Source organism: Lagenorhynchus albirostris, chromosome 17 (genome assembly GCF_949774975.1).
Source record: "Lagenorhynchus albirostris chromosome 17, mLagAlb1.1, whole genome shotgun sequence".
Taxonomy (NCBI): domain Eukaryota; kingdom Metazoa; phylum Chordata; class Mammalia; order Artiodactyla; family Delphinidae; genus Lagenorhynchus; species Lagenorhynchus albirostris.
The window spans coordinates 60,609,151-60,753,329 of NC_083111.1; the positions used below are offsets into that span (position 1 = coordinate 60,609,151).

Below are 144,179 nucleotides of genomic sequence, written 5' to 3' on the forward strand. Positions count from 1 at the left end.
ACACCTCCCCTTTCTCCTTCTCCTACCCCAGATGATTTCTGAATTTCTGTACATTTGTGAATTCACAGAAGCATGAGCAGAATGACATGAACATCACAAATGCAAATGTCTTTGTTCCTAACAAACTGCTCCAGTTCCCCCCTCCCCTAAGTTTGGGAAGGGGAGGGAACGCACTCCACAGGTCATTTCATCCTGAGTTTCAAAGGCAGAGAGGCAAAGGTGAGTCACAGCATTCCAACATGTTTGTCAGGAGGATCTTTTAAACAGACACATACACACACCCCATCAAGTATCCTTTTTTTTTCCAATGCTGATTTGTACTTTGATAAAACTGACATCTGCATCTCTAAAGAAATATTTCACTGTCAAAAGAATCTAACTTAACTTTGTTTGCTTGAAATGTTTTCATCTCAGACCAAATTTAGAATATCCCGCCACCTGTTTACACCACCAATCTCCAGGAAAGCAGCAAAAGCTCACCTCTTCCATCCTCTTCCTAGCTGGAACGGTCAGGGTGACGAGGAGATAAATTACAAAAGGTTTTTAATTAGCCCCTAACATCTTGCTCTTTCTCAAGAGTGTGACCTTTGTGCTCCAAATGCTTCTGAGAACACACCTCAACTCCAGGGGGCATCAGAGAGCATCTCAAAAATGCTCAGAAAGGCTGGGCTTCCCAGGTGGCGCAGTGGTTGAGAGTCCACCTGCAGATGCACGGGACACGGGTTCGTGCCCCAGTCCGGGAAGATCCCACATGTCGCGGAGGGGCTGGGCCCGTGAGCCATGGCCGCTGAGCCTGCGCGTTTGGAGCCTGTGCTCCACAACGGGAGAGGCCACAACAGTGAGAGGCCCGTGTACCGCAAAAAAAAAAAAACAGAAAGGTTCAGCATAAAGGGATAACACTCAAGCTCTTGAAGAAATGCTGAGACACAGAATAATACAAAAGAAGAGTGAATGATCTAGGCTATTTTGGAAACAATATTTATAGCTCTTGAAGGCTGTTTCCTCATCGGTAAATAAGAGTGTGTGTGGTGCCACTGCTATATTTAACACGGAAAACCAACAAGGACCTACTGTATAGCACAGGGAACTCTGCTCAATATTCTGTAACAACCTAATTGGGTAAAGAATTTGAAAAAGAATAGATACATGTATATGTATAGCTGAATCACTTTGTTGTACACCTGAAACTAACACAACATTGTTAATCAACTGTACTCCAATATAAAATAAAAAGTAAAAAAAAAAATTTTTTTAAAGAAGTGTATGTGGTGGCCAACAGCTCAGGCTGGGTTCCCTCCTGCTCTAAAATGTCATTGATGTATTTGCAAAACAACTTTAATTCTTCTATTGCCTTGTAAGGCTGTACCTTCTCCAACCCATTCAGGCCTAATAGCAAATAAGCCTTAGTATATACATGAGTTGGATTAGGCATTTTTGAGGCAAAAAGCAACAGAAACCAACTCAAATTTGAAGGGGAAAAAAGGCAGTGTTATTAAGAAGATTCAAAAGTGTTTTTCTAAGACCCAAGGGCAGGAACACAAACAGGCCTCAGAAAGGGACTGGAAACAGAAAATCCAAGTGTTAAAGGAACTTGGAAGCATTCTTCCACCTTTGTACCTCTCTTGCTTCTTCCCCTAAGTTCTTCTCTGCTACTCAGCCCTATATTACAAAATGGTTAACAAGGTTAGATATTCTCTTGGCAAGAAATGAGCCCAAATGGACACTGGAATCCCTTAATCTCAATTCTTATTTATCAGAAAAGCGTCACTAATTGGGTGAGGTGTACACCCTGCCTAATTATAAACATGGAGGTTGGGGGCTCACCACTGGGATTCTATGAATTTAGGGGGTGGGCTGAATTAGGGGGCAAAACAGTTTGCCAAAATTGGTGGGAGGAGGGGAGAGAGTGGCTCACCACAGAAGTGAAGCTTTCATACAAATGGGAAGCCGCGTTGAACTGAGAACTATTTTCCTAGAGTTGTGTTAAGGAGGGAGACTGTGCCGAGTACTCATAAGAGAGAGAAATCAAGGCCTGAGCTCCAGTCCTGGTCCTGCCACCTAGCAGTGTGGTAGCTTTAGTTAATCGCACCTTCTTGAAGTTTGGTTTCATCATCCCTGAGCAGGAATTACCAAGTACCAAACACATTGGCTTCATAACACATCCATACTCCTTTCCAATCTCTAATGAGAAAATACACGAGCAAGTACTTGGTGAACTGTAAAACAATGTATTAATGTAGGAAACCGTTCTTCAAAGAGCTGTTTCAAATGCAATGTAATTAGTCTATTCACTTTCCCTTCCAAGTATCTGGGTCTTTCGCCTCCATAACAGGGGTCCCCTTCCACAGGTATGGAATATCAGAGGGACTACAAGCCAAAATACTACTACCCATCAAGACCAGACTAGACATTGAATGTAGGCAGCACATGCATTTTGTATTTCTTTGGCCCACTGCCTCCTGAGAGTGCATTTCTGTTATAGTACGGTGGGCTAGAAGTCATCGACTGTAATTCCTCTCTGTATCTCATCAGAGGTCTAGTTTCCCACCTTTCATTAGTAGTAATGGTGGCTGCATGCATCAAGGAGAAAAACAGACCCTCACCATTTTGATCAGGAGATGAGGTTACTGGGACACTTGCCTGCTTGACTGGACAATTATGACACTCAGAGGTGCATGATTCCATCAGGGAAAAAATTAAAATCTTTGTAACTGTTTAAGAAGAATGAAATGCAATTTAAAAGCCTCAAAATGGAGACGGGCAAGAATCAAAACTAAAGAATCATAGGCAGACTGAATCTAAGAATGAGTTAAGCAAGTGAAAGCCAAATGACAAGATAAACAAAGGCGGGGAAAGATTACCCAGGGGATCTGACAAAACAAGAACTGTTTCCAATACATACAAAGTAAAACACTGGCAAGAAGAGACTCCAGTCCAAGAAGAAAAGGCAAGGACCATTTACCGTCAGAAGCAGTAAACACTGCTGAAAAGTTCAACAAATCCTTTGCCTCCAGGTCCACAAAGGAAGATGGAAGATGCCAGAAATGTCTGTGCCCTGGAGAAGGGTCAATGAAAAAAAACATTACTGAAGGAAATAGAAATGACACCTGGGTTTATGTCTTGAGGTTGACACAAATGCTAGAAGCAATATTTTCCTACTGCAATCAACTTGACTGTAAATAAGGACACTTGGAAATTGGCCACCCTGCATTAAAGGTCTTATGAAGTGCTAGGGTCCTTCACTTTTGTCCAAATGTAAAAACAGTGATTTTTGGAATAAAAGAAGAGAAAAATCATTTTTACATTTCTTTACAGTACAGCATCTGTCAATTACAATTCTCCTATACTTCTTTTTGGAGTAGGGGAGAATGCACATGGAAACTAAATGTGTATCTGCAACCTACTGAAAAGGACTTCCAACAAGTCCTAGGAGTGAGCATGGATTCAGCACCCCATCTACTATCCACTCAACTCCTGAAAGTTCCACGGAATACTTTAAGTTAGTGAGACTCTGAGACTGCATTCAATCTTTGGTAGTCTGCTAGCCATTGATTCAATGAAAGGATTGAAAATGGGCTGCCTAACTCACAGTTTTAAGAAAATGCAATTGACCTCAAAATCAATCCCACCAAATCAAATTGTGATTCTAATAAACTGATCATGTGACAATTCATATGAGAACTTAGTCTCTGAGAACAAGGAGGATATAGGTATTTAAAGAAATATCTAGGACGGACCAAGCCCCTACAGAATGACCCAAACTCCCCAAGCTGGGGGTGGTGGCTCTTGGAAACCATTCCACATCCGGGAACTGTATTCCTAAAAATCACTACTGAGGCTTCAGTATAGCCATTCTGGGTTATGCTGCAGATCCAAGCAGGCTTAAGGTACATTATAGGGAGTGTGCATCTATGTAAAAAGGAAGATGAAGGCAACGGGTATTAGGCCACAGCTGTTTGCTCCAGCAAACGGTAATTTCCCAATAGCTCTGGCTCCCCATTCCTCCTTTCCTATCTCAAGTAACTTGGAGTCAGATCAACCCCTGTTCCAATCCATCCAAAGAGGTTCAGACTCCAATTTGGGAGTCATTGCCCAACAAGCAGGTTTGAACTCCTCCACTGCACATTCTTAGGCTGTGGGATGCAGAAACCATCTACTGCTTTTCTCTCATCTTTGTCAATATTAACAGACTCAGATCTTCATCCTTCCCTTCATTACTTATCTACTAACCACTGTCCCCCCCACTTCCATACATGCCAAATAAAGAAAGAATCCTCTGTTGGCAATGACAACTTGATTGTGCTTTCTATAGATGGGCACATGAGTCATTTTCTAAAATAAGCCTTTATAGGTATTTGGTTTGACCCAATTTGAGTATTATCAGCCCCATCTCTATGACAGAACTATCAAAGAAAAAGATGCCTAATGAAAAGAGAAAACTGATAAATGGTATATTACATATTTAATTTGAATGAGAAATATTTACTATAAGATGGAATTTACAACTTAAATAAAAAATTCTTTCATAACATTCTAATATCCATATCAGAGTTCAATGCCAGCATGGTTTCAAAGTAAAGCTGACATAGGTTTTCCAAAGAATGTTGTAAAAACATACTGTGAACAGTGTAGTAACATTTTAGAAGACACTAAAACTTAAATATTTAGATGCTGCAAATGAGAAGTTACACCGAACTCCATTAATGACATTAACATTAGATAACCACATCTCCATTTCCAAGCTTCAAAAAATGGAGAAAAAAGTTCCTTTAGTTTACCTCCATATTAAAAAAGTAAGGTATTTTGGGGAGGCTAAAGATTCATTCTCAGGTATTTTCAATTAAATATAATGTTACATTATCTAGAAACCTACAAAGTATTATCCATGATTATGAGGTTAAATATCAAAAAGGTTTTACTTTTCTTACTTTGTAACATTTAATTTTCCATTAGGTTAATATGCTAGTTTTTTCTGTTCCTCTTGTTCTTGGGTAAGTGAATGATTTATCAGACTTGGTACTCAGTTTACGAGCTTTTCTCATTTCAACGTGAAGAAACTGCAAATATTTATAGAAGATGAACCACATGTATTTGTTCCTGAAGGTTGTCAGAATATAGCACTCAAATCAAATGCCGAACAGAAGCTATTCCCTAACACTACATACTGTGGAGATTTAATTTCCATTGACATGTTTTCCTAAACAGTTTTTCCCACTACAGTAATTCCTAACTCAAAAACTACTGAAATCTTCTTTTAAGTGTGTACTCACACATTACTGAGTTATGAGGACCTAAACAGTCATACAGAATGCAGAAATAGCCACATCTTTAAAAAATACAATTGAATCCTGTTAAATTAAACATATACCATGAGTAAAAGAGTATATAAGATTATGTTTGAACTGACTTTCCTTCCTTCTTTTTTTTTTTAATTTATTTTATTTATTTTTGCTGTGTTGGGTCTTCGTTTCTGTGCGAGGGCTTTCTCCAGTTGTGGCAAGCAGGGGCCACTCCTCATCGCGGTGCACGGGCCTCTCTTGTTACGGAGCACAGGCTCCAGACGCACAGGCTCAGCAGTTGTGGCTCATGGGCCGAGCTGCTCCGCGGCATGTGGGATCCTCCCAGACCAGGGCTCGAACCCGTGTCCTCTGCATTAGCAGGCAGATTCTCAACCACTGCGCCACCAGGGAAGCCCCCTTCCTTCTTTTTAGTTTGCTCTTTGATACTTCAAGGGCGCTTTGTTTATCCACAACAAAATTCCAAATCTAGGCAACTAGAATGCAGGGAAATGAACCAAGAGTATACCATCCACAAAGGCAGGGACCTTGACCAGCTTTGTTTATCACTATACCTCCTCTGCCTAACACAGTCACACTCAAATGTGTTCACTCTAATAAGGAATCACCATGGGCGGGAGTGCAAATCAGTATAACCTTTCTTGACGGAAATATAGCAACTAAAAGCCTTAGAATTATATATACCCTTTGACCGGTAAGTCCGCTTCTAGGAATTTATCCTAGGAAAATTAATTACATGTGAGCAAGGACTTGAATTCTAGGATGTTCGAGGGCCAGATCTTTTTAAAAGCAAAAACCTGCTAACAACCCCCAACATCCTGAACGAGGGCCCAGGGCGCGCCCTGCGTCACAGCTCACTCCGAGGCTGCTCCACACCGACCACGGCTCCCCGTGGACTCTGTCAGCGCCCACAGCACCCTACACTGGTCTCCTTCTCTCACCTCCTCTGCACGAGGACAGTGAGATACGACGTGTCTCAGGACCCACTAAAGGGAAAAGAGCCAGGGTGCGATCCAGCTGACTGATCCCAGAGCCCCAGTCTTGCCTCGAAAACAATGTTACTGCAAAAAAAAAAGGATTTCTCAACTCTTCTTACCCACCACCCATTCCTTTGATCATCTTCCCAGGAGCCGTGTCTTCAAAGGGAAAACCATCCGTAAGAGTCTCACAGGCACACCTCCGCCGGCTGGTCAATCTCACTGATTGGGGGGTTATACAAATGGCAGGATTTTTTTTTTTTCTTTCAAATACAAAATTATTAAAATAGTCTTTTCCCTCCAGTGTAGCACTTGTCTCCCAATTCTTCTTTCCCCACTCATAAAACTTGTTATTAGCATAATTATATTTCACGGTATAAAAAAAATAAACATGAAGCCCTCAATTAAAAAGAAAACACACACACACAGAATCAATTTCATTTTCATACAAAAACATGGTCCTTTGGTGAAATGATTTTTTTTTTTTTTTAATTCTTGTGCCCGATGAATGGCCTATGAGCATGGGGCCTGGGCAACCATCACCTGAAGAAATGAAAAGGCGGACCCACGGGAAGCATGCCAAGCGATTCTAGGCCTGGGGACCAGGGGTGCCGGGGCAAGCACACAAAGCCTGGGGCTTCAGGGGCGCTCACCTGGGAGCGAAGAAGCACTAGATTCACAGTAGGTACCAGGGCCTCTGGGTCGGGCATCGGGACAAGCAGCACTGGACTCGGTGGCTGAAATGTGGCACCACAGAGGTATAACAAAGGTGATGGAGCCTGTAGGTCTGAGCCTGGTGATGCTTCTGGTCAAGCCTGCTTTATCTTTGGAAATACACAGGTATAAGCTAAATAAAAATAAGAAGATAAATATAATATGTCTAAAACCAAATGAGCAAGCAGTCGAGATTATTTTATTATTATTTTATTATTTGCTAGAAAGACTTTTCAATATACAAGTGTGTTTCTTCCGAGAATTGCCCCAATGTGATCTCAAGAGTCCACGTTAACTCCTTTTCTGGAAACTTCCTTTTCTTAGCTGTTGTATTCTTGAAGAGCCTGGGCCATGAAGAGTTTGCCTAAGTTTTGAGCAGTGAACTCCTTGATGTTCTGGCAGTAAGTGTTAATCTGGCCTGTGCATTTGGGAAAGTGAGAAAGAGAGTCATAATGTTCCACAAACTGTAAAATGACCCAGAATACTAGTCAAACAAGAAAATCAGCATAACACAGAATCATCAGAATTTTATTTTGTTATGTTTTGAATCAAAAACAAAAACGAAGCAGACACAGATTTAGCGAACAAACTAGTGGTTACCAGTGGGGAGAGGGAAGGCGGGAGGGGCAATATAGGGGTAGGGAATAATAAGACGTACGAACTATTAGGTATAAAATAAGCTACAAGGCTATATTGTACAACACAGGGAATATAGCCAATATTTTGTAATAAATTTAAATGAAGTATAACCTTAAAAAACTGTGATTCACTAAATTGTAAACCTGGAACATATAATACTGTAGGGCAACTATACTTCAATAAAATTTTTTTTAAAAAGTTAAGAATTCTATTCGTTCATAAGGGATTAATAAAGAATATAAATTTTTTTTTTAAATAAGCTATCTTCCACTCTTGGTTACATGGATAATGAAGAAAAACGACAACTTCTAAAAAGATTATCAGCAGTTAAGCACATATTAGTTGTCAATCAAAATGTACTAACTGTGCAGACCAGACCAACACTGTAACTACCACAAGTGAGAAAACAGCGCTAGCTCTTCTTAGCCAGCTAGAAAGGAGATACCAAATCACAGAACTGTAAACTAACCAGACCCACCTGACCCAGACGTTAACTACAGCAGTTTTCAGTCCGTGCTCCGGAAATATTAACAGCCTGCTCCTGCACCCCCAGAGCCCAGACAGAGCATGAGCAAGGAGCCCATGTGAGGAAAGGGCTCCACCACTGCATTAGTCTTAAAACTAATGATCTAATCTGATGCAACAGTTACACATTTCTTGAAGGTATAAGAAATACAATTCTGCTTGAAGTGGCCCTTAAGTAAGTAAAGTGTCTCAGTTTCCCGAATCTCATTTATACAGGTACCAGAAAGCTTTAAGGAATTTGGAATTTCCCCCACACTAAAAATATATCAACAGAATTGAGAAATTGCAGAAGACCCTCTTTTCTCTGAGTTGGAGTTTCACTCTAACAAATCTCTCAGACAACTGGCTGACTGAATCAAACAGTATTCAACAACATTCATACAGAAATAAGGTGATTATAGCTAAATAAGGGCATGAATGTTATATATTCAAAATCAAGTCCTGGCACAGGACACAATGGCTCTACTACCTTAAGGCAGTGTTAAATGTTTATCCCCAGAGAAATTCCATGGAGAGTTACATTCATGTTGCTACAATACAAGTCAAAGAAAGGGAAATACTTCTTTGAGTCAAAAACTTCAGTTCAATTCAAATACCCACTTACAGACTGGGCTCAAGGCTAGGCTAGAACATCAAAAGTAAGGGGTTTGAACTCAATGGTCTTTTGCATTATGAGATGATAAACACTTTTTCTTGGTTTCCATGAAAGATGACTCACACAAAACCTTCCCATTTTAGAAAGTTTATATAATCCCATCTCAAAAGTGTTTGTTTAGATAAACACAGAGTGAAGCACTGAAAGGACCTTAGAAATAACAAAGACTGACAAATTCTTAAATTTCAGAAATTACAGGTGCTAGATTCAAGTCCATCATTTAACCATTTTAAATACACTAACTTTTAGATGTCTTACCCTGTGAATCTCTCACTGTCTCCTGCTTCCTAAAGAATAAAGAAAACCAGCCATGCTCTGCACTGGCTAACAATACCTGCAATGAGCAGAGAATCCATCCTGGCAGGGGGCTGATGTGGTTTGAAGAGTTTGGACAGATCCTCCTCAGGGAGCGGGGGTTCTCCTCGACTCTGGCGCTGCATATTCTCCTGCTGGCGACGCTGCTGATACTAAAATTCAGAGAGGAAATGACTGGGTTATTTTTCTCTACCTGGGGAGAAAAAAGACCTCCCTCACTTATGTGATCAGCAAAACTCCACTGCTTTGAACTCCAATCTCGGTTTTATAAATGTAACCCTTCATAACTCTTGCTTCTAAGAGGCTAAATATGGTTAACAGTCAAAGAAAACTTCCTTGTTGTAAACTCTAGTGTCACTCTGAGCTCTAAGATTATATAACTAATGATTTAGAAAAACAAAACTGGTTATGTGAGAAACATGGGGCTTACAGGCAAAGAAGCTCAAGATTCATGAGCGAAAGGGAGTAACTTGACCAATTATGACAACGGGGTAAACAGCACTGCAAGTATGATTCATCTTAACTTGAAGAACTAAGTAATGAAATATCATATTGGGGAATTTTTTCAGCTTTATCCTTATTGACCAAAGTAACAATAATACTGATGATGTTACTATTATAACGTCACCATTCCTGTTATTATTATAACAGTAAATACTATCAATTCCTAACAACAGATAATCATCTGTGCTTTAGCTCTACACCGAAGAAAGAATATTAGCACAGATAATGCTTCAAAAACTTTCAAACTCTGGATTCTTAAGACTCAATGCAGAGAAAGTGGGGTTATATATAAAGGTATATATCAACTATAAACTTATAGTTCAAACTACAATCAAGACGCTAATAGCTGTGGATTGCTTACAACAGCAGAGGAAATAATATCCCACACACAGCCTTAAAAGGTCAGATAATGCGAAACCAGGGTAGGCTTGTAAAATTTTAAGTCCTTAGATAAGGAAAGTAACTTGCTTTGCAAAAATTTCTACTCATTATGGGGTATGAGAGTAGAAGTGAGACAAATCTAAAAAGGGTTATGAATGGTGCTAAGTAGGAATAAATGTCAAATGCAAAAATTTATATCATACTAGAATTCTAAAAAATATCTCCTAAGATTGGTTTCCAGAATCAACTGTTTCATTGGTGACAGATTTTCAATTTGATCCTCCAGTTGGGTCTTTTACCTACAGGAAGAACCAGCAAGGGAATGGGATCAAGCTGGTTTTATTCTCCCCAGTTTATAAGAGACTTTCACCATCACCATCTTCACCACCATCTTTTCAGTTAAAAAAATGATACTTTATAGATTTATATGTGTTTTAAAAATTCTATGTGTGCAGAAACACAGTATTTTAAATTTCACTAAATATATGAACATTGGTATTAATTTTTTAAATATGATATTCTCAGAACCACTTAGTTGTGCTTAAAATCCTACAGTTACCAACGTCTAATTTAAAGTACATTTTAATGAACAGAGTAATCAAACACTCACATATATGTACATTCTGGAATCAACTTATCTATGAATCAAATGCTAAGAACATTTCAGAGCAATATAGTCCAAAACAGTATTCCAGGAACTGTGAAAATCATGTGGTCTTCAGGCAACACTAATAAAGATTAAGATTAAATGGCCAGAGCAGTGTGGATGCGCATATGAGAATATCCAGGTAATTCCAGATAAATCCGTATTATACTATCCATTTCACAGCAGTTGATCTATTATTTCCTATCAAAATTGCTTGCTCTTAATCACAATTGCTCAGTTTTTTAAATGAACTGAAGACTGCTAACTGTACTGCAATGAGCCACTAGCAAACCAATTATAGTTAGTAAAGAAATGAGCTGTGACCCTCTAGAATCTCTCTGCCTCTGATTTTCTCAATAAATGTATCTCTTTTTTGCATAACCTTGGCATTACAATCCAAGCTTAATCTACCAGCTCTCTTCAAGATAGGTATTTTTAAGTACAACTTGTAAATAATATATTAAGAATATACTATATAAAGAATAATCTTTTAAAACATGATAGAGTTACTAGCTAAGAGTCAATGCTTTATCAAAGATAATTAAGATCATTTTGAAGATGACTCTTGAAGCACCATACTTCAAAAGAAATTCTATGTTTGCTGAATTTTCCCATAATACCAACCTGATGTTTCTGCTGCTGCTGTTTACTCGTGTTCCTCATGTATGTGTTATATTTAACTATATCTTGGCTCATTTCATCCACTCTGTCCATCAGCAACTGGAGGGTCTTCCCCAAATGACTGCTGAAATATAAAGTAAGTATACTGACGTGTCATACTTTAAAGTTATAGCTCTGCCACTGCTCTAAGTAGTTTTGAAATATTAAACTGATCTGCCATTTGCTAAAAAAAATGAAAGCACACACATACAGGAAAGCAAAGGCAGAGGAGAGAATGAGAGCCGGCTTGCTATTAAACTTTCCATACCGAACCCACAACTATTAACTACAAGGGTATCTGAAATAGCTCAATTTCTTAGTGTCAGAGCATACACATGTCAGAGTAGAAAGAGTTAAACATATCTAGCAGGGTATCTAAAATGGGTACTTTCTGAACAACCAAGTTTAACCTAGGCTCAGTACTCCTGAACCTGTTTCCTGAGCCCCGCCTCCGCTCTCCCCAATTGTGCTCCAGAGCATTCAAATCAGTAGCCACAGAAAGGAAGAACCGGCAACCGGACTGAGACGTCTGGCACATGATTTCTCTACCTAGCAGGTTCTGAAAGAGTAACAATAGCATTTATTCTGCAAGGCCAAATGAAGCAAGAGGGCTCCTTCCCCTCCGCCCTTCCTAAAATCTGAAGTACAGTCATTCATCTTTCTTTTCCTCTCCATAAATTTCTACTGCAGCTTACTTACCAAAATCTTCTTACAAAGAGATGCTAATGGTTAGTACAACACCCACCATATTCACTGATTTCTGCCCACAACTATCTCCTACCATGTTAAGGCCCAGTACACGTATATGTACTCTAAAAATCACTAGCTGACAAATAGTACTCATTCATTCATTCCACATAGGTAACTACTAAACACCTATTATGTTCCAGCCTCAGTGATAGCAAATAAGGAGACACTAGTGAATGAGACATTCCTGGTCTCGGTTTTCACTGAGCTTACAATTGATGGGGAGGGGGAGGAGGGAAGAGGGGAGATAAGACACTTAGATAGTGTGGTCAGAATATCTCTTTTAAAAGGTGACAGGCTAGAGCTTCCCTGGTGGCGCAGTGGTTGAGTCCGCCTGCCGATGCAGGGGACGCGGGTTCGTGTTCCGGTCCGGGAAGATCCCACATGCCGCAGAGCGGCTGGGCCCGTGAGCCATGGCCGCTGAGCCTGCGCGTCCGGAGCCTGTGCTCCGCAACGGGAGACGCCACAACAGTGAGAGAGCCGCGTACCGCAAAAAAAAAAAAAAAAAAAAAAAAAAGGTGACAGGCTGGAAGCACAAGATTAGAAGGAATCAGCCATGCAAAAAGTATTCTAGGTGAAAGAAAGCCCAAGTGCTGAAGGCCTGAGGTGGGTAAGAACTAGACAGGTAAAAAGAGGAGGCCTGCCATGGGAGGAGCACAGAGACAGGCTACGGAGGCCAGACAAGCACACACCAGGCGCCATTAGCTGCCTCGCACAACACCCCAACCACACGGTCACTTAGTGTGAATGAGAACCCGCGACTCTGACATGAATCCCTGGTGACATGTTTTGCCTGAAATTTTAAAATGATTTAGCCTGGCTGCTATGCAGAGAATACACTGGAGGGTAGCAACTAGGAGACAGTTAAGAGTCCACTGTGGAGTGCTGGCAAGAATGTAGAGAAATTAGAATACTCATACGTTGTGGGGAGAATGTAAAATGATGCGGCCACAGTGGAGAACAGTTTGGTGGTTCCTCAAAAAGTTAAACATAGGGTTACCATATAACCCAGCAATTCTACTCCTAGGTATATACTCAAGAGAACTGAAAACTTATGCTTACACAAAAACTTGTACATGTATGTTAATAGCTGCGTTATTCAAAACAGACAGAAACTGGGGAAAAAAACCGAAAAGGATGAATGGATAAACAAACTGTGATTTGTACATACAATGAAATACTACTGAGTTATAAAAAGAGCAAAGTACTGATATATGAATGAAACTTAAAGGCATTATACTAAGTGGAAGAAGCCAGACACAAAAGGCCACTTACAGCATGGTTCCATTGATAGGAAACATCCAGAAGAGGCAAATCCACAGAGACAGAAAGTAACTACTGGCTGCAAGGGGATGAGGGGAGGCAAAGTGACTACTTAGAGGCATGGGGTTTCTGCTTGGGGTGATGAAAATGTTTCAAAATTAGTGGTAATGATTGCACAATACTGCAAATGCATTAAAAACCACTGAACTGCATTCTTTAAAAATGGTTAAAATGTTAGATTTTATTTTACATGAATTTTATTTTAAAACTGCACGTGTGCACGCGCGCACACACACACACACACACACACACACACACAGAATCTACTGTGGCATTGCAGAGAGAAGTAGTGGCGGCCTGGAACAGCCCAGTGGCAGTGAACATGGAGAAAAGTGGGCAGAACTGAGAGAGGAATCAAGGGAGACTCCCAGTTTCCTGGCTTGAGCAGCTAAACGGTTGGTTACAGCACTTACAGAGAAAGAAAAGGCTGAGGAAGAAACAGACTGGGAATACTGGGAATGACTAAAAGTAAATCCAGTTAAAACATGGATTCCATCTGTAACCTAAAGAAAATAATTAGAAAGCTTTGGCTCTTTATCTTAAATAATAGAAAGAGCGTAGATCTGTGTGTGTGTCTGTGTGTGCGTGTGTGTGTGTGTGCACGCAAATTTATCTTTTAATCCCAGTCTGGCACTATCTATATTACCTCGATCCAGCAGCTTGGTCTAATGACTTAACTGAAGAATCAAGTGCTTTTTTCAAATTAAATTTTATTTCATATTTATCTTATTCCATTGTAATTTTGTGAATCATTTTTCACTTTTAAATATTTCTTCTTTGGACATTAGATTAAGTATTCACTTTTCTGTTCTTTCCCAATTTCTTAATAGTCTGATTTTAATTCATCCATAATTTGAGCTGATGGTGCAAGATCAGGAATTAAAATGATTTTTTTTCCCCCAATAGCTAATCAAATGTCCAGATCCACTGATTATTTAGTTACAATGCTTTCCAAGTAACTTCAGGGCTGAAATTTAACTATACTGTGCCCTCTCACATGCATTCTTTCACACACATTACTGAGAACATACTTTTCGAGTCACTCTGTTATAAGATACTATATTCAGTCACTCTGTTATAAGATACTATATAAGACATTGTTGCACTCAAAGCACTCTAGTGAGAAGCAAGGAACACAAAAAGAAATGTAACACAGTGGTAGTAGATTCTATAATAGAACAGAAGCATAAAAGACAGTTTGGTGGGATCAGATGAGACTTTCCAGATTATGTGACAGCTGAATTTTGAGTTTTTGAAGGAGCTGAAGATGGGAGTTGGAGACAAGGAAGATGCAGAGGGACACTGCAGATACTGTGTGTAGTTAGCATGGTCAGAGACACTGGCATGAAAAGCATGATACATCTGAAGAACTGCAAGTAACAGTCCATCAGAAGAAGCATGGGAGAAGGGCAAGACTGGGAAAAAAGAGAGCAATGAAACTGAAGAGGCAAACGGTCACGGTGCAAAGACTCTTGGAAGTTGGGCTATAATTTTGGATGCTACTCCAAGGACAATGGGGATTCAGCCAAATATTTTAAGCAAAGGAGTAATATGATCATACAATTTGCATTTAGCAAGATCACTGCAATGAAAGAGGAAAAGGTTAGGAGCAGGAAGTTAGGAGACTGTGAAAGTAATCAGGAAAAGAAATAATGAGGCCCTGACCTAAGGTAGCAAAAGACAAGGAATAAGATGAAATCACCCCAGGAATCACACACAGGAAGACAGACCCCAAGGAACACTGATATTTAGGGATGAGCAGAAGAAGGCTGACTGTGGAGAATGAGAAGTAACCCAGAAGTAACCCAGTGGTAGTATCCTAAACTACAAAGAAACCTTCAGGAAGAAGGTTTATCAACATATTAAATTTTCAACACTCTATAACATCCAACAATATCGTGATAAAGTTACCTTTTGCAACTTCAGCGAGAACTCTAACAACACAGAATAGATGGAATACTAAGTGTTTAGGATAAGTGGAAAATGAGTAAATACAGACAGCGACATATAGAAAATCCTATTAAGAAGTTTGACTGTAAAAAAACAGGGGGAGGAGAAAATGAAGTAAAAGGTTAAAGGAGATGGATATTAATGGCACGAGGTCAAAAGGTGTTTTTTCTGTAACTTTGTTGTTTAAGATGATGGTGACTTTAAACAAGTTTAAATGTCCTTACTCTTAGGAGATGCATGTTCAAGTATTTAGGGGTTAAGTGCCACGTCTGCAATTTACTTTCAAATGGTTCAGGAAAGAAAGTACCCATTTATGTCTAGAGAGAGAAAGAGAACAGGTGCAAATGTAGCAACACATACACCTGGTGAATACAGGTCAATGTTTATGGGTGTTCACTGTATTACTTATTATCCTTTCAATTTTTCTCAACTGTCGAGCATTAAAAAAAAAAAAAAATTAATGGGAAAATCCAGTCAATAAATGTAACAGAAAAGAACCAGTACAGAGAGGAACTGGAGATACCCAAGGAGAGAGGGTGCAGAAAAAGACAGAGCTGGATGAGGCCTCAGGGGAGACACTGATCCCTCATTTTCACCAGTTAAAGAACTGAGGCCCAAAGAACTATATTAAATACAAGAAATACTGTAATTAACTACATGATTACTTGTTAAATAAGTCACTTATGTTCTTAAGCGCAAAAGAAATTCACAGAAGGGAAAGATCACCACCAATCCTTGACTGGGTGATCGAGGAGAGAGCAATGACACTGGAGAAAGCCATTAAGAAGAGTTAACTGCCATTGCAGAGAAAGATCTATTATTTTTTCCAGACCTTACATCTTGGAGACTGACTACACTGATTTTAGCAATGAGAAAGGTGCTACTAGAAGAGAACTTCCCTCTCTACTAAAAAGCGTCTTTAACGCGAAGTACTAACATTACGTGTTGTATATGTAATTATATATGTAATTATAGTGAAAGAGCACAAGCACAGGTATGTGGACTTTAAACATTTCATAACATTTCTGTTACTATAGTGCTCTTCAGAAATCTAACCAATAAGAAATACGTGAAAATCTGCACAGTACAGGTCTTGAAGGGCAAAAGGAATTAACAATAATACAGAACTATTTCACAGATAACACTCATAGGAAATCAGGTCCACTACCAAGAGCAATTTTATGGGGATCTTTTCAGTACCAGTTCAACTAGAATCGTGAAACGGAGTTATTGTTGGCAGTTTCAATAATATAGTCTTTTCTTTTATTTCCAAGGAAAGAACGAACTGAAAACAGATAACTTAAACAGATGTGAATGGAGAGGTGCAGTGATAAGTCTGCTCTGGCTACAGTATCAATCTGTCCTTATTATCCTTCATGTATGATGCCCACCCTTAGTTTACTTTTTTAAAGAGGAAATAAGAACAGAATTGTTTTTTCATGTGTGAAAAGCCAAAGGCTTGATTTTTTAAAATTAATAAAGGCTGTTATGAAATAACCATTACCAGAACTTCCGTCTAATAATATTAAAATTAAGAATTAGAATTTTTTAAATGAAAGGGAATGCAATATGTTTTATTCATAGCATAAAGCAAAGTTATCAGGTAAATGAAAGAACTGGAACACGCATATGGGTTGTGATAAGCAAGACCAAGCAAAATGTTTAAGGAGCTACTTCAGAATGATTCTGATGCGGTTTCTTAGAAAAAGTTTTATGGCAAATGATGATTAGCAATCATCATGCTACTAATATTAGAAATTAAAATTTGAGAGGTACAAAGGTTACATTTCAGTCTTTTAAATTAGGACTATCAATTTGGGCCAAAGTAACAGTCCATTCGTATAAGCACTGCTTCAAGGTTGCTTCTTTTTTTTTTTCTTCTCCCAATAGGAACACCAATTTACCCTTTTAAATAACTTCACATGGAAAGCAAACATCTTCTCTTCCTATTTCATATAAAATACAGAAGATTAAAAACTATAATAAAGTATTTGTCCAGATCTTAGTTGCTATGGCGAACTGGGAACATTTTCTCGGCTATTCTAAATGCCGCTTTGGACAAACAGACATTACAGACCAGCTCATTGGTAATGGGAAAGCAGAGAAGGGCTGTATTTGTTTTGTACCCTCAATAAAGGAAGCTCGGGGAAAGGTGAAGACGTAAATAATACGTAAGCAAAAGCTTTCACATAGTAAATTTAAAATTATTATATAACTATATACTTAATACATCAAATTGCATGCTGAAAAAGGTTCTTAGCTCAATGCTTTAAATACAGGTGTGCCGAGTGTGTTTGTGAAAGCAATGAAGAAAAATATGACCTTCTAAAAGAGACAAATTAAAGGACTATTGTGAACATACATTTGCAGTCAAACAGTACACTCTTTAGTGCCAAATGACCCTTGCAACCTGGCTGTATTACTGAGCCCTCCGTTTACCATCCAGTTTCCATCTCCTTCCCCTGTTAAGACTTTCTAGTGGCCTCTGTGATGAATTCATGCAATGAAGGTGGCACTTCAACCACAGTGCCACCCATCCCAGTGCATGGAGAAGAACACTGGGTATACTGGTCCTTCTGGGTTTACCCCTACTTGTCTTATACTGAAGAAGTACAAAGCCTGCATATTCTTTTGTACTAGCTTCTATCTGGGATAACTAGAAACCTGATAAATAACTGAGCTTCTGTTCCAAACTGGTTGCTTTATGAAAACACACCTTGTTTTTCTAAGCCATTCAACAAATGCATACTGATAGATTACCTACTTGCTATTAGCCTTCTCCTGCCACAAAACAATCACTAACATCAGGCTTAAAGGGAATTTAAGAGGAGCTATATACATGACTCTGTTCATATTTCTGTTAAAAGCAATCAATGAGGGGAAATGAAACATTAATTTCATAAAGGAAATAATCTGTTTTAGAACACCTCAGTCAGCATTTTATCAATATAATAAATAATATCTTAGCAACTAGATAGCCAAAGCAGTCACGATGAAGCAAATGATGTCACCACTGTCTAAGAAGCAAAAGCCAGTGTGAGGTTCAGAAAATTCTAATTTTGGTTGAAAATTCAAATGGAAAGCTTACTGCTTATAGAGTCTACATCTGAACAAGGGCAAATGCCACAGTAAAACAAAGAAGCATTTTGGTTTTCTCCCAAGCATTATTAAATATCCAGACCTAATACCACGGCCTCTAAGGATACTGTACAATAAATAAAGCTGAGCCAAATCACAAAACCCCTCCCCTGTGGGCATGGACCATCTCAAAGCAAAAATGACACAGAGAAGGCAGCAGAGCGTTCCTATAATAACAGGAGCTATTAGTATTCAAACACCATCTCACTTTATCAATAACCACGGTGTTTTTCCTTGGATTTTAGTAGAGCTGGACAAGTACTACATGTTGCTACTATGTCTTAAGAACCTCAAAATGTGCTTAAGTAATTTTCTTCTTGTTTCACAGGTTAAAGTCTAAGTAAAAGACTCTTTTGCAGAAAGTGATAAAAAAGGGACTTTTCATTAGACAGGGCCGCTTACCTGCTAGCAAGACTGAGCAATTCATGTTTATCTGCTACAGCTGACTTCTTCTCAAGCTCCCACATTAGGACGTTGATCAGATGTGAATTTTTAATTACAATCGGCACTTCTTCAAACATGTGCTCAAAGGTGATATTTCCCTTTTTCAATCTGTGAAGCATGTTAAAAATACATTAGTCTGGTGGTCAGAAGTTAAGTGTTAAAGTGATTATTTCATACATTTTCCCTAATTACAGGCCCTCTTCAGGATTTTTGTCTCATTAGCACTTTTAAAAAGGGAGAGAAACTAGAGTTTTACAGAGTCAAGCCTAAGTCGAGTGATTTGAACAACTCTGAAAATGATCCGAGTTGGAGCTATAAGACTAGAAAATAAGACTCTTAGCAAAAGAAACTATTGTTTCTTCACAATCAGGTTATCTTCAAAATTTCAGATACTAAAATGTAAATGCCATAGGAAATCATGCTATATAATCTATATCTAAAATATTTAAAGTAGCTAGAAAAGAGAAATACTCTAGTTTTTGGAAAGTTCACTTTAAAAGCCAACTGAACTCAAGAGATTAACAAGTAGCAGGACACTCACACGTTACTCCACACGCGGTGGCTGAGAACACGGCGAGAACGCAACTCCTCAGAGTTTAGTTATAACTACCATGCCCAGGAACTGTTCAAGAGTTAGCTTTTCTTTTTAAATGCTTCGCATCTTAATTTCTTTAGGAACCAAATGGTAAACTAGTAATGAATTGTCTGTCCTACATGAAGTCAAAAGCACTAACTTTAAGAAGAAATAAAAATTCCTATAATTAACAGAAAATGAAAGAATTCTGAATTTTTTTAATTTTAATGTAAATATTCCAATGCCATTATGTAGGATCACAAAACAGCTTTTTCAATTAATTCTTTGCATACCTGTCACCCATAAAATATCCAAAAAATCCACATTCCTTACTGAACCCCCCAAAATATTTATATCTTTCCACACACACACCCCCAATGAAACAGGTCAGAAAATAAGACAAACAGCTCACGACTGTTCTGATACAGAACTTACAATCTGACAGCCACTGAACACTCACTCATCCCACCTCCCTTTATTTAATCATATATTTCTTCAAATCCAGTAGCTAATTAATCCCCACTCTAACTGAATTCACTCATGCTGAGAACAACAGATGAGACATTCCATAAAGAACAGTTTAAACATGGAAAGGGAGAAATCAAGTGGCACTCAGCCATGCAGAAACTTCTACCGTCCACATGGCAAAAGCATTACCACACCACCACCGAGGATTCAATACATGTGGCAAACTAATATCTTAAAAGAAAAACACCTGATCCTTAACATATGCCTTATAGGCCCCCAAACACTTACGCTTCGGGAGAAAAATCCTTCTCTTTACAAACTTCCATCAGTTTAGGAGTCAGTCTGTATGCCTTTAGTGAGAGAGACCCTTGGGCAGTTTTTATGGGATCTCAAATAAGGAAAAGAAAAAGAAATTACTAAGAATTCTGTCACTACCAGTGCCCAAATGACACTGGTTCTGGGCACATTCTGTTAATTATCATAGTCTTTGCAAAATGAAGATCAAAATAAATAATCAGAACACAATTTGAAGCAGATTCAAACCAGCATAGCAAACAGTAAGTGAAAATGCAGGAACCTATCATCCTACTTATAATAGGCAGAATAACTTCCTCCCGAAAGTATAAACAAAAGATACAAAATACAGTTATTTTCAAATCTATTCCTCAGCTAGAACCAGCAATCTTGACAAAAATTAAATATAGCATATGTTCTATACATCTTACATACATCTTGTATAATTAGAAGGAAAATACTAATGAATATTAAACATGAAAATTCACTGGACACATTGTGTAGTTCTTAGTCCACTAATTTAAATAAACAGCCCTTCCAAAATTTATCCATCCTAACAATCACTGTTCAAATTTTTTAGTTAAAGCAGATTCTAAAAACAAAACCACTGAAGTCAAAGTGCAATCACAAGTGTCTCTTTAGTTTTAGAGAAACTAATTTTATCAAAGCTAACGCTTAAACACTCCGTGAGTAAGGGAGCTTAGCACTTGCTGCATAACGGCTCCGGTATGCCAATATTCGCCTAAAACCTGTGTTAACATTCATGTTGCCTGAAACTTAACACAGTGAAACTTTTAGCAATAGGTGATAAAATGAAAACCAAAATAGATTGAAACAAGTGGAAAATTCATCAAGGTCTGATGATGCAATGTTTCCAGCCAGTATAAGTACACTTTAACAACTTGTTCTTTACTGCAATCCAATTGTTAACATACTGAAACAATTTGGGGGCAGCTCATAAGATTGATCGTATTCATTAGTATTTTTTCTGACAGATACTCAGGACGTTACATTTACTTCTCAGCTGGAAACTATATGCAAGTCTGCCAGATATGGCAAACTGTGAGTGTTTGGGGAGGGGGAAGGCTATAAAGCTGTTAAATTGCCTACAGTTCTGATACAGCACAGAACATCTGGTCTGGAGAGCTTGAGGAAACACCATTAAATAGGCCGAAAAGAAAAAAATCTTTGTGCTAAGAAACAGTCCAGGTTTTGTACGCTGCTGTCAGAGGTATAAAAAAACTTGGCACACTGTGTTATGATTGGTCAGTCACGTACAGAGCCAGACACTCTAGCAATCGGGGTTTGTTAGACATCTGGTCTAGTTCCACCAGCCCCTTCAAATGAGGGAGGGGAGATGGAGGAATAAAAATGAAGCAGCTACTCCAGCATTCCAAAATGTACACATCAGGGCTCTGATAGCAAGAAAAATAAACAGAAAGAAGGAAACCCTGTCTAGACTTAGCTGCTGCTGAGGCTGCTGCAGAAACAGGGTTGGTATTTACTTGAGAAGGCCTGCCAGGCTGCTCTTAGAGGCGAAAAGACAGAAAGCAAAAATAGTAGTAGTAATAATATTAAGGGAAGAAAAGAATAATAAAGGAAACTCCTACTAACCGTAAATGAGAACGACAGATTCTTCAATGGCATGCTGGTAACTGAACTGAGAATCCAGAAGCGCCCGGGTGACGAACGAGCCGTAGTATGTGGACTGGTACCAGCCCACATGGAGATGGTCGATGTTTACATGGCGAAGGCTCCGCATCATTTCCATCTGATATTGGACTAGATGATGGGAACGAGGGGGACAAAAGAAAAACTATTTAATGACATTACCCATATTAAAAACAAGCCTTTCTGGAAACAAATTTCTACACAACTGTTTATTAGCTAAAGGGAACAGGTTTCCAGATTTTAAATTCATTCACTTCTCATATAAAGAAAACAAATTAAGCTTTCAAATCATTAGGGCATTCCTTTTCTCATTAACAAAAACACATTTTGTAGAAACAGTATTAAAAATCTAATAATAATGCCTTATTCCAAACAAGTAATTATTTATTAAATGTGTCTCCACTTTTAAGGAAAAAATTTGTGTAATTACTAAATTGGATGGTTGTAAGAAGTTATGTTTGAATTAATAAGTTGAGAGTAGTTATCAACGTCTTCAACACAGCTTTTAGAACTGAGAAGTTAAAACCATCAAGAAAACCAACAGGAAAACAATTAACTACCACATTATTTAAGTATGAACAGGACACAAGCTGTAGCTGATTAAAAATAGAAGAATTCATTTTTGCCTTCAACTGGTGCCCCCTGCTGCATGTGCTAAATTTAGAAAAGAATTCTTCTTGTCTGTGTGTTCCTTTGTGTTAAGTAATCAACAGTATTTTTTTTCATGAGAATAGTTATATTTTAATCACCATGTACAGAATGAAACAGTTGGATGACTTTTACATGTCAAATTAATGACTATAACGTATATTATTAACTCAAAGCTGTATTACTAGAAAAATGGGTTCAGACACTATAATAATGTATTCTGAAAAGCAATATAGCCCAATAATGAGTAGCAAATATGTAAAACAGGAGAAAATTTTATAGTTAACATAATATTCAAGCTATTTCTATTACAATAAAAATGCACGACTGTGTTGAGTAAACATATTTGCTTAACTCAAAATCTAACCATTTCATTTTCAAAACTCTTAATCAGGTTTCAGCAAAAGTAAAGTTAAATGTCTGTCATTTCCTTGGTTATAGCACTACGGTTTTACAAAGCAAACAAAATTCAGAATCATAAAGTATAGAAGAACCTTCCCCAGATGGACACGGTCTTTTCAACATTTGTTACTAGGTAAAGAAAGTATAAATCTGCTTATTCCAAGGAAGGTTATATTTCTTATGATAAAAGATGGCAGCCAACTCATCAACTACTCAAGAATTATGTGTTTTTTGAAGTTTTCTTTTCATATACAATATGAAGGCTTCAAGAAGAAGCAGTATAAAATTAACATGGTAATCTTGAATCAATTACCTTTTATCTTAATTTTTTCGCTTCTAGCATATAAGATATCCCCCTTCCTAGCCAGTTTAACAGATTCCTATCAACCACATAAAACTGGGATAGAACCATTGCTATTGTTTCCTTCTGCTTTAAAATTTCATAACTCTTTTAAAGTAAAATCACTGATTTGGCTAGTAAAATTTAATCAAATGTAACTTATGAATGAAAAATCCTAATATCACCAGTAAAACAGGAGCCAGAACTAAATTTAATTATTTATTTTAAAGGGATAGGAAAGAGGAGATGGGGAGCAATTACCAAGCAACTGACAGTACAAACACGATTTTATAGGATGAGTTTTTTAAAACTGGTACTTCTAAAACATCTGTCAATGTACAATTTAGCTATAATATAAGCAGAAGACAGATTCTACCAACTGGCAGTAGTAGAAAAGAAGAAAAGACCCGGAGTCTAGTGATCTAGGTTCTCATGTCGGCTCTGAGATTTCTGCCGTGGGGCATCTCGCTGTCCTTCTCTGATGCTCAGTTTTCCCATCTCCAAAAAGATCTGAGAGCTCATTCCAGTCAAAATGCTACGATTCCACACTGTTCACTGGATATGCTAATTACAAGTAATGATTCTTCTATAAACTAAAGCAGGTAGCATGCATTAATAATTAAAAGTGCTTTCCTATGAAAAATATTCTGTAATCTTACTAAGTCAAACAGCCTGAATACAACAGATTTTATAATAGCATTTTCAGGATGCATGAAGTAGAAAACTTTACAATCAGTAGCAAACCTCCAGATTCCTTCTTCATCCAGAGTCTTACCTATCTTACAGCCCCTTGGTAACGATAAGGAGGAAAATGAAGTGTTTCTCTCAGCTAGAGAAGAGACTAAAGACTATAAGCCTATGAATGAAGCCTGTCACCCTCGGAGTTACCATTGTAATAAATGCCAATGTATTTATTTCTGGAGATTGAGGGATGAAGAAATAAACCTCTATATTACGGGTGAGGCTGGAGGTGGGGGGAGCACTTCTATTTTCCTCTTCTACAGCTTAGAAAATCATGACATACAAGATTTTACGAGGCTTTAATAAAAATTTATTTTTAAGGTCATAAGAGTTTTCATAGGATGAAAATACAAATCTAAGGGTTAAGACCAATGACAGGTGAGTTAATAAAATTGCTTTTGAAAATCTACAATGAACTGGAATTTCACTATTACACACACAAAAAAATATGTGAAATTTCAGGTCATTCTTCATCTAGGTTTAGACCTACCACCCCCATTTTTTAAATTAAAAAACACAACTTTTTTTTTTTTAATGCATGTCCTCTTGGAGGTATCAGAGAAAGAAAGGATCTAACTAAAAAGACTACAAGTGATCCTTGAAAAGGTGAGGGTAAGGGTGCTAGAGCTCCAAAGTGAAGTTGGGGTGCACTGAGGCCCAGTCCTCGCTGGAACTATACATATAAGGCTCCATTAAATGCACAGTTTAAAGAGGTTACTTCGATTTAATTAAAAAAAATTTTTTTAAGGAAGTCATATTTGTTCTATTATATGCAATCAAGAGACAACTCAGAAACAGCCACGTGAATTTTTATCTCTGCAGGTGTTTCAGGTCTATGTCCTTGTTCTAATGTTAACACAGACTTGTGACCCTTGTCTCCTTTCACAGTTTTTCCTCCTCCTCCAACCCAAGTTCTCAAAAAGTACAAAATAAAACCCTACAAAAGCTTCCCGGTAAACCTACGTGGGGATAAGAAATGCACAGCAGACTGTCCCACTAAACTGTCTCAAAACTGTGCTCCCAACACGCCCATCAATCAACTGAACTGAGCTGCCACACCGGCTGACACCCATTTACCCTCTGACACGGAAAAAAAAGTCGTGATACAGTGACATGCCAGTAAACTTTACACAGGAAATAAGGGACGATCATTCCAGATTCTAATCTCCCAGGCAAATGCCACTGCTTTAGTGGCTCTGCTAGTCTAGTCCCTCTCAGGAGTTATGCTGGAGGTGGAGGGGAGGGATACTGGGGGTGGGCAGGTGAGACACAAACAGGAGACCCAGTTTAGCTAGGACACCGGGTAAACAGAAAGGGGAAGGGCTCATGCTATCTGGAAAGGACTGTGAGGACGGACGTGTGTCCCAGCCCGCAGGCTCTGGGGAGTAGGGGCTGGTGCTATTTCCTTCTCATTCCCAGCCATCCTCACTTACCCTCTCCCTGCCACCACCCGCCGCTGGAGTTTTAAAAGAAGGGTAGAAAAGATGTGGCTAGACAGATAAGGTTCACTCCTATCTCTCAGAAGGAAGAGAATTACAGCAACAGAAACAAAAGAGAAAGGAGAAGGGAAAGAAAACCAAAGTTCCTTGATATTAAAGTGCCACACCTCCCTATAGTTGAGTTAACGCAGATCAATGAAATAAGAGACAAGCATTTACTGGCAACTCTGACGAGTTGGCTCAGGGTTAGAGACGCTTTCATTTTTGTTCTAAAGTTCTCGTATTTAACAGAAGCCCAAGTGGCAATTTCAACCAACGATATTAACTTCTGAGTTAATGGCTAAATATTTCTGGAGAACTTTCCAAAGATGAATAGCAAGGGAAAACTTTTGGGGAGAGGGGGATTACTTTAAAATATGATAATATTCAATAGAAAGGCTCAGAATTGTGTAGTGAGAAGTTTAGGAAAGAACATTTTAAACGTTGTTAGTTTAAAAAGCAAACCCCCTGCCGACTGACTGAGGAGAAACAGTGAATAGCAAATGAATTTCAAAGACAAATTGGTAGTTACTACCAAGCCAACTCAAATTACTAATACAAAAGCTACACTTAGATGCAATTGAGGTGGTGCTACAAAATTTGGAAGGATTATAAAAATGAGGTGAAGTTTTATAAATCTCTTCAACCTCTACAATTACCTTCATTGCTTAAGCCGCTCCCAAGCAAAGGAGAGCCTGGTTTACAACACTGAGGAACTGCCCGCAATCTGGCACCAGTGTATTCACATTCACTTTTTCCAGATACCCTCTTTGCAAAACAGTCAATTTTAAACTGCCTAGAGCTAAACAGTCTTAACTGAGGCAGGCTGCCCAATAACTATTGCTTTCAAAAATCCACCACATTTGTTGGGCTTTCTCCCGTTTTATCTCCAAATATGAAAACACTGAAAATACTATGCTGCCTTATATTTAAATGCTGTATCTGGACTCACACACTGGCAAACAATCGAACAAGAGTTTGAGATATGAGTTCTCCTTAAGATCACCCGAAAGGACACTGAATTCGAAGCTTTTCAGTTCAGCACAATAATTAATCAACATTCTTTTCACCTCCAATTCCTCACCTTCATTTTAAAAACCATCTTTATTTTATTATTTTAAGTGAGTCCTCATGAAATGCAATTTATTGCCAAAAAACAGGAACAAAGAATTACCACAGTTGGCCAGGCTGGGATGAGCTGAAAGTAGAAAACTGAAGCTGAAGCATACTTTAAAACGATCTGTCTGGCAGATGGCACGCGCACGCGCGCGCGGGGTGGGGGGGGGTGTTAGAGATGTCTTATTGGGGAACAATTAAAGGACCAAGTAATAAACTAATTTAATTTTAAAAATTAAAAACAATTCAATGGATCTATTGTCTTATTTGACTACTTTGATATTGTATCAAACAAATCCAAATCATTTAAAAATATATTATAATAAAATCTTATTAAAAATATACACAGATATAGTCTGGAGGAAAAGGACAAGACTAAGCACCAGGAAAGAAACCAGCACTTAGTGAGCACTTATATGTCACACCGCCTGCTTTGTGGTCTACATATGTTATCTGACTTTATTCCTCACAATAACTCTAATGAGCTAATCACCGAAATCCTTTTAGAAAAGCTGTTTACCACAGCTTGTAAAGTGGCAGAACTCAATTGGACTTTAGACTTTCTGACTCCGAAGCCCAGGCAACCATCCATTTACAGAATCTCATCTCTTCTTTATTAGTAAAGTGTAGAGTGAATTATTTCTGAATCAATAAAGCATAACAGAGATAGAGCATAAATACACAATTTCTAGGTTTTCAGAAACCACAGCTTGTGCATGTTTGATCACTAAATTAACTAGTAATTTAGCACTACCAGTAAGATTTTAAGTGATAAAACCACCTTCAAAGATTTTTAAATGTCAAAGTTGAAATTATCACAAACATGTAATCAAACTCCTAAAACACTGCATTCTATGTTACTATTTGAAACTAAGCACTGGACCAGATCAAAGATGACCTGCACAAACAGATCAAGAAAAGGAACAAAGAGAGACCAGATGTAGTTGTACATGCTCTTTGAAACAAAGAAACAAACTAAGCTCAACCAAGAGATGCAAAGGGCTTTAAAAGCAAACAAACAAACAAAACCCCACAATTCTGAAACAAATTAATGATAACAACAAACATGACAGGAAAGTGGAATACATCAAAATATATCTGTTCTAGCATTAGGGCTAACCTAAGGAGGGCTTTTAAGAAACTTATCACAACCCTCCTTCCCAGCAGCACCATGAGACACGGTGAGCGCGGACAGGCTATCAACTGTGAAGGCTCTGCCACATTATTTAATAAGACAAACTATTCTGTGCTTTCCTCTTCATATCATATTTTCTGCCAAGCCACACATACGTTTCAGGCAATGCTCAAAGCTAGGAGCAGATGTAGATTTAAGCAAACAGAATGTGCATTTGAAAAAAGAATTAAATAAGAGTCTACTTCGGGTAGAGAGAACTATAGAGTACATATTTCTTAAAACTTTCATATTCTCTTCACCCAGTCTGCATTACGTATTCATCCTTTTTTTGATCCCCCAATTAATACACCTGTTATTAAGGCCACGCTGGGACTGTTTAAGAACTATGGTAAGAGTTCAATTTCTCACAATATAGAGAAATATACAGTCCAATATAAATTCTACTCTACCTAGATATTAATCTGTTCTATTTAAAAAGAAATAACAAAAATACTGCCTTTCTTAATCTTACCGGAAATATTTTTTAAAGTGTTCATTTGTCCTGGGTGGTTTAATTTCTTCTTTAAAGTGTTTATGAATTCTGACAAGTAATTTCTTCTGTATGCTAAGCTGGGAATAAGGGAAGAGGATGTGTGTGCTACTGTATCTTTTAAAACTAGTAAGAGCTTTGAAAATTATTGGAAATCAGGGTTTTTTAGAGGTTTTAATGTATCCCAAGAAGTCTCCTATGAAATAAACTGGATTCTTCACAGAAAATACTGTGTATATCCTGCAACAAATTCATATTGTATCTTCTTAATCAAATCATGAAACACAGCCAAGAAATCCTATTTCTTTGAGGTTACGAGAATTTTTAAAATACATATATACATTTATGTCCTTGGTCATGAAAACAGATGCACGTAAGTGAATGACAGAGAACAGCAACTAAGTTAATTGTATGTCATTTGAGATCCATTTACACAAACAAAGTAAATTCACTTTGATGGGAGCAAGGGGATATAGACCCCCTTTCCTTACCTATCACCATGAAGAATTCTCACTTAAAGAATAACCTACTGACTACTGCTACCACTTGCTACAATTAGGAGCACAGTATGTTAGAAGACCAAATGAGAATCTTTGGGTTTAGAAAAACATATATTTCATGCTCTTTCATGAGGACAGGTAACGCCCCTGTCATATTTGCAGCTATATATCAAGTACTTGTTTAATGCTGGCACAGAGTTAGGTACTATAAGAAATATTTCAGAAACCTAATTGTTGTTAATGTACTAGAGGATGGTCACAATTATTAGGAAATTATAGATCGATAAATCAATCCATCTCCATCTTACCATGTTCACAAAGGACATGAAGTAGCTTGCATTAAAAAGCATAACCAGTAAAATCACATCTAGGGAAAGTATAAATTAGATTAAAGAAGGTGGAAACTGAAGGTGAGGCAGAGACCTGAACAAAGTGAAGCAAGCCATAGATATTTTGGTTAAAACACACAAATTTAGTTCTGGGCTCTGGCAATCAAATCAAAAAGGGAAACATGGTAATTTATATTATCCAAAGGGAGAAAAACATAAGATCCCGAAGTAGGTAAGGCTTTTATCTAGTTCTTAAGCCTAAAATGAAATTTTCATGTGGGGTCTCAAAGGAAAACTATTGTACAGTTTTTTGAGAAGCAAAACCATTTCTCTAATAGAACAATCACAACTTATTTACCTTTTTTATAAATCTAGGTTTTTAAAGGAAAACAAGGAGAGAATGGCTCATGAGTCTTAAAACAGAAAACAGTTTGTACAAGTTACAAGCAGCAGCAGAAGCAGCAGCAGCAGCAGGGGAATAAAAGAAGAAAGGGCTACCAAAATGAATTAATAGTTTCATCCCATAAGAAACTACCTATCAGACTCAGGCTGTTCAAAACATAGAATGGGATGCATCAGTAGTGAGCACTAAATACTCAAAATAGAGAACAAATGATCACTTTTTGGAAGAACTGTTTACAGCATACAAGCAATACTGTTCATTCTGAAACCGTTTACTGAGTATCACCTGTGCTGGGAGCCTGATAAAAGTTATAGTGACATGAGCTTTAAAGGTACCCCCTCTTCAATAGGAGTTGGTGGTCAATTAACACATTTATCTCTCTGAACCTTAACTTCCCCACCTAGAAAATAGTGATTTCAACTTCCAACCATATGATGATGGCAATTTTTAAAACTTACCTCCAGTCCAGATGGCTGTTTGCTTAACGAGCATTTTTCAGCGGGAGTTCCATAGGTAATGCACTTGGTAAAAGTATACACTGACTTTATCAATCCCACCCTCCATGCCTACTAACTCTGTTTTCTCCCTCAGTGAGAGGCCCTGAGTCATCAATCTTGTCCACCTTCTCCCACACTCAGCTCATATAGTCCTCTACTTTCTTAGTAGCTCTCAAATCTGTTTTCTCCAAGGCAAAAATCATTTAGAATGTTTCTAAAAATTTGAACTGGGAAAATGCTCGTGAGATGCCAAGAGGAGGAAAAAAAGCAGAATATGTGAGTAACCTAGGTTGCTCCCTCCTCCGAAAGAGAAAAACTAGAAAGAAATATGCTAAAATGGTAATGGCAACAGTTCTCCGGGGAGTGGGATCATAGATGATTTTTGTTTTCTTATTTATTCTTACCCTTATTTTCCATGGTTTTCGGCAAAAGAAGTGTGCAATACATACAATATTATAGGAGTACGTACACAAGTATCAACAGCATTTTCTTTTGCTGGCCAACTTATTACATTTAACATGGTCACCAAATAATCTGGATACCAGAGCTCCTAAACTGTGGGAGCAGAGAACAGAATATGGTACCAGACTATTCAGAAGAATCTGAAGTAGCCAACCTGGTCTGAATACCATCTGCTATGGACTGAACTGTGACCCACCCCAAATTCTTAGGTTAAAAGCTTGACCCCCAATGTGATGATATCTGGGGATAGGGTCTTTGGGAAGTAATTAGTTTTAGTTGAGGTCATGAGAGTAGGGCCCTCACAATGGAGTAGGTGCCTTTATAAGTAGAGACACCTCAGAGCTTGCTTCCTCTCTCCATCCATAGGCAGTACTGAGTAATCAGGCTGTGTGAAGACACGGTGAGAAGGTAGCCACAACCCAAGGAGACAGCCTTCACTAGACATCAACCCTGCTGGCACCTTGATGTTGAACTTCCAGTCTCCAAAACTGAAAAATAAATTCCTGTTGTTTAAACCATCCAATTGTTTAAACCATCCAGTCTATGGTATTTTGTTACGGCAGCCCAAGCTCACTAAGACACCATCTTTAACACATATTAGTTGTGTGACCTATGACAAACTGTCTCAGCCTAGGTGTCTGCCATTGTAAGATGGGAATAAAAACAGTATCGACTTCATGAAGTAGTAAAGAGGATAAAGGAAAGCCTTAGCAACAAGAGCTTGGTGCACTAAATAATCTCAAGAAGAGCTCAGTGGGCTTTCACCATCACCTATCATTCAGAAATGCTATTTATAATCTAGAGGTTATGGTGTTTATCTGAGTCAAAGGAAAGTTTATGTACAAATATGAATATGATCAAAAAACAGTCTACCGTGAAAAAGGATTACAAAAGGAAAATATACTTCTTAGACACTAAAACTATAAGCTAATTATTTTCAGTACAATAAAGAACAGAGTCAATAAAGAAAGAGACAAGCTACAGAAATTAGATTTCGAGAAAAGGTAATCTTGGGTGTTCTATTATTACTGGGTATATAACAATATAGTTGCATTGTGCTATATAAGTTTCTATCTCCTGATTGCATTTGTAACTCTTCCAAATAAAGGAAATAAGCTCCCTGCCCCCTCCCCAACAGGTGACTTTAGAAACCGTACTGAGAATACGGGTGAAAATGGGAAGGAAGAGTGAGCAGCAGTGCCACCTTACACAAGGCACTGACTGAGTAAAGGTTACTGGAAATACTGCCCACCCAAGTGACGGAGCTAAACTCAGTTCAATATAACAAACAGCTTTCTAATGTGCCACCTATCACTTAGTAGGGTGATCCACTCCTGCAGCCTCAACTGTCCAAAGATAGTGCCCTTTACCTTCAAACATCAGGACAATTTGGATTAGAAAATCAGTATTAAAGATGCTATAAGAAGAAAGCTTGAAGGACACGAGTCTTTTAAGAGTATCCTTAACTGCAACGCAAAGGGAAAGCTGGCAAGAATGGAAAGTGACAGGAGTTAAAGAAAAGAAAAGGCTAGGACAAGCAAATAATTTCCTATGGATTATTTATATCATAGAAACAAAAGGACTTGTAACCACTCTCTCCATCCAACCCTTTCTTACCCCCATCTCTTCCCCTACACACTCAGCTTCATGCAAACTTATTTTTATGGGGTAAGGAATAAAGAGGTCTATGCTGAGAAAAAGAACAAGCAGAAACCCACATAGCCACCACAATAAATCTGAGGCTTGATCCTTGTGGCTTGTTTTTAATGAGGCCATGTTACTTTTCCTGTTACAATCTCCTTTTCCCAAAACCATACAAATATGCACTTTGTGGAGAGATGGTGTGAAGCTTTCACTCAATTCTCAAAAGGGCTAAGATCCAAAAAAGAGTAACAAGCACTGCGATGCAATAGAGAACAAGCCAAATGTGGTCTTGGCTCTCAGGGAACTTCCACTCCTCTGTGCACATGTAGGGGGAAGGTGGGAAGGAGGCAAGATGTGAAGCAGTAATCAATTCAGTTCAGGGGCAGCCAAACAGTAGCACAGACAGCACTGAGATCACCAAAGACACACCATTCAGGGAGAGTAAAAATGACAGGCCAAAGGTCCCAAGGAAACCCCAGCAGGACACCCAACAGATTGTCACTTTTACCCTTGTCCTACCAAGACCAGGAAGTCCATCATGTGGGAAGCTGGATGGAGGCTTCATCTAAACAACTCTGTGATTTAGATTAGTAATTCCCAAGAGAAAATACACTCCTTGACCGACCGGGTGATATGACCGGAGCTAGTAAGCTAAGACTGTTCTAAAGGCAAGGAGTGGTGATCCCAACAGAGAGGTAACCTTTCTCCATTTGAGAAGAATACACATTTTGGGGGAAAGCTGGTCTCTAGCAAAAATGTTATGTTATAAAAATACACTTAGCACAAACTGTATCCTGCTATGTTACAAACGTACCTTGAAATACAGTTCTACAGTCACACACTAAAAACCATCTTCAAGCAACTCAGTAATCCTGTTATCTTTTGGAGTTTTTACACAGCGATCTCTAGAAGCCATTACTGAGACTTGTCTAATCAGTTGTCATTATGTAATCTGAGGTTCCTAAAGATGCTTTTCTACAGCGGACCTCTTGGATTAGAGAGGAAGATGAAATAGAGCATACAGGCGAGAAATAAAAATCATTGAAAGGCAAGAAAAGTATTACAGAAAGATGCTGGAAGGCTACAAAACAGACCAAATAATTCTCTTCCGCAATTGGCAGGCAGGATCCTGCCAGATGTTTGAAATAGAATTAACCTCTATGGGCTGCACTGACAGAAATACACTGCACAACTATAAATAAATAAATAAATATCTAGGGAAGCATAAATAACTATCTACGAAAAGGCTATCTTTGTTTTACTTTCCCTGAACTTGTTTCAGATTGTTCACCCCCCACTCAAACCGCCAAAAAAAACTGTCCCTCACTGCAGTGTCCAGATACAGAGCAAGCTGGGTATGCTGAGACTTGAAAAAAGGTGCCATTTGCAATCTTTCAAAGCATTTTCAAACCAGGTAATATCACCTTAACAACAAAAAAAAAACCCTCTTTTATCCCCAAAGATATATATCTCTTCCTTGCAGAATAGATTTTGATGGTCAGATAAAGGCAATACAAACAGCTTACAGAGGCTTCCTCCTTATATTCTGGGGAAGAAAAATCTTGAACAGCAAATTCATACATTCATCCCTTCATACATTCACACAGCACGTATTTATTTCAAGCTATAATGTGCTGGACTCTTAGGTGCTGTCCAGCAAGAGGGCAAAGACAGAAAAGGTTCCTGCAGCTGACATTCTAGTAGAGAGGAGCCAGCATTCCTGGGTCTACTCAAATGCTTAATGTTCCCTAAAGAAAATATCTGGATAATCACATATAGTTCTCTGGGCCTTTAAAATGAACAAACTCTCTCTGTTAATAACAACCAGGAAATCAAGCTTGGGAATCAAAGGCCTGGCTTCTTACTTTGCAAAATAATACAGCACAGAAGACTAGTTGCAGGCTGAGAAAACAGCAGACCTGAATGGCATGTTTGGCTTTGCCATTAAATACAATAAAATAAAGCAGAGGAAAAGCTCCAAATAACCAAACTGCCCTTAAAAATACAGTTTTAAAATCATCTAATTTTTAATGTATCTCAAATGAAAAAATGATTTAGATTAATGCTTATCACATGGTAACGGTGATCAAATAAACAAGTAGTAAAGTGGCAATGATTACCCCCTGTGAGAAAACTGACATTTTTTAAAAGAGTTAAGGCAGGGACCAGATAAAAATCCCCCATGAATAAAACTTCATGTGTTTCTTTGCTAGGTTTTGAAATTGGAATCAACTGTCTCTATTGTGCCTTCAGGTGCTAATATTCCAGAGATAAATAGGGGACAAAGTCAGTTTCACTAAAAACTATGATCTAGAAACCCTAACAATAAGAATGGTCAAAAGAAGGAGAGAAGTATAACAAGGATCACAGTTTAAGAAGTGACTAGAGTTCTAGACTACAGAGCATAAGTGGGTTCCTCACACAGAAAACAGGCCTGAGGCTAATCCCTGAAGGAAGAGGCAGAGGTTCAAAAAACATCATTAGATTTTCCTCCCAACACAATTTTAGTTCAGACAAACAAGCACTGGAACAACCTCTCTCACACGTGAATCATCTGCAGAACATTTAATGGACCTCTGCACTCATGAAAACCACTGATTTCAAGTTTTTTAAATGTTATCCTAATTTTAATTATATAAATAAAAGTTTTAATGAAATTAAAAACGAAACAAAACTGCTGTATATCAGTGACAGAGATGATTTGCATTTACCTCCAGGGTTTAAATATACAGCCTGATGGATGACTTGAATTACAGGTTATACATCTAAGAAGGTTCTTTTCTCATTCTATTTCTACTAAATTGGCAGCTCCTTACTCAGACTTGTAGCTCTCATCAGGAAAAGCAGCCAGCATTTCGTTACTGTCAGATGATGCTACATATATGAATGAAATAGACTAGATTCTAATCCTTGACTTCATTAAACTCTGGAGCTATTCATATCCTGTTGCACTATTTAGATGTAGTTTAATATGTCTAGCAATCTCATCAATTTCTTCCTCTAATAAATTAAAATTATCAAGGCTTAGTAAAGTGGGAACACTTTCCTCATCCCAGTATCATAATCTCAATGTTAAAAACGGTGGTATTTTTACTCAAAATTAATACTATAAAACTACTCAAGATACTACATGTTTAGCTAAAACATGCCACTTTAGCAAATTATTTGAAGGAAGGAATGAAAATAGCTTTTACTGTCACTGTTATAAAGAAGGTATAAAAATGTAACCTCTACTCTCATGTCAAAGATTCATACAGGTATCTTTACACCTCATAGGCAGGTTAGAAAAGCAGGGTCAGATTTAACCTCTTCCCACACATTTTTCATTGAACATATTCTAAAGATAAGTATTGAAAGATTGAAATTTCAATTTTATTATCTTCACTATTTTCTTCCATACTAAATTAAGATTGAAAAGCATAATAGCATTATTTCATCAAGTCTAAAACTCCACTAAAGCATAAGAAAGGAAAGAGAGCTAGCAACTTTAATTATAAAACACCATGGATTAAAAAGTACATCTCAATTTCATAGATGTTCAGGTGCAAAAACAAGGAGAGGAGGGGAGGAGAATTCTAGAGCCACTGAAGCTGTTCCCTGTAAATAAAGTCGTGTGTGGGCAGGCACTGTGGCAACAATGCTTTTTTCTTGCCAGAAATACAACTGTACTCTATCAGTACTCTAACACACTTTTTCTAGTCCATATAACTCACAAAATAGTTGTTAAATAAAAACTCTTCTCTTGAATCATGGATTTTCCATAATGAACAAAAAATCACCTGGCACTTCTCCTTCATACAAGAATCACATATATGCTAAGGATGAATGCTTTTGTGCACATCAACAGTGAAGCTGAGTATCTAGTAACATGCACATTTACTAGGAAGTGCTTTTGCATGTTCTATGTGATTGAAACTACGAAATATTAACTAACAGTAGTTTTGTAAAGGAAAGGATATAGGTACTCTGCTTTCTCTCCAAACACAGCATTTTGACATTAACTTTACAGCTGCTTTTACAAGGTTATCTGCAATAGTGCAACTTCTACTTGTGTTATTATTATTTTTTAATTTACTTATATTTATTTGTTTGTTTATTTATTTATTTTTGCGGCACGCGGGCCTCTCACTGTTGTGGCCCCTCCCGTTGCGGAGCATAGGCTCCGGACGCGCAGGCTCAGCGGCCATGGCTCACAGGCCCAGCCGCCCTGCGGCATGTGGGATCCTCCCGGACCGAGGCATGAACGTACCCCCGTCCCCTGCATCGGCAGGCGGACTCTCAACCACTGCGCCACCAGGGAAGCCCCTCTACTTGTGTTATTTTAAAAAAAAAAAAAAGTGCTACTTTGAATGATGCTCTGGTAGTTGGGACTCCTGTCCATCTTTAGCGACAAGATTCATTATTTTTGGAAATAGTTCTTTGGAAAGTATTACATTTGTCCTGGAAAAACTTTATTGATTTATAAAAATTGTCATTGGAGTTTTAAATCACACGTTTTGGTGGCACTGTGCCACCACTTGACAAAGTTTCTTAAATAACCAAAAACTTTGGGAACTAGAGGCAAATTATTCAAGAAGTCCATAAAACCTACTTTTGAGGTATGTGCCACAGTGATTCTTATTCACTTTCCTTTTATTGCTTGTATAAATCACCACATTCTTAGATTCTCATTCCTAGCATATACAGATCCACATTCCACTGAGGCCAGAGTTTCTGCGGACATTCTGGGCCAGATAGTTCTTTGTCATGGTGGCTATCCTGTGCGTTGTAGCATACTGCACAGCACCTCTGCTTCCCACACACTGGATGCCAGCAGCGCTCCCCAAAGTGATAACAGAAAGAATGTCTCCAAACACTGCCAATGTTCCCTGAGGAGCAAACCCCAACTCTCCTCAGAACACTGATGCAGGCACTGGAACCCTGTTCGATTATCACATATTATTCTGAGACACAGTGATTTTGTTACTATTTTTACGACTGAATGAACCATTCCGCCCCCCATTTTTGAGATGGAATTTCAATACAATAATAAGAATGAAAAATTCAAATTCGACAAACAAAAATATGTAAATGATGTAAAAGTGGTAACCAAAACAAACTACCATATTAACTATCATCTGAGACACACTGACCAACTCACTATCCTTTAGAGCACACAAGCTTTAAGAACAATTATTAGGAATGTAGAGAAGTCTTCTAGGAAAGTCATAATCAACCTTACACTTCAATATGTAAAATGTATATGACCACAATTGTTTCAATGCCTTTTCCTCTGAAAACACCAAAATTTGAAGGCAGAAAGTGAAGGATAAATTTTTTTAATGTTCATATTTTAAGTGTTTTAATATAATATTCACTACTATCAAACTGTGATATAGGCCAGGGACATGAAGGACTTTCAACTGGTTTAGAAAAACTATTAACAAATACATGTGCAGTTGAGATCTGCAAGTTGGGGGCCAATTATGGCGATCATGCTTTCTTATAACTTGTCTCTTGATACAATACTATTTACTAACACTAATTATAGAAAGACCGGAGGGTGGGTAGACCACAAGCCTGAATTAATACAACAGTACTAATATACATGGCAGACAAGGGAAAGGCTAGACATATATTACTCACCTTTCAGGTCTTAGCTCAGAAACCCCTTCTTTCTGGAAACTTTCCAGGTTCCCTAGTCCAGGCTAAGTGCCCTTACTTTGTGTACCGTGCTCCTGCTTTTATAACATTATTCCACTACGCTATAATCACCTTGTTGTGTTTACATTTTCACAATAAAACCACTGTGTCCTCAGCACCAAGTACACTGCCTGGTACAAGTGGTGCTTTAGTAAGTCCTTCTTAAAAGAAAAAACTCAGATGAATCCTATGATAGCTTTCCTTATGATATACAAAAGGAATAATAATAAATGCAAGTTTATCCAGAGTAATTAATATCAAGGAAAGAGAAAAAAAAATCCTGAAAGCAATCTGGAACACTGCAAACACTGGATTAGAAACCTCAATGAGCACTGCAGAAGACTGTCTATATTTAGAAAGAATGAACCGACGTTACGTAGCTAATTTACTTATGTCTTTTTCAGAAGAACATATTGTGGGAAAATGAGGATAATATTTAAGATTATGTTGTTTTTTGTTTGTTTGTTTTTGCAGTACGCGGGCCTCTCACTGCTGTGGCCTCTCCCGTTGCGGACGTGCAGGCTCAGCGGCCATGGCTCACAGGCCCAGCCGCTCCGCGGCATGTGGGATCTTCCCGGACTGGGGCACGAGCCCGTGTCCCCTGCATCAGCAGGCAGACTCTCAACCACTGCGCCACTAGGGAAGCCCTAAGATTATGTTTAAATGGAGAATTTTACTCTATTGGGCAGACTATAATTCAACATTATTTGTAATCAAATAAATTTGAACCAAAATATGTCACTTTTCACCTGAAAAATATGTAACTTTAAAAAAATAGGCACAATGATGGTGAAGATGTGGTTTAATTGCAGGGTGACATATGTTCCAAGTGTGGCTGGGCTCCAGTTTATATTTGTCCAAAGCCCACATTACTTGGCATAGGTTTGGAACTAAAGTTTCCCAATTTGTGTGTTAAAGTATATGGTCACACTTAAATGATACTCTCATATACTACTGAGAGCAACAACCTTTAAGGAAAAATGCTGGGTCTAAGAAAATCTTCTACTTACTGAGCACCTGTATTTCAATCAATAAATCAGATACTCCCTATACTTTATATGTAAGGAAGATATTACTTTTTCCATTTGTTACATGAGTAAATTGCCCATATAATAGGTAAGTGACCACCATGGCTCAAAGCTAGATGTTCCCAGCTACCAAGCCCACATTCTTTTCAATATACCATAAAAATATTTATGTCCTTTAACTCTTGATTCCTCTGCTGGAAATCAGCAAAAAGGTTATAATTCATAACTGGAAGGAGGGTATGTTTTTAAGTGATCATCAAAAACTGTTTATAACAAAAAATTAGAAATTGACTAATATGTCTGACAATAGGAAGAAGTTGTGATACATTTATGCCTTCAAAACTTCACAATACAGGGGTTTCCCCAGTGGCGCAGTGGTTGAGAGTCCGCCTGCCGATGCAGGGGACACGGGTTCGTGCCCCGGTCCGGGAAGATCCCACATGCCGCGGAGCGGCTGGGCCCGTGAGCCATGGCCGCTGAGCCTGCGCGTCCGGAGCCTGTGCTCCGCAACGGGAGGGGCCACAACAGTGAGAGGCCCGCGTACCGCAAAAAAAAAAAAAAAAAAAAAGTTCACAATACAGCTTTAACAATGGTGAAAAGCATTCAAAAACACAATAATATGCAACATAATATGAAACAGATACAAAAGGTAAAAGCACTCTAAAATTTAAAATGTTAAAGCATACTTAGAAGTAAATATACCAAATTATTAACCATCATGACGTTAAAGATAAAAGATGGATAATTTTTCCTCTTTTCCAAATTCTCTGAAATATTGTTCTATTAATTTTTTATAATTCAAAAAGCTTATTTAAAAAAGAAAAACTTAGCAGGGGCTAAAAGTTCAAACAGAGTACATTCTGTTCTCTAATTCATAACAAAATTCACATGCTCACAAAAATGATAGTTAAGTTTAAAGATATAGATAAGATAGGAAGAGAAAAAGCAAAAAAGAGATGCAAGAATTTGAGAAGTTCAGTAACAGAAGCATTTCAAGAGGTAAACCAGATGCTCCTATGGAACTGCAGCAGAAGGTCCAGGAGACAAATTCATAACGTCAAAGGTTATATCAGATCAAAGAGCATAAAAGTAGGGTCCATTTGCTACAGAACTGTCCGTTACACTGAAGAGATCAAGCCACACTAAGCTCTCAGCAAAACTCACAATTAAAATCAGTTGAAAGCTGTTGAGTAAGAAAGCAATGGCAAGATGAGAAGACTGCTTCCTCAAGCATTTCACTGGGAAAAGGACGCTTGGGAATCGGGTCAAAACAAAGCGGTCAAAAGCATAAGTTAAGTGAACAGTGTCTCATGTGAGGCCATAAAAAGTTACCAACAGTAATTAGCAAATATCCATGATATTTGCTTTCAGTGCCACAATGCCTCTCTCTCTAAGCATCTCTCTTCTGTTTTACTTTTCTTTAGATTAGGCAATGTTACTGTCCTTTCTCCAGGACTTCTCAAAACCAAATGAAAAACTCTTTAAAAAGATATTGCTGTCTTCAGAGGCAGCATGGTTCAAATGCCCTCACAAAACATTTTACAGGTCACATTTCAAGAGGGTAGAAGATGCATACTCTGGTGAAATTACTCACAATAGGTAAAAAGTAAAAATTATTCTAAGTGTTTGGTCTGTGCCTAATAAATTTACCTTTCCTACAAAATTAAAATGGAATTTTATTGAGGACATGCAGGATGGTATGAAGCCAATTGAGCAGGAAATACTTGATTGCTTGGGGGTAAAAGTCTTAGCTTCCAACTGCCTGTTACTTCTATTCAACAACCTAATCAAGAGAATATATAAAAATGAAATGTTGTGATATGTTGTTTGCTATGGTTGTGGTACATGAACTTTTCCTGAGACCTCTGCTTAGATGATAATCATCTGATGCTGAATTATGACTACTATATTAAGTGCCTGTCCAGAGAAAATCAACTAAACTCACATGATTGTTTAAGGTCAAAACATCTCAGAATACCTACCATCCACAAACAATAACGTTTTACACATGGTGTCATAAAACAAAAATTTCAATAGACATCTGCTGTATCAGGAATAAGAACAGACAGAGCCATGCCCCAGACATTAAACAGAATGCCTTTTCATTGTCACAATGCCCTATATGATGAATGTATCCCTTTAGTATGAGAGAGATCAGCTTCCTTCCTACCTAACTACTCCAATTTTGAGCTTCCCTTGGGCTGCCATAACAAAATACCAGAGAAGTTTACTTCCTCATAGTTCTGAAGGCTGGGAAGTCCAAGATCAAAGTGCTGGCTCATTCGGTTCCTGGTGAGAGCTCTCTTCTTGGCTTGCCAGCCTTCTCCCTGATGCCTTCACATAGTGAAGAAAGAAGGCGAGCAAGCTCTTGGTATCTCTTCCTAGAAGAACTCTAATCCTACCAGACCAAAGCCCCAACCTCACGGTTTCATCTAACTCTAGTTACCTCCCAAAGGCCCCATCTCTAAGTACCATCACATTGGGGGTTAGGGTTTCAACATATGGACTTTGGAGGGACACAAACATTCAGTCTATAACAACTTCTATTTAAATTTCTCAATTTGGCAATGGGGTGTATGCATAGGGATGATGACATAAGTTAAAACTGTTTATTTAAATCATAACGATTTTTGAATACAAAAGGTTGATATTAATATTCATAAAAAGGACTACAAGAAAACAATATCAAAATTGGGCAGAAGCAAAAAATAAAAAATCTGGTTATCATGAAGATGCTGTTTTGTAAATGCTCTGGTCACAGCATATTCAGTGATTTATATAACCCTGGCAGGCTATATACGCTGAATTCTTTTTAATTTTAGCCAGCTTTATTTTTTTAAGCCACAAGATGAATAATAATAGCCTACATTGTTTATTAGCCTACACACCTCACATGTATTTATGATAATCCTCCCAACGGTTCTATTGTGTAGGTACTATTATCCCCATTTTACAGACAAGGAAAGTGTAAGAACTGTCCATTATAGTAGTACAATTTTAGAATACAGAGTTTAAAAGAAGAAAATAAGACCTGTCTCTAATAATTCTCTATCTGGAAAAAGGACTATTCACAAATCTGCAGCCTTTCATTTGACTATTAATAAAAAGAGCCTGTCTTTGTTCTGTGTTTTAATCTCAAAGAGAATCTATTATGCTATAACCACTGGAGAGAGCCAAGATGAAACTGGGCAGAAAGGATCAAGTTCTCACCAGATGGAAGTCTTGCAGACATGAGAGCTTTTACCAAAATATTTGATTGAAAGTAGGAAGAAGGGAGAGTGTATCTTCTGAAATGCACTATAAAACTGTTCTTGCTGGATCCACCCCCCTACAGTGAAGATGTAGAATGAAAACGAAAAAAGCAAAGTTTCCAAAAGAAAAGATGCCAGGATTCCTCCCTTTCTCCAATTAGTACACATTTTTCAATTACATTGCAGCTATTATATTCATATTATTCAAAAGAAACAAGATGATGCCTTCCTCGATGCTGCTACTTTTACAAAGTAATGCTTCTAATGTTACATAAAACTGCTAAACCATTATTGATGGGAAGGAAAAACACAGAAATTTGGAATATCGTGAAATCTTTTCCAGACTCAGAATTATGACTAGTGCTAAAATTCAAAGATTGAAGGAAACAGATAAGAAAATAATTCTTTTGAACTGTAAGCATACACTACAGGAAGTATGCATAGCATGAAAACATTTTATTGTTTTTATAAATCAACATCCTGCAGATGTTATGATTAAGAATATCCACAATTTGTTCAATTATAAAATGTTTTAAATTGTCAAATTAGCAAGAAACTCATATCTGCTTCAAACGCTTTTTTGGAAGGAGTATGTAAATCATAAATAGTTGTTGCACAATCAACAAAGAATACTACTTGACTGTTTATTTCATAAGAAATAAGTATACTGTTGAAATACATATTTCGCAAACCTTTTCAAACAGAATATACAGGCAATATCAATTACAAAATGTAAAATGTAGCTGCAGCACAATTTATTTGATATTATGCAAATCACTCAGTCTTTCAGGTTATAAAAGACCGTGCCTTTTCTCTTATTTATAAACAACCACAGTCTGCCTAAAATAAACTTCAAATTCTGATTTCTTATAGCGTTTGATACAAGAAACTAACCAGAAGTTTGCCCTAAAGAGAAATGGAACATCTGGTGAAATGAGTAACATGCTTCAGGATCACATCTGTTGCTAAGGTTAGTATTCCAATGTGATGGTTGTAATCTCCATGCTAAGTGGTAAAAGCCTAACGGAGAATAAAAAGGTACTAAAGAGGCATCTTCTCCAACCCCAGAGTGCTTTCTTTTTCTCAGCAATGTTCTAACAACTGGGCCTCACAGAGTACTTGGAGAACTATTTCTGTAATAAGTAAATCCTTCAGTTCAAAACACGGACCTATTCAGTAGACTGCTTCTACCACGGGATGGCTGATCGCGTCCCTTCCCCCAAGTATATTAATCTAGGACATTAATCAAGACAAAATGTGCGCTATTTCTTGTCTGTGATTCATCAATCTATTCTGCTTTCATTTTTCATTTCACCAATAAGAGAATCTGGAGTAGAAGAAATAGGAGAGAAAAACTGAGAGAAAGCCCAGGTGACCAGGAGAGATGGCATTATTAATTCAAAAAAGGCTGCTTTCACAAGCACACCATGCTCAGCAATCTTTCTCCTCCATTTACTTTTAACTTTCAATTTTATGCCATAAACAGCAACAATAAAATTCTATGCTTACTACAGTATAAATTGCCTTACATTTGCGACACTTTTAAAAGCCCCTACCGTGCCATCAAAGGTTCCCAAACAAGGAAAGATCTGTACAGCAGGAGAGGAACCCACTTACATTTTCTAACAGCTGTGAAGGATCAGTCCCCTCGAGTAACAGAAATCAAATGCAAACTGAAAAGTGTTTAGAAATCAAATGTTTCCATCACCTCACACTATCAGCTACTTCCATTAGTATCCATGAAAGAGACATGGATTTTATACAGCATTTCAATACAATAAACTTTACTGACAGTAGAAAAGAGAACACAATTACAGACTAATCCTACTATTAAACACAGGAAGTCATCAATGAAGAAAATGAATACTCAACTTCCCATTTCTGCTGCTTCTCTACTGGACTAAACAACTAATCACAAATGCCTTAGGGAAGAGTTTACAAGTGTTATTTATGAAGCTTATCTGGGGTTCCATATTCTGAATTAAAACCATATTACTTAAAATATAAAACATTTAGCATCACATCAGGAATTAATTTTACACCAAGTTCAAAGTCAATGATAAGCCCTATGGAGGGAATTTTATATAATTTGTGATGGTTCTGTAAATATCTTGACTACCTACTAATCAGAAAGGATAATACAGTCCACATATCCTGGAAAATAAAAGATGAGTGACCAAATGGGCTCAAATCATCCATATTATGCTAAAAATAGGAGGATGTGAAAAGATTTTCAAAGTGTCATTACAGAGTGAGTCTCAACTCCAGTTCCAGATGACTTCTGCCAGCATTTCCTGAGCACCTATCTCTTTTTCTAGGCACTAAAGGTAAAAGCGACAGCCAGCCTTGAATCAAGACATAATCTTTGCCTTCAAGCAGTTCAGAGTAGGTAAGAAAGCCACATTAGCAATACCATGTGATAAATTCAAGGTATATGGGTTGCAGAGTTGACACAAAGGGAACTATGGGGATAGGGGCATTAGGAAAGGCTTTGCAGAGGTTCAAAACCTGTGCTAAGTTTTGAAGGATGGGTAAGAGCTTGCCAGACAGAAAAAGTAAGAGCTGGAGTCAAGCCTGAGGAAACCACCATGCAAGGCACAGAAGTGTAAGAGACTCCAAATTTTTAGGGAACTCTATAAAACAATCTCATACTATATAATGTGCACAGGAAAAAGGTAAGAAAGAAGGTGGAAACCATGTGCCTGAGCCAAATCTCAAAGCGTCATAGGCCAGGGAGACACGGACTTTACTGTGCAGATACAGAGGTGCCAGAGAAGGGTTTTAAGTAGGAAAGTGACACTCTGAGACTTCTGGGTCTTTTTAAGGCATCACTTTAGAGGGGAGAATGGACTAAAAAGGAAAAGACTTGGGCAAGGAAACCTGTTAAAAGGCTACCACAATAATTCAGGCAAGAGATGATGATGAGAGCCTGAAGTCAGGTAATGTAGACAGACTGAGCAGTTAACATGAAAAATGGAATATGCTCAGCAACTTTACACGGTAACTTTAAAACTAGCTCGTGCAAAAAGTTTAAATGAGCCACCAAGAAAACATCAAAATTCCAAAAGGCATTTTAGGTTGTGTGCCACATTAAAGGAATACTGCAACACAATTTCAATTAGTAGGAATCAACAAAGTTCACACATTCAAGAAAAGGACTAGAAATCCACATCGTGCCTGCTCCAACCTTGGTGCTCCAGCAAAAGAAACACAAATCACAAAGTGGTGTCACAAAATTCACAAATCAAAAGTGCAACCTGAAAGTTTCCAAATAAATAACTGCGATAATTTATGATTACATAATTTGTTACTATATTATCTAAAGAAAAATACATGTAGGACTTCAAGAGAAACTGATGCAGCCATTTGATAGGCTTATGAAGTATTTTCTACTTGGCTCTTAAGTTTTTCTTTTTTTTCCTGTTAAGAGAAGGGCCAAGAGACATTTGTTTAATCTGGGGGCATTTTTACGGGCTTTTAAAAAACAGCATCATTTCCAAACTGCTTTTCCCATGACTGCTTTCATTTCTGGAATAATTTTCGAATATACTGAAAACCACCTAAATTTACAAAAACCTCTAACAATGAAGGTTGCTAAGTTATTTATATACTTCATGATTCCTTTTAAAGATACTTGTAATAAAAACTTGGTCACAAAAGCAATCATTCATTCAAGTAAGAAACCTAAAATGCCCAGGACACTAAGCTAGAATGAATCAGGTCTGACTACTGCCTACGTATACTTATAAAATACAAGCTAAGGTTAGTTAAAAATATAGTACTTCAGAAGGTCAAGAGACACATTCCGACCACAGCTTAAATGCAACATGACAAAATGTTACTGTCAACGCAAAGCAATAAAAAATAAAGGTAAATACCATATTTAGTTAGCCCAATTTAACTCATAATTTCCCTCAGTTTTATCTATATGATATTCATATAACGCAGAAAAACTAAAGAAACATTTGAATACCAAGGGAAAAGTTCCAAAAACTTTGCAACAAGCCCCTACTGTCAAACTCACCACAAATATATTAGACAGTAGTGAAATGCCTTCTTCTGAATATACTCAAGTACGAGCGCTAAACACAGAATGCTGTCTAATCTCTCTGGTATTCATACCTTAAGGAGGAGTCATAAATGGTCAACTTTAGCATACAAAATGTTTTGACATATACAGTGCTTTTAAAAACCTAGAAATTTCACATAAAAATTGGAAACAATTCAAATGCCCACTGAGGACAGAATGAATGAATAAAATGTGATATATTCAAATAGAATACAGCAAGAAAATAATGAATGCACTACAGAGGATGAACCTCAGAAATATAATGCTGAGTAAAACAAGCAAGACATAAAGAAAACATATACTGTCATTACACTTATAAAGTTCAAAAACAGATAAAATTAAATTCATAATGCATAAAAACATACCTGGTAAAACTATAAAAAGTAAAGCTTCAGAAAAGTCAGAATACTAGTTACTTCTAGGGGGAATGCAAGGGAGTTATGATCAGGGAGATTCTGTGGTGCTATCCATGTTCTATTTCTTGACTAAAGTAGCGGTTATGTGGATGCTTGCTTTATAATTATTCAACAAATTGTGTTTGTTTTATGTACTTCTCCTGTAAATAGACGTAGGAATTTAAGAGAAACTTACTCAGCCATTTGATAAGCTTTATGAAGTATTTTCTACTTGGCCCTTAATTTTTTTTTTTTTTCAAGTTAGAAGGGCCAGGAGACATTTTTAATCTGGGGCATTTTTACAGGGTTTTAAAACTGTATATGTTCTTAAAAACTCAAATGTAGTCAGAGGCCCTATCACATTGAAAAGTCAGATCTTCTGCATTTTAATTAAACTATTACAGGTGAAATGAATCTCACCAATAGGAAAGTGTATATATTCCCTGGTGATGCAGTGGTTAAGAATCCGCCTGCCAATGCAGGGGACATGGGTTCGAGCCCTGGTCAGGGAAGATCCCACATGCCACGGAGCAACTAAGCCCGTGCACCACAACTACTGAGCCTGCGCTCTAGAGCCTGAGAGCCAGGACTACTGAAGCCTGCGAGCCAGGACTACTGAAGCCTGCATGCCACAACTACTGAAGCCCGTGCGCCTAGAGCCTGTGCTCCACAACAAGAGAAGCCACCACAGTGAGAAGCCCGCGCACTGCAGCGAAGAGTGGCTCCTGCTCGCCGCAACTAGAGACACAGCCCGCGCAGCAAAAAGGACCCAACGCAGCCAAAGATACACAAACAAATAAATAAATAAAATTTATTTAAAAAAAAACATGAACATATCCCAGAAAATCGAAGGGGTCTGATATCTTAATGCCATATCTACTCCTCCCACAAATGAGAATATATTTCTACCCAAAATAATCACTATCACTTTAATAACTGCTGAAAATCACTTCTCCTTTCACAATTATTACTAAAAGTCAGTCATACTTGTTCTTAGAAGATACCAAGCCCAGGATCTTCATCTCACTGGCCCTGCTTCTTTATGTTTTTTTTCCCTACTATTTGGCCTTAAGCAAAAAGCAAAGAGCTGGCCTACGACTTGGAGCTGACAGTTCTCTGATGGACCACTAACTACCGAAGTCACTAGTCTATTTCTGAAAATACAGCAACCTGAAACAATCAGATGGAGGGCAATAAAATTAAAAAGAAAAATAGCTCCTCTCCTCCTTTATCTCTCAACCCCAGCACAATAGCACTTGTTGGAAATGCGGGGCAGGGGGCGTGGTGGGGGGGGTGGCTAAGAAATTTGAAAATAAGTTCTAGCTGAGCTAAGGCAACTTACTGAAAGGGTGCAGACACTGAAGCCCAGGAAAGGGTATACTGGATTTATTAATCCTTCAGACTGCTGTTAACATTACTTTTTGATCCCAACTACCATTTCTAGGTTGACTTACACTGGGATCTAATTATAACCTACTTTGCTTATCATTCTCAGCGTGTAAAAGAAAAATGTCTAATACAATTGATAGAGCAAATATTCAAAGATTAGTTCTGCTCTGTGTATTCATTTTAAATAAAGAGAAAATTTAAAACACAGGTAGAAAATGCTTTAGGTATATGTGCTAAATTAAGCAAGTGACTAAGAAGAAGGCCATTATACTCAACATATGAAAGGCTCTGACAATCAAAAAAAGTGAGAGCAATATGAACAGGTATCATGGCTAATCCACAGAATTTTCACCAAAATTAGTGACAGTGTTGTATCTCTGAGAATGCACTCAACCCCAATGCTCACTGTTCAGGTAAACATTGTTTCCTACTGTTCTTAGATCAAAGGTGCATTTAATAAACAGCCTTAGTGCAAACATAGTTTATTCCATTACTAAGCCTGATGGCAGCTCCTAATGACAGCAAACACTGCTTAAACTATTAAGAAATGCAAGAAAAACCTTCATTTTCCATTTATAAATAACAACCCATTTGTACACTGCATCCATGATACACATACATACTACACTTTGAAAAAAATGCTGCTAACAGTGCTAAGAGCAGACTCCAGTTCAAGACCAAATCCCACCTTCTGGGTTTGACCATCACTCCCCCACAAACCTAGCATTGGGGGGGGAGGGGTGCGCTTATAAAGCCTCAAGGACACTCCAAATAATGTACTCAAGTGTTCTTTGTTTTGGTTGTTTAACATGTACTAAATAATCTTGCAATTCTTGCCTGTCACTCTCTATGTACTCTACTCTTCAGTCATTTAAATTTTAATTTTGTTTCAAAACACCACCATAGGAACCTCTATTAAAAAGAAATAAATTTTTTAAAGCCTACAAAAGAAATGCCCTTCTATTTAAAAAAAAATGAGGAGAGGGATGTACAAAGTCCCTATTTTCAATTTTAAGGTTTGGTAGATTAGACAAAATTACTTTTTATATTATTCCTCTTGGAACAGAGGTTCTTCTCATAGCTAGTGAAATCACAAATATGAAATTGCCTCTTCCCAATGCTCACTTTTTTACACTGGCAGATAAGGTCTTGTGTTCTACATTAACAACCTCCTAAGAAATACTCCCTAGCATCCCATTGTGGCACAACCCTCTTTACTTACTGGACTGAACTAAATCTAATAGACTACAGGGATAAGCATAGAAGGATATACACATAATTTTGCAAGCACTCTGAAAGGCTCTCAAAATCCAATAAAAGTTTACCATGACGTGAATAATATGAAACAAACTGAAAGAAACTAGAGGAAAGAACCACTCCCTTTATAAAACTCACCCAAGAATCCTCTTAATGGCAAATTCTCAGTGCACTTGAAAAGACTGTTAGATTTACAAACATATAAACTATGCATTTTTTCAGGACCTTGATTATACCAAAAAAAAATCATCAATGCAGTAAAGGCCAATTAAATTTTGGTTTACAGAAAAGACCACCTTGCTTATTATCTTCTACTAAAAGTAAGTACTGCCTTAAAATCAAACCTAAGTGGAACTTAGGCAAAACATTTAGAGAATGTATTGGCGTAATAAATGACTAAGAATCAAGACAGGATTCCACACCACAATTAAGGAAGACTCAGGAAAAGTATTATCTGTCTTTCAAAAAAGAAATCCTTTTCCTGCTACCCTCACTGTATATTCATCTTATACAGTGGCACTGAGATGTTTATTTACAAACACTCTTCATAATAATATGCTTAATGAGTTGAAACGTAGGTCTCCCTCTCACTCCTATGCCCTCTGACATCACCACGCTTTCTGGTTTATAGATGTATCCTTAAAGAGGGAGTCTTAGCATATACAAGTCTGTTACACATAAAAATACATAAATTCACATATTTTCAACAAAATAGTAGCACGCTCAAAAAACAAACAACCGAAAAACGTACTCCCTTAAAAATATATCTGAGGGGTTCTCCACACCTGTTCATAAAGCTTTTCATATTTCTGTACAAACATGTGGCATCCCACTGAATGGATGCACCATATTTTAATCATTCCCTTACTGGCAGGCATTAAGTTATTTCAATCTTTTGATATTAAACATCCTGTAATAAATATCTTTGTACATACATCACTTCACATACGTGGTAAGGAGATGTGCAAATCAAATTCCTGTAAGTGAAACTGCAAGGTAAAGAACTGTGAGCAAACATTTCCATTTTTGATACCGCCAAACTTCTCTTCATACAGTTTGTGCCAGGTTAAACTCTCGTCGGTAATATATGAGTGTATCTGCTTCCCTACACGGTGTCTATCAAATTCAGTGCAGGGTGCTATAAAATTTTTTAATCTTTCCAAATCTGAAGGGTGAAAACTAGTATTTTCTTAAACATTTTAAATTGCATTTCTTTCATTATGAAAGGTTGATTTGTTTATCTTTTCCTATGAACTGCCTGGCACCTTTGGTCCACTTTTTCTAGTGGTCTGTTTGTTTTCTTTTCTCCCCCCATTCGATTTGTAAAAACAATTTTTATATAATTAAGAAATTAGCCTTTTGTCAGTGCTGAATTGCAAATACTTTCTTTCGCTTTGCCATATATGTTTGTATTTTTATTCTTTGAATTATCAACCATTCATTTTATGCCTTCTGGGTTCTGTAACATACACAGAAAGGTCTTACCTAATCTAAGAATGAATATTAAATAATTCACTTACATTTTCTTTTAGTTCTTTCATGATTTCATTTTTTTGTTTTGTCGAAATCTTTGACCTATATATAAATTATTCTTGAGAAGTAGTTCTACAACCTCTCCTTAAAAGTTCCCCTAAAACTAAATCATGTTCAGATCAGATAGAAATACTATGTGATGCTAATAGTTAGTTTAACCCTTCAAAGAAGGAAGCATGAGCTAAAACTGACTCATGAAGGGGTATTGCAACACAGTAACAGGGAATAAGAAAACAAAAGTTTCTCTTCATGCATCCTCTATTTATCCCATATCCATGCCCATACTGTCTTTAAAAACAAAACAGCAATAAGAAAATCCCATCTAATGCAAAGGTCTTAAAAACTAGGGTCAAAAAAAAAGAAAAAAAAAACTAGGGGCAACCTCCTAAATCCTTGTGCCTTACTGTGCACAGGTAATTAATTTAAAAAGTTCACAGCCTGGGCGTGGGGGGGGGGGGGCCGGGGGCGGGGCGGAGATGCAACAGTCCAGAGCAGAGTGTCAGAGCCCAAGCAGGTGAGCGGGTTGTCCAATACTAAACAGAGTAAGAAAGGCGGCCTCACAAGGCAGTAGGTGGCATGGGGAGTCAGAGACTCAGTGAAGTTGGGGGCGCAGGGAGCAAAGCAAAGAGGGTCAGCATCTAAGCAGGGTGAGGAATGCAGGGCAACCGAGGGACAGGTGGTCTGGCATAGGGTATCAGAGCCCAAGCGGGGTGAAGAAGGTCACATGGGAGAAGGGGATGGAAGGTGGAGTCAGAGCCTGAGCAAGGTAAGGAGGACATAGGCATGGGAAAAGGTGTGACAGCAGAGACAGCTGAGTTACATGAGGAAGAAATTAACCAAATAAGTAAACATATTAAGAATAGCAAAGGCCAGTGTTTTCACTGTCAGAGAAGGGAGTTATAAATATGGAAAGGGAGAAACCTAAAATAAACTCTGTTGCAGTACACTGGAGCTGGCCATTTCAGTGTGAACTCATGGTTTTCAATACAGATAAATAAAGAAGTACAGATGTGAATGTGTTTTCTGTGTGTTATTTGTGTACTTAAATACATACATCCCCTAGATCTGTCAGCCTCAAAAGGCCCATTGCTATACTCCAATAGCAATGAGTACACTCAATGCCCAGTTCTCTCTCCTAGATACCATTCTTCTCTACGAGGATATGGGGATCCTTTGAGAAATGACTGATTCCAGAGCTGTGACAGGGAAAGTACAAAATGAGCCTGGAACATCATATTATGCCACAAAGCAATAAAATGCTCAACTAATTGATGGAGACATTGCTGAAGGACACAGCCACCTTGAATGATAACCCACTGATCAAGCAGGATAAAATGAACATCAAAATAAAGTGATAGCAACATATAGTAACCCACTGAATGAAACAGGAAACCATGGAGTATATATACATATAAGGATATATGAATAAACTGAAAAATTTTTCAAATAGCATACTTTCAAAGTATCCCTAAATACTTGGAAAATCCCCCAAAATACTTGGAAATAAGATTTTTCCTCATACTACTCAAATTTTTCTAGCCCTATAATTAATAATCATGAATAATAATTAAGGCTTGATAAAAGATAAGCATATTTCATGACTACATCAAGAATCAGATCCCAAAGCACTACACAAATTGTTTCTGAAATAATTTGTTATTTCTGCCTAAAATACAGGGTTCAATGACTAGGGCTTCAGAATACTTACAATACAGGTGAGGGGGGAGGTGCTGTTAGCATGATATTGAATTTCCACTACATACTCATATATTTAATCCTTGTACCATGCTTAGTCTCCTTGAGAAAAAAAAATCAAAATAATTTGAGGGTAAAATTGATGAAGTGTAAATCTGACTACAAAATATGTAAGGCAGAACACCCTTGCTCCAAAAACAGAATGAAAAGCACAAAAACCAAAAAAAAGAGGTTTTTAAGAAAACAAAATAAAATGAAAACAGTTAAGGCAGTACATGCAGTCAAATAAAAAAGGCTAGGACACCAAGCCTGCCTGTATTACAATACGATCATTACAATAAGGGCACAGACATAATAGTCTCACTGTGGCTTTTCCAAGGGGTTCCAGATCACCCCTAAGGAAATACTGGGCCCGGATGAAATTTTTTTAAAAGAAAAAATTTAAAAAGGATAGAGTTTTAGGATTTTAGAAAAGCCTTTTTTTTTTTTTAAATGCATGCCTATTTGCATACATATGGACACTGAAGACCTATTGTTGCCTTCACCAACCCAAAGGCTGGCAAATTTGCTCACTTTCCTCCTCTGTTCTGCTACAGACTGGGAACAAAGCGGAGTTCACTCCACCAGTGAGCTTGTGAATTAAAATGGAATTAGGATGACCACAGCCCTCTGAGTCTGTACTCCAACCACTTTCCCTATTGCTTAAAGCCACTACCAAGAGGTGAGGCTCCCTCTGCATTATGTTACAACATTTTTTTACCCACTTTACCAGGAGCCTCTAGCTGAGCCTGTCCTTCTCACACTGAATTAGTACTAAAGGTTTATGTTTCTTCCCTCAGGGCCTAAACCTTTATTTGTTCCTATTACATGTCACACTGTTTAAAAATCTTCTAAATTTCAACTTGCCCTGATTAGTTTGAATTATACAATGCAAATTAGACTACTCAATAAGGCTTGATCTTGAAATGTGATAAACATAATCTCAACTGATTAAGTTAAATTATGCTCCAGTAGAAGGCAGACCCTACATATTTCATATGCCTCCAAATTATAATGAACTCAAAATTTTACCCCAAATGTACCCAAAGTTATGCTTTTGTGAAAAATAACAATACCTAACACTCATTAAGTGTTTACCGTGAGTCACGTACTGTTTTAATGTTTTACATGCATTCTTACTTAATCCCCAGAACAACCCTACAGGTAGATGGTATCATCATGGTACAGATCAGATCACATTCAAACACAGCAAGAGCCTACCCCTGGACCATTACACTAGAGAGCTATTATCATGGCTTGGCTATTAGGTAGCTATTGTTTCACATGCAAAATAATTATAACTGCAGTAATTTTTACCTTTAGCTTTTAACAAGTTGATCAATGTGATATAAAATAAATTTGACATGGCTGATTATTCAAAAAAGTAAACCTATACATTTCTCATACATTTAATTCAAAACAGAATTTAAGCTGCAATTTTCTAGATCATATTAAGTCTAGTCTACAAGTCAAGTTAGCTGTCGCTCATTAATGCAAATCACTCCTTTACTCAGAAGTCATCAAATTTCTCGTATCTACCCCTTCTCTCATTCCCACCACCAGTGCTCAGAATGGTCTTAAAACAGATCTGAACTGTCATAATACAAAAAGCTTTCATAGTTGCCCACTGTCAATGGTACAAAGGTCAAACTCTTGAACAAAATGACCAAAACTAATATAAATCTATGTTGTAGGTATCGACTGTCTCCATTTTACAGATGAGGAAAGTGAAGCTAAAGGACTTTTACCATACTCCGCATCTGTCTATCAGTACCTTGGTCATGTAACAGCCTCTATTTTAAAACCTCTCCCCGCAATCAACCTCTTTCCCCATTCTTAGAAATCCTAATCTGTCATGTGAACGCCAATTCTTTAATGCTGCCAACCCCTAAATTTCATTGTTTATGATTTTTTTCTACTGAGATGCAAGACACTGTTAATATCAATGGCTCATCTTAACAAGGGACAGCAGTGGGGCTGTTAGGAATTTATACATATAAATTTTACACACAGACATATATACATTTATTTGCGTGTGTATGCCAAAACTCACTGAGTTATAGGTCCCATTTTATTAATTAAAATTGATTTGATAACATTTGCTTACATTTCCATCCATTTCATAATTCAATTTCCCAACAATTTTCGTCATCAATAAAACACTTGACATTTGACTCCTCTAAGCTCAACAAACTTTTTCCTTAACAGTTTATTTAAATGAACACATAGGTGCTCTGATTATTCTCTTCGAATGGCAAGGGCCCTTAAGATCAATGGCAAATGAGAGTGTAGTTTTTTTTAAATGGAAAGAATGAAATAGAAGACAGTATTTTAACAGTCTCAACGATAATCTGGCATTGGAGCAAGACTGCTTAACCATCTAGGGAAAAAAGCAGGTAACAAAACTCATCCTTAGTGGGATGGTGGCAACTGCAGCTGAAACAAACGATTATCCAATTGATCAACCAATTTCAATCTCCTGAAGTCTTCAACATCTTAAACAAAACTCCTCTTCACTTCTTAGTCACTACTTAGCAAAAACACCAATGGTCAAATGCAAGTATGGTTTACTGTTCCTGTTTTTAGTGGATCAACCGACACTCTTTAAAAAAAAAAAAAAAGATTTATACAGTTTGAAGGGAAGCCAGAAGCATCCATAAGTAAAACCGGCATCCAATATGGAAGTTAAATTTAGCATGCTTGGTGTTCAGAGAGTCCATTTATATTGCAAAAGCTAGGCTAAACATAACATTTGTAACTTTTAAACACCTTTTTTGAGAAATGGGATGGGATTTTTCTATCACTGCTAATTTACTTAGAAATTATATGCTTTCCCAAGTTAAATCCACCCTTCTAAATATAGAGCATGCTCAAAACATTCAACCAGCTATCATATAATAAGACTTCTGGCCTAAATTTATTTTGTTAAATTTCTTTATTCTAATCAGTTCTCCTTCAAAGCTAAGGAAAAAAAATACTTTTTCTATATATGTTAAAATTAGGGAAGAATGTATTCTTCAATCACAAACAAAATTAAAACAAAGGAAACTAAAACAGTAAAATTTTTTGTCACATTATTCAAACACTGTTAATACTATTCTGCTACCTAAAGGATCAAGTTTAACTAATTTACCTTTGTGTGCAATTTACAATCTCCTTTTTTTGGTTCTAGCCATTCAACAAATATTTTATTGAGCATTTACCATGTGCCACTGTTCTACATACAAGGGAAACAATACATCAGTCTTAGTTCCTGAGCTCAATAAACATCCAGTCTAATAAAAGTGAATAACTGAAAAAGATAATTAAGATTAATCCTGATAGTCCTCATAATATTTATTAATTACTGGGGTGTTTTTCACTTACCTCCAAAAATTCTTTGCTACTTGTCCCACCAGGAGATGGAACTTAACTCCCCTCCTCTTGAGTAGTAACTCACTTCTAGGGAAAAATAGTAAATATTCAGTGGAGAAACCTGGCAGTCACCCCCTAAACTGAGCGGCCAAGGTTAGTATCACCAGTACTAAAACATGTTGAGATGATGTACCCCCTGATATGATGTGATGAGAAACGCACTTCTTTTGTATTCTTCCCCAAATTCTACAACCTCAATCTAACCACGAGAAAGCATCAGACGAACCCAAACTGACAGACAGTGGACAAAAGACCGGATACTAGTACTTTTCAAAATGTTAAGGTCAGGAAAAACAAGGAAAAGGCACAGATTGCAGGAGACTAAAGAAACATGACAACTAAATACAACATGGTATCCTGGATTGAACCTTGGAACAGAAAAAGAACATAAGTAGGAAAACTGGAGAAATCTAGATAAAATCTGTACTTTAGTTAATGGTCCCAATTCTTAGTTTTGACAACACCACGGTTATGTAAGATGTTATGGTTATATAAGATGTTAACAGTAAGGGAAACCTGGTGAAGTGTATACAAGAACTCTCTGCAATTTCTGTAAATCTAGAATTATTTCAAATTAAGAGAACAGAATAATCCACTAACCAGGAACAAGACAGATCTTGGTTTGGGCAGAAAACAAGTGGTTTAGCACAGCTGGCATATTAGGGGGAAATTGAGGGTAATGTCGAAGGACATGTCAGAGAGAGAAGCAGGAACCACACATCTTCAAGATCTAGTGCAAATTCCACTAGTTCCAACCTAGTGCTGAAGTGACTTCCTCTTCTGAAATCATTTCCTATACAAGCCATTTGTATATAACCAAGTATTTGCCTGGGAATAGTACAGTACTTACTTCATAAAGTAGCCATAGGGATTATATTTAATGCATACCAAATGCTCAACACAATTTTTGGCACTTGATAAGGGATCAATAAATGTTAGCCATTACAACTGAGGTTGTAATGTTATCATTACCAATACAGTAATAATGATGATGGTGATGATGATGACAACATTCAAAGATTACTGCCTCCCCATGGCTAACTTTTAAGATTTTTACTTTTTAGTGATCTTTCCCAGTTAAAAAGAGAAAAAAAGACAATTTCTTCCTACTAATAGCTAGGGAAAATACCTATTTTACTAATAATAGTAAAATCTTGATGTACAATTGCTTTTTTCCCCATACAAAGAAGAGTAATAAGGTTAGTCAACAAATATGAAGAGATACTTGGAGTCAATAATCAAAAGTTTAAGAACTGCATAAAACGGAAATCAAAGGAATGTCCCTAAAATTTGAATACAGGCAGCTTCCATATCCCCCGTGTTCCACACCTGTGGATTCGATCAACTACAAATTGACAGTATTCAGGGAAGGGGGAAAAAATTCCAGAAGGTTCCAAAATAAGAATATATAAGATAAAAAACTTGAGCATGCGTGGATTTTGGTATTCACTGTGGAGGCCCTAGCACCAATCCCCCATGGATACCAAGGGATGGCTGTACATCCTTTCTTATTTTCTTAACTGGAAAACTCAAAATTTGTAGTTTAAAAGCTGAAATGTTTCAAACATCCCAAAGAAAACACAAGCTATTTAAGGCTGGTTTTTAATTATTTCAAGCCTTTTTTCTTCACCTCTCAAACAATTTCATAGACTGTATAACACTGTGTAGCTCTCACAGTGGTAGTATATGCCATGTCAGTGGACAAAGTTGTATTCACACCAAATGTAAAAGTTTGGCGAGTTCCTTTGTACAAAAGGCATTTTGCAGTGGATACAAACTATTGCCAATAACACTGCGTAGGATCACACATGGGAAATGATAATTTCTGCATCAAATATTCTTGATATTGAAGTGCTGATGAGCTACAATGAATGTTCTCCAACAACGAATTCATATTCTGTCAGAGACAGATCCCAACTGGCCTGAATGAATTTAGATACCCAATAGTATGTCTAAGATGATACAGCATAAAAGTAAAAAAAAAAGTTCATCTAAACTGTGAAAAGTTACATATTAAGGCACATAATACATAACTCTACCCATGTTGTTTAGCTATTAAACTATTAGGAATAGACAGTATAAGGAGAAAAGTTGTTTCTTCCAAGAGAGAAACTCTAATTTTTCAGCCAAAACATCAATGTCCTAAGGTTTCCGTAAATTATAAAGACTTCCAAGACAGAGTGATGATTCAAAAAGGATATCAGACACCACCTTACCCATGTGACCAAACTTAGCATCACTAGTGATGTCATGTGGGTAACATTCTACCCTCCAACAGAATGTAATAAGAAGAGCACTCACCGTTGTGGGTTTACACTTCAAAACTCCAGTCTAATCATGAAAAAATATCTGACAAACTCAAACTGAGGGACATTCTACAAAACACTTAATCAGTACTCCTCAAAATTACCCATATCATGAAAAACAAGGAAAGACTGAGAAATGGCCACAGACCAGAGGGGACTAGGGGGACACAATAACTAAAAGCAATGTGATGTGGTATCCTGGACTGGATCCCAGAAAAGCAAAGGACATTAATGGAAAAACTGGTGAAATCTGGATAAAGTCTGGAGTTTAGTTAACTGTAATGTGCCAAAGTTGGTTTCTTAGTTACACTTATGTACCACAGGAATGTAAGATGATAACATTAGAGGAAACCGGGCTGAGGGCTATAGGAAAACTCTGAACTATCTTTGCAACTTTTCAGTACACCCCAAATTTTTCCAAAATAAAAAAGTTAATAAAAAATAAAAACTTCAGACAAATTTGTTTACAAAAGTTATCTAGTAGCCACAGATAAACTTTCTTGGAATAAACACTATCACCAATGCATTCAATCACCAAGCTGAGTCTTCATGAATATTTCAAATACACGACCAAGAAGAAAAATAAGTCTTAGATTAAGTCACAGAATTATAAAGAACATGATAGTCATTAACTCAACCATTTAACTTAAAACCCTTCAGTTCAGTGGCCTCTTGCTGCTTACTAAACAAAACCTAAATTCCTATAAGGCTCTGAATGACACAGCCCCTTATTTCTAACTCAGAAGGATTTATTCAGACGGCCTAGCTTTCTAAAAGTTGCTAAACAATGGCAAGCTCATTCCCACCTCAAGGAGGGCCTTCACACTTCAGTATCAGGGACTCTGAAGGGACCCATTTAAGGTGGGGCACCACCCACTAAATCATCTGTTTATTTCTTCCACACTACTTAACACAATTTGTAATTATTTTATCTGGTTAACTGTCTTACGTCTCTCTCCTCAACGTGTTCATTATGTTATCCCTCAACATCTGCCAAAGTTCCTGTGGTAGCTGGCACTCAGTAAATATCTTTTAAATGAATGAATGAATCCACCAACTTGTAAAAACTATTCTCAAGACAGGACACAACTGTCTAAAGAATTCCATCCCATGAATGGACAGTGCTGTTGGAAGAGTGAAGTAAATCTACTTTACTCTTTATTTCTATTTTTAGAAGATCTTAGTTCTGCCCTTTGGAGCTTTATAATAAAGATCAATCCTCTCTCCTTAAGACAGCCCTAAAAATATCAATCCACATCTATACCATATTGACTATTCCAAACAATGCATGTACTTTTCAAAATGGCCCCGAAAGCTCCCTTAATTGAAAAATCTTAAATATTTAATATTTTAGTAAAGCTCGTATTGCCCTGCCGGTTATCAACAGCTTACATTTACTGTACCCACCTGCTCTGTCATACATACCATTATCACAGAATGGGTGCTGTTTACAAATTATTCAAGAGGAAAAGGGATGACAAACAGGATTTAATTCTCCTAGAATATGTCAGATATTAAAGCTATTTGATACACGAAGTCAAGCCCTCAAAATATGTGTATAACCTTGAGCTCAACCTTTTACAATTTCTTCCGTCTCTCTAGTATTCACCTTTTCATTCTTAAAGCTACTGCTCACATTTCATTCAAACCTTCATTATCCATCTGTTTTTCCTGCCTCTAGACAAAAAAAATATTGATTTTATACCCTTACACCTCTGCTGGGGAACCCAGAATGACACACAACTGTTTCAAGTCTAAGCCTCTTTTTCAAGCATTCTGTCTTCCATAATCTGACCCTATCTATCATAATTTCAGACCATTTCCCCAAACTAAGTCTTTGCTCTAAGTGACAGACCTCACTTTCCTATGTTTGTATCACATGCTTGTTCCTAAATCTATGCCTCTTCATTTTGTATGAGTTCACCTTTCCTCAATGAGTCACAAACCTCTAAAACTTAAAAGTACTACCCTACTTTCTAAAAACAGAAAGTTACAAACTCTTGGTAAGCAATCTTTCCAATGCTCAAATCTCTTCCTATTTTTAACACTCTTCTCCTTTGTCTTATCAGGGAAAACAAAAAGGCTGTTGATTATCACTTCCATACGTCTTTCAGTACCAAGGGCAAATCAGGTATATTAAAAGAAGTCCATTACATTTTTAAGTGCCCTTCACCAGGCTTAAAAGTTACACTGGGACATGGAAACTTCAAGCCAAACTACAATAATTGTAAGAGTACTCAAAAATCAAGACGGGTTGAGGGGAATCAAGACAGTGAAAATTAATCAGCACATCAATAAATGTACAAAGCATTTTACATGTAAATTTTCAAGAGAGCGCTTTTAATAATGCTTATTATTACTATCATGCTAAGGACAACAATATCTTAAGTTATTAAATCTTCCCTGTCCTCCATTTACTAGTCCAAATGAATATTTATTTTCCTAAGCCGAAACATTTGCTTAACTACACAACAAAGATACTATTAAATACCTGTGAAAGACTATTTCTAAAATTAGTGGAAGGAAAGTCTGTTGATTTTGATGACTAAAAATTTCATTGATCTATATTAATAGGCTAGCTAAAGTTTAAAATTTCAAGTTCAAAGACAAAGCAAGACAATTTATCAAACAAATTAAATTCTGTGATTAGTATAATTCATTCATTATGGGCGAAGTAGTTAAAAATCTTTCCATAAATTCTCAAAGATGCTCATCAAAACCATTTAATACCAGCTGAAGGGAAACCGATAGCAGTTAGTTACTACATTCTCAAGACATGAAATATATATTTAAATGGATGTATTTATATCAAACAATAATTAATTGAATTACACCAAACAGCATTATAGTGCTCCACTACCACAGGATAAACAAAAGTGTAATTATGATCCAAGCAAAAAACTAAAGAGAAGCAAGGTCGGATGAACTTGATACTCAACTGCTGCACTTTCAAGCTTTTAATTTTGTTTAAAAGGTTTTCTCGTTCTAAGGTTCGCTTAGCTGTTGAACTTGCACCTCCCCAGAATCTCAGCTTGGCCAGAGCCTTTCTTTTAAAAAAATCTCTTTGCAGTGAAAGAAATTATGGTCTAAATCACAAAGATGACAAGAAACCTTAGCAATTTAAATAGACAAGCCTTGAAATAATATTGTGATCAAAGTATCAAGCAGCCTAATAAAACCCAGGTGGCTCAAGCTTATCATATACGGTACTCATTACCACAATTGCACTATTTAATCTACTTCCTGGTGTCAACAAAAACTTTCTGTTATTAATTCCCTCCAGTTATGGATCTGCTTAAGTTACTGCAGTTTTCTGATAAGACATCTCTTTGTCCAAAAAAATTTTTAAAGAGGGAGCAAGTCTCATTTTAAATGTTTTAGAACTAGAGCCATGGTTGGTAAAACCACAGAAACCACAGTGGCTTTGTATTATTAGTCATCTATATAAGGTTATGTTAATTCCTAAGGAGGTACCAGATGACTCATGATTAACAGTTTCATAAGAGCTCATATGTTTACATCAAAAAGGTAACCATATGCACACACAAAGAACTGTTTTACAAGTTATAAGCCTCAAAGCCAAATAAGAGATTTACTCACTGACAAAGGTATACAGGATAGATTCTGCCAGTCAACTCCTCTTACCCATACACAACTTCTCCATCATTCATATGGTTGGTCCCCTGTTGGTTACAACTTGTAAGATTTTGAAGCAATTTTCCCATCTATAGGTCTTACTGACCCTTTTTAAAGTACTTAATTGTTTCTCAGGAAACTTGTTTTATGGCATAATTTGTTTCCAAAAAGATTCCATTTACGCAACATAAAAATGCTAGCTAGCATTATTAAATCTACCTCAACAATGGTGTCAAACACTGAAGCAGCAAAAAGATTTTATATTAAAAAAATAATAGAGAAAAATAAGGCTGGCATGATCATGGTTACTATCCCTGGATTTTCTAGTTGGTCTCAAGCACAGGTACCACAACATCCAAAAGGGGAAGTTGAGAGCTGAATGTATCGCAAGCCTCCAGTTTACAGACAGCTGGGTGTACTGGTGACAAAGGAAAATCACTCACTGCTTCGTGCTTCATGAGTGGCACCCAGTGTTCACACAGATTCCTTACAACTTACTAACTGATCCATTTCCTTTCCATGTTCTCTTCTCTCTCACTCTGCTTGCGCAGATGGCAGTCACAGCAGATTGGAAGCATTGCACAACATATCACTTAAGCATACTGTGTACTCAGTAAAGAAGGAAATTCACATGACAAGCTTTATCAGTATTGTCTGTTTAAGTCATCTGCAAAGCAATGTATTCTAGAAAGTCTTCCTGTGTCATCAGTCAGAGGCTGATCTCCTAAGTCAAATTAAACCATCTATTCAACCTATTGTTTGTAACTGCATTCAACAGCATTTAATAAGAATGTGTTTTTCCTCCCTTAACCCACCCAGACCAATTTATACTTTCAATTAGCTTCTCCATTCTTTCAGCATTGAAATGATCTTAGAGTGCCAGAGGTGACTGTATATATTCAACTACCACTAATTTTCTGTTGACCTAAAGGTTAGAATTGCCCTTCATTTTAATTTAATACCTAGTATACAGGCAGAAACTTAAGAAACTTTCTGAATCTAGTGTTAAATTCAACAAACATTTGATTCCAGCTGTGCTGAGAGTAAATGATAACACCAAGAAGTCACTTTTAAGTAAATACATCATGCCTACAAGTCACAATTGCATGCATCTATAGCACTCACAGTGCTTTCAACAAAATACTGGCATTACTGACAACCCTCCTAAATTGTGTGAATTACATATTAGATGGGCACGTTGGAATTTCTAGTTCTGGATTAGCCACTCATTTTAAACTTGGGCCTCTCTGGGCTTCAGTTTCCCACGTGCAAAAAGAATCACAAAAGTTCCTACTGTGATCCACTCTGCAAATGTGAAAATTGAGGCTAGAAACAAATGCTTACAATCAGTAATAAACCAGAACTTTACCAGAACTCAGTCTAAATTCCCTTCCTTTTATGCCTTTCAGAAAGTTTGCAAGAGCTGTATAAAAATGATTTAAAATTTTTTCTCAACTAACAGCTATAATGGTAAATGTGTACACACACCATTTCCATATATATGGAATTGGCTACTACTTATTTTTTATCAGGCTGCCCATAGGATGAGGAGACAAAAACGAAATACAAATCTGGCTTCTAGCAAAACATCATTCTCACGGTTAATCATGTCAAACATCTCCTAAAGGAGCAGGGAAGTAACCCAGACATGCTTACCGTGATTTTAACATTTCACAATATGTAACGTTTCACAGTATGTCTATACCATCCCATTCCTCATTCATTCACCAGAGAAAATGGCTAATACCCATAAAGGTGTTATATCACCACTCTTCATACAACACTTCACTCTCTTCCAGTAATGAATCTCTTTAATGTTTTGCTTTATCTGTGTTTTCAAGGTAGGAGTGGTGATAAGAGTGTTATGAGGAGGAAAAGAAGAAATGAAGAAATAATTCACCTCACAAAAAAAGTCTTGCTAATAGACTCTTAAAACTGAGTACATTTGATTATAGATTAAATTACTGACAAAGAAATTTTCATCTAAAATTTTGGGAGTCCCTACCAAGTGAGATCAAAACTAAAAATAAAATATTTCTAATATGAAAATGAAAAACACGATGAGTTTACAAATCTTTAGGAACCAAATTAAGTTACAAAATAATGGAATCACTCTGAATCCCAAACTTGGAGATGTGTAGGCTTGCAGACACAGCTTTATAAACCCAAGTCATTCTCCAACTACACAAAAGTTTTTCTAGACACTTGCACCTGAACAGCAACATAATCTTCACTTTATACCATAATCTGGTTTCACTAACGTAACGTGCTAACAAATCTCCCCATGCTTCAAGTCAAACACATTGCTTAGAACAGCTAAGTTCTTCAACGAACACTTCAGGAAATATCCTTAGCAGATACAGGCACGAAATGGCCAGTGGAAATGCCTGGCACATAGTTCCCGCTGAAATACTGACTTGATGAATGAGTAACAATGGAAGAAAGAAAGAAAAGAAAAGGAGAAGGTAAAGTGAGAACAGAGGAGCCTGGAAGCTACAGTAGCGTGAGGACAACTGTTATTTGTGGAGTGACAGCTGCCTTTGCTGCCTGCTGGGGTCGCTGACACATGCCCCAAATCCAAAGTTCCCTAACTAGGACTCTGCTGCCTGACTCTTCTGACCACTGCTGCTGCTTGTGGGACTAGTAGCCTGCCACCAAAAACCATGTCCACAAGGTCCTCACCTTTCCAATTCTACAAAACAGCAACAAGACAGATACATTTCTGCAAAGACCACTGGAGTAATTTTGTGATCCTCTCACTGATCAAGGAGGGAAGAAAGGCTGTCTGTATATTAAAATGTCTGTAGTTACATATTAGAGAAAACAAAGGGTGAAGATGTATGGGGTGAAGAAGGGGGGAGATGTAGGGCTGCATTATAAACCTATGCCATCATATTGTTACTTAAGTCAAAATAAATATTGTCTTTGTTCTCAAATGTATCAGAAAGCACCAAAAATGTACTGAGGAAAAATTACCAATTTTAAAAAAGGGCAGCAAATAATCCTCATGTTGAAAAGGGATAAAGGTATGAAAACACCAGTCTGAAACTGATAATAGGTAAGCCTTGAAGAGTAACCTCAAACAGATAAAAGTTTCAAGAGCTATGAAAATTTCACCTAGAGAGATGAAAACAAAACAAACAGAACATTTCACTGGCATGACTAAGATATCACTCTATATTAAAAGGCAGTTTGCAAAACTCAGTATTAGCACCAAAACGTCAAATCTAACTATAAGTAATCTATCAATCTATAAAACTTGCAGATCAGGTAATGTATTTAATTGGGGGGTGGTGAAGCCAGGTAGCACTTCTCCAGGGCAAGACAGGAAGCTTGAACTGTGATGGGTAGGACAATTTTTGGAAAAACAGAAATAGCAAAGGTCTTTGATTACACACTGTAGCTGTGGCTTTTTGACATTTTAATTAGTGCCAAAACAGTTCATTTCTAATGGTTATTACCTTAAAGTTTAGTAATAAATTCAAATATCTATACCTAATGTCATTGTGATTCAAAAGTAAGGCAATTTTTATTTAATTAAAATTTAAACCACTGAGAATAGTAATTTAAGGATTACATTTTTAGACTTGGGAAACTTAGGAATTTTAAATACTATTTAAGTATTGTATCCACCTGTAATTTTCAAATCTTAAAGTATTACTTTAAGTCTGGACAAAATTTGAACAGGTTTTACTTGGCTTCTTTCCAAACCATAGCACTTACGCTTTAGGGACTGAGGGAGGGTACAGTGTAAAGCACTTTAATTTCTTAAAGCAGAAAAACCTTTTACCTTGACCACATTTTCAATAGTATATCCTTCCATGCACAGGAGTTTCTCATTTAAAAAGGGGAAAAAACCCTAAATTTTAAAACATGCAATAAAAGCAAAAATATTTTTCAAGCTTTTAAAATGAAGTCAGACTTTGTTCCTACTCTTGTATTTAAAACCTTGAGACGCCCAAACCGAGAGAACAAAAAAGGCATAAAAATAATCAGGACTGATGCTTTATATTTGGATTCTACTTCTCATATTCTAATCACCCTAATAAGCCAAAAACTAAACATATAAAGTAAGGTTAAGGTTTTTAAGTTAGTTTCAAATCACAAACTATAGCTTTCTGAGTGAGCAAAATAATTTAAGTAAGCAATAATCTAAAGTTCATTACCCTGAATATTCAGTGATAAATCACTCAATGTGAATGGTTTAACGTTTTCAAAATACTACCATGAATAACAACAAAGACATTAGTACCCTGGAGAACTGTGCCATAATTCAGTGTACAGATTCTCTCTAGTTACCTGACTATATACAATGTTTCTTTTAAAATGAAATATATATGAAACAGGTTATTAAATATTTAAAATTTATTAAGTATCCTATTTAAATATTTATTAAATATTTTAAATAGAGCTAACTGCAGCATGGGTCCTGAGTTTCCATAAACAAGGCACTCAATTATTATTGTCAAGCATCTTTTTTATGTATCAAAAGAGCCCAGATGTCAAAAACAACTTCTCCACCTAATACAAAATCAGCAACAAAATCTGAAAAATATTATCAAGGAACATAATTAGCTCTGAACAATAAAGATGCCAAAATGAATATATATTAAATTCTAGAGATGCTTGTGTTATTTATGAGGGCCCAGAAATGTGAATAATTGGAACAAACTCACAAGACATAACTTCCTTAAAAATTACTTAAAATGCAACTAATAACCACCTACAAAATCAAACTGTACCTCCCCTGTGAAGTCATCCTCCAAAAGGAATTAGTAGCTCATATCTGAGTGTTGCCATCATTTTTCCCCTTCCTCACACTAGACTTAGATTAATTCTGTTTCACAATTCTTTATTTACACACTTGTCGCTCCCACTTAAAATCTTTCAAAGCAGTAACTAGGATTTTATATCTGTATCTTTTTCACCACCCACTCAATGCAATTTTTTTCATCACCTACTCAACGCAATTTGCTGGATAAAAGCTGAAAAGGAAATTTTTTTCTGATATCTGAAACATTATCATACCTCCACTTGATGATCTGAGATCACAAAGTAAACATGCTCCTACTTCTCCAGTAAGTTTCAAAACACACTTCAAAACTATCTATATATAATATTTCCAATATTTCCACCAAGAAAAGCTCTTTGGGGGGGAAAAAGCAATAAAACAGTATTTTTTAAAAAACGAAATCTGTCGAACAGACCACAGTGATCAATGACTGTTCATACAGATGGAAGATAATACAAAATAGTAAGTAAACATCATGTCTTTTTACAAAATGTCCCCATCTGTCTGAAAAAACATGAAAAGCTTTCTCCATTCTGACTCAACCCTTCCCTGAACTCCAAAGCAATACAAAGCCGAAATAGTGATCATCAGCTAGGGTTAAAGCAGTTTTGCACTCAGTGTGGGCTGCAAGCAAACTAAGGAGAAGGAAGTCGAGACTTCAGGAAGCAAGTAATTAAGCAGAGACTTTCTCCAGTGTAAAATATAGCTTACCTATGTAGAAAGTATTGCAAGTAATATAACTATACAAACCCACTCTCTCCGAACACAGTGATAGAAAAATAACACCTATGCCATGAAAAATTACTGTGATTACATTTTATTTTAATTACATTTTTGCCAATTCTTATTTTAGCCTTTGAAGAGTCTGTTTAAGACGATACTACTTACTGCTCTTCTGTTGGTAGCTTAATGATAAATGATAGCGTATAACACAGTCTTTAGTAGTGTTTCCTGGTCTAACACTAAACTTGAGTTTAAGAAAATAATTTTCAAGTACCTGAAAATAAACAGAAAGGTTAAGAGCTATGTGCATGTACATATCACTTCACTGTGTGGAATTACTTCAGTAATTACACATGCTGCACACGTCAATACTGTCTCAGTTAGGCATCACTTCATTCCCCTAACTGCATTTTAATAGCACAATACAGTCTTCATGCTTCATTTCTGAAAGAAACTTATTTGAAGGCCAAGGATCATCCTTTGTGACGGACTTAAAAAGAGCAAAATTTAAAAAATTGTCTATTCCAAGTATGAAAATTATGGATTTGGCTCTGATGCAGAATAAAGTAAGCTTCTTGTATCACCTGCAATATTATATTGATTTAGTCTGCTGAAAAACAAGACAGTGAGTTATTGGATCTGTGTTTAATTCACTGCACTTTATAACATATTTAAGGAATTCAGTTGTATAAAACAGTATCTGAATCTTATCAGATGAAAATATTTTTCCTTTTTAGCAAGCCTCGGGTTGCATGTCTAAGAAAACAAATGAGTCTCCAGTTCTCCTAAGCTTGATAATAGTGCCCCCTAATGGGAATTTTAATATGAGTTTTTCTACTTAATTTTTAAAAAACCATATATTCTCTAATATGAGCATATTATCTCTCTAGAAAGTAGATTCTGTAACATAAAAGTTTATCGAGATTTAAACCACTCAAAGGAGAAGTTATCACATATGTAAAAAAAAATGTGAATTCATGGAGAGAACAAGAGAAACTTCATGCCACAACTGTTTCTCGTTTTCTGTATCAGCTTATTGTAACATCATCCATGGTAGCACTACCCAGAAAGTTAATCTCATAAGGAAATTATCCTTCAGTTATGTTCCCAATGTTCAGTATATAAGCAATTAATACATGCTTGATGAAAAACATTAGTCAGTCAGATAAAAATAGGTTCAGAAGTGAATTATTCGGCGTCACACAGATCCTAAGTATAGAGCTGAAATTTCCACCCGGGTTTTCAGGCCTCATACCACTACCTTTCCACAACACCTGGTCACAAGTCTACAACCATTAATTGAAAGCCTTTCTTCCCTGTTATCCACAGACAGTTCCCACATACATCAATAATATGTGGGATTTTTTTGAAAAGAAAAATGCATTAAAATTAAAGTAAATACCATTCTGATACTTTCCAGGTGCACCAGAGAAACAAACACCTGATAATACCAGCATTTTCATTACAGTGCCCATAATACATTCTGGATGAGAGTCAATGTCAAGGGCAACATCTAGAAGAAATAAGTAACAAACAAAAAGCCATCAATTTATGATGAAAGAAGGAACTACCTTTAACTTTTGAGAGCAGGAAAATAACCAGAAAAAATTACATATAAAAAAGAAGTGGTCAAACTTTCTTAAAGAACCAGACAGTAAAAAAAAAAAAAATTCAGGCTCGGTGCCCATACAGTCTCTGTCACAACTACTCAACTAAGCCACTGTAGCAGGAACACAGCCACAGAAAATACATAAGTGAATGGGCATGACAGTGTTTCAATAAAACTTTATATGCAAAAGCAGGCCCACAGATCATAATTTGCCAGGCCCTAATTTAAAACATCTCTCTTTTGGACCACAGATTAGAAATCTCAACTTTACACGAGGCACAAAAACACACAAACCAAAAAAACCCAACCTAACACAACTCGAAATACATAATCACTAAACTTATTAATGTTTGATGATTTTTACTTCCATAGGGTGAAAAGCAGAGGAAAAGATCTTTCCCTGAATAAATATTAGTTTTAGCAAGCATATAATACCAGAATAGCAGTAAGCAAAACAAAAGGCCTTTACTTTAGCATGATTTAAAATAATCAACATGCAGGACTACAATGGGAAAATTTAGCTTTTATCAAGGTTTGATAAACATCTAATGGTGACTGCATACCAATGCCCATTAAGATAAATAAATGGGGACTTCCCTGGTGGTCCAGAGGTTAAGACTTCGGCTTCCAATACAGTGGGTGCAAGTTCAATCCCTGGTCGCAGAGCTAAGATCCCACATGCCTCTCCACCAAAAAACCGAAACGTAAAACAGAAGCAATATTGTAACAAATTCAATAAAGACTTTAAAAAATGGTTCACATCGAAAAAACTTAAATAAATGGATTAAGTGAGAGAACCTAAAATTTAAGACTACTACAGGAGGCTATGAAGAAATACAGAGCATTGTCTTAGATTATTCACATATATAAGAAAAATGGCAAAACCTACTAGCTTCCAAAGGCAAACCAAGAAAATCGAATTCAAATTCAGTTGTTTCTTCCCAAAAACAAATTTAAGATATAGAATAATGATGCTCTGCACTCAACACCCTTTAATCACTGGCTTCTACTTCATTAAATTTCTAAAATCAACACCATTTAGGTGGGAAAAATCATGGGATTTGGGACCAGGGACCCAAAGATCTCAACCCCTATTCTACCAACTGCCAGTTAAATGATTTTGGACAAGTTGGCCTCAGTTTCCTAATCTGGAAAATGGGATTGATAAAACCTTTAACTATGTAGAGTAAATGATTATAGGAAATGCACATATAATACACAGCGAACAATGCCCTGTAATTTTTTATTATTATTTAACATTAAATTGAAGTCTGTTCTAATCTCAGTGTTATTAAAGCATTTTTTAATGAGCTTCTTAAAGCACATGTTAATGAAAAGGTACAAAGGCCAATTATCTCAAGTCCATAAAAGAAGCCAGGTTCCATGGAGAACAGTATGAAGGTTCCTTAAAAAACTAAAAATAGAATCACCATATGACCCAGCAATCCCACTACTGGGCATATACCCAGAGAAAACCATAATTCAAAAAGACACATGCACCCCAATGTTCACTGCAGCACTATTTACAATAGCCAGGTCATGGAAGCAACCTAAATGCCCATCGACAGACGAATGGATAAAGAAGATGTGGTACATATACACAATGGAATATTACTCAGCCATAAAAAGGAACGAAGCTGGGTCATTTGTAGAGACGTGGATGGATCTAGAGACTATCAAACAGAGTGAACTAAGTCAGAAAGAGAAAAACAAGTATCGTATATTAACGCATATATGGGGAGCCTAGAAAAATGGTACAGATGAACTGGTTTGCAGGGCAGAAATTGAGACACAGATGTGGAGAACAAACAAATGGACAACAAGGGGGGAAAGCGGCAGGGGGTGGGGATGGGGGTGGGATGAACTGGGAGATTGGGATTGACATGTATACACTGATGTGTATAAAATGGATGATTAATAAAAAAATTTTTTTTTTAAAAAGCAGGAAAAAAAATTAGCTTCCAATGATCAAGATCTAAAATTAGTCAGACATTTTGCTTTGTTTATCTACCATATTTGCACTGAACAGCTATTTCTTGCTAATATTCTAAATTGAGAATTTTATAAAACAAAATTAATTACCCGAGAAAGCCACGTGACAATGTAAACTGTTCAGGAATGGATTCTGCTCCCAACTGTGCCACTAACAAGGAAACTGAGTAAGTCACTTCAAATGAACCTCTCAGGCTCCTAACTTGTAAATCAAAGAAATTGTGCTAACAATCCCTGGTCTTCTCCCTTGTCTTCCATATCTAAAATAGTTATTACTGAATTATAATTAAGTATCTCCAGATAGGTTGGTGAATATGGGAATAGAGATAACTTAATACTGCCAAAATGGTCTAAAGAGAAATCCCAACCATAATCCTATGTGAGTATTACACACATTTAATATTACAGTAGTTCAAATGAAACAAGGAGATCCTGACTGGTTTAAAATAAAACAAAATAAAATGCATATTGCACGGAAGTTTTTTAATAATGCTAATACTTAAGTGCCTAGAATAAAACAGCCTTGGTTAGTTTCTAGAAGTATTATCTTAATGAAAAAAAGATGTGTAGACCAAACTGCAATATCAAGGTTATATTAACCTCAGTAAGAATATACTTTGTTATTAAATGTTCAAGGTACTATGAGGATGTGAAGTCAAATGAGATAACATTTTATCAAAGTTAAAGTTGCTCAATTAAACGTTATATAGAAAATGAATGATAAAAAGAAATTTAAAAGACAATCTCATTTACAATAGCACCAAAAAGAATGAAATACTTAGGAACAAACTCAACCAATGCGGCACAACACTTGTATACTGAAAACTACAAAACACTGCTGAAAGAAAGTAAAGACGACACAAATAAATGGAAAGACATCCAGCCTGTATTCATGGACTAGAAGATTTAATGTTGTTAAAATGTCCATACTACCCAGTGTGATCTACAGATTCAATGAAATCCCTATCAAAATCCCAATGGCATTTTTTTTTTTGCAGAAATAGGAAAAAAACATCTAAAATTCACATGGCATCCCAAAGGACCCTAAATAGCCAAAATAATCTTGAGAAAGAAAAACAAAGCTGGAGACCTCACACTTCTTGATTCCAAAACATATTACAAAGCAACAATAATCAAAGGAGTATGGCACTGGCATAAAATTCCTAGAAGAAAATACAGGGAAGAACCTTCATAACACTGGTCTTGGCAATGGTTTCTTAGATGTTACACCAAAAGCAAAGGCAACAAAACCAAAAATAGATAAGTCAAACTATATTAAAGCTTCTGTGCAACAAAGGAAACAAAAGAGTGAAAGGAACAAAACATCTATAAACTATATATACGAGGAGTTAATATCCAGAATATATAAAGAACTCCTTCAACTGAGCAACAACAACCAAAAAAAATCCTAAAAAATTAACAAAGGACTTGAATAGATATTTCTCCTTCTAAAGAAAACATAAGAATGGCCAACAAGCATATGAAGAGATGCTCAACATCAGTAATATCAAGGAAATGTAAATCAAAACCACAATGAAAGATCGCCTCACACCTGTCAGAATGGCTATCATCAATAAGACAACAAATAACAAGTGTTGGCAAGAAGATCGAGAAAAGGGACCCCTCACACACTGTTGGTGGGAATGTCAACTGGTGTAGTCACTGTGGAAAACACTATGAAAGTTCTACAAAAAAAATTACATATAGAATTATCACAGGATCCAGCAAATCCCACTTCTGACAAGATTATATATCCAAGAGAACTGAAAATAAGATCTTGAAGAGACATTTGCAGCATTATTCACAGTAGCCAAGAGGTAAAAAACCATCTAAATATCCATCAATGAATGAATGGAAAAAGAAAGTATAGTATATACATACAAGGGAGTATTATTCAGCCTTAAAAATGAAGGAAATCCTGCTGTATGCTACAACATGAATGAGCTTTAAGGACCTTAAGCTAAGTAAAATAAGCCAGTCACAAAAAGAGAAATACTGCACAATTCCACTTATAAGTGGTATCTAAAGCAGTCAACCTCTTAGAAACAGAAAGTAGAACGGTGGCTGCCACGGGTTTGGGGAGGGCAAAAAGGGGAGGAGTTGGTCAATGGATATGGAGTTTCAGTTTTTGCAAAATGGAAGTTCTAGATATCTGCTCCACAACAAGTGGCATAAAGTTAACACTATTGTACACTTAAAGATAATTAAGCTGATAGATGTTATTTGTCTTAACTGCCATTAAAAAAAAAAGGTATCGGGCTTCCCTGCTGGCGCACTGGTTGGGAGTCCGCCTGCCGATGCAGGGGACGCGGGTTCGTGCCCTGGTCCGGGAGGATCCCACATGCTGCGGAGCGGCTGGGCCCGTGGGCCATGGCCGCTGGGCCTGCGCGTCCAGAGCCCGTGCTCCGCAACGGGAGAGGCCACAACAGTGAGAGGGCCGTGTACCGCCAAAAAAAAAAAAAAAAAAAAGGTATGTACAAAATGCGTTCTGAGAGTTCAGACAAGTGAGAAATTATTTTCAACTAGTTTTTTTTTTTTAATCCTTTAGGATACTGACCTTAGCCTTTGGTATGAGCTTTTAACTACTATTATTAGCCTGTGCTAACAAAGCAACTATACCTGTAGCACAAAAATAAAATGCTCCTGAAATACTTAAGGAGTGTCGTCTTTCTGAAGTAGATAGCTCAACTCATCTTTTCTTAAACAGTAAGCCAAATACTATAGTAGGAAATGGGTGTTGGACACAATGACAATCCCTGTCCTTCACAATGTATTTGGCAAGCTGATTTCATAATGGGAAAGTTAACTTCAGCACAGCTCCTATCCAAATTATGAGAATCACAAATTCCAAATAAGTAAAGTCCAGACTAATGAAGTGTTTTATAATAAATCTTCATTTCAGAGAATTTGTATAATTTTTTTTTCAAGAAACTCAGAACTAGGCAACCCTGATAGACTCCCAATAACAGAACATCAAAGGTTATGGTGAACATTGAATTAATAACCATTTGTGTGCACTGCAAAGACACAGTAAGACGAGTACCCTTACCTTCATCAAAGTCAGCATCATCTTCAGTGTGCTGGGGGAAAGGAAAGCAGTTGGTAATTTCAAGCCGATCTTCGACAACAAGGCCCAAAAGCACTCCTTGAACCACCTCAGTTCCCTGTCCTTCTTCTTGGTAATGTTTGATAATCTTTAATACCACCTAAAAGAAAACAAACAGAAAGAAGCTTAAATACCATCTTACAGTTTACACTTCCTTTATTTCAAAGAAAAAATAAAACTTGCCTAACCAGGGCTTCCCTGGTGGCGCAGTGGTTAAGAGTCCGCCTGCCGATGCAGGGGATACGGGTTCATGCCCCGGTCCAGGAAGATCCCACATGCCGCGGAGCAGCTGGGCCCGTGAGCCATGGCCACCGAGCCTGTGCGTCCGGAGCCTGTGCTCCGCAACGGGAGAGGCCACAACAGGGAGAGGCCCGCGTACCGCAAAAAAAAAGAAAAAAAAAAAGTGTCTATGTATAGCACTCACAACCTTCAAGTCAAGGGTCCCTAAAGGTCTGGCATCCAAGAGTTCCTTCACTCAAAACAAACAACATCACCTCAACCTGAGATCATTATAAAGTGATCCTGTTAACCTTTGTTAATAGTAAGATAATTTCCTGCCACAGATGATAAAAGTATCAATAAAACACAGAGATAAAGACCTCAATTGTCTGAATACCTAAAAGCAGAACCCTCTGACAAATTCTCAACACCTCAAGATGGTTCCTGAACAGAGCATCTAATTAATCAGAGGAAGCAACAATGGGAACATGTATCTAAGAAGAATCTGCTTGGTAACAGAGAACAAAAAGAGAACCCAGTCTCCAGCACTACCTAATTTTTCTCAACCAGAAGGATACACCAAATAATCTCTAATGGATTAGTCAGCTCTTACTATTACTCTCTCCTTTAATATTTCCATGAAGATAAAGAGGTAACATGATTGAACAAGTAATTAATTTAAAAGTTCACAGTAACAGTAATGATTAATAATAATTCCTACAATATGAGATTGGTAATATATTAATGGGCTTTGAATAGTGCTTGGCACGTAGTATTTATTAATAGTAGTCTATTATTCAGTACAAGCCCATGGCCTGAAGACTAAAGGGCAATACAGTCTACAATATAATGGAAAGTCCTCAGAGGGAAAAAATAAGTCTAACAACAAAATGATAATTAGTATCTTACTGATTAGCATTTAATTTAAAACAAGTATATTATTGACAGAAATAAATCATTGGTAACCAGTCAGTAACACAGGTTACAATTATTGAACACCATGTGCCAGGCAGTATTCTAATTATTTTACATGTATTATCAATCATGTAATTCTCACAACTACCTTAGGGAAAAGGCATTATTATACTCATTTTACAAATAAGAAAACTGAAGCAGAGAGAAGTAAATGACTAAAGATCACACATCCAGGAAATGGTAGAACCAAGATTTAAACCAAGTCAAACTCCAAAGCTCGTGTACATACTTTAACAAGGACATGACTTTCATATCAGTAACTTAATAATTAAAACCATGAGTTAGGAACAGATATGAAGCAAAGACTCTGTGATGAACAGACCCAAAAAGACTTTACACCAGTGTAAGATCCAGACCTCCTAAGAACAGCAAGCTGTCAGCAGGGAAGAGCTTCATGCAGAAGGACTGGCAGTACTAGTTGGTGTACTACTTCAATACTGTGAAGTGGGGAAAGTGTACAAACCTTACATATTCCTGTATAAAAGACCTCTCCACTTCTTGAAAGGCACAAAATGGGCTTAAGGGGTCATGCAGGAATAGGAATGATTTACAGCTCTAGCATTTATTAGCTGTGACCTTGGGAAAGCTATTTAATCTTCCTAAGTCTTAGACTTCTGACTTGCAAAATGGAGCTACTTCATATCATTATTGACACTGTTAAAAATGAGAAAATGTACAGTAAATACTTCACACAGGGTCTGCCATGTAATAAATGCTCAATAAATCATCAATATTACTGACTTTATCAATAAAAAGAAAACAGAACTGTTTAATTCCTATTCAACTTGACTCTCTGCCAAGAACAATCATTTCACACACTTAAAGAACAGAAGAAACATGAATGGCTAAGAAGGGATAAACAAAACTGATAGAGTTATCACAGACACACCTACCAACTTGTGTAGTTCACCTAGTTTCCTGGATACTTAACCCTATTAATGAGATCATTGAACCACAGTTGAAATCAAAGTAAATGAGAGATGCTAGAAGATACCTGAGCTTAATGTAGATCTTTGCACAAATCCTAGAACTGATTCCTAACAGCTGGTTCCTGTGTGTGCAAAAAACAGTATTGATGACTAGGGCCCAGCATACTTTCACAAAAAGTCCGGCCAAAATAACCTTATTTCCTTTTACAAAGAAAATAGAGATAAGAAAAAATAATTATTATGTTTAAAAACAAATTAGCATAGTTTAAAAATATCTTATGGGCTTCCCTGGTGGCGCAGTGGTTGAGAGTCCGCCTGCCGATGCAGGGGACACGGCTTCGTGTCCCGGTCTGGGAGGGTTCCGCATGCCGTGGAGCAGCTGGGCCCGTGAGCCATGGTCGCTGAGTCTGCGCGTCTGGAGCCCTGTGCTCCGCAGCAGGAGGGGCCATGACAGTGAGAGGCCCGCGTACCGCAAAAAAATATATATATATATCTTATACTGAAACACTGTCTTCACTCTTACCAAAGTGAACTGTAAAGGGGTTGGGAGCAATGTAACCAAACAGCATAGCAGCCTGATATGCTTGCCCCAAGAATCAATGCAATTTATACAGCATCCACAGAAGTACAGTGCTCCAAGTAGAAGAAATTATTATCTCACTCTTTCTAGCATCACTGACCTGTTACAGCCAGTTCTCTACAACAATCAAGAGAAAATTTACCAGTAACAGTATTCAACTGAGCAACGGGAAAAGCACAGTGGTTTAACCATCAGCTAAACACAATCAACATGAATAAGTATACCCCAAAAGGGCTAATTGTAAGAGAGAAAGTTTAAAACTCTGTGATGAGAACCAGTTCAATGAATTCAAATCTCTCTCCAGGCTACGGACATTCATAAAGAGCACTTTCCACAGGCTTCCCTGGTGGCGCAGTGGTTGAGAGTCCACCTGCCGATACAGGGGACATGGGTTCGTGCCCCGGTCCACGAAGATCCCACATGCCGCAGAGTGGCTGGGCCCGTGAGCCATGGCCGCTGAACCTGCGTGTCCGGAGCGTGTCCTCCGCAACGGGAGAGGCCACAGTGGTGAGAGGCCCGCGTACAGCAAAAAAAAAAAAAGCACTTTCCAAATAGTGAAGCACTAGAGGATGTGTCTTACTTTGAAAGACAAACTAAGGACCACAGGTGACAGTTTCAGAAAAGAGTATTTCAATTTTAAAGATGAATTCTCTCTAGCATTTATGGCTGCCCAAAACAGAAGCCTTTAGGAAAGGCCTGGTGATCACTAAAATGATCTTGCCAATTTAATAAAATCTGATGAAATAAAACATTCAGAAAGAAAACAACTTTATCAAAACTAAGCAAACTAATTCTTCATTTTGACATTTTAGAGCCTTCCTATTTCCTATATACACATTAAAATCTCAATTCTTTAGTTCAAAAAATAATGTACTGGAATTGCATTACAAACTTCAGAGTAGGCTCATTTAGATGTCAAAAGGAAATTCCTGAGCAGGAGGAAACTACTGACATACAGGCTTCTGAAATTCTACACAAATAACCAAGAACTTACTGTATATAGAAAAATATTCCATATATTATTGGTATTTATAAGAACCCATGTACTGCTCATGGTCTCCCCTCTTAAATGTTCTCGTAAAAATGAAGGGATGTTTTTACTCACTGCATCTTCAACACCCAACACAGGTACTAGCACATAAAAAATACTCAAAATATACTTGCTAAAGGAATGAATTGTAAACATTTATCAGTCACTTATGCCAAACACTCCACCAAGTGCCTCACATGCAATTACTCATTTAATCCTCAAAATCACTATACAAAGTCAGTAATATTATTTTCCCATTTTACAGAAGATGAAACAAATAATCTGACATAGATTTATTAAATCAGGAAAGTGAGATCTGACTTCTGACACCAAGGTACATTTAATTACTTACTTCACAGTTAACTGAGTAACTTTAGGCTCCAAATATGTTTTTCATAACAAGACTGAAACAGAATGCAGTGGCGACAGCTCTGGAAGAAGTCTCTGTAACTAAGTTGTAGACGCAGGGTTTCTGCATGGAGTAAGAAAAGTTCAGTGAAAGATTTACAGGGACCTGCAGCAAAAAGACTGAGGGAGGGCTTCCCTGGTGGCGCAGTGGTTGGGGGTCTGCCTGCCGATGCGGGGGGCGCGGGTTCGTGCCCCGGTCCGGGAGGATCCCACGTGCCACGGAGTGGCTGGGCCTGTGAGCCATGGCCACTGGGCCTGCGCGTCCGGAGCCTGTGCTCCGCGGCGGGAGAGGCCACAGCGGTGAGAGGCCCGCGTACCCCCAAAAAAAAAAAAAAAGACTGAGGGAATGGTACTGGTGGTCACATTTTTTGTGCCCTGATAAGAAGTATCATGAACAGGAAACTGCCGCTGATTGTAAGAATGCGATTCAGCTCTTTATCTCTAGCAGCACTATCCTCACAAGCCACAAGATGGGAACGTTCCACCACACATGTCCTGTTTCAGTCATGCTTACTAGCCTTTCATTTTTCTCTCCCTCCAACCAATCATATGCTTCTGTCCATAAAACAGTGCTGATATACTTTTAATTAATCCTGTTTATTGATGTCATGCTACCTGTTCTTACTCTTAAAAGCAAGATACATGAAAAACTTAATAGCTCCCCAAACAAAAACATACTCCTCTATTATACTTTGTTTATAAGCATCACAAATGTTCTTAGCTTATCAAAATGACCTGGGGAGGAGCTTTTTTAAATAAATGAAGAGAGGTCTTCACCCTGGCTACATATGACAGCCATCAGTATTTTTAAAATACTGATGCCTAAAACCCAATCCCTAAAAATCAGAGTTAGTTAACCTGGGTTGGGGTTCCTATACAGTTTTTTGGGTTTGGGGTTTTGTGGGCTTTTTTTTTTTTTTTTTTAGTTTTGGTTTCTATTTTTGTTTTTAGATTCTCCAGGTGATTCTAACATCCTACTTCATTCTAACTTTTAATGAGGTAGTATGGACCAGCCTTCCTTTTTTGTTCTGTTTTTTGTTGTTTTTTTTAATGAGGTGAGTTTTTTTGGTTTTGTTTTTTTGGCTGTGTTGGGTCTTCGTTGCTGTGCGCAGGCTTTCTCTAGTTGTGGTGAGCGGACTTCTCACTGTGGTGGCTTCTCTCGTCGCAAAGCACGGGCTCTAGGCGCACGGGCTCAGTAGTTGTGGCATACGGGCTCAGTGGTTGTGACACATGGGCTTAGTTGCTCCGCGGCATGTGGGACCTTCCCAGACCAGGGCTTGAACCCATGTCCCCTGCACTGGCAGGCGGTTTCTCAACCACTGCACCACCAGGGAAGTCCTTTTGTTCTGTTGTAACTTCTCAGGTGATTGCAATGCACTCAACTAGTTAAACCACAAGTTTTCTTTCCTGTTTTAAGACTCCCTGTGTTGCTAAAAAGTGAGTACACTGAGAAACACAGACCCAAGAATGAACCTTTTATTTATAAAAGCATAAAGAGAAACTCAAGCCCTACTTGGAAGGATCCCTACAATAAAAAAATGAGAGGAAAGGTAATGTGAGCAGTTCATCTGAAAAGTATTCACGTGTCTAGAGCAGAGTAAAACTTACTCTTTATAGCTTGACCCCATATTTATGACTACTTATGAACTACTACTACTTATGAACCGACCAGGTTCCTTTATCCTATAAATTAGCAGGTAAATGAAGATTCTTCTACAAATTATGCCTTACGGGACAGAAACAAACTGGCCAGCAGAATGTGAAATTACCAAATTCTTCTACACCTCCCCAACACTGTCATATTCGGAGTCTAAATGCTTATTAACCTCCTTGATATGCCCTGCATAGTAAGTACTGTTCTTGGAATAGGTCAGCAGTCTCTGGAACCATCTCCTAGCTTTCTGAAGTTCGCATGTTCTCAGGATGGGCAAATCTTGCCAAAGAATCCCAACTTGCAAGACAGTAAACAGACTCCCTGTCTGCTGAAAGTACCCTAGCGGAACCATTTTTTCCTACTATTGTTTACTATTCAGTGCAGACAATTTGAAAAAGCAAAGCAGACTATTTCTAATCTCCAATGAACAAAATACTATTTCTTTAAGTGTTTGGCATTTTAAAAAAAAATGAAAACCTAACTTTGCCCAAAAGGCTAAAAGCAACAAAGAATTTAACTTCCAAGACAAAAAGTATTCTCAATACTATAGGACAAAATATAAATAATAATCTAAAATATCCAAATAAATTAATTATACCAGAAGTCAATCAACCTAAACTTAGAGTTAATTAATAAGCATGATGGGTTAAATCTTCCATCCTTCCTGGAAAGGAACACTTAGCAGAATCTCTAATCAAAAGCACATCAGAAACTTTCAGTTCCATACCAGGGAACAATTTAAATCTTACCAAATTAAAGATTATGTTTTCTGATGAATTGGAGTAATTTTCTATCAAATATGATGTCTACAAAGACCCATTACTACAGAAAAACTTGGAAGCCCTGCATAGAATCACCAGAATTCTGTTATTTTCAGTTTCTTTCATTCACTCATTAATCCATTCACCCAGATATTTGCTGAGTGACTTCTACAGGCCAGTTATAGCAATGCCAGGCCCTGTGAATATGAAACTAAATCAAATACATAAGGCCTTTATTTTCATGGGACTTATATTTTAGAACATCAATTCTCACATATTTTGATCAAAGGACCCTTTTAACACTCTTAAAAACTACTGTGGACCTCAAAGAACTTTTATATTGATATTTACATATGAAAATTCAAACCAAAAATGTTCAAAATACCTTATTCACTTAAAACAATAAATGCCTCACAAACTAACTTAAATTACATTTTTATGAAAAATAACTACTTTCCAAAACAAAAAACTTAAAATCGGGATACAAAAATGACATTGTTTCACATTTCTGTAAAACATTTACCTTTTCAAAAATAAATTTTAATCAGGATAGGAGAATGACACTGTTTTAGTTTCGTAAATCCTATTAATGTCTAGCTTAATAAAAGACAACTGGATTCTCCTATCTGCTTCTGCATTCAGTCTTTTACATAACACATCATGTAACATCTGAAAACCTCCATTAAACACTCATGAACGAATGAGAGTAAAAGTGACAAATAATGTTTATAGTTATTATTATGAAAATAGTTTAGATCTCAGACACCCTCTAAAAAGAGTGTTGGGGTTTCTCACAGTTTAAGAACACTATTCTAGAATGACAATTAAGAAAATTAACGTGCGTATACATTGTTAAAAGCACTATGAAGAAAACAGAGAAATGTGCTGTTAGCTAGGTTGATCTGGAAAAGGCCTCTCTCTGAGATGACCCCTGAGCAGAGAGCTGAAGAACAAGCAGCCAGCCCTACGAAGAGCTGGGTGAAGTGAATATTTGCCAACTATGGGTTTTAAACACTAGTTCAAAAAAATACTAATATTTGTTTTTCATAAAATATACAAGTTGTATTTTAAGGGAACAAAAAGGCCTAAAGAGGGATGAACAGTAGGGTGGGAGTAGTACACTTTCATGTTTTTACCAAAAGCTCTGGTATATAAATAATAAACCCAATGTCCTAGCAGACTCAGTTACATCCTAAGATACTACTACATAATTCAAAACTAACAATTTCATATCATTTTTGTTGATGAATTATGAAACAATATATTAATAAAATCCTTTCAGGAAAGGTTTGCCACGGCTTTTATAATCAGCAATATTTCTAATACCACTGTCAAGGTTAATCTTTACCTGGTAAACATAGGTCTACGAAGTTACCACCCAAAATTCTTCTAATCAAGGTAGCAACTCTAATGAAGTTCAAAGTTATAAAGTAATTTAAGAACTGAATCTGGAACTTTCTGGCCTTGCGATATATGAATACGAAGTACCTCAACCCCCTCTACTCCTGTGTGCATGCAGAAATGATGAATAAGCTGCATTTCTGAAAAGCTTACGAGACAGTCAACCAAGCTAGAAGAGAAAACTCACAGACCAGAGCATTAGCCCTGTGAGTTAACACAGCAGTATCCAAAGGTACATCAGACCTAGATACAATCCCCAAGGGCAAGGAACTGGGCTGCAGCCCAATCTCTGTCCTGGGTCAGCAGATGGGGTCTTGACTTGTTTGACTCAAGGAAGTGGAAACTAAGACCTTTCCAAAAAGCTAGAGCTCCATGAAAATTGTTGGTGGAAAGATAGAAAACAGTAATTGCAGTATCGTATAGTTAAATATAAACTTACTACATGATCCAAATTCCTACTCCTCAGAATTTACCCAAGAAGAATAAAAACATATTCACACAACGATATGTTCACAAATGTTCACAGTAGCACTATTCATAATAGCCAAAACCTGGAAGCAACCCAAAAGTCTACCAAACACAGGTGGATAAACAACTGCAATAGGCTATCCATTCTATGGAATACTACTCAGCACTAAAAAGGAACAGAGTTGGCTTCCCTGGTGGTGCAGTGGTTGAGAGTCCGCCTGCCGATGCAGGGGACACGGGTTTGTGCCCTGGTCCTGGAGGATCCCACATGCCGTGGAGCGGCTGGGCCCGTGAGCCATGGCCGCTGAGCCTGTGCGGCCGGAGCCTGTGCTCCGCAATGGGAGAGGCCACAACAGTGAGAGGCCAGCGTACCGCAAAAAAAAAAAAAAAAAAAAAAAAAGGAACAAAGCATCAATACAACAACAGAGAATCTCAAAAACATTATACTGAGTGAAAGAAGTCAACAAAATGCTATGTACTATATGACTTCCTTTATATGGAATTCTAGAAAAGGCAAAACCACAGCTGATAAGTGGTTGCCTTGGGGCCAAGGTGAGGGGGAGGATACTGAGGGCCGAAGGTCACAAATAATTGTATAATTGTGGTTCCCATTATATAATTACTTACAACTACTAAAGTTCATCAAACTGAACATTTAAAATGAGTGGGTTTTATTGTGTATAAATAATACCTTAACTTTAAAAAACTGTATGTACTTTTAAAATGTCTATATGATGAAGAAACAATTTATATGTGCCCACTCCAAATTTTATCCCCAATTTCAAAGATCCCCTGAAATGCTATAAGGAACTAGATTAAGAACCACTGCTATATTCTGACATTATTTATATTTTATATGTGTATATATAAACTCAAGTTTAAAATAACTCAAGTTTATAATAAGCCTAAGTAATCAAAAATAAATCTGTATTATTTTAGAAGTCAAAGTGTAACATTCAGAATTTTTCTTTTGAAGTATTTTAGAATTTAATGAGATTAATTAATTAATAGACAATTTCAGTTACCTAGAAAAATCTGTTTATATAAAAATAATTCACCAGAAATTGGATGTCTACATGTTTACAAACAAACACACACACCCCCAAAAAAAAGACATGGCTAAAAAATATCCTCACTACCCAAACTCCTACATTAACAAGTATACTTCTCCACGTCTATAAACCCTAAAAGCAAACATTCAAACCTGAAGGTCACAAAGGAACTGAAGGAGATCTAAGAACCTCTTAAAATCAAATGCAATATTTTGTGTCTACATACTTAAGGGCATTTTCTTGGAAAAAACGTCCATGGCATTTGCCAGATTCCCAGAGGCCCATGACATACAAAGGGTTAGAAAGAGTTTTAAAAAGTAGTAAAAAAAATGTATTATATATGTGCAGTTATGCATTTATGTTTGTATGAACAAGAATGGTGTGGAAGGACATACCTTTTCTTCTATGAATTTTTGTATTATTTACTTAGTCCTAATAAGCATGTATTTGTTTTTAATTCAAAAAACATCAAATAAAAAAAATTAAGGGAAATGATTTTAAAATACAGCAATCACTGCAATTTACTGTATGGAGTTGCACAAAGAAGAGCAAACTAATTTAATTTCCTTTTTTGACAGTGCTCCTGAGTTGACAGAATGGTGTGGACATAATGTATCTTGATTTTAGCATGTTCTTTGGGGTACATTAAAAAAAAATATGGACTGAATGAAGCATGGTTAAGTGGCTCTGAAAGGAAAAGGAAAAGAAAAAGAAAAAATCCACACACTATAAGCCTGAGCACCTGCTGACTTTAAATTCTAATCTCTTGTTGATACGGTTACTCTTCAACTCAATTCACAGATGTCGCTGCACACATACAAAAATTACCAGAAAATATGCATATGTACACACCATCAAGGTGAAAGAGGTAACTTCCAGATACATAGACTGGTTTTCAACAAGCAGACAGATCTGTTTAAGAGAAGCCTAACCTAAGCCAATTATAAATCAGCAAAATATCAATTCAAACTTATGGCAATAAATCTTCACCAGGAAAAGCAGCAGGTTTCCCACTGTCTCTGTACTACACATAAAAAGGATCTGTTGAAAGCCCAGTTTAAATGATTTGGGACCTAAGTAGTTCCAAATTGTTAGAACTATACCATCTATCATTTTTAACCTTCTTTTATAAACCTGAGCTCATAAGGACTGCTCTGAGGTTGCAACCTGTACTGTGCACCTAGGGTAAACAAACACTGAATCTATTTGTTCATCTTGTTAGAGTTCACACATAAGAAATGTTGACATTATTAAAATGTTTTACCATTAAACCTGATAATAAAAAAAGTAAAAGTAGTGGTATTTAGTGATCACAATATTATTTTAGGTAGGTTCTACTAAATATTATTAGTTATAGGAAGTGGCCTTCCTCTGGTTATAGGAAGATGCTATTATCTAAAATAGGCATAAAAATCATTTATAACAGTGCTTCTCAAACTACAAGCAGCAAAGAACTCATTTTCCTCCCGTCTACCACAGACCAGTATTTTAGTCAAAGAATAAAAATTACTTACTAGACAGTGAAAACATATTTTTAAAGACATAGAGAATACAAGCCCAGGGGTCACAAGCTTGGCTACAAAGCAGTATTAAACTGCTGTCAAAGTTTCTAAAGACTTAGTCTGAATCCCGTGCTTGTCTCAGGCAGACCAGTAACAGTTCACACTTAATCAGCACTGGTTTCTAGAACCTGTAACGTTAGGCAGGTACAGTTCTCTCCCAACTCCAGGAGTGGAACATTGAGAGTTTATAATCAAACACTTCCTAATTTATGTCACTGATAACGAAGTCTCTCAAAATATAACATTATCTCAATAGATGTGAACTCTAAACTGTGTAGCTATCAAACCCATAGCTTCCCCCCCAACCCCCGCTTGCTACAGGAGAGGACAGGCACTTGCTGGGCTCAGACCACGATTCTCTTAGTTTTGATTCTATTCTGAACTCTGTATTTTTAAGAAGGGTAAAAACAAACTCATTTCAGCAGCAGAACTTCACTTTGAATCACATGCTCTGTAAGACAGAAGTAAGACAGTAAATCATTTATCAAGTGAGCAAGCCCAGCTAAAGCCCCAACATGCAAACCTTGATTTGCTGTCTTCCATTTGTTGTCTAGTACACAGTAACTCTAGAATTAATCTTTATTTTTGTGGAAAAAAAATAATGTTCAAGTGAGAGAGAAAACTTTAGTAAAAGCTTAAAATTAATTCTTACAAGTACACACAAATGTGAACCTCTGGTCTGTACAAACAGGAAAACCATATAGCATAGTTTAGTCTGGGCACTAGAATTCAAAATTAAGCTTGATCCGTGGCCTTAAGCAGGTTACCTTACCACCTATCTCCTATGGAGATAAATCAGTCAGTACCTATTCTCACAGCATAGTTACAAGGATTAAAAAATAACCCACCCAAAGTACCTATCACACTGTGCCTAGTAAAGTCTCAATAAATGTTAGCGACTATTACAACCACTAGTTTACAATAAATATTTTACCTAATCTCTTTCATTCATCCATCGTGAGTGACTAGAATATGCCAGATACCCTCATGGCACTTACCCTTGTCTCCTCAGAATGTTCACAGTCTATTCCTCAGAGATTTTTTTCAGTCTTATAAGATATAAATATGACTTATTAAAAATCAGCCACTTAACGCCAAATTTCCATTTTTGTTTAGACTTACCAGGCATCTGTACCTAGAGCTATCTCTTATAACAACCAATACCACAGGGTTTCAGGGCAAGATTTTTTTAATCTGCATTAAAAAGTCAAGAGTGTGAGTAAATTGATTAATTGATTTATTCAAAATATTGTGTATGGATAGATGGATGTAAGTTTCCTTAAAAACATCATTATCCTTGCTAAAAATAAAGACTAGATCCACCACAAGAGTTTCTTAAAAGTCTGAAATAAAAAGGTAAAGCCCAAACTGCACCAGTTGCTAGCCAGACAGAAGAGGTCAGACAGGATGCATGATTCCTAGCTGGCTTTATTCCAGTTTTGTAGATTCTGGGAAGTAAGGTCCACAGCCTGAATTTCTCACATCAATCACCGTCAAAGAACAGCTATTACTGTAGAAGAATTTTAGTCTCAAAGAAACTGTAATGCCACAGAATCTCCCCTTAGCATATTCTGTAAAGTCAATATCTAGACTTTCATTTAATTCTGGCTTCTCTCACTGACTGATCTGTGAACTTGGCAGTTTTCTTATTTGGTTAAGCCTGGATCATTTTTTCTAACACTGAACAAAGAAGGTAGTTACTGCCAAAATGTAAATTCAAAAAACAGAAAGCAGCATTAGTCTTAAATTTAACACATTTTATGGCTCAAGTGGGATGGGGTTCCATTTCATAACTGGCTGAGTCAAATAATAAATAGGATTTAAATCACTGCTGTTAAGTTTTGATGTGAAAGAAATTCAAGTAACTTCAATAAGAAGAAGAAGGAAAAAAAAAAGATATTTTGCTCCTGACACATATGGGATCAGTTACAATGTTCCAATACACTTAACCAATATCGCTTCTATAATATTGCAGTTGAAAGACTGTATTTCATAATTATTCTCTTGGATCTAATGCTCATTGATGGTCCACAGTTTTAAAGTTAAATCAACTATTAATTGTTGGGGAAAGGGGAAGAAGGACAACGCAGCCTCAAGAAATTCAACAGAATATCTCTGCTCTCATCATAAAAATTAGTCATCAGAAAGTACAATGATGCAATCAAACATACAAATGTATAATTTCAATTAAATGTTAACTGAGAAGGATATTTAACTTATAATATTAAATTTTTACTTTACCAACTCAATATACATAACCAAGAAGCAAATTTTCCCACATATAGCTAGAAGATAATTTTCCTAAAGTAAGAGGCTTAGCTGGAACAAAATTCATTTCCCCTCTCACACAAAACAAACAAAATTTCAAAGCTGTTATGAGCTGTCTGCTTCCCAACACAGTTTAAGCTTATTATATTCAGGAGCGTGAACCACTGCTTAATTAGAAGGCCTTAAGGTGATTTTTAGGTGCTTCGATTACAGTTTGTTTCTGCTTCCTTAACAGGAGGCAATACTTGCCAAAATAGGTCCAGAAGGAAACATTCAAAAAGAGTAACTGCGACTCTGCCCCGAGAAGAGGGTGGGTGAAGATAGGAATGAAAGTGACAGTTTCTTTTCACTACCTACTCTTTTTTGCGTTTTGATTTGTGTACCATGTGTACCCAGAGAAATGGCTGTGTTTAATTAAACAGGTTTAATAAATTAAAAGCACTTCAACTTTCCAGCATAAAAAGTATACCACAATAATCCCAGGGGAAGGTGATTATTCACCTTATTTATCCTCAAGAGGTCCTTCAGAACAAAACTGAAGGTTATGCATTTCTGAACAAAATCTAAAATGGGTTTTCTTCTACCCAAAAGAAAAAGATGTTGGTTTTGTTTTAAAGGCTACCCTTAAGCCAAACTTGAAAACAGTATATCTACAAGCTCTCATTTGGAGGCTATAAACAAAAGGTAAAGAGGATCTTAAAAGTCAGGCTGTAAAGTTTGATTTTATTTTGTGTAATATGGATTTTTCCAAGGAGTTTCTGCATTCTAGGACCACAGCTACTAAGTAAGTGACTTTAAGAGAATCCAAGGGAAACCCTAAGGAACAATCAAAGATAATACCAGAAGACTGGGTGACTTGGGCAGATCTGCGAGTGTTATCACTATCAGACAAGAAATATTTACTGAATTGATTAATCACTGCAACAAGCATACTAACATGCATACTTAATTTTAAAAATAAAGACTAAGATTTTTAGAAACCGTAACTTTCAGGTGGCAATGGTGTCAAGAAACAGCACTCTATACTCTGTAAGTGGGAAAGCACACTGAACTATACAACTATTCTGGAGAGCAGTTTGGCAACGTGCTTAATATGCTTAAAAATGTGCACAACCACCTTTAACCCATTAACTTCAACTATAGATATTTATTAAAGCATTGAAGAAACGCTAGAAAAGAAAATTCTGAACTCTTAATAGTGTACCCACCCTCAAGTTATGAGCATATAAATTAATTTCCTTTGTGTTTTTTCTATTTCTCCAAATTTTTCTTACTATGAACGTATACCATTTTTTGTTTTCTAAAACATCCAATTTTAGCACATTACTGCTATCCCATAGATAAACAAACAGTTGCTACTTATATCAAATGACACTAGTTGGGGACAGGGATAAAAGGTAAAGGTATTGAGAAAAAAAAATGTTTCGTATTAATCATCAAGATACAATGAATACCTGTGGCTTTTGGTACTATTTGGGAGGAAAATAAATCCTTAAAATTTTATGCTAAAATACAGTTGATATTCAGACTCAAAGAGCAACAAAGTTTTATATTTTAAGTTAATACTGAGTTACCACTATTTTGCTAAATCCATTTTTTTTTTCCTTGTATGCTTGGGCTTGGTACCAACATCAATAAAACCCCAGAATACGGCTCTGGTATATACCAGTACGCACTTCAGCCCTTCGGTTTTGATGAAACAAGTACAGTTTGTCATCAAATAGATGGATATGTAAATTACACTATACTTTGCTATCAAGTCTAATCTTTACAGGAGATAACCATTTTATAGAACAATCTTCTACAAACAGTAGTTTGCAGGGGGAAAAGATAAAGCTACTTTCTCTTTAAGTATATTTTCCCATATCCTGCCAAATGAAATAATATCCAAGTACTGTAATTTAAATATTTTACAAAAACAAAATTATGAACTAATTTCCCAGAGAAAAGCAAATGCAACCAAGTTTTCATGTAGTGCTGAAATCAGGAACTTTTATCTAAAAAGCTATCTAAAGGAGACTTGGTAAAGTAAAAGTTAGAGTATCTGACCACAAAAATAAGAACTGGCAAACACCCTCTTCAAAGCCTAATGATTTATAGAGGCTTTTCTCCCCAATATCGGTGCTAAAGGCCCAGAAAAAGGTTGCCAAGGCTTAAAATATCTGGATAAACTTATGGAATCCTGGATAATAAGATCAGAACTTCTAGTTATACAGGAGCTAGCTGAAGCCAAAGGTGACAAGAAAGCAAAAGATAAAAAACCAGTAGTCTGATGTAAAAGACTTACTGTGCCCACACCTTTTAATGTCGAAGCAGGCATTTGGGAAGTGATATATGCCATTTCATCTGGACTGCAACAACTATAGTTTAAATTTCTCATTATATTCCATTTACTTGGTCAGGCATCCAGTTTGGATTCCCATTGTAACTAATACCAACTATTAAAATCAATCCCAGCTACTAAAACTGTTATTGACAATGATTAAACATCAGTAGGAAATTTTATATGTTAAGCTTTTATTTATTACAGTAGGAAGGCCATGCCTTATCCTCACATTAAAGCAGAACAAACTAAGGTCCAGAAATGCTATTTATTAAATCATCTCCATGTGAAGTACCACGTATGCTAAGCTCCTTCAATCATCCCCACAAAGCTACAAGGAACAACACTAATATAGCTCGTCACCAATGGTGTACATGCCATAAACACAGGAAGCAAGCACTGTCATGAAGTTTTTTTAAAAAAGGAAATGGATTTCAACAAGCTTTCTCGCCTTAAGGGAAAGAAACAATGTCCAGGATGTCTGCAGGGTTATCCAAACCTTGGAAGCAACGAGAGATGAAAAAGTCAGATGGACTTAGGTTTGCCTACCTAAGGCAGGTAAACTACCTTACTTACAGATACCTACTAGTACTCTGCCTGACTCTCCTTAATATACAGTAAACCTTTCATTAACAGCATATGATTACACGCCAAGATGAGCAACACAAGCTGTCACCGCAAAAAGTTCAGAGAAAGGAAGAGATCGACGTGGCCCAGGGCAGTACTACTCAAACATTAATATGCTATAAATTACCTGAAACAGTAGATCAGGAAAAATTCTGAAATACTGTATTTCTGCATTTCTAACAAGCTACCAGGCGAGGCCAATTCTGCTTGTCTTGCTGGTCTTTGGACCATACTTTGAGTATCAAAAGTATAATGTACATAAGTAAGGTAAGATTCAGCCTGGTTTGGGGGGAACAAGGTGGGTTTTACATGAAAAGTCCAATAGGAAGAATTAGCTTGATCTTCTCTAGGAACAATGAGACCACTTGACTACAATGAAGACTCACTCATCCGTTCTACAAGGATATACTGAGCACTGACTCTGCACAATGTACAACAAAAGACACACTGACAAGCCTACTGAAATGTACAATTAAGATTATTGAGAGATATCATTTCACACAACGAAAACAAGCCATCTAACTGTCCATTAACATTTAGATGAGGAAAATTATGTTCTAGTCATACAATGAAATGCTATATAGTAATGAAAATGAATGAATTATAGCTCCTCACTCTAGAACAGAACAATCTCAAAATCATGGTATGAGATACGCATATATATGATTCAAGACACAGGCGAGGGCTTCCCTGGTGGCGCAGTGGTTGAGAGTCCGCCTGCCAATGCAGGGGACACAGGTTCGTGCCCCGGTCCAGGAAGATCCCACATGCCGCGGAGCGGCTAGGCCCGTGAGCCATGGCTGCTGAGCCTGCGCGTCCAAAGCCTGTGCTCCGCAACAGGAGAGGCCACAACAGTGAGAGGCCCGTGTACCGCAAAAAAAAAAAAAAAAGAGAGACACAGGCAAACATATACTATGATTTAATTAATATTTCATTTTTTGTTAATATAAACAGAACAAACTAAACAAATTGGGAATACTCTGTGTGGTGAAGCTATAGAGAAAACTAAGAAATCACTGAAACAAAGCTCACAGGAGTGATTATAGGTTTCAAAGAAGGGATGGGAGAAAAGGATGAAACAGGGGAAGGGGCTTCAAAGGTACTCAATGTTCTATTTCTCAAGTTAAATGCCAGGTAAGTGGATGTTTACTTTGTGATTATTTAAATTATGTACTACAGACACTATTTTGCATGTATAATATATCTTGATTTTTTTTTTTTTACAGTTTTTTGATAATGTTATCAATGACCTTTTTAAAAACTAAGTCAGGGACTTGGTGATGGCAGATTCTAGTAGCAGTGAGTTAAAAAAAGAATGGAAGACCACAAATATAGACAAATTCTTTAACCACTGACTTCAAGGAAAAAAGTGGGGACTAAGAATGCACACAAAGTACTAAGTAAAAAGAGACAGGGCTGAACATTTTAATATGGGAAAGTCTGACAATGGTCACATGTTAAGAGAAAGGTAACATTAAAGATACAGAAAAAAATTGATGAAACAGGACTAAAGCTTAGAAAGGAAAGGCTCAAGAAAATAAGAAGAAAAATTGGCCCTGGCCATTACCAAGACACTGGAAACAAATGTGATTAAACATGAGGCTAACCAAATTAGTCCTGTGTGGCTGGAATGAACCGTTCCTACATAGAAGCTTGGAAATAGTAGCAAATAAATGTGAACACAAAAGCAAGGACAACATCTTGGTGGGCCTTGAATTCATTGCAAAGTCACTAAAAACATTTCAAGGGACTTCCCTGGCAGTCCAGTGGTTAAGACTCTGAGCTCCCACTGCAGGGGGCACAGGTTCAATCTCTGGTCGGGGGAAACTAAGATGCCACATGCTGTGCAAGGCGGCCAGGAGGGAAAAAAAAAACCATTTCAAGAGGAAAGTTAACAAGGTCTGAACGTTCACATTAAGTGAATGTTTTAATAAAAGTATGCAGGCTAAGAAAACAAGTCAAGATGCCATTAAAATAATCTTTATAAAAGAAGATATCGGGACATGAAACAGGAGCAGTACAAAATTCATCAGTTTATCCTATCTATGTCAATTAACCTGTTCAGTTTTGGGAACAGAATAGGTGAAAAACCATAATCCCTGCCTGCCCTCAGTAGCTTACATTCTAGTGGGGGAGACAAACAAGAAAGCAAACAAGACAATTACAGGCAGTAGAAAATACTACAAAGAAAATAAAGGTGATGTATGAAGAGTGATGGGGATGGGGCTATTTTTTACCGGGTTGTTAGGCAAGGCCTTTCTTGAGATGCTGACATTTAAGCCAATACCGAAAGGCTCAAAAGAAGCCACGGAGAAGGAAAAATATTTGAGAGAGTATTTCAGGCCAAGAAAACAAAACTCTGAAAGCTCACTGTGACTGAAGCCTAGAAGAAAGTATGAGGTGAGTTTGAAGAAAGAGACGAGAGTAGCAGGACCCTCAAGTCTGTATAAGAAGTGGTTGGTGGCATAGAGATGAGAAGCAGATGAATTTGATATATTTTGAAGGTGAAACAAACAGAATTTGCTGAGGGTAAAAAAAAAAGAACATGCATACATTAATCCCTAGGTTTTGACTTTTTCAAATGGAGAGATAGTAGTTCCATTTGACTTTTTCAAATGGAGAGATAGTAGTTCCATTTATTAAGATGGGAGAGACTGCGGTAAGATTAATGCATGGGAGAGAAGAAGGAGAGGGAGAGTCAATAATTTTATTTTGGACACGTTAAATTTGAAGTACCTATGAGATATCCAAACAGTGATAGCAAGCAGGCAGCTAGATATATAAGAGTGGCATTCAAGAACCAAGTCTGGCAAGAAATATAAATCTAGGAGTTATCAAAATACAAATATTTAAAGCTTTGAAAAGGGGCCTTAAAGAAAGTCTACCACTGTAACTTCTACAAATAATAACAGCAGCTAAAATTAAATGGTAACACGTTTTACCATTTAATTTACCAAGCACAAAGAGATTAAGTAACATGCCCAATGTCATTCAGCTAATTTTAGAGCTGGATTCCAACCCAAGCAGTCTGACTCCAGAGTTGTGCTTTCATCTACTTTGTCAAGCAGAGACCAGGTGGAAGGAAGCTTAATCGCAAATCTTGAGGCACTCCAATGTTCACAGATAAGGAAGGCATAAAAGATATTTATTCCAATTACGCGGTTTCAGGTAAGCGCTGAACCACAGGCTCAAAAGTGGCTACAAAGTAAATCTCCACTTGTGAAGTTACAGATGTCAGATGCCAGCAGTGAAGCAATAAAGTTTACTCTCCCCTTCCAAAAGCCCTAGAGTCCTAGGTCCCTCTCGACACCTCCGTCACCTACTTCTCTCCCAGAAGAGTCATTCTCCAAATAGCCTCTCCCAGGCATCTCAAAACAAGACCCCAAGAATCTGTCACACACACACCCTAGCCTAGGTCCCCTTTCTCAGCCCTCACCTCCCCCACCAGATGGCAGAGAAGGCGGCCGCGTCTCCCGAGCAGAAAGTGAAGATAAAGAAAGGTTTTAGGGAAAACCCTTGTCCCAGCCTCAGCAAGCCCAGTGGGGAGGCTGCCGGGAAGCACGTCTGGCGGAACCGGGCTGGGAACTGAGCTCCCCACGTGGGCCTGGGGAGACGGAACCCCACTCACCAAGCCATCTATCTGCACTTGCTTCACGGCTGAATCTCCGGACCCCGCTTTGCCTTTGCCTTTCCCTGCAGCGCCAGTGGTGGAGCTGGAAGAGGTGGCAGCAGAGCCGGTGCCTTCCTTGCGGGACGCCATGTTTTCTGCCGGACAGGAAAAGAGAAAAACGTGAGTAACCGGAAGCGGAAGTACAAGCTTCACGTGACGTCAGACGCAGTCTGTCGTTCGAAAGGCGGAGCTCTTAGGAAAGGCCCAGGGAGGCCCCACCTCCTTTCTCACTTCAGTCACCTTCTTCGGCAACGGAATCCTCTGCACATGCGCGTTGTGCGTTAGCGGCTTTCAGAAAGCTTTACGAAAGGAAAAATGGACTTTTTAAAATGTTTTGCACTTTATGTTTAGTCGGTCTCCACTAGGCAGTTGATCATAACTGCATTATAGCTCACATTTATGTAGCGTCCTATTCGTAAAAAATGCTTTTACTTCTAATTTTTTAAATTAATCCCCATTTCCAATCTTGGGAACTATGAAGAGCTATACAAACTCCCATGTTAGGAAATTGAGACGTGATTTGTCTAACGTCATTCTGTTCATTAGTGGTGAGCCATATTGCAGTTTGTTTAAAATTTCTTTGCAATTTTTGTCCTTTTAAATATCCCACTAAGATTTTCCAGTCATGTATGCTAAACACACTACATGGGTTCTTGTAATCTGAACAAAGACAGTGTATGTGGGCCCTCTGCATGAAATAGCCCAGAGCCAAAAGATACAAACACAGAGAGAGAGAAAGAGAGAGAGTGAGAATGAAGTAGAATTTTAAACAGGAAATCAATATGATCATCACCCTAACTAGAAAGGGTCTAGAAGCAATGACATTCCTTCACTTGGATTCCTAGTTTCCTTCCTATCTCACTGACTGATCCTTTCTTCTCAGTCACCATTGCTGATTTCTTTACCCTTCCCTATTTTAAAATTAAAATTTAATTTATTTTAATTAAATTAATTTAATTTAAGAACAGCAGTAGTGTTCAGTCCTTGTACATCTTCATTCCCTTATCTTTACTCCCTATCTCAAGGGTCATCATGCAATGCTGATGATTCCCAAATTTATATTTCCCCAGACCTCTCCACTGAACTCCACACCAGCATATCCATCTGTCTATTCAACATCTCCACTTAAATGTCCCACAAGCACCTCCAACTTAACCTTTCAAAAATTGAGCTCCAAATACCACCTCCCTCGAAAAAAATGTTCTTCCCACAGTCTTCCCCCTGTCATTTGATGACAGTGTTATTCTTCTAGTTGATAAGAACAAAGCCCTTGGGGCCATCTTTGACTCCTCTGTTTCCTTCACACCCTACCCCTGCTCCATTGGAAACTTCTGTAGGCTCCACATTAAAAATGTATTCAAAATCCAGACTTCTTTTGGGAAGATGAAGCAGAAATATTTTTTCCTATTCCTCCCTATAAGTACAACAAAATCCCAGGGTATTATATATAAAAGAAACATAAGAAGACTCTGCAAGGTGAAGAGAAGGAGAAAGACTGGTTAGGGACATGGAGACCCAAGGAGCAACACAGTGGTGATTTCCCAGTTTCTATTTGCCGCATATATCCCAGACTGAAGTCCAGTCACCTGAAAATATCAACAGGCACAGATTTAAAAACTCCAACAAAAGTCTGTTCTCTGCACACTGCCAGTAGAGACCATGTGGGGAGCTTGAACTTTCACCCCCACCAGACAGTAATAGGCACCCACTCCATCCCCCAATGGAGTGATGTCAAAGAAGGCCTAGTGGAGACTAAAGATTTCACCACAGCTGGTAATGAGGCCACCCACTCCTAATGCCAGTGAAGGAAACAAGAAGAGCAGTAATGAAGCATTACTACCCCTCCCATCCAGGAGATAGAAGTTTACGGGTAGTGGGAGCTGGAACTCCCATCCTCCAGCAATAACAAGGAACTAGTCCTACCCCCAAGGGAATCAATGAAGGCTGAACGTGAAACTTCTATTTGTACCCTCCTAGGGCAGTGATAAGAAGGACTCCCTCCTCCTTCCATTGCCAGAGCTGTGTCAGAGGAAACCAGCTAAAACATATGTCTCAAGATCCAGTGTTCTGCACAAATAACAAATGTTAGCGAGAATGTGGAGAAAAGGGAACCCACATACACTGTTGGTGGGAATGTAAATTGGTGCAGCCACTGTGGAAAACAGTATGAAGGCTTCTTAAAAAACTAAAAATAGAGCTACCATATGACGCAGCAATTCCACTCCTGGGTATATACCCGAGAAAAACAAAAACACTAATTCAAAAAGACACATGCAACCCAATGTTCATAGCAGCATTATTTACAACTGCCAAGATATGGAATCAGCCTAAGTGTCCAATAACAGATGAATGGATAAGGAAGAGTGGTATGTATGTATAATAGAGTACTACTTGGCCATAAAAAAGAGTGAAGTTTTGCCATTTGCAGCAAAATGGATGGACTTGGAGGGCAAGTGGTTACCAGTGTGGAGAGGGAAGGGGAAAGGAGCAATAGGGGTGTGGGAATTAGAGGTACAAACTATTAGTTATTAAATAAGCTACAAAGATATATTGTACAACATGGGGAATATAGCTAATATTCTATAATACTATATATGGAGTATAGCCTTTAAAAATTGTGAATCACTATATACCTGTAACCTATATAATATTCTACAGCAACTATACCTCAACTTTTTTAAAGTTTAAAAAATAAAAAAAGAAGATCCAGAGTTCTGTAACAGAATACCCAAAAGTCTATGTCTCAATTTTAAAAAATCACTCATCATCGCATCAAGAACCAGGAAGATCTCAAACTGAATGGAAAAAGACAAATAGATGCCAGCACTGGAATTACAGAGACGTTAGAATTATCCAGCAAGGATTTTAAAGCAGTCACCATATAATGTTTCAACAAACAATTACAAACACACTTGAAACAAATGAAAAGAGTGTCAGAAAAGAAGTTCAAAGTCTCAGCCAAGATATAAATAAAAATGAAATATAAATTTAGAACTTAAAAAATACAATAACCAAAAATAAAAAAACTCAATGGATGGGCTTAACAGCAGAAAAGAAAGGACAATGGGAAAAAATCAGAGGACTGGAGATAGAATGATAAAAATCACCCAGTCTGTACATAAATTAACAGAATATAAAATGGTACAGCCACTGTGAGAAAGAGTATGGCAGTTCCTCAAAAAATTATCATAGAATTACCAATCTCACTTCTAGGAATATAGCCAAAAGTATTGAAAGCAAGGACTCAGACAGATATTTGTGCACCAGTATCATAGCAGCATTATTCATAATAGCCAAAAGGTGGAAGCAACTCAAATGTTCTTCAACAGATGAATTAATAAATAAAATGTGGTATTTACATACAAAGGTATATAATTCAGCCTTAAAAAGAAATGAAAGTCAGAGACATGCTGAACCTTTTCAACGAGGATGAACCCTGAAAACAGTATGCTAAATGAAATAAGCCAGACACAAAAAAACAAATATTGTATGATTCCATTTATATCAGGCACCTAGAATAGTGAAATCTGTAGAGAAGAAACAGTAGAATAGCAATTACCAGGACTTGGAAAGACGGAGGGGTAGGGAGTTATTGTTTAATGGATGCAGGTTTCAATTTGGGATAATGGAACAGTTCTGCAGATGAACAGTGGTAATTGTTGCACAACAATGTGAACATACTTAACGGCACTGAACTGTTCACTCAAAAAAGGATTTTAAATATAAGTTTTTATGTTATGTATATTTTAAAAACAACTTAAAAAAGGGAGACTGGAACAAAAAATGAACAGAGACTCAGAGGTCTTTGGAACTATAAAAAATACATATCTAACAATCCTGTCATTGACGTCTCACAAAGACAAAAGAAAGAGAGCAGGGGTTAAAAGCTATTCAAAGAAATAATGAATAAAAACTTCCCAAATAGGGGAAAAGTCATAACCTACAGTTTCAAGAAGCTTGAGTGAATGCCAAACACGATACATCCAAAGAACTTCACACCAAAACATATTACAGTCAAACTTCTGAAAACCAAAGAAAAAATCTTGAAAGCAAAAAAAAAAAAAAAAAAAAACCTTTTTTTTATATATATATATTTTTTTAATTTTTTTTTTTTGCGGAGCACAGGCTCCAGACGCGCATGCTCAGCGGCCATGGCTCATGGGCCCAGCCGCTCCACGGCATGTGGGATTTTCCCGGACCGGGGCACAAACCCGTGTCCCCTGCATTGGCAGGCGGACTCTCAACCACTGCGCCAACAGGGAAGCCCCAAAACACCTTATATTGATATAAGAGAAAAACAATTAGATTAGAGTGGATTTCTCAACAGAAACCACAGAGACCAGAGGAAGTTGCATAATATTTTCAAACTGGTAAAAGAAAGAATTACCAACCCAGAAACCTATATCCAGCCAAAATATCCTTCAGGAATAAAAAGGAAATCAAAACATTCTTGGATGAAGGGAAACTAAAACAATTTGTTACCAGTAGACCTACCCTAAAAGAATGACTGAAAGAAGTTCTCTAAAAAGAAAAGACACAATAAAAGAATAAACCTTGGAACATCATAAGGAAGAAAGAACACAGTAAACAAAAATATGAGTAATTACAATAGACTTTCCTTCTCCTCTTGAATTTTCTACATTATTTTTGAGAGTTAAAGCAAAAATTATAGCATTACCTAGTGTGGCTCTAAATATACGTAGAAGAAACACTTAAAGCAAATAAGGGCTGGTTAAGGGACATATAGGAAGGTCAGGTTTCTACAAGTCACTTGAACTGGTTAAATGACTTAACAGTAAACTGTGATGTTATTTTTATCTAATATAATACATAGAGGAACCACTAAAAATGCTTTACAAAGGGAGACACTCAAAAACACCATAAATAAATCAATATGAAACTCTAAAGAATGTTCAAATAACCCACAAGAATGCAATAAAAAGAAAACAGAAATAAAAACAGAGAATTATAGGGGGAAAAAATGAAATGGCAGTCTTAAGCCTAAACATATCAATAACTAGATTAATATAAATGTTCTAAATACACCTATTAAAATACAACTATTGGAAGAATGGATAAAAACCACCTAACCATAGGCCGTCTAAAAGAAACTGATTTCAAATATAACGATATAGGCACGTTGACATAAAATGATGGAAAAATCTATCATGCAAACATCAATCAAAAGAAGAAGGACTGGCTGTATTAATATCAGATAAAAGAGAATTCAGAGCTAAGATAATCACCAGAGACAGTGGGAAATATATAATGACAAAATGGTCAATCACCAAAAGCACACAGCAATTCTAAATGTGTATGTCCTAGCAACAAAGCTGAACTTACCTTGAGAAAATACTCATAGAGCTCAAAGGACAAATAGACACACCCACAGTCATAGTTAGAGATGTCAACTCTCCTCTCTTAACAGTTGATAGAACAACTAGAGAGAAAATCAGCAAGGATATAAAGGAATTTAGCAATGCCATCAATCAACAGGATCTAATCAGTATTTATAAAACATTCCACCCAACAGCAACAAAATACACATTCTTGTCCAATCCCCATGGAACATAGAGATCATATCCTGAGTCATAAACCAACCTCGACAAATTTAAAGTAACTGAAATCATTCAGAGTATGTTCAGCAACCACAATGGATTCAAACTAGAAATCAAAATATAAAAGTAACAGAAAATTTTCCAAATACTTGGAAACTATACAACATGCTTCCAATAGCCCGTGGATCAAACAGGAAGTCTTAAGAGAAATTTTAAAACACACAGTAAACTGAATGAATATGAAAATATAAAATGTTAAAATTTGTGGGACACAGCTGCGTCAGTACTGAGAGGAAAGTTTATAGCTAAATGTATACATTATAAAAGAGGATGTATCTCAAATCAATAAACTAAACTTCCTCTTCACGATCCTAGAGCAAAGTAAGCCTGCAAACATGCAGAAGAAATTAAATAACAGAATACTGAATATACTTGATCACCCAAAGAAGATTGCTCACAACCATTAAATTGTACTTTAGCCGCCCTCCAAAAGGCAGTTTTGATGTTGTGGTTATTAATTTCACTGTGGATATTCATATACCAGATAAAATAAATTTATCCTGTATTCCCAATAATATGTTCTTCATTCTCTCTGTCACTGGAGCTAAAGTTTTTAGCATACTTCTATATGTGCTGGAAATATTTCAAATTTAGTCAGAGGCAAAAAGAGAGAGGATGGTAAAGGCCTTCCAAAGCAAGCTGTGGGCCCTGTCCACGGTGATTACCACATGAGGACAGGAAGCAAAGGATAGCCTGCCATGCCTGAGCGAAAAAATGAAAAAATAAACAGTCTGACTAGTTCTGCTTTTGTGGCATAGTAACTCAACCCATTCGGAAAACACAGCCCAGTGAATGTCAGACTGTGACCAGTCCATGCCTTAGACCCAGCCAGTACTAGAGCTGTTTTCTTTCACTTGGCTAAGATTTACCTAAATCCCTCTCAAGGCAATAAAATAGAAGAGTCAAGACACCAAAGATGAGCCAAAGGATTTTTTAAAATGTCACTTTATTCCTATTTAGTATTCAGATGAGCCAAAGGATTTTTTTTTTTAATGTCAGTTTATTCCTATTCAGTTGTTGCCTTCTTCCAGACCTCTATGGAAGGCAAGGTTCCTTTGGACATCTTGACAGTCTGAGTTGAGCTCAGGGTTGGCAGGCAACCTCTATAGGACCAACATAGCATTGGTTCTACCCTTGGTGTGAAGGAAGAGGGTAGAAAGTCATCTGACCTTTCTATTTACTGTCCCTCTGGAAAGTAACCACATGTTCATGACATACAACCGAGGAATTGTTCTGCTTTAGTACCCGTTAGAAAGAAAGGAGTCAAGGAAGCGCCATTTTCAATCAAATTTTCAATGAAAGCCTGTAAGGGGTGTATGTTCTTATCTCTTCTTTGTAGATTATTTTCTAGGAAAGGAACACAAAGATCTTTTTTTCCCCTTGAGAAGGAGATACCATTATGGCATGGTGACAGGATCTCCCCAAACATCAGATTAGTCACTCTATTGTTAGGGAGTCATAAGTAACCAGGTATAGAGAGAAACAGGAAGCCTACCTTCCAATAACATTCACTCATAAGGAGGGGATCAGAAACTCCCTACTCCATAGAAATGGGAGGAAAGGGCAAGAGCCGTCCTATCTCCTCCTCTCCAAAAGAATATGCCGTGCCATCACAATTCATGAACAAGGCCTGGGACACAAAAATTGGACATAAGCAAAGCCAGAAGAAACAACATATAAACAGGGCAAAACTGAAGCTCTGAATTAAGTTCATAAACTCTTTAGAAGTCCACAAATATTCATTTGGCCAAAAGAAATCATTTGGCTTAAAACACTAACTGCTTTCCTTAATATTTAACTAGAATGGAAAAAATGCCTTTGAGAGATAGTTGAAAGCAGCTAATAGCAACACTTAACTTTGCATCCCAGCCTCTTCACAATGGTGTCCAGGACAAAACAAGAACATATGCAGAACATCTTAAACTTCTTTAAGGTAAAATATTATACAGGTAATATTATCATTTTCCCTTTAAAAGTACATTTTCTTGCACAGATTTAACAAATATTCCATCAGTTAGGATGCTTTGGGCTACAAGCAACCAAAAAAAAAGTAAACAAAAAACAATTTAAATTATTTTAAACAAGAAGGAAATGTATTCTATCACATAACTAAATGTATAGAAGGGGGCAGACTCCAAATGAAGCAGCATAAAGACTCCAGTTCTTGGCGATACGCGGGCCTCTCACCATTATGGCCTCTCCCGCTGCGGAGCACGGGCTCCGGACGCGCAAGCTCAGCGGCCATGGCTCAGGGGCCCAGCCGCTCCGCGGCATGTGGGATCTTCTCGTACGGGGGCACGAACCCATGTCCCCTGCATCGGCAGGCGGACTTTCAACCACTGCGCCACCAGGGAAGCCCGTTGCTCTGTCTTTTACCGTGTTTTGGTTCTGTCCACAAACTGACTGGCTACCCCTATAACCTCAAAATACCTGCCAGTAGCAAAGAACACAATGTGCTTCTTTTTTAATGTTTATTGTTAAGAAAAAGAAAACCTCTTCTCCTAACCATGGGGAAAAAGTCTTTCTCTTTAGTCTGGGATCAATTTAAGTCATATGTCTTCTTCTGTGTACATACACACTATGTGAGGTTATACTTTGAAGAACTAAGTGATTTGTTCAAAATTATGAAAAGTCACAATAGAGAGGGTAAAGAGAGAGCCAGTAAAAAGAAAATAATATTCATTATTCTTATGACTCAGCATGTGGGTATTTTCTATGTGTTTGCTAAAATAATAATTTTAAAATGATGTTTGATCTTCTCATCCCAGTATTTTGATGTATGACTTATCAACTAATATTAAAAGAAAGTGATCGCACATTGAAAACATTTGCACAGATTCTAAGAGCGACTTTTATTTGGTATAATATCATGTAACTAATACCTTGTATTGGTGTAATTCAATTATAAATATAAGACTTTGAAATAATATTCTACTGAATTATTGAAAGCCTTGCCACCAGAAGTTCAGTTTCTGCCCTGAAGTCCTCCTGCTGCTTAAAAATATATACGAAACCATGAGTGAAAAGGTTGTCTTCAACATTTTGTTCAATATAAATAAATAGTGTTTTTAGGAACTCGTTTAATGTCATAATCTGACATAATTCTCAATCTTTAAACTCCTTTAAGTAACAGTAATAATATTTGCTTACTTAGAGTAATTTTATAAGGATTCATTAATCTTCTAAAAATGCTTTGATAGGTTAAAAATGAATGACCCCATACAGTATGAACTTCTCTACCAGTTTCAGTTATGATTTAATTAAATTTCAAAGGGCAGTTTGTTATGTATGTATCAAAGTAAAACATTTTGCACATTGCTACCACTTCTTAACTTTTCTTTTTTCTCTACCAGTGTATGTTTTTACTGCTTCAATTAATGCCACTGAACATTTTGTAGTAAAATCCCAATGGAGAGCACTATGCAGATCTATTGTGTAATAGTAAATTCCTTTCAACTTACCTCACATGGCAGTATTTGTTCTCTGTATAATTTCATTCAAATAAACTATTTAGCAAGCAAATTTGCTAGTCTAATTTTGCAGCCATCTGACAACAGTCATCTGATAACCAATGGTGAACTACTTCCTGATCACTGTCTTGCTTAGAAATATCCTTGACAAAGAGCAATCCCTTGAATTTTTTTTCCAAGATACACTTTCTCCTTTGTCATTTAAGGAAGAGCCCACTGGTACTAGCTGGGCCAACAGACAGAAATTCTGCTCGCTTTCTTTGATTGACAACTGGGTGACACTAACATTTCCTTGATGTTTCTTGCCCAAGCAGCTGGGGCTCTTCATATTTAACTAACTTTTCCAAACAGGAGATATATCCCACTGACATTCTCAGTTCAAATCAAATTGTTTATACGTTCAAAAGAAACAAATGTCAAGATAACTTCTATAGTATGTAAAATGGATTTAGTTTATTTTACTTTGAAAAAGTTTTTTACCTTTCACAAAACTTATAAACTAGGATTTTGAACCTGTTCAAAGAAAGGGTAATTGTATTGGCAAACACTGACCAACATCAAACTTTTATCGAAAACATCTGCCAATATAAAATTCTCTAATTCTGGCAAGTATTTTTAACATACTCTGTCAATTAAGATTGGGTTTGGCTGCATATAAAAGAAACAATTTATCAATGTAGGTTCCTTCTTGGTTGAAAAAAATGTACCATTCTGGTGAGTGATTTTTTTTAATGAATTATTTATTTATGGCTGTATTCAGTCTTTGTTGCTGCACACGGGCTTTCTTTAGTTGCAGAGAGCAGGGGCTATGCGCAGGGTTCTCTTGTTGCAGAGCACGGGCTTCAATAGTTGTGGCATGTGGGCTCAGTAGCTCCACAGCATATGGGATCTTCCCAGACCAGGGCTCAAACCCATGTCCCCTGCATTGGCAGGCAGATTCTTAACCACTGTACCACCAGCAAAGTCCTGAGTAATGCTGATAATGGGGGAGGCTATGCATGTGTGGAGGCAGGGGCTACATGGGGAGTCTCTATATCTTCTTTTCAATTTTGTTGAAATTTTGAGACTATTGTCTCAAAAAATAGTCTCAAAAAATAGTCTCAAAAACTGGTCTCAAAAAATAAAAAGAAAATAATTTTTTAAAACTGAAATAGAAGTTTATTTTTCTTCTCATGTAAAACAAGGCCAGAGGTAGAAAGTCTAGATTTGGAAAGGTAGTTTCATAGTCATTGATGGCCAGGCTGCTTCTGTTATCTACTTTGCTGTCTTAGCACATGGCCTCCATCCTCAAGTTTACTTCTTGGTCTAAAATACACTGCTAGCGTTCCCTTCGTCACATCCAAATTCCAGGGAGTGGTTAGAAAGGCAATGGAAAAAAAAAAAAGTGCTCATCACCAAGTTAAGTTCCTTTAAGCAGCTTTCCCAGAAGTCCCTTGTCACACTTATACTTACATACCCTTGGCTAAAACTTAATCGTTTGACTGTACTTGACTGCACAGAAGGCTGGGAAATGGATTCTCTTTTCTGGGCACACTATTGTCCAGAATAAAATTAGGATCCTATTACTAAAGAGAAGAGATATTGAGCATCAATTTACAGTCTGTGTCACAGTCATTATGTTAAATGTGGTGATTTTGTGGGAAATTTCAAGCAGCCATTAAAAATAATGAATAAGAACTATGCCAGCTGACTTGGAGTATGTGTGGAGAGGATTTCCACAAGGATTGTTGGGTAAGAAAAGCAAAATGTACAGAAGTGATAAAATACGATTCTACCTTTGAATAACATAGACTGACAAAAATCTCTACATATGTATGCATATATGTAGGCAAATAAGTATATGAATATTAAAAAATTACAGAAGTTACACAGTAGATTAACATGTGTTATTTGGGCAAGGAAGAGTAGATGAATGTCCTGTGTTGTTCCATTGTTCCTCTTGTTATAACAGGCATGTGTTATTTTTGTAATTTGAAAACTGTAAGGATGATTTTTAAAAACGTGGCAGCCTCCAGAACCAACCTTCATAACACCTTCCCCTATATATAAAAACTCACAGTAAGCAAGTCCCAGATGGAGTTTATCCTAGGGGATCTTAGTGAAGGACTAATAAGCCCTCAATACAAACCAGTTTACCTAAGTTGTTTTAAATTATTTATTTCAGGAAAATATTTATTTAAAGAATATGTTAGCTGGATAACGTTAGGGATAATGTTGTATTCCTTTGGAGCTAATGGATGTTAACAAACATTTAAATATGAATATAAGGCAGAATAATATCACAATAAATATCTTAGCTGAATTATTTGGTATACTAGTATTTATGAAATTAAACAAAATAACCTTTATGAATTGTATTTAATATTTACCTATTTAATTCCATTTAGGACATGAATCTTTCATGAAAATTCTTGTTTGGGAATTAGTCATACCTTGCAGGAATAAATCATTTTCAGGTCAACTTGGCTTCATCAAAATTTCATGAAGGAAGAACTTCAAAATCATGTACAACAACATCATATTATAAATTATATTTGATCCAGATGTAATAAAGAATATGAAGAGTATGAAAAAATAAAGAAAAATAAATGAATCTCCTACCTCAACTGAATGTCTATTTGGCCTGGAAAATATCCAGTGTACTGACCTGAGGAAAAAAATAGCAGCTAGCAATGCTGAGACATTACTGTTCCTGCACTCTAAGGTCAAAAACATTTTCAATGACTATTAAAAATTTTTAATTAAAAATTTTTAATAATATTATAATAATTTTCAAAGTAAAATTTCAGATTTAAACTTATAACCAAATAGTTTCTCCAATAATGGCAGTATTTGGCTTCTGCCTTTTGTTGTGGCCAAATATTGATTTTCCAATACTAGGTCATTTGGCATCAGGCCAAAACGTATTCAGTGGACCATTTAATGAAAATGTCCCATTGGGTAAACAGTGATGCTTTACTGCAGACAGTCCTTCTGGAACACCAATATGCATAATAAATAACTTGGGGATATTGTAATAAATGTCACTTCCTCTCTGATTAGTATCCCTCTCCCTCAGTACTTGTTTTGAATCAGAAATGGGCATATTAAACAAGCACACTAAGAACTTTTCTGCAGGTCCCAGGATCATGTTTTGAGAAACACTGCTGTAACAGAAAATTGTGTTTTAGACTTGATAATCAGCAGTATAGACTGTCTTCTTATTTGTGAAATAAGGGTCAGTTGTGTAAATAGCACTGTCATATACATAGAGCTTGAAAAAAATGCTACAGTCTAGTAAATTAAAAAAAAAAAAAAAACTAGAGTATGACTCAAATCCCTAGTCCTGAACCTCATTTTTCTTAGTAGTGAAACGTGGCTAACAGGATGGAGCTGGTAGATAAATCTGGGAGCCTGTTTTTAAAACTGTTTTAACTGTTTTGCAAGGCTGGGATAGTATATTTTCTGTCTTTGGCGGGATTATAGTCGGAGTGGGGTGTTGGCACACAGGGATAAAGAGAGTATTCAGATTGGAAGGTCATGAGCAATTATACTCAAGAACCATAAATCCAATCCTACAATAACTCTTCATGTCTTCCAATTCCTAAATTTATTTTCAGTTAAATGAAAGCAGTCATCTAAGGGGTGTTGTGCTGTGAATCAAGACAGGGTTAACATTATAGAAGATTTTGGTTCCAATTTCATAAACCTATATCTTCAAATAAAACCCCAAATGCAAATAACACATCTCGATCACTTTGTAAGTTATTTTTCTGCATTGGTTCTTTCTCTCAATCTTTAGCTAAAACGAGATTTGGGACAGATTCCAGGCCAGAAGAAAAAATGCAAAATTCCATACTCCCCATTCTTTGGTTATTTTGCCTAGAATTGAAGTGGATATGTGGCAGTTAGCCACGGGGGAACTCAAAATTTTCAGATTTACTCTCTTCATTAATCAAGTTGAGCAAGTAATTTCTAAACTTTCGGTCAGCTTTGTACCTCCCTGTTAGTAGCCCAGTATGTCGTTCTCCTACCTCAGAGACTATAGACATAAAAAGCGTTCTTAAAAGTCATCTAGTCCTGCCAACCTATTTGACAGTGAGGAAGTTGAACCCGTTTCTTGGGGAGTTGCTCAAGGTCAAATGGCTTGGGTGAGGGGCAGAATTAGCACTCTAGTTTAGGGACACTGACTCTTGGAAAACGAAGTTCTTGAATAAGTCTTCCGGAAACACTCCATGCGAGTGATTTAGGATGGTCTCCAGGAGAAGAGGAAATGCAAAACGATGGGGACTTTTTGCCCTGACATTTGGCTTTTCAGTGGGAGTGGTCCTATGGCGGGAATGTGTGCGGGAGGTGAGGGGGAGTGCAAGAATATTTGAACTTCAGGCAGGCGACCTGAGTTCCGGTGATAGTTCTGACACTAAAGAACCACGTGCCCTTAGTAAACGTGCTTAACTTCTTTATAGGAAGACAATCACTACAAACCTGCCCAATCATAGTCGCCCAATATACTTTGGTTGCTTTCTTCCCTCATTTGAGAATTATTAACATTAAAGGGAAAAATATAAGGTATATTACCTAGAACAGTGCCTAGGACATATTAAGGCTCAATATTTTCACTGATTATTATTATACCGCAGATTTTTCAGATGCCGTGCCAGGTAACGCGCAAGAGGCAGTGTGTATTTTTTTTAACCTGGACCATGACTGCGCATGTGCGCCTCTAACCGCGCACTTAGTCGTTTTCCCACTTACGCGCAAGCTCCGCCCCCGAGGGCGTGTCCCTTAAAGCGCGGGCACCGGGTAAAGCGCGCTCTCGTTTGGGAGTGACGTAAACCAGGCCCACAGATGGGGCGTTTGCTTCCGGGGCCAAGGTTCTTCATTTCCGGGAGAAGCCCGTCTTGCTGATAGCGGGCTGTGTGGAGGGAGTTCGCTGCTGCTTTCTGGTCCGGTGGCTCGCTCCGGGAAAGCCAGGCATGAAGATCACGAGGCAGAAACACGCCAAGAAGCATCTTGGCTTCTTCCGCAACAATTTTGGGGTCCGCGAGCCGTACCAGATCCTGCTGGACGGCACCTTCTGTCAGGCGGCTTTGCGGGGCCGCATCCAGCTGCGGGAGCAGCTGCCCCGCTACCTCATGGGGGAGATTCAGCTGTGCACCACCAGGTGGGCCTGGCTGGTCCGGGTGGAGGCGCGGGGGCCCCGCGGGTGCGGTAGAGGCGAGGCCGCTGCTCGCAGGCATCTATTGGGAGCCCTCGAGGGGCAAAGCGCGCCGCCCACGAGGAGCTGACAGTTCAGCGGGACCGCTAAGGAGGGTGGGCGAGTATCTACCAAATAGATAGACAGTATAAGGTCCGGCGAGTATTCATCTTAACCTGGAGGATAAGAACACGTGCTTTGCCGTTCGACCTGGTTTCCAGTATTGGGCCCAGTTCTACCAGCTTTGTGATTTCGGACAAGTTACTTAACCTCTCTGAGCTTTGGATTACTAATTTGTAGGAAAAAGCTCGTAACTACTTAACACACTTCCTATAAGTCGGACGAGGTATAGTGTATGTAGAGCGTTTATTGGTATCTCAGACCTGTATCCTCTAAGTGACTGCTTGTTGTTCGCATAGCTTTTCCCAGTTTAAGAATTTTTCAAGCTTCACAACTGCCCCATGATGTAATATCTTCGATTCCCAGAAAGATAAGTCAGGACTCGATGTTTCCTAACTTTGTGCAAGGTCATTTGTTTATTCAGCTGTGTTTATTGAGCACCAGCCATACGCCAAGCACTGCTCTAGCAGAGGATAACTTGGTGAACAGGATGGTCTCCCAGCCCGTATTGCCAGCAAAGTGCATAAATCAACCTCTAATTGGTGTGTTTTGACCCCTAGTTTCCTCACTTCTTCAAAGTGTGGGAACACCTAAGATGGAATCTTGGGGGGTTGATTGGAGGAAAGATGGAATCAAGGAAGGTTCCACAGAGGAGATAACTTTTGAGCCCAGTCACGGTTCAGTTCTGAGGGGAAGGACATTTTTTGAGTGAAAGAAAAGAGAAGTGACTTGTAGGGACCTCTTGAACAAAGGAGTGGAGTGGAGTTGTGAAATGCCAGGGAAAGAGATTAGAGCACAGCGTATATTTGGGAAAGAAGCTGATAAGAAGATAAGTTGAGTCTGCATAATGAAGAACTACTATTCATAAACTTAGTTTTGTTTTTTTTTCCTTTGTAGAATATTTCCTTTAAAAAGTGAACAGAGAAAATTTAAATGACCTATAATACCACACCAGTGACTGACCACTGTTAGCATGTGGTGTATCATCCAGTTCTTTACACACACACACACACACACGAATGGGCTCTTACTCTGCATGTGATATTAATGGCCTGCTTTTCTCACATAACACTACTCCATGAACAGCTTTCTATATTCAGAACTTCATGTGGGTTTCATTCAAGCAGAGCCTCAAATGGGTCATAGATACCCCCTAAGTTTTGATCCCCATCTCCTTCAGAGTTCCCAGACAAGTTCTCAGATGGTGTGTGCCCCAGAGTTGATTGCTTCTGGCTACAAGCCTTGTCCACTTACCCCTGTCTGCCATAGAAATATTAACATTTTTAATACAGGGCTGTAATATAAAAAAGGTTGAGAAGTACTGCATGAAATTATATTCTGCAGCATTTTTCCCCCTAAAGAATTTATTTTAACTTATGGGATATTCTATACATACACAAAAATAGAATAGTATAACGAAACGTCTATCACCCAGTTATTGCAATTATTTACATGGCCATTCTTTTTTTTTGGCTACCTCGGGTGGGTCTTAGTTGCAGCATGTGGGATCTTTCGTTGAGACGTGCAGGCTTCTCTCTAGTTGTGGCTCGTGGGCTTAGTTGCCCCGCAGCATGTGGGATCTTAGTTCCCTGACCAGGGATGGAACCTGCGTCCCCTGCATTGGAAGGAGGATTCTTAACCACTGGACCACCAGGGAAGTCCCAACATGGTCATTCTTATTCATTTAAGAATAAGTTACTGCTAGTTTATTTTAAAGCATATTATTGTCAATTCTTGGTGTGTATCAAGAGATAAATGCTATCAGACCTGATAAGTATCTTCTAGAAAAGATAACTGCAGCTATGTGAGGGGTAAGTTGGAGAAGCAAGAGAATGAAGCGCAAGAAGAAGAAGAAGAAACAAGAGAATGAAGACATGCACGTTTTGTTTGTGGTTGTCTAGTCAAGAAATAATGGGAGCCTGAACCTGAGAGAGGAGAGGTGGGAATTTCACAAGGAGACGTTACAGAGGTAGATACCAACAGCTGAGATAGGACTACCACTGATGGGGTAGGGGCAGGGGTAGGAGTGAGGAAGCAAAGGTTAAATAGGATTTCTGATTTCGAAACAGTATCTCAGAAGATAATAAATTCAAAGAGGTAGCAAGCACTGGAGAAGTCTGGAGGCAGGAAAGTAGTTTGATTTTAGACATCGTGAATTTGACGAAGAGCTGATGGCGGGCCATCCACAAGAAGTATTCAATAAGTAGTTGGCAATTTAGGCCTGAAACTCAAAATGGATGACTTTAGAAGCAAAATCTCTTAAAAAAATCAAAAACTAATGGTGTGATAAAGCGGGTGAGGCAAGGTAGAATCAGGCAAGGGCTGGCTAAGGTTGAGAAATCTTTGACTCAGTAGTTCTCGTCGTAATGTTTAAGAGGAAGTACCTGGGGAGCTTATTAAGATGCTAATGTTTGACTCCACAAGGAGTTCAGATTTGGGGATGAGAAAGGAGCTAGAAATTAATATCACTGTGTCATTCCGATAGGGGTAGTTTATAGATGACACTTTGAAAAACATTGCCTGATATTAATATGAAAATGCAAAGTGAAAGAAAGTTGTGATTGTTTTTAAACACGCCGGTGACTTGAGAATGTTTACTTTTCTAAGCTGAAAATATTCAGAAGGTGCACCGATTTGCACTTGAAGGAGAAGCCTGTAGCACTGTGGTTGGTCCAAAGCATCTATCGTCAAACTACTTAGATTCACATTTCAACTCTACCTCTTATTAGTTGTTTGAATTTGGGCATGTTACTTGAAATCTCTCAGAATGAGGTGTTCTAAAATAAGGATAATTTTACAGTAAGCTGCCCTCATACTGTATAGCACAGGGATCTCTACCTTATGCACTGTGCTAATCTGAATGGGAGGGAAGTCCAGAAGGGAGGGGATATCTGTCTGTGTCTGGCTGATTCATTTTTTGCAGTGGGAGCTAACACAACATTGTAAAGCAACCATACTCCAAGAAAAATTAATAAAAATAAATAGAATAAAAGTAGAAAAAAAATAAAGTAAGCTGCCCAACTTTGTAGGGCTGTTTTGAGATAAGCAAGAATTTATGTAAAGGCAGTTAGCATGCTGCCTGCACATAAATGCTCAGTACATGTTAACTGTTTATTATGTTCCTTCTACTTGGTGTATGCATTTTTTGGGTCTTTTAAGAGTGAAATGCTTAATGTATGGTTTGTAGTTTAAAAAGAAGAATTGGGTATTTTTTTTTATAATTTATGTGAACAACAGATATGCGTCTGTTATAATTGTGAGCTGCTAATAACTTTTTTTTTTCAGGTGTGTGTTAAAAGAGTTGGAAACATTGGGAAAGGACTTGTATGGGGCAAAGCTGATTGCACAAAAATGCCAGGTTCGAAACTGTCCCCATTTCAAGAATTCAGTGAGTGGATCAGAATGTCTGCTTTCCATGGTGGAAGATGGGAATCCTCACCATTACTTTGTGGCAACACAGGTGATACCACTTTTAAAACCAGAGTCAATCTTAATCATTTCTATTTATTCTCCATATGGAGCTATTTATCGTTAGAAAAAATTAGGTGGAAGTGGTTTTAAGTGTTTCAACTTTTTAAAATGCACGCTTTCAGGTTAATTTGTAGTCAACAAAAGCAATTGTCATTTCAGAATTTGAGGAGAGAACATTAAGCATAATGATTTTCTTCTAAATTACTGAAGTTTCCTTTTGTAAAATAAAAATTATTGACAGATGTGATGATATGTTTTGGGGCTCTTGAAGGGAAGGGAAGTAGAGCAAAGATTTTACATTTTATGTTTATGCATGTTTTTTCACGTTCCCGTGTTTCATATTATTTCTTAGAAAGTCGTGTTTCATATTGTTTGAGACTATACCACCAGTATGGAACTGTTTCAGGCTTTTAAAGACTGGGAAGCAGGGGAGGAGAGACTCTCAGGGTCGATATTAATGAATAAGCTCACACACATACAGATTTCCTTAAATTTGCTTGTAGGATTATAATATTACACAATTAGAAGCAAAGCTGAGTCTAGAATCTGAATTAGCTAATTCCAACTTTATTTCTATTCTTTCAATCTCTGTGAGCATTCTTTTTTTTTTTTTTTTTTTTTTGCGGTACGCGGGCCTCTCACTGTTGTGGCCTCTCCCATTGCGGAGCACAGGCTCCGGACGCGCAGGCTCAGCGGCCATGGCTCACGGGCCCAGCCGCTCCGCGGCATGTGGGATCTTCCCGGACCGGGGCACTAACCCGTGTCCCCTGCATCGGCAGGCGGACTCTTAACCACTGCGCCACCAGGGAAGCCCTCTGTGAGCATTCTTGACCCTTTCTGAAACATATCTCAGAGTAGAAATGAGGAACATCACCTAGTATATTTACCTTTGCATTAGTTTGTAATTCGAGGTCCTAGAAAATTTATGGTCTTAGAATATTGATCAATATAAAATATTGATAAATCCCATTCACATTGTTGCCACTTAACTGTGCTCAGTTTTTATGTTTTTCTTCCTTTCTTTATCGTAAAATATACTCCCATTAGTAAGACATAACTGATTTGAAAAGTAAAACCTGGGATCTCTTTTATTTTCAGTATAGCCCACTTTAAGTTCTTAGAAAACTCTTTAAGGCATCTGATTTAATTGATATATTTGAAGTAAATAGTTCTATTTTTGTTTTTAATAGGATCAGAATTTGTCTATGAAAGTAAAGAAAAAGCCTGGAATTCCTCTCATGTTCATTATTCAGAACACTATAGTCTTGGACAAACCTTCTCCAAAAACAATTGGATTTGCTAAAGCAGTAGAGTCAGGTCAGCTTGTCTCAGGGCAAGAGAAACAAAGTATCAAGCAACTCAAAGAGGAACAGGGTTTAGTAAAAGACCCTGAACAGAGAAGGAAAAAAAAGCGCAAGAAAATAAGTGGCCCTAATCCTCTTAGCTGTTTGAAGAAAAAGAAAAAAACACAGGATACAAACTCATCTGCCTCTGAAAAGAAAAGAAAAAGAAAAAGAATCCGAAACAGATCTACCTCAAAAGTACTTTCTGAAAAGCAGAATGCAGAAGGGTAATGAGTCCTTTGGATACTTTTAAAGACATGGAAATATGAAAATGAATTTCTTTTTGAAACTGTGGAAGTACTTATGTTAAAAGACTAAACTTATTTTTGTAAATGAATATTGACCCACAAGCCTTTATATAATATTATTTGTTAAAAAAAAAAAAACCCAGAATGGATGGATTTAGGTGTGATCATGTTCACTTTTCTTAGAGAATTTGGAGGTTGTTTTTTAATGTAAAACTGTTGTCTCTTTCTGTCTTACTGCTGCCCACCACCCTCCAACATTATATGCAGATAGTTTAAAAAAATCATATAGTACCAAAACACTTGTGACAAAAAAGAGGTAATCCCTTTTTCACATTCACAAAGGAAACTTTCTCTTTCAACTCATGTAGTGGTTTTAGAATTTACATGTACATTTCCAAATAAAATGAATCTGCTGCTACCTTTGGATCTGCCCATTATTTATTGACTTCCTACTAGAAAGAGTGGAAATTTTGCTTACTTATTTTACTCCACCATTTTTCTAATATATTAATATTTCAATTTTTATACATCCCAAATTCAGTATTCCCATTTTGATGACTATAAACTCTGTTTACCGCTAAACCAAGTAGCCTGCTATGGTTGAATTTATTTTTTATGTTACTTTTTTGTTATTCCAGAAGTTAATAATGGTCTCATTTTCTTCTAGCCTCTGACTTGATCTTACTATATTCTCCAGTAACTCTGGAAAGGATCTCATAATTTTCAATATAATATCAGGTCATTTCTTACCCCTGGAATACTTCTGGAGACAGCCCTCTGTCCTCCAATGTGGAAAGGTTTTCTGCCAAGCATGTTGCTCAGCTATCACCCAGACATTTCCTGTCCTTATCCAGAGAATCTACTTTGTCACTTCTGTAGCCTAGATTCTTCATTCTACTCATTCTTGATTTCCTCTTCTGCTGTGGTGGAACATAGAGTGTGTAGGAGGTACATTTTTTGAGGCTCAACCAGTGTGTCTAAACCTGTATTTGTTGCACTGATAATCTAGCAAGATAAAGAATTCTTTGTTGAAAAATCATTTCTCTCAATTTTTCTTGAGAACTTAATTGTTTATAAGGTCCTAGGGGGAAAAAATCCCTTTTTTTGAGTTCTGGAGGACGATTTTCTTTTAGATGTAAATGTTAAATGGCAAAAATTCCAAAATAATACTCTTTCAGGTTGGCTTTAAATGTTACTTTAAAAATGTCTAAAGGTGGGGCTTCCCTGGTGGCACAGTGGTTAAGAATCCGCCTGCCAATGTAGGGGACATGGGTTCGGTCCCTGGTGAGGGAAGATCCCACATGCTGCGGAGCAACTATGCACCACAACTACTGAGCCTGCACTCTAGCGCTCGCGAGCAACACCTACTGAGCCCGTGTGCCACAACTACTAAGCCTGCGCGCCTCGAGCCCATGCTCCACAATGAGAGAAGCCACTGCAATGAGAAGCCCACGCACCGCAATGAAGAGTAGCCCCCCTCGCCGCAACTAGAGAAAGCCTGCATGCAGCAACGAAGACCCAACGCAGCCAAAAATAAATAAATTTTTAAAAAACTGTCTAAAGGGTTAATTCAATTAGGAATTGAATAATCAAGCTTTTCTTTTTCGGCCCCCTCCCCAATTGTTTTAATCATCCTTCAGGCCAAAATTAAGGTAGCCCTGTAAGTTTGAAGTGTAAAAGTGTCAGATTGTTCAGTAGCTCCTGACTTTCAGCTGCCTGTGATAACTTCAAATAGTGTTTCTAATCTGTATCCTTAGAATATCATGATCATGTATGAAGTACTTCATGAATAAGTTCTTATTTATGGCTAAAATAAATAACTTCTTAAATATGAGAAAATTCAAATTTATTCCTGTAGAAATATCATTCTCAGTTGAATTCAAGAGGTGCTTTTTTGGTGGAAGGTGGAATTTTAGCTTTACACCAGGAGGACCACACAGGCTATATTACCTGTCAAGCCAGATGAGTGTTTTCTATTGTTATTTCATGATTCTGGTTTAAATTCTTAATGGTAGGAACATTTTTTTCAAAGGAAAGCAAAGGTACTGGAAAAAAGTGAATATAGTTCTGTAGTTCTTGTGAGGAGAAATAACTTTTCAAACATGACAAGAGTTAAGATTAGCAAATCAAATGTAGATGAAGTGATAAAGCAAGTGAAATGTACACTGATGATACTTTTTTCAGTATCCTCAAATGCACAAATTTTAGGTATTTTTAACAAGGTTTATATTTATTCAGTGCTATTTGATTGCCTATTATTAGAGTCCAAACTGGAGAGCTGGAAAAGTCAACTCACTTATATAAAATAGTAATTTTTAAGCTAAAATATAAAAAATAAAATGCAGGGACTTCCCTGGTGGCGCAGTGGTTAAGAAGGCAGGGGACATGGGTTTGAGCCCTAGTCCAGGAAGATCCCACATGCCGCGGAGCAACTAGGCCTGTGCGCCACAACTGCTAAGCCTGCGCTCTAGAGCCCGCAAGCCACAACTACTGAAGTCCACGTGAAGCCTTCCCCAAAGGGACCTGTGGCCATTTTCTAGAGTGAATGTGCTTTGGGGAATAGAAATATCTAGAATTTTTGGAGATTACTACACCCTGACTCTGAATTGATGCTGATTGCTAGGGTTTCAAAATGCAACTGGTCCAACATTCAAAATGGAGTTTTATGGTGGTCAGGTGATAAATTGAGTTACATGCCAAGTTTGAATCACAGTAGGTCCATGAGCCCACCCTGTGTTTTTTCTCCAGTTCCAGAATGTGCAACTTAAAGACATACTAGGTAACTGATTGTGTCCCTGTATTAGCTCTCTCATTTATGAAGAGTCATTAGAGTATGAAGGGTCAAAGGGAAGCTATTGGAATTTCTCTTCCCTACCAGGATAGTAAACCAAAAGAATAAGACATCTTTGGAGGGATTGCAGGGATTACTACCATCACCAAATACTTGAATGATGCAGAAATGTTGACTCTTATTTCATCTCCATTTAACACATCTATTTGGTCTGTGCAGAAGGCAGATGGGTCTTGAAGCATGACTAGATTATTTTAATCAGAGGGTAACTCATTTGCAGGACCTCTTCCAGATGTAATATCTTTGCTGGAACAAATCAACACAGCTCCTGGCACCTCATGTGGAAAATCCTTTTTTTTTTTTTTCTCCTTCAATTTTTAACAATTTGCTAGGACCACCACCAAAAATCAGTTTGTTTTTCCTTGACAGGGTCAATAGTATACCTTTACAGTCTTGTTTCATGCTAAGTCAGCTCATTTGCCTTCAGCCATAGTATAGTCTGTGGAGATCATGAGCATCTTGATATTCCACACAATGTCACACTGACCCACTACATTGATGGGATTACGCAGATTGACTCTGATGAGCAGGAAGGTGCAAGTACTACAAACGTGTTAGTCAAGTTAGGGACTTGGAAAGAATAGGACTGGAAGATTTGTGAGAAAGATGTGTGGTGAAAAAGTATATAGATGGATCTTTTAGAATGGGCACAAAGTATGAAGATAATTGTGTCGCATGTGAAAATCCATCAATAGGCATTCACTGCAGAGGAGGCTCTCAAAAATCAGGTGGACAGAATGGCACTTTCTATAGATGTCAGTTAGATGTCTTTTCCCGCCGCTGAGTGCTTGTTCACTGGGCCCATGAAAAAAGTGGCTATGGTGACAAAAGGGGGACTATGCATGGGCTTCAACAACATCCCTGACCTAGTTATCACTACTGCTGAGAACAACACAGCCCACAGTATGGCACCATTCTGGTGGGGAGGGGAAAGGAACCCGTCAGCCACCTGCTGGCAGGTTGATTACACTGGATTCTTTCCATCATGGAGGGAATAGAAATTTATCCTTAATGGAACAGAGTCTGTTCTGTATATGAGTTTTCTTTTCTTTCCCATAATGCATCTGTCAGTATCACTTAACAAAATGCCTGTTTGCCATCATGGTATTCTGCCAACACTGCTTCTAATCAAGGAATTTGTGGTATTAAATGGTCTTGCTATAATACATCATTATGTAAGTAATGCCAGTTTGGAGACAACACCTTGAAAGGATGGATATTCTCTTACAAGATGCAGTATAAACTTTGAACCAGAGGTCAATATATGGTGTGTCTCTTCCATATCTAGAATACATGGGTCCAGCATAGAAATGGGAGGAGATCCTCTCACTATTACATTTTATAACCCACTCAGAGAATTTTTGCTTCCTCCCCTCACAACTTTGAGCTCTGCTGGCTTGGACGTCTTGCTTCTAAGGGTAAAATGCTCCTACCAAGGGTGCAACAATAATTCCATTCATTTGGAAGATGAGACTGCCACCAAGTAATTTGGGGGTTTCTTTCTTATGCCTCTGAACCAACAGGCAGAGAAGAGAGTTACTCTACTGGCTGGGATAGTTGATCCCAATTTCAAAGAGCAAATTAGATTCCTGCTACAGGCTGAGAGTAGAGAGGACTATTTCTGGAACTGAGGAGAGTCTCTAAGATGCCTCTTATTACTTCTATATCTGATAGTAAAAGTTAATAAAAAACTACTACAAACAAAGAGAGGCAGAACCACGGTGTATTCAAACACTTCAGGAATGAAGGTTTGTGTTGCTTCACCAATTAAAGAACAAATTGAGGTTCTGGCTGATGTCAAAAGAAACATGGAACACATGGTTGCAATAGCCAGCCTCCAAGATGGTGCCCCCAAATTCTCACCTCCTGGTATTCATAAGCTTGTGTGTCCTCTTCCACACTGGAGAGAGCTGACCCATATAACAAATAGAATACTAATACTATGGAAATGATGGCATGTACCTTCTGAAGCTAGGTGCTACAAAAAAGTAGCTTCCATCTTGCTCTTTTTTTTTTTTTTTTTTTCTGAGGTACGCGGGCCTCTCACTGTTGTGGTCTCTCCCGTTGCAGAGCACAGGCTCCGGATGCACAGGCTCAGCAGCTATGGCTCACAGGCTCAGCTGCACCACGGCATGTGGGAACTTCCCGGACCGGGGTACGAACCCGCGTCCCCTGCATGGGCAGGCGGACTCTCAACCACTGTGCCACCAGGGAAGCCCCAAGTGTTTTTTTAATTTTTTTTTTTGAAGTATAGTTCATTTACAATGTTGTGTTAATTCCTGCTGTATAGCAAAGTGACTCTGTTATACACACATATACATTCTTTTTTATACTCTTTTCCATTATGGTTTATCCCAGTATATTGAATATAGTTCCCTGTGCTATGCAGTAGGACCTTGTTTATCCATTCTATACATAATAGTTTGCATCTACTGATCCCAAACGCCCAGTCCATCCCTCCCCCTCCCCCTACAAGTGTTCTTTATTTGCAGTTAACTTTACCATTTGGTCTTCAGAAACAGAATTTCATCTGGGACTGAGGTTGACATTGAGGGGGTAATTAACATAACCTAAAGACAGCTACAATGACCATTAGGATTTTGCCTCTTCTCATTTTGTGAAGAGTGTGAGGATACCTTCATTTGTACGAAGGACAGTTGCATCATGTTAGGTGAAACAGGGAGTTAATTGTTTGAAAGTTTACATGTGTAAAGAAGGGTGCATTCGGATGCTGAGTAGCCAGAGGGTGGCCTGTGCCAGCTCCAAGCCCACCTTTCTGTGCTCCACGTTGTGGCACTGGAGCTGGAGCTCTGCAAACCACAGTTCTCTGGTGGCAGCTTTTTTGTAGCTTCTGCCACTGAGGGGCGCTGAGGCAGGACCTGGAAGGAGGATGGAAGAAGAAAGGACATGCTTCTTCCTGTGAGCTTCCTGTAGACTCCCTGACTGCTTGGGGCTCTTGCGAGGGTCACGTCTTCACTCTAGCAGCTGCAGTTTCTTACTAACACGGTCCCTGAATGCAATTTGCAACACTTGCAGAAACAGCTTTATTGCATCCACCCCTCTCCCCCCACCAGAGAGCCAGACATCAGCACTAAGGGGCTGGCGCCCATTCTGCTGAGATGTGTGTGGGTACCTGCCCCATGGGGCTCCTCCTCGGAGCTGAGAGACGTCTGCACCGATGGGTTGGAGTTTGCCTTCTCCGAGGTTTCAACTCCCAGGGCTGCTTCTCCACACTTCTGTTTTAGTAATTCTCACCTCTTCCGTTGTATCCCCTTGCTTTAAGGGCAGAAGCTGCTTCCTGCAGTTGCTGTACCTCCAGGAGCTTTAGGGTTCTCTTTCTACCTATTTAGGGTCCTGGTCAACAACTTGATACTTAATACATGCTTATATTACATTATCTCTTTCACATGACTGGTGTGGTTTTCCTCTGCGACTAGGCCCTGTTCTAATACAATGTTTCCAATTAGCCAGGCCTGATTCAGGTGTTCATTCTGGCGCTAGGGGGGAGGAGGTCAGCTCTACTCAAATCATATAGACTGAGAGTGGATAAGGGATAGTCCTCATGAAAGAAAAAACTGGGGTACTATTATAAAGAGAGGTGAGAAGGGATCAGGCAAAAAAATCACATCTAAGCATTAACATCATCTTTAAAGGTTATAAACGAAGAAGTTTTCACAACCTTTTTCTCCCCTACAAAAACCACCCAAATAAAATTATTGTGAAGATGAAGAGATAAATGGAAAGTACATGCCATTTCATACCCACTAGGATGGGTTATAATTAAATAGACAAGAAATAACAAGTGTTGTCAAGGATGCGGAGAAATTGGATCCCACATACATTGCTGGTGGGAGTGTAAAATAGTGCAGCTGCTTTGGAAAACAGTCTGGCAGTTCCTCCAATGCTTAAACATAAAATTACTGTATTATCAGCAATTCCTTTCCTAGGTATATACCAAGGGAAATGAAAGTATATGTCCACACAAAATCTGAACACAAAATTCATAGCAGCATTATTTATAATACCAAAACGTGGAGACAATACAAATATCCATTAACTGACAAATGGATAAATAAAATGTGGTATATGCATATAATTTACTTGTCAATAAAAAGAAATGAAATACCAATACATACTACAACATGAATGAATCTTGGAAATATGCTAAGTGAAAGAAACCAGTCACAAAATATCATATATTGTGTGATTCCATTTATATGAAATGTTTAAAATGGGCAAATCTATAGAGACAGAAAGTGGATACCTAGGGGCTAGAAGAGATGACAGGCAGTTAGGGGATAAGGGGTGCAAGGTTTCTTTTCAGAGTAATGAAATATTCTGCAGTTGACTCGGGTGATTAGGTGTACAATAATGTGAATATATTAAACGATTGAATCTGTACACTTTAAATGGGTGAATTGTGTTATGTAAATTATATCTCAATGAAGCTGTTTTAAAAATATGTATACACAGTAGGTATACAATACATACTTATTCATGAATTAGTCATACAGCCAAGTGGATGGAACAAAATATACTTCTGCACTCTAGATGTTTTTAAGGGGCAGCTAAAGAGAAAAAGAAAATGTATGAATTGTTTCCAGTTTCTTTCAAGGAAAAGAAAACTACTGACCAGCTCTCTGGGTGCTAAGATTTCATTTCTTTTTCTCCCGTGAATTAATCCCTAGTGGCTCTCTGCCAGCTTGCTGTTGTTCCCTGTCCACTCCCTGATGTTTTCAGAAAGATGCCATCGTTCCCTTTAGTGGCCAAGATGTTACAAATTATCTAAACCTTTCCACAGGTAGTAAACGCTGAAAAGGGACATCTTCCAAATGCTCATCACTTTGCACACTACTGTACAAAGATATATAGTTCAACTTGATGTGAAAATGACAATCCCCATGTAATAAAATATTTGTAATCTCCAAAACTGAATTAGCAAATGTCAGTATTTTACATGGTGAGCAACCTTACCATGGTGCTGTTTAGCTGTATGATGCAATAATGTCCATAGTGGCACTTAGAGAGTTTTCTACATTCAGAAAGAGTAGGGCATGAGAGGAAACTGTCCAGGAATGGCATGGACTTTTAGAAGAGCCATGTTTGTTGTTAGCTTGTACTGTCCACATTGGTGGCCCTTAAAATGGTGGTGAGCCCAAACAGCTGGGCAGGTAGGTAGCATCCCTGATCCTGAAGAATTCCGGGGTTTTATGTCTCAGCATCATTCCCTCAAACAATACATTTAGACATGTAGAGCCATCACTAGGCTTTTCTTTGGTTGAAGTTGAAAGAAAATGATCTTACTTTACTCTTGTTTTCTAGTAGTGCTTGACGTCATTTCTGGCACCTAGGTGCTTACTAAATGTTGAATGAGTGAGTGAGTGAATGAATGAATGAATCAAATTGGATGAAATGAATTCTATTATTATCACCTGTATTCCAGGGTCTCTAGCCTTCCTGACTCGTGACTGTCAGTATCACGCTGTTTCTTTTACATGTGACAAAATAGGGGCCATCTACCTTTACTTGCCAATATAGCACATACAGTGCTCCACTGAGCCCTTTAGCATTTGGAAATAACCAGTAGTTAGAATAAAGAATCTAACATTTTGGTGGAAAAGAAGAAATATTTAGAAATATGTTTGGCAAAATATCGTGTATCCTAACTGAAATATTGTTAATTTCATATACCTCTAAAAGTTATTGACTACTTTCCCCATCACTCTGTTATGAATTATTCTAAAGTGACAATGTATGTGTATGGGGGGCATTGAGTGTGTGCACTTTGATTCAGTGTCCTTCCTACTCTGTCATTATCCGTTGCACTGAAACACGCTCTGCTCTGGCATCCTGAAAAGACAATTTTGTACCATCCCTCATTATTTCTCACTGCAGTGAGAAAGTACTTTAGTCTCTTTGGATGTAATGTCCTTTCATCATGTATTGTTACATGGTCGCTACCATGTTCTGGCTAATACACTCTGGACCATCTGAGATTTTGGGGGTGACTTTGGAGAAGTAACAAAAGGAGCAGAAGAAAGTGACTTCGCTAAAACTGGAAAAGGAAATTCAGAAATATGTATATACACAATCAGTACGAGAAGCAGAATGCTGTGGGACAGTGGTTCTTAGCTCTGTGCATCAGAATCATGGGGAATAGTAAAAACAATGAAAGATGTCCAACTCCCACCCAAGAGATTTAGATTCCTTTAAATCTGGTGAGAGATCCAAGCATTTGTGTAAATTAAATGTTCCTCACGTGTTTCTAATGTGCAGCCAGATTGAGAACCTCTGGCGTAAAAAAGAACTTGGGTTTGGGAGTCAGGCAGTTCTAGGTCCAATCAAATGGGGCTTCTCTCGGCCTCAGTTGTTTTAATGGGTAAAACAGGGTAAATATGGATTGTAAATAAGATAGTGTCTGGCCTTTAGTATATGTTCGATAAATAGTGCACAGCTTATAATGGAATACCATGCAGCCAATAAAACTTGCATTTTCGAAGGCTACTTAATGATCCAAGAAAACAAACGTTTGTTCCCTTGCCCCCATTCTCTCTCTTTCCCTGCACTGCCAACTTCTGCAGGTAAGGGCCTGGGTCCTACCTTCCCTCCTAAGGACAACACAATTCAGAGCAGTCCTTCTCATCTCTTGGTTGCAAATTATTTTCTCATGAGACCTTTCAGAAAATCAAATGAGAATCTCTAAGGGAGGTGCCTGGGCTTCTGAATGTTTTGAAAGCTCCCCAAGTGATTCTAATGTGAAATCAGCATTCAAAAGCACTTAATGGAACAGTGGATCTCAAACTCAGGCGAGCATAAGACTCATTTGGAGATTTTACTAGAACTCAGATTTCTGAGTCTTAATCTCAGAGAGTCTGCTTCAGTAGGTCTGGGGTAGGGCTCAGAATCTGCATTTTTAACAAACTCTTAGCTCCTAAGACCAGGAGCATCAGCTGGGAGCTTGTTAGAAATGAAAGTTGAAGAGGCCTACCCCAGAACTACCAATCAGAATCTCTGGGGGTGGGGTCTAAGAATCTCTATAACAAGCTCTCCAGGTGATCCTAACCCACGGTAAACTTTAGGAAGCACGCATTAGATGAGAAGAGAACGCCAAAGCAAGACGCAGGGCGCCACCAGGAATCTGGGAAGGTCACCAAGACTTCGAATGTCCAACCTGGGACCCGGAGTCTGAGGCTAGAGCCAGAGAAAACACAAGGAGTAAGTATAAGGGAGAAGTGGGTCTTCTAAGGAAACTCTGGTGGCATTGCCAAACCAAGAGGAACAACGGTTAGATAAAAACATAGCTATCCCCTACAAATATGGAGGGCAATATGGAATTATGGCATTTGTTTTTGAGGATGAAGCAAAATGATGCAGGCAAAAGTGTTCTTCAGTGAGTGTCTGGCACATAAGTACTTAGTTACAGGAATGATTTTTTATTAAAGTAGCATTGGGGGCAATCAGTTTAATTATATTAGGAAATACAGCCTTTGTGCTTTATGTTTCTGGTGTTAAAAGTTTAAAGAAAATAATTTAGGTAATACACACTTTAACACCTCGTGAAGGGGACAGTCCCCTTTTGGAGAACTGCAAAATGGGGTGAAAGGCAGAAAACGTTAATAGGATAAAGAATAAGGAACAAGGAATTGAAAAATAGAAAACATCTGATTGGCTGGGGCCACTTAGTCGACCTTGTTGGGGGTGAGAAGGAACAAGGAAATACGTATAGAGCCCAGAGTTGGCTTGGAGTTGGGGGTTGGCTGACTGGATATACTGCGTTTCTGCTCAAGCAGAGCATTTACAGGGACACAAAAATGATCTAAGCTTTGGTTTGCTGACGTGGCACCCTGGGGAGGAGCCACTCCATCTTGGGCCTAGAAATTTATTTCGACACTGGGTTTTACGGTTAGGTATGTTACTGACCAGGGTTCTTTGCCTCCTCAGTCAATAGAGATTGATCAGAGGCCAGACAGGAAATTCAGGCAAGGCTTTATTGGGACCCCTGCTGCAGCAGCGGGGAGCGAGATCAAACAACAGGTTCCCTTGTTTGCTTGCTCCCCGAGGGGTTGGCGGGGGGCAAGCTTGTTACTTTTTTTTTTTCTTTCTTTCTTTTTTGCGGTACGCCGGCCTCTCCCGTTGCGGAGCATAGGCTCCGGACGCGCAGGCTCAGCGGCCATGGCTCACGGGCCCAGCCGCTCCGCGGCATGTGGGATCTTCCCGGACCGGGGCACGAACCCGCGTCCCCTGCATCGGCAGGCGGACTCTCAACCACTGCGCCATCAGGGAAGTCCAAGCTTGATGTTTGTACGCGGTGAGGGTAGGGGTGTGTCCAGGGGGGTTGCCCACCCCTTAGGTGGTGGTGTGTGCTGGGGGCATGCGCAGTGCCGTGCTTTTGCTGCTGACCCCGTGTTGTGCTCCGAGCTCTTGAAAAGTAGCAGTTGGGTTTTTTGGTCTCTTTCTATCTTTTGTCCAGAATTTGCCCTAACTGCGCAGGCGTGCAGTTATTTTTAGTCCCACGTAATTTCCTTGTATTTTGTTGCTCGACGTGTACCCAGGTGCAAGCACTGCAGCAAAGGGGCCCAGGTCCCAGCCTGTCTCAGGTATACTGGCCATCTCAAGTTAATTTTAGTGTATGGAATGACTTATGGATCAAATGTTATTTTTTTTCTATATAGGTATATGTAGTTGTTAAAGCAGCCTTTTAAAAAAAGACTTTCCTCATTAACTTGACTGCTATTTTCCCTTTTTTTTTCAGTAAGCAGTTTTTCCTTTTATTGAGGTATAGTTGAATTACCATTATTATATTAGTTTCAGGTATATAACATAGTGATTCAAAGCTTTTATAGATTATATTCCGTTTAAAATTATTATAAAATGTTTGCTATATTCCCTGTGCTGTACAATATTTCCTTGTATCTTATTTATTTTATACCTAGTAGTTTGTACCTCTTAATCTCCTACCCCTATTTTACCCCTCCTTCCTTCCTTCTCCCCACCAGTAACCACTAGTTTGTTCTCTGTATCTGTGAATCTGTATGTTTTGTTATTAAATTCACTAGTTTGTACTTTTTAGATTCCACATATAAATGTTAATATAGAGTATTTGTCTTTCTCTGACTTATTTCACTTAATAGCCATCCATGTTGTTGCAAACGGCAAAATTTCATCCTTTTTTATGGCTGAGTGCTGTATATATATGCACCACATCTTCTTTATGCATTCATCTGTTGATGGACAGTTAGGTTTCTTCCATGTCTTAGCTGTTGTAAATAATGCTGTATGTATCCTTTTGGGGTGCATGTGTCTTTTTGAATGAGTATTTTCATTTTCTTTGGCTATATATACCCAGGACTGGAATTACTGGATCATGTGGTAGTTCTATTTTTAATTTTTTGAGCATATCCATACTGTTTTCCTTAATGGCTGCACCAGTTTACACTCCCGCCAACAGTGTACAAAGGTTCCCTTTTCTTCATATCCTCACCAAGGTTTTGTTATTTGTGGTCTTTTTGAGGATAGGCATTCTGACAGGTGTGAGGTGATAGCTCCTTGTGGTTTCAATTTGCATTACCCTGATGGTTAGCCATGTTGAGTATCTTTTCATATGTCTGTTGGCCATCTGTATGTCTTCTTTGGAAAAAGTGTCTATTTGGGTCTTCTGCCCATTTTAAAGTCAGGTTGTTTGGGTTTTTTTTTTTTTGTATGCAAATGTTCATAGCAACTTTATTCAAAATAGCCCCAAACTGGAAAAAACCCAAATGTCCATCAACTGGTGAATAGATAAATAAATCGATGGGATACCCATACCATGGAATGCTACTCAGCAGTAAAAAGGAATAACTAATGATACAGGCAGCAACATGGACTCATCTCAAAAGCATCTGCTAAGTGGAATAAGCCAGACACTAAAGGCTATATACTGCATGATTCTATTGGTGTGACAGTCTGGAAAAGGCAAAGGGGACAGAAATCGGATCAATGGTTAACCGGGGGCTGAGGATAGGGAAAGGGAAGTGATTCCAAAGAGGAGGAAAATTTGGGGGTTTATGGAACTCTTCTGTATCTTAATTGCAGTTGTAATGCCACAACTATATACATCTGTCAAAATACAGTAATCTGTATACTTTCAAGGAGTGAATTTTACTGTATCTAAACTATACCTCAGTATGAAGATGCTATGCTTTGCTTTCATTACCACCCAGGCTTACTAAGTATGAGAACCAAAGATTTTCCTGAGGGAGGGCTGAGGACACTGTGGTGTGAAGAAATAGATCCACCTGAGTGGAGATAAGAGGTGTTAAGGATGGGCTGAGGGGATGAAGGAGGTAAAGGAAGAAAGTTCGTCTCAGGGAGGGGCATATCCTCAAAAGGCTGAGGTCTAACTAGAGAAAGACACACTGACAAGTAAGGCAATAAAGTGTAACAAGTGAACAGACATCTTTTTTTTATTATTAATTATTTTTGGCTGCGTTGGGTCTTTGTTGCTGTCTGTGGGCTTTCTCTAGTTGTGGCGAGCGGGGGCTAGTCTTTGTTGTGGTGCGATGGCTTCTTGTGGTGGCTTCTCTTGTGGAGCGTGGGCTCTAGGCACGTGGGCTTCAGTAGTTGCAGCATGCGGGCTCAGTAGTTGTGGCGCATGGGCTTAGTTGCTCCACGGCATGTGGGATCTTCCTGGGCCAGGGCTCGAACCTGTGTCCCCTGCATTGGCAGGCGGATTCTTAACCACTGCATCACCAGGGAAGTCCCGGACAGACATCTCAAATTCCATGTCAGGGGGCCTTGGAGGTCACATGGCTTATGTGAAGAGGCAATTCTAAAACTGAGGCAAGAAATAGAGGAGTGAGTGTTCCATGTAGCTGAAGTTGTTGAGCAGGGTAGGGAAGTAGGGAAGGCTTCAGGGTAGACAGTTGTGTGGGGTTGAGGTTTGGAGAACAAATGGGGTGTGGCTATAGAAGGGGTTGGTGTCTTTGGGGAGATGGGCAGGAGGCAGCCCTGTGAGTCCCTGTAGATTTTCACCTCCACTTGCTCCTATAGGCAATGGAGAGCCAGTGTGGAAAGTGATATATACAGATGGCCCCCAACTTACGATGGCTCAACCTAATGATTTTTAGACTCTGTAACAGTGCAAAGGCAATACACATTCTATAGAAACCGTGCTTTGAATTTTGATCTTTTCCCAAGCAAGCAGTATGCATTCTGATAGTCTGCAGTGATGCTGGGCAGTGGCATTGAGCAGAGGCCCCCAGTCATCCATGTGATCACAGGGGTAAACAACCCATGCACTTACAGCCATTCTGTTCGCAGATAATCATTCTGGACCCGTACGACCATTCTGTTTTTCACTTTCAGGACGGTATTCAATAAATTACACGAGATATTCAGCATTTTATTATAAAATAGGGTTTGTGTTAGATGATTTTGTCCAACTGTTGGCTAATATAAGTATCCTGAGCATGTTAAGGTAGGCTGGGCTAAGCTATGATGTTTGGAAGGTTAGGTGTATTAAATGCATTTTTAATTAATTTATTTTTTTATTGAAGTATAGTTGATTTACAATATTGTGTTAGTTTCAGCTGTACAGTACAGTGATTCACTTATACATACATATATTTTCGGATTATTTCGTTTATAGGTTATTACAAAATATTGAGTATAGTTTCCTATTAAATGCACTTTTTTAAACTTTATTTTTTAAATTTATTTATTTTTAAAATAAATTTATTTATTTTTGGCTGCATTGGGTCTTTGTTGCTGTATGTGGGCTTTCTGTAGTTGCAGTGCACCGGGTTCTCACGCGATGGCTTCTCTTGTTGCGGAGCACAGGCTCTAAGCTCGTGGGCTTCAGTACTTGTGGCACATGGGCTCAGTAGTTGCGGCACGTGGGCCCTAGAGTGCATGGACTTCAGTAGTTGTGGCGCATGGGCTCAGTAGTTGTGGCACACGGGCTTAGTTGTTCCGCAGCATGTTGGATCTTCCTGGACCAGGGATAGAACGTGTGTCCCCTGCATTGGCAGGCAGATTCTTAACCACTGTTCCCCCAGGGAAGTCCCTAAATCCATTTTTGACTTAATGATATTTTCAATTTATGAGGCATTTATTGGGATGTAACTCTATCATAAGTGAAGGAAGATCTGTATCTGGATTTTGAGTAAATCACTTTGGTTACTCTGAGGGGGGTGGGGGCATGTAGGGTAAGAGGTAGGGGGTGGACAGTGGGGATGGGTAGACCATTTAGGAAACTGTTGCAAAAGTCTGGTTGAGATATGATGGTGGCCTGGAATGAGAGGCAGTAGCCATGGGGATGCGAGGGACAATTATGAGAGCTATGTAGTAATTTCCTCAGGATAAAATTCTGAGGAGGATGTAGAACCTTGGATAAGGCTCATTTTTTTTTTTTTTTTTTTTTTCCGGTACGCGGGCCTCTCACTGTTGCGTTATCTCCTGTTGCGGAGCACAGGCTCCGGATGCGCAGGCTCAGCGGCCATGGCTCACGGGCCCAGCCGCTCCGCGGCATGTGGGATCTTCTTGGACAGGGGCATGAACCCATGTCCCCTGCATTGGCAGGCGGACTCTCAACCACTCCGCCACCAGGGAAGCCCCAAGTGTTTTTTTTAATTTTTTTTTTTTGAAGTATAGTTCATTTACAATGTTGTGTTAATTCCTGCTGTATAGCAAAGTGACTCTGTTATACACACATATACATTCTTTTTTATACTCTTTTCCATTATGGTTTATCCCAGTATATTGAATATAGTTCCCTGTGCTATGCAGTAGGACCTTGTTTATCCATTCTATACATAATAGTTTGCATCTACTGATCCCAAACGCCCAGTCCATCCCTCCCCCTCCCCCTACAAGTGTTCTTTATTTGCAGTTAACTTTACCATTTGGTCTTCAGAAACAGAATTTCATCTGGGACTGAGGTTGACATTGAGGGGGTAATTAACATAACCTAAAGACAGCTACAATGACCATTAGGATTTTGCCTCTTCTCATTTTGTGAAGAGTGTGAGGATACCTTCATTTGTACGAAGGACAGTTGCATCATGTTAGGTGAAACAGGGAGTTAATTGTTTGAAAGTTTACATGTGTAAAGAAGGGTGCATTCGGATGCTGAGTAGCCAGAGGGTGGCCTGTGCCAGCTCCAAGCCCACCTTTCTGTGCTCCACGTTGTGGCACTGGAGCTGGAGCTCTGCAAACCACAGTTCTCTGGTGGCAGCTTTTTTGTAGCTTCTGCCACTGAGGGGCGCTGAGGCAGGACCTGGAAGGAGGATGGAAGAAGAAAGGACATGCTTCTTCCTGTGAGCTTCCTGTAGACTCCCTGACTGCTTGGGGCTCTTGCGAGGGTCACGTCTTCACTCTAGCAGCTGCAGTTTCTTACTAACACGGTCCCTGAATGCAATTTGCAACACTTGCAGAAACAGCTTTATTGCATCCACCCCTCTCCCCCCACCAGAGAGCCAGACATCAGCACTAAGGGGCTGGCGCCCATTCTGCTGAGATGTGTGTGGGTACCTGCCCCATGGGGCTCCTCCTCGGAGCTGAGAGACGTCTGCACCGATGGGTTGGAGTTTGCCTTCTCCGAGGTTTCAACTCCCAGGGCTGCTTCTCCACACTTCTGTTTTAGTAATTCTCACCTCTTCCGTTGTATCCCCTTGCTTTAAGGGCAGAAGCTGCTTCCTGCAGTTGCTGTACCTCCAGGAGCTTTAGGGTTCTCTTTCTACCTATTTAGGGTCCTGGTCAACAACTTGATACTTAATACATGCTTATATTACATTATCTCTTTCACATGACTGGTGTGGTTTTCCTCTGCGACTAGGCCCTGTTCTAATACAATGTTTCCAATTAGCCAGGCCTGATTCAGGTGTTCATTCTGGCGCTAGGGGGGAGGAGGTCAGCTCTACTCAAATCATATAGACTGAGAGTGGATAAGGGATAGTCCTCATGAAAGAAAAAACTGGGGTACTATTATAAAGAGAGGTGAGAAGGGATCAGGCAAAAAAATCACATCTAAGCATTAACATCATCTTTAAAGGTTATAAACGAAGAAGTTTTCACAACCTTTTTCTCCCCTACAAAAACCACCCAAATAAAATTATTGTGAAGATGAAGAGATAAATGGAAAGTACATGCCATTTCATACCCACTAGGATGGGTTATAATTAAATAGACAAGAAATAACAAGTGTTGTCAAGGATGCGGAGAAATTGGATCCCACATACATTGCTGGTGGGAGTGTAAAATAGTGCAGCTGCTTTGGAAAACAGTCTGGCAGTTCCTCCAATGCTTAAACATAAAATTACTGTATTATCAGCAATTCCTTTCCTAGGTATATACCAAGGGAAATGAAAGTATATGTCCACACAAAATCTGAACACAAAATTCATAGCAGCATTATTTATAATACCAAAACGTGGAGACAATACAAATATCCATTAACTGACAAATGGATAAATAAAATGTGGTATATGCATATAATTTACTTGTCAATAAAAAGAAATGAAATACCAATACATACTACAACATGAATGAATCTTGGAAATATGCTAAGTGAAAGAAACCAGTCACAAAATATCATATATTGTGTGATTCCATTTATATGAAATGTTTAAAATGGGCAAATCTATAGAGACGGAAAGTGGATACCTAGGGGCTAGAAGAGATGACAGGCAGTTAGGGGATAAGGGGTGCAAGGTTTCTTTTCAGAGTAATGAAATATTCTGCAGTTGACTCGGGTGATTAGGTGTACAATAATGTGAATATATTAAACGATTGAATCTGTACACTTTAAATGGGTGAATTGTGTTATGTAAATTATATCTCAATGAAGCTGTTTTAAAAATATGTATACACAGTAGGTATACAATACATACTTATTCATGAATTAGTCATACAGCCAAGTGGATGGAACAAAATATACTTCTGCACTCTAGATGTTTTTAAGGGGCAGCTAAAGAGAAAAAGAAAATGTATGAATTGTTTCCAGTTTCTTTCAAGGAAAAGAAAACTACTGACCAGCTCTCTGGGTGCTAAGATTTCATTTCTTTTTCTCCCGTGAATTAATCCCTAGTGGCTCTCTGCCAGCTTGCTGTTGTTCCCTGTCCACTCCCTGATGTTTTCAGAAAGATGCCATCGTTCCCTTTAGTGGCCAAGATGTTACAAATTATCTAAACCTTTCCACAGGTAGTAAACGCTGAAAAGGGACATCTTCCAAATGCTCATCACTTTGCACACTACTGTACAAAGATATATAGTTCAACTTGATGTGAAAATGACAATCCCCATGTAATAAAATATTTGTAATCTCCAAAACTGAATTAGCAAATGTCAGTATTTTACATGGTGAGCAACCTTACCATGGTGCTGTTTAGCTGTATGATGCAATAATGTCCATAGTGGCACTTAGAGAGTTTTCTACATTCAGAAAGAGTAGGGCATGAGAGGAAACTGTCCAGGAGTGGCATGGACTTTTAGAAGAGCCATGTTTGTTGTTAGCTTGTACTGTCCACATTGGTGGCCCTTAAAATGGTGGTGAGCCCAAACAGCTGGGCAGGTAGGTAGCATCCCTGATCCTGAAGAATTCCGGGGTTTTATGTCTCAGCATCATTCCCTCAAACAATACATTTAGACATGTAGAGCCATCACTAGGCTTTTCTTTGGTTGAAGTTGAAAGAAAATGATCTTACTTTACTCTTGTTTTCTAGTAGTGCTTGACGTCATTTCTGGCACCTAGGTGCTTACTAAATGTTGAATGAGTGAGTGAGTGAATGAATGAATGAATCAAATTGGATGAAATGAATTCTATTATTATCACCTGTATTCCAGGGTCTCTAGCCTTCCTGACTCGTGACTGTCAGTATCACGCTGTTTCTTTTACATGTGACAAAATAGGGGCCATCTACCTTTACTTGCCAATATAGCACATACAGTGCTCCACTGAGCCCTTTAGCATTTGGAAATAACCAGTAGTTAGAATAAAGAATCTAACATTTTGGTGGAAAAGAAGAAATATTTAGAAATATGTTTGGCAAAATATCGTGTATCCTAACTGAAATATTGTTAATTTCATATACCTCTAAAAGTTATTGACTACTTTCCCCATCACTCTGTTATGAATTATTCTAAAGTGACAATGTATGTGTATGGGGGGCATTGAGTGTGTGCACTTTGATTCAGTGTCCTTCCTACTCTGTCATTATCCGTTGCACTGAAACACGCTCTGCTCTGGCATCCTGAAAAGACAATTTTGTACCATCCCTCATTATTTCTCACTGCAGTGAGAAAGTACTTTAGTCTCTTTGGATGTAATGTCCTTTCATCATGTATTGTTACATGGTCGCTACCATGTTCTGGCTAATACACTCTGGACCATCTGAGATTTTGGGGGTGACTTTGGAGAAGTAACAAAAGGAGCAGAAGAAAGTGACTTCGCTAAAACTGGAAAAGGAAATTCAGAAATATGTATATACACAATCAGTACGAGAAGCAGAATGCTGTGGGACAGTGGTTCTTAGCTCTGTGCATCAGAATCATGGGGAATAGTAAAAACAATGAAAGATGTCCAACTCCCACCCAAGAGATTTAGATTCCTTTAAATCTGGTGAGAGATCCAAGCATTTGTGTAAATTAAATGTTCCTCACGTGTTTCTAATGTGCAGCCAGATTGAGAACCTCTGGCGTAAAAAAGAACTTGGGTTTGGGAGTCAGGCAGTTCTAGGTCCAATCAAATGGGGCTTCTCTCGGCCTCAGTTGTTTTAATGGGTAAAACAGGGTAAATATGGATTGTAAATAAGATAGTGTCTGGCCTTTAGTATATGTTCGATAAATAGTGCACAGCTTATAATGGAATACCATGCAGCCAATAAAACTTGCATTTTCGAAGGCTACTTAATGATCCAAGAAAACAAACGTTTGTTCCCTTGCCCCCATTCTCTCTCTTTCCCTGCACTGCCAACTTCTGCAGGTAAGGGCCTGGGTCCTACCTTCCCTCCTAAGGACAACACAATTCAGAGCAGTCCTTCTCATCTCTTGGTTGCAAATTATTTTCTCATGAGACCTTTCAGAAAATCAAATGAGAATCTCTAAGGGAGGTGCCTGGGCTTCTGAATGTTTTGAAAGCTCCCCAAGTGATTCTAATGTGAAATCAGCATTCAAAAGCACTTAATGGAACAGTGGATCTCAAACTCAGGCGAGCATAAGACTCATTTGGAGATTTTACTAGAACTCAGATTTCTGAGTCTTAATCTCAGAGAGTCTGCTTCAGTAGGTCTGGGGTAGGGCTCAGAATCTGCATTTTTAACAAACTCTTAGCTCCTAAGACCAGGAGCATCAGCTGGGAGCTTGTTAGAAATGAAAGTTGAAGAGGCCTACCCCAGAACTACCAATCAGAATCTCTGGGGGTGGGGTCTAAGAATCTCTATAACAAGCTCTCCAGGTGATCCTAACCCACGGTAAACTTTAGGAAGCACGCATTAGATGAGAAGAGAACGCCAAAGCAAGACGCAGGGCGCCACCAGGAATCTGGGAAGGTCACCAAGACTTCGAATGTCCAACCTGGGACCCGGAGTCTGAGGCTAGAGCCAGAGAAAACACAAGGAGTAAGTATAAGGGAGAAGTGGGTCTTCTAAGGAAACTCTGGTGGCATTGCCAAACCAAGAGGAACAACGGTTAGATAAAAACATAGCTATCCCCTACAAATATGGAGGGCAATATGGAATTATGGCATTTGTTTTTGAGGATGAAGCAAAATGATGCAGGCAAAAGTGTTCTTCAGTGAGTGTCTGGCACATAAGTACTTAGTTACAGGAATGATTTTTTATTAAAGTAGCATTGGGGGCAATCAGTTTAATTATATTAGGAAATACAGCCTTTGTGCTTTATGTTTCTGGTGTTAAAAGTTTAAAGAAAATAATTTAGGTAATACACACTTTAACACCTCGTGAAGGGGACAGTCCCCTTTTGGAGAACTGCAAAATGGGGTGAAAGGCAGAAAACGTTAATAGGATAAAGAATAAGGAACAAGGAATTGAAAAATAGAAAACATCTGATTGGCTGGGGCCACTTAGTCGACCTTGTTGGGGGTGAGAAGGAACAAGGAAATACGTATAGAGCCCAGAGTTGGCTTGGAGTTGGGGGTTGGCTGACTGGATATACTGCGTTTCTGCTCAAGCAGAGCATTTACAGGGACACAAAAATGATCTAAGCTTTGGTTTGCTGACGTGGCACCCTGGGGAGGAGCCACTCCATCTTGGGCCTAGAAATTTATTTCGACACTGGGTTTTACGGTTAGGTATGTTACTGACCAGGGTTCTTTGCCTCCTCAGTCAATAGAGATTGATCAGAGGCCAGACAGGAAATTCAGGCAAGGCTTTATTGGGACCCCTGTTGCAGCAGCGGGGAGCGAGATCAAACAACAGGTTCCCTTGTTTGCTTGCTCCCCGAGGGGTGGGGGTGGGGCAAGCTTGTTACTCTTTTCTTTTTTTTTGCGGTACGCCGGCCTCTCCCGTTGCGGAGCATAGGCTCCGGACGCGCAGGCTCAGCGGCCATGGCTCACGGGCCCAGCCGCTCCGCGGCATGTGGGAATCTTCCTAGACCGGGAAACGAACCCGCCTCCACTGCATTGGCAGGCGGACTCTCAACCACTGTGCCACCAGGGAAGCCCAAGCTTGTTCCTTGTATGCGGTGAGGGTAGGGGTGTGTCCAGGGTGTTTGCCCACCTCTTAGGTGGTGGTGGTGGTGGTGGTGTGTGCAGGGGCATGCGCAGTGCCGTGCTTTTGCTGCTGACCCCGTGTTGTGCTCCGAGCTCTTGAAAAGTAGCAGTTGGGTTTTTTGGTCTCTTTCTATCTTTTGTCCAGAATTTGCCCTAACTGCGCAGGCGTGCAGTTATTTTTAGTCCCACGTAATTTCCTTGTATTTTGTTGCTCGACGTGTACCCAGTTGCAAGCACTGCAGCAAAGGGGCCCAGGTCCCAGCCTGTCTCAGGTATACTGGCCATCTCAAGTTAATTTTAGTGTATGGAATGACTTATGGATCAAATGTTATTTTTTTTCTATATAGGTGTATGTAGTTGTTAAAGCAGCCTTTTAAAAAGGACTCTCCTCATTAAATTAACTTGACTGCTATTTTCCCTTTTTTTTTTTCGGTTAGCAGTTTTTCCTTTTATTGAGGTATAGTTGATTTACCATATTATATTAGTTTCAGGTATATAACATAGTGATTCAAAGCTTTTATAGATTATATTCCGTTTAAAATTATTGTAAAATGTTTGCTATATTCCCTGTGCTGTACAATATTTCCTTGTATCTTATTTATTTTATACCTAGTAGTTTGTACCTCTTAATCTCCTACCCCTATTTTACCCCTCCTCCCTTCCCTCTCCCCACCAGTAACCACTAGTTCTCTGTATCTGTGAACGTGTATGTTTTGTTATTAAATTCATTAGTTTGTCTGTACTTTTTAGATTCCACATATAAATGATAATATAGAGTATTTGTCTTTCTCTGTCTGACTTAATTTCACTTAATAGCCATCCATGTTGTTGCAAACGGCAAAATTTCATCCTTTTTTATGGCTGAGTGCTGTATATATATGCACCACATCTTCTTTATCCATTCATCTGTTGATGGACACTTAGATTTCTTCCATGTCTTAGCTGTTGTGAATAATGCTGTATGTATCTTTTTGGGGTGCATGTATCTTTTTGAATGAGTATTTTCATTTTCTTTGGCTATATATACCCAGGACTGGAATTACTGGATCATGTGGTACTTCTATGTTTAATTTTTTTTTTATGTTTAATTTTTTGAGCATATCCATACAGTTTTCCTTAATGGCTGCACCAGTTTACACTCCCGCCAACAGTGTACAAAGGTTCCCTTTTCTTCATATCCTCACCAAGGTTTTGTTATTTGTGGTCTTTTTGAGGATAGGCATTCTGACAGGTGTGAGGTGATAGCTCCTTGTGGTTTCAATTTGCATTACCCTGATGGTTAGCCATGTTGAGTATCTTTTCATGTGTCTGTTGGCCATCTGTATGTCTTCTTTGGAAAAAGTGTCTATTTGGGTCTTCTGCCCATTTTAAAGTCAGGTTGTTTGGTTTTTATTTTTTTGTATGCAAATGTTCATAGCAACTTTATTCAAAATAGCTCTAAACTGGAAAAAACCCAAATGTCCATCAACTGGTGAATAGATAAATAAATCGATGGGATACCCATACCATGGAATGCTACTCAGCAGTAAAAAGGAATAACTAATGATACAGGCAGCAACATGGACTCATCTCAAAAGCATCTGCTAAGTGGAATAAGCCAGACACTAAAGGCTATATACTGCATGATTCTATTGGTGTGACAGTCTGGAAAAGGCAAAGGGGACAGAAATCGGATCAATGGTTAACCGGGGGCTGAGGATAGGGAAAGGGAAGTGATTCCAAAGAGGAGGAAAATTTGGGGGTTTATGGAACTCTTCTGTATCTTAATTGCAGTTGTAATAACACAACTATATACATCTGTCAAAATACAGTAATCTGTATACTTTCAAGGAGTGAATTTTACTGTATCTAAACTGTACCTCAGTATGAAGATGCTATGCTTTGCTTTCATTACCACCCAGGCTTACTAAATATGAGAACCAAAGATTTTCCTGAGGGAGGGGCTGAGGACACTGTGGTGTGAAGAAATAGATCCACCTGAGTGGAGATAAGAGGTGTTAAGGATGGGCTGAGGGGATGAAGGAGGTAAAGGAAGATAGTTCGTCTCAGGGAGGGGCATATCCTCAAAAGGCTGAGGTCTAACTAGAGAAAGATACACTGACAAGTAAGGCAATAAAGTGTAACAAGTGAACAGACATCTTTTTTTTATTATTAATTATTTTTGGCTGCGTTGGGTCTTTGTTGCTGTCTGTGGGCTTTCTCTAGTTGTGGCGAGCGGGGGCTAGTCTTTGTTGTGGTGCGATGGCTTCTTGTGGTGGCTTCTCTTGTGGAGCGTGGGCTCTAGGCACGTGGGCTTCAGTAGTTGCAGCATGCGGGCTCAGTAGTTGTGGCGCATGGGCTTAGTTGCTCCGTGGCATGTGAGATCTTTCTGGGCCAGGGCTCGAACCTGTGTCCTCTGCGTTGGCAGGTGGATTCTTAACCACTGCATCACCAGGGAAGTCCCGGACAGACATCTCAAATTCCATGTCAGGGGGCCTTGGAGGTCCCAGGGCTTATGTGAAGAGGAAATTGTAAAACTGAGGCAAGAAATAGAGAGAGGAGTGAGTGTTCCATGTAGCTGAAGTAGTTGAGCAGAGTGGGGAAGTAGGGAAGGCTCCAGGGTAGACAGTTGTGTGGGGTTGAGGTTTGGAGAACAAATGGCGTTTGGCTATAGAAGGGGTTGGTGTCTTTGGGGAGATGGGCAGGAGGCAGCTCTGTGAGTCCCTGTAGATTTTCACCTCCACTTGCTCCTATAGGCAATGGAGAGCCAGTGTGGAAAGTGATATATACAGATGGCCCCCAACTTACGATGGCTCAACCTAATGATTTTTAGACTCTGTAACAGTGCAAAAGCAATACACATTCCATAGAAACCGTGCTTTGAATTTTGATCTTTTCCCAAGCAAGCAGTATGCATTCTGATACTCTGTTGTGATGCTGGGCAGTGGCATTGAGCAGAGGCCCCCAGTCATCCATGTGATCACGGGTAAACAACCCATGCACTTACAGCCATTCTGGACGCAGATAATCATTCTGGACCCATACGACCATTCTGTTTTTCACTTTCAGTACGGTATTCAATAAATTATACGAGATATTCAGCATTTTATTATAAAATAGGCTTTGTATTAGATGATTTTGTCCAACTGTTGGCTAATATAAGTATTTTGAACATGTTAAGGTAGGCTGGGCTAAGCTATGATGTTTGGAAGGTTACGTGTATTAAATACATTTTTAAATTATTTTTTTATCGAAGTGTAGTTGATTTACAATATTGTGTTAGTTTCAGGTGTACAGTACAGTGATTCAGTTATACACACATATTTCTTTTCAGATTTCCTTTATAGGTTATTACAAAACATTGAGTATAATTTCCTATTAAATGCACTTTTTTAAACTTTATTTTTTTAATTTATTTATTTTTGGCTGCATTGGGTCTTTGTTGCTGTATGTGGGCTTTCTCTAGTTGCAGTGCACCGGGTTCTGACGCGATGGCTTCTCTTGTTGCGGAGCACAGGCTCTAGGCTCGTGGGCTTCAGTACTTGTGGCACATGGGCTCAGTAGTTGTGGCATCTGGGCCCTAGAGTGCATGGGCTTCAGTAGTTGTGGCGCATGGGCTCAGTAGTTGTGGCACACGGGCTTAGTTGTTCCGCAGCATGTGGGATCTTCCTGGATCAGGGATAGAACGTGTTTCCCCTGCATTGGCAGGCAGATTCTTAACCACTGTGCCCCCAGGGAAGTCCCTAAATCCATATTTGACTTAATGATATTTTCAATTTATGATGCATTTATTGGTATGTAACTCTATCATAAGTGAAGGAAGATCTGTATCTGGATTTTGAGTAAATCACTTTGGTTACTCTGAGGGGGGTGGGGGCATGTAGGGTAAGAGGTAGCGGATGGACAGTGGGGATGGGTAGACCATTTAGGAAACTGTTGCAAAAGTCTGGTTGAGATATGATGGTGACCTGAAATGAGAGGCAGTAGCCATGGGGATGCGAGGGACAATTATGAGAGCTATGTAGTAATTTCCTCAGAATAAAATTCTGAGGAGGATGTAGAACCTTGGATAAGGCTCATTTTTTTTTTTTTTTTTTCGGTACGCGGGCCTCTCACTGTTGCGGCATCTCCCTTTGCGGAGCACAGGCTCTGGACGCACAGGCTCATGGCTCACGGGCCCAGCCGCTCCGCGGCATGTGGGATCTTCCCGGACCGGGGCACGAACCCGCATCCGCTGCATTGGCAGGCGGACTCCCAACCACTGCGCCACCAGGGAAGCCCAAGGTTCATTTTTAAAAAAAACACATGATTTAAAAGCTAAATGATTAGGTGGCTCCAGCTTCCTTCTGTAGTTCATCCACCCCCACTGTCTCTTCGTTTCATGCCCTTGCATCCTGCCTCATAGCTTTTTATTTGCTTCATTCTCAGGCAGGGTCTCCAGGTAAGGCCAGAGAAATGGTCCAACCTTTTCAGGCGTATGGAAAAAAGACCTGGAGTTGAGGATGCTGGCCAGTCCTTGGTCAGGTGCCACTTCCGGGGCCGGGTTCACAGTGGGTATGCGTGAATGTATTTCTCACACAGAAGAGAGGTGTGATTATCAAGAGAAGGATGAAAGAGACTTGGCAAGAAAACACAAATTACCAAAAAAGGACCTCTGTTATACGTCCCAAATTTCCACAATAGATGGGGGTTTGGATGGGCAGAAAATGGTATAAAATATAGCAGCATGTTGCTGCAGAGTTAAAGAAATGACTAGGCCAGCTGGCCTGGCGTCTCGGTGCTATTTTATCATGGGGTGCCGCGTGATGGTTTATGTCTGCTCTGTCCTAACATCTCTCAGGACCGTTGTCACCTAAACGGACTGCTAAACTACACCAGTACTAGGGTGACAGGGGTAAACCAGGATGGTCCCAAGCAAACTGGAGCATACGGTCACTCTCATTCTGTGTCCTGCATTTGGCTGAACTTCCAGGAATCTCCTGGTTGGTTGATGCCTGCTCCCTTTGGTCTAATTCTGAGACATGGAGCCAGAGCCATGAGGATCCATCTTCTGCCTCCTTGCCGCCTGAGGTGGGATGGTTCTACTTCCTGGTCCTTCCCTACTTTTTCTTACCCTCCATTCCTCCATCACCACCAGAAGGTATGAATAGTAGCCTGACCCCTTTCAGGGGATGGGCAAAAGGCAGTATTCCATGACCATTTGCATTATATCCAAATGGTCATAATCAGGCTTGTGTTTTACTATCTTATGTTGATTTTTGTTAAAAGCAAAAAAAAATTGCAGATGGTGGCAAGAATAAATCATTTTGATAATTTGTGTGTCTCTGTATCGTGAAGTATCCTAGCGTTATCTGTGTCATTCTCTCCACTAGGCTGTGGGCACCTTGAGGACAAAGGACAGGTCTTATTAACCTTAGTATCATCATTTCTTATCACAGTGCTTGAGCCTTGTCAGGCATTTCTTCAATTACCCTGAAGCCTCATACCAAGTTAATGATTATGCTACAAAATTCAGCAATAGAGTTAAACTGAGGAATTATTTGAGTGGAGAACCTACCCATGTTTGTTTGTATCCTCAGTATAGATTCAGCAGTCGACCACATGCATTGTTAGATTGTGACCATGTTTTATCCACTGCTCTTCTTGGTAGTGATCATAATGGATAAACACTGTCACATCAACCCTGACCGGAGCACGGCATTTATGTTCAGTGGTATTTAGTTTCTAAGGAGCAAAGCAGGCCAGATGAGCTAGGTTCTGATTTATCAGTTGGTCTCACAGCTACAACTTAGCTCTTCTTGTGATGTCTTTCATAATGTTAGGCAGAGGGGGCGTGCTGGTAAATGTTTACCATCCAGCTCTCCTGGAAAAAAAAAAAAAGCCCTGATTTGTAGACCTTGCCAATTTCTGTGGTGTAAATACTCCCACCATGGCTGGTTCCAAACTACCAATGTGATGTCACCAAACAAGAAGCTGGGAAGAGATGCAAGCTGGTGTGAGTAGACTCCAGCATACCACTGGTGCAGAGCTGACCCAAGCCTGTAGCTGACAGGTCCTTTTGATATTAATTCATCCAACAGACAGGTATTTATTAAGCACCTACTGTTTTGGTGCTTGGGATACATTAGAGGAAAAAAAAGATGAAGATTCCTATGCTTGTGGGACAAATTCTTTAGGGAGGGTGGAGATAGAAGATAAAAAATAAACATAACAAGTGAATTATATAATATACTAGAAGCTGATAAGTGCTACAAAAAATAGAAATATACGAGGATAAGGGCCGTTGAGAATGTAGGAGAGGTTGTAATTTTAAATGAGATGGTCAGAGTGGACCGCTCTGAGAAGATGACATTTGAGCAGAGATTTGAAGGAGGTGAAGGGAAGCAAGACTTTTGGATATCTAGGGCAGGAGTGTTCTAGACAGAGGCTCTGAGGTATGAGGCCGCATGGCTAGTTCAAGGAACTGCAGGGAGGTCAGTGTGGCTAAATGGGAGAGGGAGAGGGTGGGAGAGCCGAGGAGAGGGAGGGAGGGGGAGGGAGGAGGAAGAAAGGGAGGTGGGGAAGATGGGGGAGCGGAGAGGGAGGAGAGAGACTGACTGACTCTAGGTAGAAGGAGAGGTCACAGGAGAGTGTTGGCAAAACAAGGGAAGACAGACCTCATAGAATATTGGGAGGGCTCTGGATTTTACTCAGAGGAACTGGAGAGCCCCTGCAGGCAGAGCAGAAAGTGACGTCATTTGATCTAGGTGTTAATATCACCCTGGCTTCAGTGTTGTGAATAGACTCCAGCTGGGAGACCAGTTTGGATGTGGTGAGAAGTGTCTCATTCTGGTTGTATGCTGAAGGTAGAGCCCAGAAGATTTGCTCACCAGTTGGATGTAGGGTTGCATCAGTTGCTAGAGTGGCCACAACAATGTACTGCAAACTGGGTAGTTTAAAATAACAAATGTGTTATCTCAGAGTTCTGGAGGTTAGAAGTCTGAAATCAAGGTGTTGGCAGGGCCATGCTTCCTCTGAAACCTGTAGGGGTTCATTCTTCCTTGCCCACTCTTAGCTGCTGGTGGTTTGCCAGCAAGCAAACCTTGGTGACCCTTGACTTGCGGCTGCAGCCCTCCATCGTCACACAGTGCTCTCCCCTCATGTGCCTGTGTCTCTTTTCCTCTTCTTATAAGGACATCAGTCATATTATATTAAGGGCCCACACTACTGCAGTATGACCTCATCTCAGTTTAACTCACTACATCTGTTATGACCCTGTTTCCAAATAGTGTCACATTCTGAGGTACTGGGGGGTTAGGACTTCAGATCTTTTGGGGGAACATGATTCAACCCATAACAAAGTGGAAGAAAAAGAGGAGGGTTGAAAATAACTCTAAGGGTTTTGACCTGAGTGACTGGAGGGGTACAGTTGCCATCAGGCTAAATGGGGAAGGCTGCAGATGGAGGAGGTTTTGGGGAGAAGATCAATATTTCCAAAATATTCCAAGTCATACCCATATAGTCAGTCATCTTACTGTCCCACACCTGAAAAGAGAGGAAAACTTCATTCATGTAAAGGTATACAGATGACAGCAAAATAACCCTGACAGTAACTGGTCTCATAAGAAAATCACATTATGAATTCAGAAAATAGTTACTCAGCCCCCCAAATAAAAACTTTTAAATTACTTAAATTAATTGGAAATTCTAAATGTTGCATTTCACTTTTGTCAGAAACATTTTCTTTTTTGCAAATTCACCTTTAGTGCACAGGTAGTTTAGACACTGGGGTGAAAAAAACTGAAAATCTATAAAAGGCTTCTGAAGTCTTCAGAAAGGCAGAGATGACTCTTAAGGGATGAATCTATATAAACATTTACCTCATTGTGTAAATGAGGTGTAGAAATCCGAGCCATTATAATATTTCAGTTGAAAGTTACTGAATGTTCCTGGCTTTGAGACAGTGTCAAAACATTTTCATCTTTGCACACCTTGGTAAATTACTGTTGTTTTAGGGATTGATTGTACAAACTGAAACCAGTTCAAAATGATGAAAACAAGGGTGGATTCAATGGAAGGACACGGGAATGTGTCCCCAAACCTAGAGAAGGGTGTGAAGCTGAGTTTCATGAAGACCAGAAATCAGGAATCAGAATCAGCAGTACAAATCCAAGGTAGCTACTCACTCCAGCTCCATCTCTTTCCCTCTAGGGTTGTAAGGTCTCTTGTCTCTGGATCTTCTCTGTGCATTTGCTTTGCTTTCTTCCCTTCCAAGATGGCCGGTTGCCTCTTTCCTGCTTTGCCCATCTCCTCCTTCATTCAATGGTGCCCTTAGCCTCAAAGAATTTATATCACATCATAAAGCCAGAGCTGACTGCTCGTAAATCCGTATTCTCCAGAACCTGAATGCAATTTTTGCAAGTGGGAATCTGATTAGCCCCAGGGTCTGAAATAATTCACTCTTGGTCTAATCAGCTGTGTAGGAGGGAAAAGTTCATATTCACTCATTAAACAAATGCTGATTGAGAGCCTACCACATGCCACTTGCTCTTAGAGGCTGTCTGGATACTGTAGGGACCAAACTCTCCAATCTCAATGGAGCTTGAAATCCAGTGGTCCTGTGAAAAAGTGCTTGCATTTCACCCTGTGTAGATCTGTATGGAATAGGTTGGTGTTAGAGAAAAGCGGACAGGCGTCCTAAAAGCAATATCCCATTTGGGGATCTGCCAAAGACAGATGTCACATCTTTCTGCACTAGGTCATATCAATACTTTGATTCTTTTGATTGCAATTGCAAGTAAAGGGATTCACTTTCCCTTTACTCCCTATCAAAAGCCAAGCAATATACTGCTTTCATCTCTTTGCCAGAAGGTGAGACTTTACAATCATTTGTCCTGTCCCAGCTGATATAGAGTTCTTTGTGATGGGAGTGGGTACAGGGCAGGGTATGTTCCATTCTACAGTTAAACCTCTGTTTAGCCAACCTCGTGGTTGTTCCATCAGATAATCAACAATAAGAGCTATTATTCTGATAGTTTACAGTGTTGCTTCGCAATGGTTTAAGCCCTTTATGTCTGTTATCTCATTTATTCCTTACAAGGCCGTGGAGAAAGTCCTCATTTTACAGATGAGAAAACTTAGCAGAGAGGTTGGGTGACTTGCTTAAGGTCTCTCAACTGCAAGTGGTGAGCCAGGATTTGTACCTAGAGTCTATGGAACAATCACTACATCA

The 144,179-nt window shown here is 38.3% G+C and overlaps 2 protein-coding genes across 3 annotated transcripts; one reads left to right on the forward strand and one right to left on the reverse strand.

Annotated features, from left to right (window-relative positions):
• Positions 1-7,182: 7,182 nt before the first annotated feature.
• Positions 7,183-94,112, reverse strand: EIF3H (eukaryotic translation initiation factor 3 subunit H). Of its 2 annotated transcripts, none has more exons than XM_060128154.1 (8): positions 93,948-94,112; positions 74,006-74,162; positions 21,866-22,033; positions 20,246-20,345; positions 18,874-19,023; positions 11,278-11,395; positions 9,142-9,274; positions 7,183-7,406 (listed from the first exon to the last, which is right to left on the reverse strand). In XM_060128154.1, the coding sequence occupies exons 1-8, from the start codon at positions 94,077-94,079 to the stop codon at positions 7,309-7,311; spliced, it is 1,056 nt and encodes a 351-aa protein (XP_059984137.1). In that variant the 5' UTR covers positions 94,080-94,112; the 3' UTR covers positions 7,183-7,308. The 2 variants fall into 2 exon arrangements, with proteins under 2 accessions (XP_059984137.1, XP_059984134.1); XM_060128151.1 differs by having other exon boundaries at positions 11,278-11,398.
• Positions 94,113-107,950: 13,838 nt separating this feature from the next.
• On the forward strand, positions 107,951-113,859 carry UTP23 (UTP23 small subunit processome component). Its single transcript, XM_060127508.1, has 3 exons — positions 107,951-108,220; positions 111,659-111,833; positions 113,035-113,859. The coding sequence occupies exons 1-3, from the start codon at positions 108,033-108,035 to the stop codon at positions 113,416-113,418; spliced, it is 747 nt and encodes a 248-aa protein (XP_059983491.1). The 5' UTR covers positions 107,951-108,032; the 3' UTR covers positions 113,419-113,859.
• The last annotated feature ends 30,320 nt before the right edge of the window (positions 113,860-144,179 follow it).

Coding starts and splice junctions, on each gene's coding strand:
- UTP23 (XM_060127508.1), top strand. CDS start 108,033: ATGAAGATCACGAGGCAGAAACACGCCAAGAAGCATCTTGGCTTCTTC. Junction 108,221..111,658: donor ATTCAGCTGTGCACCACCAG/GTGGGCCTGGCT, acceptor TTTTTTTTTCAG/GTGTGTGTTAAAAGAGTTGG. Junction 111,834..113,034: donor ATTACTTTGTGGCAACACAG/GTGATACCACTT, acceptor TGTTTTTAATAG/GATCAGAATTTGTCTATGAA.
- EIF3H (XM_060128151.1), bottom strand. CDS start 94,079: ATGGCGTCCCGCAAGGAAGGCACCGGCTCTGCTGCCACCTCTTCCAGC. Junction 9,275..11,277: donor AGCAGCAGCAGAAACATCAG/GTTGGTATTATG, acceptor TCTGAATTTTAG/TATCAGCAGCGTCGCCAGCA. Junction 7,407..9,141: donor GGATTCTCTGCTCATTGCAG/GTATTGTTAGCC, acceptor CCAAATGCACAG/GCCAGATTAACACTTACTGC.